Source organism: Rhinolophus sinicus, chromosome 9 (assembly GCF_057876585.1).
Source record: "Rhinolophus sinicus isolate RSI-liver-muscle chromosome 9, RSI-T2T, whole genome shotgun sequence".
NCBI classification, from domain to species: Eukaryota; Metazoa; Chordata; class Mammalia; order Chiroptera; family Rhinolophidae; genus Rhinolophus; species Rhinolophus sinicus.
Genome location: NC_142509.1, coordinates 27,757,182 through 27,887,989, shown reverse-complemented (window position 1 = coordinate 27,887,989; position 130,808 = coordinate 27,757,182). Strand labels below are relative to the sequence as shown.

General features: G+C 43.5%; 8 protein-coding genes, 2 long non-coding RNA genes and 1 pseudogene across 15 annotated transcripts; 6 read left to right on the top strand and 5 right to left on the bottom strand.

Annotated features, from left to right (window-relative positions):
* Positions 1 to 25,051: 25,051 nt before the first annotated feature.
* On the top strand, positions 25,052 to 32,781 carry LOC141569178 (uncharacterized). Its single transcript, XR_012492628.2, has 3 exons — positions 25,052 to 25,196; positions 29,354 to 29,529; positions 32,688 to 32,781. It is a non-coding gene; the product is annotated as an uncharacterized LOC141569178 (long non-coding RNA).
* Positions 32,782 to 34,333: 1,552 nt separating this feature from the next.
* Positions 34,334 to 36,393, top strand: COX6A1 (cytochrome c oxidase subunit 6A1). The gene is made up of 3 exons (XM_019727847.3): positions 34,334 to 34,494; positions 34,641 to 34,783; positions 36,116 to 36,393. The coding sequence occupies exons 1-3, from the start codon at positions 34,392 to 34,394 to the stop codon at positions 36,197 to 36,199; spliced, it is 330 nt and encodes a 109-aa protein (XP_019583406.1). The 5' UTR covers positions 34,334 to 34,391; the 3' UTR covers positions 36,200 to 36,393.
* Positions 36,394 to 36,916: 523 nt separating this feature from the next.
* Positions 36,917 to 39,610, bottom strand: TRIAP1 (TP53 regulated inhibitor of apoptosis 1). Its single transcript, XM_019727852.3, has 2 exons — positions 39,384 to 39,610; positions 36,917 to 38,651 (listed from the first exon to the last, which is right to left on the bottom strand). The coding sequence occupies exons 1-2, from the start codon at positions 39,561 to 39,563 to the stop codon at positions 38,568 to 38,570; spliced, it is 264 nt and encodes an 87-aa protein (XP_019583411.2). The 5' UTR covers positions 39,564 to 39,610; the 3' UTR covers positions 36,917 to 38,567.
* GATC (glutamyl-tRNA amidotransferase subunit C) lies at positions 39,542 to 48,323 on the top strand. Of its 3 annotated transcripts, none has more exons than XM_019727851.3 (4): positions 39,542 to 39,703; positions 39,817 to 39,989; positions 45,433 to 45,536; positions 47,397 to 48,323. In XM_019727851.3, exons 1-4 carry the CDS (start codon positions 39,557 to 39,559, stop codon positions 47,447 to 47,449), a joined length of 477 nt encoding a protein of 158 aa, XP_019583410.3. In that variant the 5' UTR covers positions 39,542 to 39,556; the 3' UTR covers positions 47,450 to 48,323. The 3 variants fall into 3 exon arrangements, with proteins under 3 accessions (XP_019583410.3, XP_074177781.1, XP_088657095.1); XM_074321680.2 differs by lacking the exons at positions 45,433 to 45,536; positions 47,397 to 48,323 and adding exons at positions 40,075 to 40,127; positions 40,357 to 40,573 and having other exon boundaries at positions 39,572 to 39,703; XM_088800969.1 differs by lacking the exon at positions 45,433 to 45,536 and having other exon boundaries at positions 39,572 to 39,703.
* A 560-nt stretch (positions 48,324 to 48,883) lies between these two features.
* SRSF9 (serine and arginine rich splicing factor 9) lies at positions 48,884 to 56,795 on the bottom strand. The gene is made up of 5 exons (XM_019727849.3): positions 56,500 to 56,795; positions 56,005 to 56,306; positions 52,707 to 52,864; positions 51,034 to 51,206; positions 48,884 to 49,381 (listed from the first exon to the last, which is right to left on the bottom strand). The coding sequence occupies exons 2-5, from the start codon at positions 56,190 to 56,192 to the stop codon at positions 49,238 to 49,240; spliced, it is 663 nt and encodes a 220-aa protein (XP_019583408.1). The 5' UTR covers positions 56,193 to 56,306; positions 56,500 to 56,795; the 3' UTR covers positions 48,884 to 49,237.
* A 15,604-nt stretch (positions 56,796 to 72,399) lies between these two features.
* DYNLL1 (dynein light chain LC8-type 1) lies at positions 72,400 to 75,109 on the top strand. Of its 2 annotated transcripts, none has more exons than XM_019727853.2 (3): positions 72,400 to 72,537; positions 72,758 to 72,895; positions 74,690 to 75,109. In XM_019727853.2, the coding sequence occupies exons 2-3, from the start codon at positions 72,764 to 72,766 to the stop codon at positions 74,825 to 74,827; spliced, it is 270 nt and encodes an 89-aa protein (XP_019583412.1). In that variant the 5' UTR covers positions 72,400 to 72,537; positions 72,758 to 72,763; the 3' UTR covers positions 74,828 to 75,109. The 2 variants fall into 2 exon arrangements, with proteins under 2 accessions (XP_019583412.1, XP_019583413.1); XM_019727854.3 differs by having other exon boundaries at positions 72,415 to 72,550.
* Positions 75,110 to 77,337: 2,228 nt separating this feature from the next.
* On the bottom strand, positions 77,338 to 91,683 carry COQ5 (coenzyme Q5, methyltransferase). 2 transcript variants are annotated; one of them, XM_019727855.3, is made up of 7 exons: positions 91,436 to 91,683; positions 88,144 to 88,293; positions 85,754 to 85,975; positions 80,755 to 80,861; positions 79,085 to 79,173; positions 78,160 to 78,271; positions 77,338 to 78,076 (listed from the first exon to the last, which is right to left on the bottom strand). In XM_019727855.3, the coding sequence occupies exons 1-7, from the start codon at positions 91,671 to 91,673 to the stop codon at positions 77,975 to 77,977; spliced, it is 1,020 nt and encodes a 339-aa protein (XP_019583414.2). In that variant the 5' UTR covers positions 91,674 to 91,683; the 3' UTR covers positions 77,338 to 77,974. The 2 variants fall into 2 exon arrangements, with proteins under 2 accessions (XP_019583414.2, XP_019583415.2); XM_019727856.3 differs by having other exon boundaries at positions 78,160 to 78,253.
* A 653-nt stretch (positions 91,684 to 92,336) lies between these two features.
* On the bottom strand, positions 92,337 to 92,980 carry LOC109445481 (GTP-binding nuclear protein Ran-like; annotated as a pseudogene).
* A 3,617-nt stretch (positions 92,981 to 96,597) lies between these two features.
* Positions 96,598 to 124,049, top strand: RNF10 (ring finger protein 10). Of its 2 annotated transcripts, none has more exons than XM_074321390.2 (17): positions 96,598 to 97,211; positions 105,923 to 106,119; positions 110,622 to 110,821; positions 111,751 to 111,841; positions 112,874 to 113,058; positions 113,138 to 113,274; positions 115,399 to 115,559; positions 116,826 to 116,951; positions 117,202 to 117,475; positions 117,690 to 117,823; positions 118,756 to 118,873; positions 119,112 to 119,207; positions 120,223 to 120,378; positions 122,150 to 122,250; positions 122,533 to 122,590; positions 122,685 to 122,843; positions 123,482 to 124,049. In XM_074321390.2, exons 1-17 carry the CDS (start codon positions 97,055 to 97,057, stop codon positions 123,556 to 123,558), a joined length of 2,427 nt encoding a protein of 808 aa, XP_074177491.2. In that variant the 5' UTR covers positions 96,598 to 97,054; the 3' UTR covers positions 123,559 to 124,049. The 2 variants fall into 2 exon arrangements, with proteins under 2 accessions (XP_074177491.2, XP_019583416.3); XM_019727857.3 differs by having other exon boundaries at positions 119,112 to 119,213.
* Positions 99,753 to 104,885, top strand: LOC141569174 (uncharacterized). The gene is made up of 3 exons (XR_012492620.2): positions 99,753 to 100,525; positions 100,953 to 101,053; positions 101,678 to 104,885. It is a non-coding gene; the product is annotated as an uncharacterized LOC141569174 (long non-coding RNA).
* A 676-nt stretch (positions 124,050 to 124,725) lies between the features above and the next one.
* Positions 124,726 to 127,417, bottom strand: POP5 (POP5 ribonuclease P/MRP subunit). The gene is made up of 5 exons (XM_019727858.3): positions 127,290 to 127,417; positions 127,059 to 127,201; positions 126,052 to 126,201; positions 125,791 to 125,874; positions 124,726 to 125,680 (listed from the first exon to the last, which is right to left on the bottom strand). Exons 1-5 carry the CDS (start codon positions 127,307 to 127,309, stop codon positions 125,571 to 125,573), a joined length of 507 nt encoding a protein of 168 aa, XP_019583417.2. The 5' UTR covers positions 127,310 to 127,417; the 3' UTR covers positions 124,726 to 125,570.
* Positions 127,418 to 130,808: the final 3,391 nt, after the last annotated feature.

The window sequence follows — 130,808 nt, the reverse complement described above, 5'->3', positions numbered from 1 at the left end:
CTACTCAAGGTCTGGCTGAGGGTACCGAAAAATAATGCTGAAGAGTCTGGAATGCTCCTCTTACTAGCTGTATGACCTCAGGCAAGTTCCCTAATTCCTCTGAGCCTCAGTTTCCTCAGTTGCACCGAGGATAGTAACAGTCGTACAGGATGATCCGTGTGAAGCACTGAGCACAAGGCCCAGCTCAGAGCCAGCAGATGTCATATGACCTTTCCGGAAGAAAAGGTGGGCCCAGCCCTGAGTCTGTGGCCACCTGCCTTTGGGTAGGGCTCTAATGTGGGGTGCTAAGGCGAGAAGGTGAGACCGAGCTGGGCGGCCCTGGGAACCCGGCAAGGAGGCGAGGCTGGAGTGGAAACGATTAGAATGAGAACAAACTGGCTCCTGAATAGAAGCTTTTATTCCTGCCGGAGAGGGCTTTGTTTCCCAAACACGTGACACACAAAAGCCTCTACTTGAATTCGGGAACCCTAATTGGTTCTCAGGTGGGGGAGGAGAGGGGCGTCGGGATTTAGGGATTCCTTAAAGGGACAATACTATGGAGAGCTGGGCTCAGGGTTCGATCTCATTGTCAGGGGGAGGGGCTTGGGTGGGGTGAAGGGGGAAGAGCTGGACCACTGGGGGTGGGGCAGCTATTCAGAAGAGGAGGGGAGATGGGAGGAGAAGGAGAAACTGGGAGAAACTCACAGGCCCTCAGCCCCTGGCCCAGTGCCTGGAAAATAGTAGACATGGAGGGAAGAAAAAGGAAGGAAGGAAAGGAGGGCGGGAAGGAGGGAGGGAAGGAGGGAAGAGGGGAGGCAGGAAGGAAGGAAGGAACGAAGAGAGGAAGGGACGGAGCAAGGGAGGAAATCCACATTTCTTACCAGGTGCCATAAGCCCTGCCTGACTAGGACCCTTCCTCCCTCTCCAACCTCTTCCCACCCCACTCTCACCCTCTCTCCCAGGTCTCCAGTATCCTGGCTGCCTTTCAGTCCTCAGCTATCCCAAGCTGGAGCCTGCCACAGGATCTTTGCATGTGCTCTTCCCTCTATCTATTATGCTCTCCTGCTCCCCTCCCATCTTCCCAAGGATATCCTGAAGTTCAAGTATCACTTCCGCGAGAGAAGACTTCTTGGACCCCCCCATGACTCTAGTCTATCACCCTGTTTCACTGTCCTCAAGAACAGAATGACAAACTATATCCACCTTGTGTTCAACCTATCCCCAGCACTCAGCATAACCCTTAATACACAGGAGACGATCAAATGGCTTGAGACTGGCTGGCTGGCTGAGTGAGAAAAGGGTAGTGATCCCAGTCACTCCTGTCACTTTCTGGTCCCTGGAATCGTTGTTTTTAGGGTCAGCTGGGCTCGTGCCTCCCTTTGGAACATCCTAGCTGAATGGCTTTAGGCAAGTCACTTTGCCTCTCTGACTTCACTGTCCTCGTCTTCAAAAAGTATAGAACTCACTTCCAGGGGTGTCACGAGGGTTGAAGAGAGAATTTAAACACTGAGCACAGCCTGGCATATAACGGGCACCTGATAAATAGGCACATTGGTAGTAATGCAGTGGATGTTTCTAAAGAAGGTGGAGAGGAGACTCCCATTCTCTGAGCCCCAACCATGTGACAGACACTCCCATATTACATTTTAGAGAATGCTTATAAATACAGTACTGTTTGAAGCAGGTTTTGATTGTCCTCATTTTATAGATGGAAAAACTGAGCATCAGAGAGGTTAAGAAACTTACCCAAGATCACACAGGTGATAAGCAGCAGAGTTAAGATTCGAACCCAACTCTTGCTCTGCTCTGCCCATTCGAACCCATGTGCTCTCTTTGAGTTCTAGCGCTTGGAGGCTGGAGGGGTAAAGTGGGGCTCAGGACCTTAAGGGTGGGAATAAGCAGAAGGAAGACTCTGAGGGACCTGCAAAGATGAGATTGCCTCAGGGACCTCCATTAGCACCCAGCCTGGGGCCTTATTGTATTTATAGATAAGAGTCTTGAGTTCTGGAGTCACAGGCTATGTGCTTCAGTTAGTTATTTGAGCACCTACTCTGTGCCAAGCACTGTGATACAGCTATGAGCAGGACATACCCTACATTTGTGCACGAACGAAGCTGAGGAAGATAGAAACAGGAAGCGTAGTGAAATCCCTGATGAGAATAGTTATTTTCCCTATGGCCTGAGTGGTGGCATTCACACTTTGTCAGAGCTGAAGGTATTGCTGGGGCCCTTTCCTGCTCCTAGCACCAGCCTGGGCCCTGGGTGCAGGGGCCCTTTAAGAAGATTGTGTGTCCCCTCTTCCCCCGGCCGCTCCCCCCTCCCCCCATAATTAGCCTGCTAAAGAAAGAGCTGGCTTGAAATGGGATTGTGCAGACCCAGCTCTGGGCCCCGAGGACGCTGGATCGGGGATTGTTATGCTAATCGCCTGAGATCAGCAGTTCCCGTGCCCTTCAGATGGCAGGTAGCGATGCTGGGCTCTGCCCAGCGGCTGTGGCTGCAGTTCTGCAAGGGGGCCGGGCTTTTCCTCCTGCTTCTAGCTTTCTCTGCCCCCCCCCCCCCCAACCTATCCCGTCAGACTTGCCCTGCCTGTCCTCCCACCTGCCCTGTGGCTGGAAGGTTTAGCCTCTCCTAGAAATGTTCAGCCCAGCTCCTTCCAGTCTCCAAAGAGAAACTGGGTCCTAAGCCAGCTGCTTGTCTTTGGGTTGGGTGCTACTGGGCGACACAGAGGCAGGAAGGAGAAGGTACCCAGCTCTGCCTGCTAACCCACTCTCATTTCCAGGCACTGAGCCTCATCATTCCTGGGTCCCTCCTGCCAACCAGCTCTGGAAACCACACTGGGTGGTGGCTTTGTCGCTTACTAACTATGCCATCATGAGTAAGTGACTTTGCCTCTCAGAGCCTCAGTTTCCTCGTCTATAGAACAGGTCGATAATAACAGGACCTACCTCAAAGGATCGAAATGAGGATGGAATGAGAGCAGGCATCTAATATGCTCAGCTCATGGATTGCTACTGTCAATCCAGGGCTTGACAGTAGCTCTTGTGTGGAGTACTTGCCGGCCAGCCCTGTGCTGAATCCTTTCAGACAGATTATCCCATTTTGCCTTTCAACCATCCTGTGAGGTAATTAGCATTATCACTCCCATTTTACAGATGAAGAAACTGGGGCTCAGAGGGGCTAACTCACTTGCCCAGGATCCCACCCAAGCTGTTTTGTTCTCTTAACATCTATTCTGCATTTTGGCATCGATGGCACAGCAGGTGAGTTTGGTGAGCTTACAAAGAGGCTCCCATAAACATGTAATAGTTCTATATTTAACATGCAGGAGAAACATAATCAAACTAGCATTTCCAGTCTACAAATTCCCAAATAGCATTGCTTAGGTTAAATATATTTGAAGTCCATACAATAACCAGTACAAGTTTGATCATAGCAGCTTTGTTCATAGTAGCCAACAACTGGAAACAGCTGAGACATCCATCAGTGAGAGAATGGATATTAAACCGTGGTACAAGCCATACAACGGAATACTCCTCACCTAGCAGTGAAAAGGAACAAACTACTGACCCAAGCCTCGACGTGGATGAATCTCACAGATTTAACACAGACTGAAAGAAGCTAGACTCAAGAGAGCACATACTACGTATAAGCCATTCTGTTTATGCAAAGTTCAAGAACAACTAAAAGAAATCCATGGTGAGGGAAGTCAGAATACTGGCTGCCAACGGGGCAGGGACCTGACAGGGGAAGCCATCCAAAGGAACCTTCTGGGGTGATGGGACTATATCTTGATCTCGGCACATCAGATGGATGTCACACAGGTAAAACTGCATTCGGAGGTTACATTTAATACTTGTTCAGGTGAATGTAGGTAATGTATGCATCAGTAAATCACTATTAATTTAAGTATAAAAATGGATTCATTTCAAGAAAAATAACATCTAAATAATAGTTCAAGTAGCTTGGCCCTATGCAGATAGGGCCAAAAAGCAAAAGGATAAAAAAAAGAAAGAAAAACTCCAGTCATTGAAGTAGGGAGAAGTTATCAGCATAAGTGCTGGGGAAAGGAATTTTTTTGGCTTCCCCTCTCATAGGGTGCCAGATAAAACAGAGGACGCCTAGTTACATTTGAATTTCAGATAAAACAAAACAAACAGTTTTTTAGTATAAGTATGTCCCAGGCAATATTTGGGACATACTTACACTAAAAATATTTTTTGCTTTTATTCGTGGTTTATCAGAAATTCAAATTTAATTAGGCATCCTGTATTTTTATGTGCTAACTCTGGCAATCCTACCCTCGCGGGACCCCCGACCCGTCTCGCAGCCCTGTGCCCACCGCAGGCGGGAGCGCCCTGCGCGGTGCAGTCACTCCGGGCGCAGCCTGGCAACGCGGCCACAAAGGGAGACCAGGAGGCGGAATCTTTCCACATGCCTGATCAATGGGGGCGCGGAGACGGCGGCGCAAACAGGCCTGAGACAGCCGCACAAAGAGGTGGCCCGTCAGCCGCTCCCGCCTTCCATTGATCCCGGCCCTTTGTGGCTCGGACAACGCGGGGGGGGGCCTCACAGAGACTTGGCCCCATTCTCATTAGGGGGAGAAGGTCCAGGAGGACCCCCTCCTCACCAACCTGCCTCACGGTGCCCTCTTCTGTGAGCCCCAGGTCTCAGGTCTTGGGGTGTACAGATCAGGGGCACAGGGTGGGATCCAGCCGGGCCAGGGTGGGCCCTGCATCCCTAAAAAGGTCTGGAGTCTGCCATTGGGGCCAGCCACACGGATCTTGCCTCCCAAGGACCCCCCAGTCTGCCTGGCAGGCTTTCTCTGTCCCCCTGGTTACAGGCAGGCCTTGCACCGGTCTTTATTTTTTTTATTATTTATTGAGCAAATATTTATTTGGCGTTTGCCCCAAGCTGTTCCCAATCTCTCCTGCCCCCATGGCCACTTAAACTGGCCAACTCCTCCTGCAAGTATCACTTCTCTGGGAAAGGATCCCCAACCCCTCTCCCACCCCCAGGTTGGGTAGGGAGCCCCCTCCGTGTGTCTCTGCCCCCCAGCTCCCTGTTCTTCAATCATGATAGGAACAGCTAACAATTATTGAACACTTACTGTGCATGCTGTGCTAAGCAAGTGACAGTCCCCATCTTCTTTCATTCTCACAACAGCCCTCTTTGAGTGGAGAGTCTATGATCTCCATTTTCCAGAGGTGGGAACTGAAACTTGGTATGTTAAGGTGGTCACCCAAGGGCACACCGTTAGCAAGTGGCAGAGTGGGGCTTTGAACCCAGGCAGTACATTCCAGACCCCGGGAGCCTCACCACCTCAAGTTCCAGGCTCTGTGCAGGACTCATTACTGCGGCCCAGCAGGCACACGCTTGATGTCTCACTTACCCCATCAGAACATGTACTGAACTGTATTATTATGTCTATTTGTCCATTTTCTTCTGTTTTCCCCACTAGACTGATTGCTCTGTGACCTCAGCATCCAGCACAAAGAAGGTGCCCAAGGTCCAAGGTGTATTTGCTGATCTGAACTAGTGGGTTTGAGAACATTTTGCTAGGCCCTGGGTTGGGAAGTCGGGGGAGGACCTAACGATGAATCTGATGCAGTTTCTGCCCACTAATGAGCTTGAAATCAGACAAATAATACAAGAAGGGTTGCAGGACTCTGGAGTCTGGTGTAGTTTTTTCACCCTCTTAAAAAAATCCACTTCACTGAGATATACTTTACATGCAATAAAATGCACTCATTTAAGTGTCCAGTTCAATGAGCAGCAGCAAGTGAATACACCCATGTAACCAGCATCACTGTCACATATAAAACATGTCCATCTCCCCAAAAAGTTCCCCCGTGCCCCTTTGGAGTCAATGCTTGTCCTCCCTCCCGGTCCCCGGTAACCATTGATCTGCTTTCTGTCACTATAGGTTAGTCTGCATTTTTGTAGAATTTCATATAAATGAAATCATACAATGTGTACTCTTTTGTGTCTGACTTTTTCTGCTTAACGTTATTCAAGTCTGGCGGTTCATCCATGCTGTTGACCCATCCCTTCGTTTCAAATTCCTTCTTTGCTCCTGACCTTGAGCTTCCGCCTCTTTGTTTATAAAATGGGGGTGAACGCTATGAGGTTTATTGGAGAGAATGTCTGCAGAGTGCTCAAGACCTGCACACAGTAGGCACACAGTAAATGTTCTAGATTAGTATAGCTTTTCTGGTAGACTGCAAGCTCTAGAAGGCAGTAGGCACAAGATCTGCACACAGTAGGCATTCAATAAGTGCTCTTGATTAACAGAAACTTTCTGCTAGACTGCAAGCTCCACAAGGATAGAGACCTTGTCTTTTTTGTTTACCACGCTCTACTACTGGAAGTGGCTACCATTTATTACAGATGGTGAATCCAGGGGCTCAAAGAGATGCAGCAATTTGCCCAAGATCACACAGCTAGTAAGAGACAGAGTTGGGATTGAACCCAGGCAGCCTAGTCCTATGGTCCTTCTTCTTTTTTTTTTTTTTTTTACTATTGTGGCAAAACATATGAGTCCCTACTTTTAATCACTATACTAAACTGCCTCCCAAGTCACTTTTCTCCTCTTCTACAATCTCCCTGAACCTTCTCTCTTCTTCAGCCTCATCTTTTACCCACCTCTCCATGGAGGCAGCATAATGTAAAAAATAACAACTACACTAATGCTAATATATATTTTTTGAGTTTTGTGCCAGGCAGTATTCTAAGCACTCTATATATATTAACTCATGTAATCCCCCACCATGCTGTAAGGTAGGTTCTGTGTTTCCCCCCATTTCACAGGTGGGGAAATTGTAAGGTAGCTGAGAGGCTATGGTTTGGGAATCAGGACATCCTCCTCTGGGAGCCCGGGTTGGCCACACTCTCCATGGGACTTCAGGAAGTGTGGTCCCTTCCCTGACCTGCCATTTTTCTGGACACTTCTCTAACCCTTCGGCAAAGTTTTCTCTTCCTGTCCATTCTAAGTTTCTTTCCCCAGTCCTTCTCCAGGCCTTGGCAGGCCCAGGCTACAATTCCAAAGGAGTTGAGTTCCTTCTGGAAAGGGGCTGGGACAGAGTCCCTCCCCTCCCGTCTCTTCCCATAAATACCCCCTGTGTGTAGCGCCCAGGGGCCCAGGGAGTCAGGCAGCTGACCTGTAATTAGAAACTTTTCTCCCTTCCCCAGCCAGGAGGAGGGAGCACAGGAGTCTGGGCCAGCCATTTTGTTTGTCATGAATTATTCAGGAGAGGGGAAGTGAAGTTGAGAGGGCCCCTCTGCTGACCAGACATCTCGGGCCCTGCCCAAAGCAGCCTAACCCACCCAGTTCTGTCCCTTTCACTCTTTCAGACCCAGAGAATAAACAACCCATGGGCCAGGCCCGGTTACAGAGGAGGCTTTCATCGAACCTCATGAGGGTGGTGTGTTCGCTAAGGGGGGAAAAGGGGGTGACAGGGACTTACCCAAGGTCATGATACTAGGAAGAGGACAACTGAGCTGGGATTCGAACCCAGGAACAATGCTGGACAGAGGAGGAGGAGGAAGGGAGGAGAGCTCAGCAGGCTGGCCAGGGGAGGCAGAAGGTACTTTTCTTTCTCTCCTTGCTGTGCCTCTTGCTAAATCTCCAGGGTAGGGAGGAGGGGGACAATGTGGAGAGAACCAACTTCTTGGAGCACCAGCTGGGTGACAAGCAGGTATTATTTTGCATGCAATGCAATGCCCACAATCCTTTGAGGTAGGTGTTGTTATGCCCATTTTAAGGATGTGGGAACTGAGGCTCAGATTCACGGAGAGTATTAGAAGACATATATAGTTGGCTAGTTGTAGAACAGAGGCTCAGACCCAGCACATCCCTCCATGGCATACTACCCAACACTCCTGATGTGGAGGCAGGCCAAGGCACCAAGGAATCCAGGCTCTTAAACCCACAATGATCCTTGGATCAGACTATCCTTGAAACCCTCTCAATGTTCATGGCAGTAGGTCCATGGCACTGCCCCAGGAAAGCCCTCTGAGAATCATGAATCCCTCTAAATGAGCATCAGGATGCTATCTGCCATCCCGCACTGGGCAACCTTTGCAAGGCTTTAGAAAGCTCAGGGCTTTCTCATTGGCACAGAGTTGGCGATTCTGAGAGATACACCAGCTCTAAGTATAGTTCCCAGAGACGCCAAGAGCACAGAATTTGAAAAAGACCGCCTGGTTTCACTCCTTACTATCTGTATGAATTTGGGTCAGTTCCTTAAACACTCTTAGGAACAAACATCAGTCTGCCCATTGGTGAAGTTAGATGACAATAAGGAATAAATATGAAGAGTAAATTTGATAATGTATATAAAGCATTCAGTATATAACGCCTGGCACGTAGTGAGTATTCAATAAGAGTTAGCTATTATTATTAATTATTATTATCATTATTCCTGATGCCAGCCTCTCCTTAAGCTTGGTTAACAGAGAGGCAGGAACTACCAGATGGTGAACATGTGTCTTCTTCTGGAAACAGTACCCCAGTTTCCCTGGGGAACTCTCCCTCCACCAATATCAGGCCTCATACCTTGGATGGGGCTTACTCCAACCCTGCGATCCAGCCTGGCCACAGGATTGGTTGAAATATAAGGCATGTGACCCAATGACAGCCAATCAGAGGGAACCCTAAAATTTTAGCTGGAGAGAGGCAATCTCTTTTTCACTCAGAGAAGAAAGCAACATGGAGCTTCTGAGCGTCATCTTGTCACCCTGGCAGGGAGCATGCCTGCCTGAGAACAAAGCCACAGAAGAAGCACAGCCAAGACATGGCAGGACACCAACTGAAATGTTTGAATGTCTAGATCCAGTTGTGAGCCACTAAGTAATAATTACTATTAACTATTAATATTTTGGTTGCAACTTTTTCAGTTGAGTTTTCTGTTGCTTACAACCAAGAGTTCTGACTAAATATGCCAATGATTCTCTCTCTCTCTCTCTCTCTCTCTCTCTCTCTCTCTCTCTCTCTCTCCCTGTCTCTCTCTCTCTCTCTCTCTCTCTCTCTCTCTCTCTCTCTCTATATATATATATATATATATATATATATATATATATATATATATATATATATATATATATATAAATGACAGTGTGCATTGAAGACTCACCTCTAATTATTACTTTTGCTTTACAAACTTAGGTCAAGAGAAAATGTCCAGTAAGACTTTAAGATTCACAGCACCTAGGTACAAATTATGGGCCTTTAACTCACTAAACTTAAACTGTCATGGAGTCACAGACTTAGAGTCATGGCTTGGCTTTAACCATGGTTTTCCTTTCTGCTTCAGGAAAACATTTAATTTCCACCCTGGGCGTAGTCCATCCCAGCTTCCTTGTGGTGCGCTGTTTCTGTCTGCCTTTTGTCTGCATGCTGCTGGTGTCAGAGCCGGTAACTAGCTGTTTACAGTTTCAGACAGAAGCATTAATTGCCTTTTGAACCTCCCATTTTCCTCTAAGAGCTCCCTGCTCCACTGTCTCACTTGTGTTTCTTTCTGCACAAAGAAAGATGTCTTTTTTTTAATTTTATAAAGTCTGACCACCTGTAAATCCCTACATAGTCTCTTGTGAGTAGGCAACATGAGAGAAAAACATGTAGGCAGCAAAATATCTGCGTTGAACAGAGTTTACAGGACAAGTTGTTACAACCCAGAAGTTTCTAGGCTAAAAAGGAGGCAGCTGTGGGATGGTAGGAAGAACACTGGAATTAGGATGAGACCAATATTGGAAATCTGTTTTTGTCACTCACTTGCTGTGTGACCTGGAGCAATTTACTTCATCTTGCTGAGCCTCAGTTTCCTCATCTATAAAATGGGCCTGTTAGTACCTGCTTCACAATGTTGGATGATATAGCTATTTGACAAAAGCACTTTCCTCTGGGAAAGCACTATCTCTGCCCCTTACTTGTCTGGTGTTGATTCAAAATAATAATAAAACTAGCATTTTTGAGGACTTACTATAGGCTCAGCATTATTTCAAGTGGTATTTAGCCTTACAATAAACCCTGTGAAGGAGTTCCTATTATTAGACTCTCGCTTTACAGGGGAGGAAGGCGAGGATCAGACAGGGTAAGTAAGTTGATGAAGTCACAGAGCTAAGAGGCTAAGCTGGGATTTGAACCCAACAGTTTCACTCCACGGGCTTCTCCTATCCCTAACTACATGGACCCTATTGAGGTAATAAATACCAGCCAGCCCCACTGGAGGTCAAGCAGGGCCAAAGGCTGAGGTTGCTGCCTTTGCTACAAACGACATCATTCTCAAACTTCCCTGCCCAATTTGCCAACTCTGTTCTACAGAGAGCTTGATGTTCCCACAATCCAGACCCTACCTACTCTCAGGAGGCATGGTGAGAAGAAGGAAATGGCAGGTCAGCTTTGGAATCCAAGTCCTGCACTCCCCCCCTTCCATGTACACACTCACAACTCCTGTATATAAAGGGAAAGAGGAGAAACCAGGGAGACAGGTCCTGTGGGAACCTGAGCGGGGTATCCATGTGCACGTGCGGCCCCACACGCCTTGCTTGGTCACCCTCACGCCAGCAGAGCACAGACTCACATGGGCATGCACTTGGGCAGTCACACTCACAGTGAACACATGGGTACCTGTGTGCACCTGTGTGGCCCCACATGCATCCTTCCACTCACACACTCACACCTGCACCCACCCACCTCCTGGGTGAATTCCTGGGCTTGCTCTGAACCTCATTAGGCAGGGTAGTGCATGGGCAAGTGCACAGACTCCGCTCCTGACTGCTGGGTTTGAATCCTGGTTCTGCCACATACCAGCTGTGTGACTTTGGGCAAATCTTCTCACCTTGCTGTGCCTCAATTTCCCCATCTGCAAATGGGAGTGATAAATAGCATTTACTCCCCGAGGATGTTGTCAGGAATTTTATATATATAGCACATGGTGAACAGCCTGTAAGAGAGAGTGTATCTTTTATCCAACAGGTCAGATTCTAATATTCAGAATACAAAAGAATGAAATCTTGCCATTGCGACAACATGGATGCACCTAAAGGGTATTATACTAAGTGAACTAAGTCAGACAGAGAAAGACAAATACTATGTGATCTCACTTATACGTGGAATCTAAAACAAACAAACAAAACATACAGAAACAGACTCATAGATACAAAGAACAAACTGATGGTTGCCAGAGGGAAGGTGGGGAGAGGGGATGGGTGAAAAAGGTGAAAGGGAATAAGAGGCACAAGCTTTCAGCTATAAAATAAATAAGTCACGGGATGTAATGTACAGTACAGGGAATAAGTCAATAATATGGTAATAGATGGTTACTAGACTTATCGTGGGGATCACATTGTAAGTTATATAAATGCCAAATCATTATGTTGTACACCTGAAACTAATACAATATTGAATGTCAATTGTAATTTAAAAAACCAAAACTAAAAACAAAACAAAAACAGGTCAGGTTCTCTAGGAAGCAAATGTAGAGATGGAGATTAGCATGCAGACCTTTCTTAGGAGGTGCTTTGGGGGCCAACACCTGTGGCAATGAAGCAGGAATGTGTAAAGGGAAGAGCTGGGCTGTAATGCAGTCTCAGTGGAGGCTTCCGCCAACCACGCCGGGAGCTCTGAAGCTGAGATGGTCCATCAGCATTGTCCTGAGTTGACACAAGAGGCCTGAATATTTATACCTGTGTTGACCAGACCAAGACTATGAGCTGCCCTGAGAAGAGGGCATGACCTTGCTGCCATGACTCCCTTCAACTGTGGGCAAGCCACATAGAGGGACTCAGCTGTGAGCTGTCAGCCACCAACTCCGGCAGCGAGGGAAATGCATGCCTCAGTCCTAAAGGGGGATCAGGACGGTGCACTGTGGCATCTGCTACACTGCTCCCCAGGCCACAGCCAGGGGGTCCGTGCTCCCCTCCTCTCACCTCTGGACTCCAAACAAGGACCCAGAAACAGTGAATCAAGGAACAGGAACTTCAACTTTCCCTGACTTGGGCCCCAGACCAAGCTGTTCACTTTTGCCTCTGTATTCCACAGCACCTTATTCAAACCTCGGGACCCCATTTAGCACATCCTTAAATAATAATAAGTGGTTTTAACGTGAACAAATTTGCTCCATAGATATGAACTAGCTCAAAGCACTTTAAATGGATTAACTCATTGAACACTCACAACAACCCTATGAAGTGGATATGATATTGTTATCTGCACTTTGTCGAGGAGGAAACAAACAGAGAGAGGCTAGGTAACTTGCCTAACGTCACACAGTTTGTATGTGGTGGAGCCAGGATTCTAACTCGAAGAGTCTAATTCCAGAACTCAGTCTTAACCAGCATGCCCCATGATTAGCAGTGTTAACATGGATGATGGATATTTATGGATGGACAGAAGGATGGATAAATGGGTGGGTGGATGGAGAGAAGGACTAGCAAATGAATGGACAAATCAATGGCTATATGGATGGATGGATGGACAGACGGATGGATGGAGGGATGGATGGATACCTAGTATCCTAGCCTTTCTGGAATTTTCCATCCTACTACTTGCTTCCCCACCCTTGGCATCAGAGCATCTGCATCCACATGAGCAGGGAACATGGCCCCCAGCCCTAAACAAGAAAAGCAAATCTAGATTTTCACCTCTTGGGGCTCTGACCTTCAGCCAAGAGATGATGGGACAATGTAACAGAAGGAGACCTCAGAGGCAGTGGCAGAATCCCAGACTTGCCATCTCTGTGGCCTGGGAGAGACTTGTTCTCTCTCTCTGTCTGTGCTTCAGAGGCCTCCCCTATAAAATGCACTGCCTGGACTTTCTAGGCCAGACACGTTACAATTCTTTGAAGTGGAAACTCAGGCTAAGGTATTTAGTCCTCTTTCACCTTCCGGGACCAGCTGATTCCCAGTTCACTTCTTCCAGGCACCATCGCCTTCTGTGCTGCCTGTTTGTGCATCCTTCCTTCAGAACGCTATCCGTCTTTGGGCATTTTCCTTCTCCTCTTATCTCACCGCTTTTCTGTTCATCTTAATGCTTCACACTCCTAACCATGGAATGGCCATGGCTGAACATGCACTGGGGCTGCCCGATTTCCTCCCTGTCTGGGCATGTGGGTGCTTAACGACTATTTCCTTTTTTAAAATTTTTTTTATGATGGACAGGCAGCACCCAGCCCTGGAGGGGAGACGCACAGCTCGGGCTGTAGTTCTGAGAGATTCTGAGTCTTGTTGGAACCCCAAAGCCCCACAGGAAGGTTTTCTAAGGCAAAGAATTTGGAAGCTCCTACAGCCTGACTCTCTGGATTAGTTCCCTGGTACCAGACAGTAAAGCATAGTGGGGAAAACTCCAGCAACCTGGGCTAGGCTCTTTCTCTGACTTTGGGTAACTCACATCCCTTTTCTGCCTCAATTTTCTACCTGTAAAATGAGAGTTTGATTAGTCTATAAATTCATGCAAAGGGAATAAGATTGCCTGGTTCAAATCTCAACGACACCACTGACCAGCTATGTGACTTTGGGAAAGACACTTACCTCTCTAAGCCTCAATTTCCTCATCTGTAAAATGGGGGTTGATAAAACCAGCCAACTCCTAGGGTTCTTTTGAGATGTAAATGATATAATGCCTGTAAAGTGTAAAGCACAAAGTAAACACTCAGTAGTTGATGGTAGTTACTGCGATGTTAGAGAAGAAAAATAAAGGGGAGAGCTGGCCACAGACATGCAGAGAAATACATTCAAATTTCCAGGTGTTCCCACCCAATCGTGCCAAGCTGAAGCTTCTCCTTCCCGTCTTTTCTCCAGAATACCTGTGCCCATCACATATAAGTGACATGGACAGGACATCTCATAGATTGTGGGTGGGGATGTAAAGAAGGGTAACACATGAGAAATGGTTGGACAATGCTTTTTAAGAGCCTGAAAAATAGGCATACCCGTTAGCCCATAATGCCACTGCTGAGACAGGAGGACATTATTTGACATAGAGGAAAAGATGTAAGTATAATGAGTTCATCTGAGTTGTTTGTAATCACAAAAACTCAGAAACAACTTAGTGGTCATTAAGAAGGGAATGTTTGAGTGGAAGACTTTATTTGCATATAATTCATAATAACATGGAAAGGCATATAAAAATAAGCAAATGAATAAATGGAAAACACAAATTTACATCTATAGAAGGAGTGGTGTTAAAGAAAAAAAAAAAAAAAAAAGTAACTCCCCAAAGAAAATGCTGCAGAGAAGCAAAGTTTCTCCACCAAAATGTAAACAGTGGTTATTTCTGAATCAGAGGGTTTGAGTGGTATTTGTTTTTTAACTTTTCTACAAATATATAATTTATGTATATTTTTCGTTAGTATATTTTTTAAGTTAAAAGATATAATTAGAAATAAAACTAGGAGGAAGTAAACCAACATGTTAACAATGGTTGTCTTTGGATGGTATAGGGGATTATATTTTCTTTAATCAACACTGTATTTCTTTAATGAATTTTGTGTTTATTTAGTGACCACTGTATTTTCTCTAATGAACATATATTAGAGTTATACATAGCTAAACTACATTTTTATTAGCTAGTGTTTTTAAATTAAAAATATAACATATGTTGACATTAAAAGAAAAATTCAACCAGTACACAAAGATATAAGGTAACATAAAAGTTCTTGACCTCTCTTTACCCCTCAGTCTCCTTCCCCCAAAGTCATGGTTACTAGTTTCATACATTTTCTTCCAGAAATTTTCTGTGCATATACACTTAGATACAATTATCCATTAAAACAAATATATACATATACATATGGGTGTATACAGAGAATGCCAAAAAAATGTATACACATTTTAAGAAAGAAAAACTGTGTTAAAATTGTAATACTTGATATATACCAATAACAAAAGATGAATACAAGTCATGTTTGACTTCTGCAATGACAAGAGGTGCTCACAGTGGTTCCCATAAGCGTCCAGACACTTCTGATTACAGTGAACTACTGCTTGAGCAATGTTGACCAAAGTGTCCTCTTGTATACATTTTTTTGGCACCCGATTATATATATATGTGTGTGTGTGTGTGTATACACACACACACACACACACAGACAGACAAAGATTAACACAATATAAACGATTCTGGAACTTGCTTTGTTAATCAGTGATTTTTGGTGTCTTTGTAAGTATGGTATTTTCTTATAACGACTATAAAAACATTCCACTGTAATGTTACATGATAATTTATTGAATTAATCCCTTACTGATGACCATCATGGTTGATGATAACATGAAGTTGTTGCTAGATTTGCTTTTATAAACACTGCTGCAGTGAACATATTTGTTTATACTATTTACCTTTTCCCATTCATGTGAGTGTATCTGTTGAATAGAATTTTAGATGTGGAGTTGCGGGGACCCAAGTGTTTGTATATTGTAAATTTTAAGATATTACCATCCAGTCATATAAATATGTATATAACATATATAAAACACATGAAGAGAAAAGACAAGTGAAAGAAAACTTCAATATGTTAAGTTGTGCCAAAAGGGTTTGTGTAGTATAAGTACACACAAAACACACACACACACAAGAAAACCGACAAAAATAAAAGCAGAAAAACTTTGCATAGAAATAAATCATCAAAAGCCATAATACCTAAGTATTAAAAGTGACTTTCTTTGGGTGGGATCATGGTTGTTTTTATACTTTATTTTCTCAGTGTTTTACACTAAATATGAATTTCTTTTCTAGTCAGAAAACAATGCCACAGATATTATGGAAACTATCTTCTTTAATTACAAAAGGCGATATAGTCATTGTAATTCGTAAAAAATAAAGAAATATGTTATACAAATATGTTAATGTCCCTTTCCTCACCCGCAAATCCACCCCTTAGGTCAACAACGTTCAAGGTCTGATAAGAATACTTCCATACTTTTTTCTAGAGCATGTTATGAGCAAAGAAAAGAATAAGTAAAATACCTTTTTTTCAAAGATTTTTGTTTAAATTTAAAGCCTCCCTTGCCCTTTTGAAGGCTACCTCCCACTCTGCCCAGCTGTTTGCCCCCTTTCCACGTCCAAACATCTTGCCCTCAAAGAAACCCACTTGGGGCCCTGTTCCCCGGAGGCACCTGCGCCTGTGCCTTGGCCCAGGTTCAGCAGAAATCAAGGCCAGGCCGAGGAGGCACCCGCCCCAACCCCGGCCGGACCGGGCCCGGGAGAGCCAACGCGGCCCGGCCTGGGGAGCGAGGGGCCCAGGGCCCAGCGAGGCGCAAGGCTCCCAGCGAGGCCTCCCTCCAACGGGGTGGAGTCTGCAGCCGGCCTCCCTCCCGCCCGTCCGCCGGCTTTCTCTAGGAGTAATTAAGAGTGAAATCCTCCTCCTGGTGACCCCGGTGCTCCCGGCCCGGGCTGATTTACACATGAAAGGTCTACGGAGGGCCTGGGCTTTCTCCTTTTCACATTCACAATGAGGCGCGGCCTATAAATAAAACCTCTCTGAGAAACAAGAGGCTTCAAAAATGTCTTTGTGTGTGTGTGTGTGTGTGTGTGTGTGTGTGTGTGTGTGTGTGAGAGAGAGAGAGAGAGAGACAGAGAGAGAGAGAGAGAGAGAGAGAGAGAGAGAGAGAGAGAGAGAGAGAGACCGACCCAGAGGGTGAGGGAAAAGCCAGCAAGAAGGAGAGTGAAAGGGGGACATCCTAATAACAGCTGGTGTTTATTGAGTGCTTATAGTGTGCCAGGCATCAACCTTTGTGAGAGAGACAGGATGGTTCCTGTTTTACACTTGAAGAAACGGAGGGAGAGGAAGATCTGCCCAAAATCCCACGGTGAATTAGGGGCAAAGCTTGGACTCAGGAAATGGGATAAGCATGAGATGCAAATGATGTTCTGTGTCTCTACTATGATAGTGGTTACAGGACTGCATATACTTGTCAAAACGCATAGGACTATAATATAAAAAGGGGAGAATTTTACTCTACGTAAAGCATCCAGTCATAACCTTGACTTTAAAAAGGTAAAATAAAATATTATAAAATACATACCAAAAACCCCTGAGATACTGATGGGCCAATGAGCAGGTGAGATCTCCTGGGTGCTTGGGGCTTCTCTCTATCCTTCCCTCTATCAGGGCTGTCTCCTTAGTCACCTTTGTATCCTTGGGTTCCGGGCTTGATACTGGGGAAATGTAGATACTGCAGGAATGTTTGCTTGATTAAATGAATAAATAGTTGAATAATTCTCTCTGCACCCATTTCGCCATCTATTAAATGAGAAATTTATGAAACAGTAAGATGAACTCCTTCCAATAAGCTCAGAAGTCACATCCTCCATGAAGCCTTCCCAGATCTCCTCCCACTTCCGGACTGGATCAGAAGCCTCCTCTGGGCTCTCACAGTGCCAGGTTGTGTTCCTATCCCTGCAGTGATCATACTGTATAGTATTTGTCTGGTTCTGTGTGTCCTTCACGTGAACATTCAAGTTCTCTGCAGTAGGGCCCGTGTCTGGTTTGCTCCTCTCTCTACTACCAGGGCCCAATGAATTAATGCATTTATTAGGTCTGGTCTGAGATTCAAAACTGAATCATGCTGGTGTTGGCTGGAGATGGGCAAGGGTTTGAAGCAGTAGAAATGGGCCAGGGAACAGAACCAGGAAATCCCTGTGCAGCAGAGATGAGTTGAAAGGCCTGACTTCTAGAGCATGGAGAAAACAATCCTGCTGTGACCTCTGCAGGAAATTCAAGCCTCCTCCTGCACAGGGCAGGGGGGCCAGAAGGAGAACAGCCAGACTCTGGAAGGCAGATGGTTTGGAGGGAGAGGGCAGCACTGGGAGTCGGCAATCTGCCTGCATCTATTTGAGACTAGGGGTGAGGTGGGACACGTGGAGCACATGGAGGTGATCAGGTCCCAGCTCTTCTACTTCTTAGCTGTCATTTAGCCTCAGTCTCCACATCTGTGAAACGGGCAGGGAGTGAGTGTAATTATACCTACTTCATCATGTTTATTAGGAGGGCAAAGGGACATATGAAGTCAAAGTGTGTGTAGCTGCTCAGAAATATTTTAAACCCCTTAACATCTTTTTCCTTTTCTCCCAAATGTTTTTCACCTGAGTCAGAGCTGCCACTGGTGAATTCCTAATAGTATTAACTATTCCTAAAGTTTATTGGGTGCCTGCTATAGCAGGCACTGTCCTATGCATTTTACATGGATTATCGCATTTAATGTTCACAATCACCTTGTAAAATAGGTTCATTATTATTATTACTTTCCAGAGAGGAAACAGGTTCAGAGAGATGCAGTGACTTGTCTGAGATCACACAGCCTCTAAGTGGTAAACCTAGGATGTGAAGCATCTGTTAACTGGAGGGAGCACCATAATCCCCTGGAGAGCTTGTTCCAAGACTGGGCCCCACCCCTGAGTTTCTGATGCTGCAGGTCTGGGGGGAGCCCGAGAATTTGCATTTCTAACAAGTTCCCAGGTAATAGTTGCTGCTGCTGATTCTGGAGCACTTTGAGAACCACAGGCTAATACCAAGATTTCTCCACTGTCATTATCCCAATTATGCGTGTTATGTCACGTCCAGCCTATTACAATAGACTCGATTCAAAGAATTTGAAGTCTAGTATAGTTCATTTCGCACTTGGCATATATACTTTCATCCATTTTAAAGGTGCAAAAAAGAACTAGAAACTATAAATGATCAGAAAGAAGGACGCAATTAGCTCTAGTCTCACCAATTACTCTGAAGGATGGCTTTTTGTTATACCTGGTTGTAGAGTAGAAGCTTTCTGGATGAACTACCTCACTGGATTAAGAAACCACTGGATCTGGCTCACTGGATTAACTAACACTTGCCTTGCCTGCTGCAAAACCCCAGAAAGATGTGATGCCCATGGCAGCTGGTGGACTCATCTTTCATATGATGAACAGCAGCCACTAACTCTGCTTGCGGACTTAACCACGTGACTGTGTGCTTACCAAGAGTCAGCTTGGCAGGTTCTCCAATCAGCTAGTCTTGTTATTAAATCACATAATTATATATGATAAATTGATGACATACGAGATCTGACAATTAAGTTCGCACACTTGTTGCAATGATGTGGCTAATCTTTTTTAATATCAGAGGGATTATTCATGATGAATTTGTACCAACTGGACAAACAGTTCACCAAGTGTACTATTTGGAAGTGCTGGAAAGGCTGCATGAAAACATGAGACGACCTGAACTTTTCGCAAACAATTCATGGCTCTCGCATCACGACAATGCACCAGCTCACACAGCACTGTCTATGAGGGAGTTTTTAGCCAGTAAACAAATAACTGTATTGGAGCATCCTCCCAACTCACCTGATCTGGCCCCCAATGACTTCTTTCTTTACCTGGACATAAAGGAAATATTGAAAGGAAGACATTTCGATGACATTTAGGACATCAAGGGTAATACGACAGCTCTGATGGCCATTCCAGAGAAAGAGTTCCAAAATTGCTTTGAAGGGTGGACTAAGCACTGGCATCGGTGCATAGCTTCCCAAGGGGAGTACTTCGAAAGTGACCATAGTGATATTCAGCAATGAGGTATGTAGCATTTTTCCTAGGATGAGTTCACGAACTTAATCGTCTGACCTCATAGTAGTGGGAAAAGAAAACTACTGTGTTTCCCCGAAAACAAGACCTAGCCGGACAATCAGCTCTAATGTATCTTTTGGAGCAAAAATTAGTATAAGACCTGGTCTTATTTTACTATAATGTAAGACCGAGTCTTATATTAATTTTTGCTCCAAAAGACGCATTAGCGCTGATTGTCCGGCTAGGTCTTATTTTCGGGGAAACACAGTAATGTTTCTATAAGCACAGTCGAATGCTTTGGAAAAATTTTAAAAAGTTAGTTGGTACATATCATTATACATTTGTCCAAACCCAGCAAATGGACAACACCAAGAGTGAACCCTCTTGTAAACTATGGACTTGGGGTGATAATGATGTGTCAGTGTGGGTTCATCCACTGTAACAAATGTTCCACTCTGGTGGGGATGTTGAGAATGGGGGGAGGCTGTGCGTGCGCAGAGGTGGGAGGTATATGAAAAATTCTGTACCCTTGTTAATACTCATATTGCTGTGAATCTAAAGATGCTCTAAATAGAAAGTCAATTGAAAAGAAAAAGAGAGAATAAAAGATAAAGAGAAAAAAGAAAGAAAGAAAGAAAGAAAGAAAGAAAGAAAGAAAGAAAGAAAGAAAGAAAGAAAAAGAGAAAATGGAAGGAAGGAAGAAAGGAAAGAAGGAAGGAAGGAAAAGAAAGATGGATGGAGCAAAGCCCCAGCTTGGCCCATGGTGGCCATAGAATCTGAGCCAAAAACAAACTTTTGTCATAAGCCACTGAGGATGGGCAGAGTTAGTTAAGTTGGGTGTGGCCTGGCCAACTAAGGACTATTGGGTGAGGATGGAGATGGAATTCTAATAATCGGGACAACGACGGCCTTCAGATCCACATCAACTTTTAAGAAGCCCAAACTAGAACTCGGGAGAGTGGCTCATGCAAGAAAGATGTGAGGGAACGCCAACCGGCTGACTCAGATCAGACTCAAAGAAGAGGCTCTGGTCCTACATCAAAAGATTGGTGAACGAATATATAGTGAAAGGTTTTTAAGTTAAAATAGGATATTTAAAGGTTGTAAGTAATTTTTTTTTTTTATCATTTCCTGCTTCAATGGACTTTTTCAATAAAGTTACCAATTACTCATCAGACCAGGTTGGGTAAGAAAGTCCCTACTGCAGATTTTTTTTAAAAATTGGAAACGGAGAGAATGGGGGCAGTTCTTAATTATTTATTGATTTCTATTTCATCTCTCTCCAGCCGATAATATCTAATATCAGCATAGCACAATTTATAAAGCACTTTTAAATCTTTTTCCTTTAATTCTCACAACATCTCTGCGCAGCTGGCATGATTACCCTCTTTCTACAAGTTGGGAAACTGAGGCTCAGAGAAGGGAACTAAAGGCTTCAAAAGTAAAGCTATGGTAAGGCATTCAACTGGGGCAAGTGCCTTGATTGACCTGATGAAGTGCCTGACGGCCCCCAGGACAGTGTGTTAGCACAAGAATCAGAATAAAAACAGAAGCCCTTCCCAGGTGAGGAGGAGATGCCTGGGGGCAAGAGTTAGCAGGTAGGGAATAGAGACTACGAAGTGACTGTGTCTGGTTCATCTCTGGCACACAGGAGGCCCTCAGGAAATATTTGGTGCTTGGTTGATGAAATGAGGAGTGAATGAACAAATAAGTGAATGAAGTGAGAAACTTGAGCAAGGCCCCTTCTCCCTCTGGATTGTTTCCCCATCTTTAAGTAGTTGAAAGTTAAGGCTCTCTCCTCCGTAGGAAAATAGATATACGGGTATATAATTTTATACTCTATTTCCAGATGTTCACGGACCACCCTTTTGAATGCCCACTATAGATTCCTTAGCAGAGGGTAATCTATGGAGCCCTGAGAGGGGAGCCCCTGAATTCAAGGATCTGAGGTGCCTTCCATCTCTGATGTTAGTAGTTGTAATGCTACCAACCACAACAACAATGACAATAATAGGATCCAAAACTTTTTGGATGCTGACTCTGGACCAGGCACTGTGCTGAGAGCTTTACCTCATTTAGTCTTGTCACAGCGTCGTGATGCAGTCATGATTGTCATCTCTATTTTACAGATAAAGAAACTGAGGCTTAGAGTGACTAAGTAACTTGCTCAGGTCACACAGCCAGGAGGTAGGGTCCTTGGCTTCCAACTGAGCCCTGTGAACCCCAGAGCTTTGACACTCTCCCACCTCCATTCCAGGAGAGTATAAACGTGTGACCTCCATGTGGCTCTTTCAAGGCCAAATTCAAGTTGCTGTATTTGGAGAATGTATTACAATGCTGGCAACCACTCATTCCTTCAAGCATTCATTCAACAATCATGTATGAGCACCTCCTATGTGCCAGGCACAGACTGACTAACGGGGACTCACCGTGATCATGGTCCCTGCCTTCAAGCAGCTCCGTTTATGGCATCATTCCTCTGACACCTCCCGTACTAGATTCCTGGTGCAAGCTGTTACAATGTAGATTCTCAGGCTGGACTCCAGACCCCGGAATCAGCCTCTCTGACATTGGAGCCCTGGAATCTACCTCTTACAAGCTCCCCAGGTGACTTATAGACACTGAGGTGTGGGAACCCCTGGATGGAGGGTGAGGCGACCTAGACAAACAAGCAATTATTACACAGAGAACCGTGTTCTATACAAATTATGGGGGTTGCCAGGGAAGGATTCTTGGAGGAGGTGACCTTTAAGGTAAGACCTGATGGGTGAATGGGGTGAACAGGCCAAGAAGGGGAAGAGACACAGCCAGGATGGAGCCAGTCTCTGCCCTTAGGGAGTTCACAGTTAGCAGAATGATGTGCTCAGGCGGCTGTGGGAACGTGGAAGAGGCGCCAGATGCAGCCTGAGGAATCAGGGGCGACTCTTGGGTTTTCTAGGGCTTTCTCAGACGTAAGCTTTTGCTTCATCCCATCTTGGGTGAAGAGAATGGGTGTGGAACGGAATCAGGCCTGCTGGCTGGGAGGTGTGGTCTGTCAGGACGTTAGAAGCCTCTTATCAGCCGACTCATGGTGAGCGGAAGCCAAATCATCCTCTAATCTGGAGGCTGTTTTCACCTCCATTGTCAATGCTAAGCCTTTGTTTGTTTGAACTAAGTCCTTCTATCGGGAGTCCTTAGTGCCAGCAGTAAATGGTGACATTTGAATAAGTGGAGGAGAATTCCTTTGTAATGGGACGCTGAGAACACCTGCTTCTTAGATCCACCCAATCACAGAGGAAGCCCAGGACCTCTTCCCTCTTGGAATAACCCTCACGGCCACCACTGGTGACTCACACTTAGGTAAGAGTAGGACTCTGGCCCTGGCCAGCCTGTGTTCAAATCTTTTTCCAGCCACTTTCTGTCTTTGGGCACATTACTTACCCTTGCAATGTTTCGATTTCCTCCTCTGGCAAAAAAGGCTAATAGTAGTACCTACTATCCCCCAACAAGTTTTTTTTTGAGCATGGAATGAATTTTCCTATGAAAAGCTTAGAAGAGTATCTGGCATACCACAGGACCTCAGAAAATGTTGGGTATTACTCAGGCTCCAGGAAGAGTGCAGTGTTGAACATACAACAACAAAAGACAAGTTAAATGCCCTCATGGAATTTATACTATAATGGGAGAAATGAACAAGAAAGTAAACTATAAAGAAACAACGCAGACTATGATTTGTGCTATTAAAAAGATATGATACTTGCTATAAAGAAAGAGGGTCTCCTTTCGTGAGAGTGACCAGGGAAAACCTCTCCAAGAAGGCTGATATTTAAGGGGAAGCACACCACCTGACAAGCTGGGGGAAGAGGGTTCGTGGTGGAGGGCACAGCAGTTGCAAAGGCCCTGGGGTAGGAACAAGGTGGCTCGCTCAGGGAACTAACAGAAAGCCAATATGGCTAGAGTATGATCCTATCCTTACCATTTGACAGATGAAGAAAGGCGGCCCAGAGAAAGCAAATGACTTGCCCAGGGGCACACAGGAAGCGATGGAGGCAAGATTTGCTTACTTATTTGGGAATATTGGGGAACAGTGTGTTTCTCCAGGGCCCATCAACTCCATGTTACTGTCCTTCAATCTAGTTGTGGAAGGCGCAGTTCAGCTCCAAATCCAGTTGCCATTTTCAACCTTTAGTTGCAGGGCGCGCAGCCCACCATCCCATGTAGGAATTGAACCGGCAACCTTGTTGTTGAGAGCTCGCGCTCTAACCAACTGAGCCATCCGGCCGCCCTGGAGGCAAGATCTAAACCTGGGTTCAGTCTGACCAGGAATTTTATCAAGTGTTTTAATTTCACCATTTCACAGCAGGATTCAAGTTCATTCAATGTTCACAAACTTGAATGGAGACCTACAGTCTGATTTAAGCCTGAGAACAGCCTCTACCATTGGTGAGGTTTTAATAGGCCTCCTCTCCACCAAAGTCGTTTGTGCCACCTTCAACACGGATAATGTATATATAACATCAGAATCAATGCTATGTGCATAACTGAGGAGTAGGGGCTAGAAAGTAAAGGAGAGAAACTGGCCATTCAAGGTCAGGTTCACAGGCTGGCCAGGCTCCGTTTTTTCCCTCCTCTGAAAAGTCTCCAAATGAAAACAAGGTTCCAGGTGCCATTTAAATCAGCAATAGCTCTACAGGGTGGGCCCATGGAGGACTTTGACCTTCTAATTTATTTCTGTCTGAAGTTTTTCCAACAAACGTTTTTTTCTTTTGGCGTCAGAAAAACAGCAAAATAACAATAACAATCTATAATGTAAAAAATTTTTTAGAACAATTAATATCTATTACTGTGCAGCCTGTTATGGGAAAAGTTGTGACTCCACGGCTAGGGTTCAGGATATAACTGTAGAGCACATGAAGTTGTTATTAGGTTGGTGTCAATGTAATTGCAGTTTAAAAGGTTAAAAATAATTGCAAAAACCGACATTACTTTTGCACCAACCTAATAGATAAAGACAGAAGACATGACATTTTATTGCATGGTAGAGTCCAAGAGTTGTGTCAAACTTAAAGAAGCAGAATGACTTCATTTCAAAAGTACTGATTAAGCATCCGGTTTGTGTCAGGCACTGTTTGGCATTGGGATACAGGAGTAAGCAAGACAGACAAGGTCCTTGCTCTCACAAAGCTCCCAGGCTTCTTAGAAGTAGTGAAATGAGGAGTGGGAAGTGTACTCCTGGCAGAGGGAACAGCATGAGCCAAGGCCCTGAGGTCGGAAGGGGCACGGCATATTTCAGAAACAGAAAGAAGGCTAGCTCGAGGGATGAATGAGGCGACCTTAGTAAAAATGGTGGAGATAGGCAGTGATTGTATCCTTGAATGACTTTGGGGTCATTCAAGGAGCATTTGAATCTTGGCTCTGTCGGGCTTGTCTCTAGCTGTGTCAATTTTACTGTGTCACAGTAAAACATTTGGGTTGTATCCTAAGGGAACAGGCCGACACTGAAGGATTGCAAAGAGGAGTGGTGCTGTGGCCAGATTTGCATTTTAGAAGAAGCACCCTGGCCGCTGTGTGGATAATAGATTGGAGAGGGTGAAGCTGTAAGTAGAGAGACCAGCCCGTAGGCTACTGCAATTGTCCAGGAGAGAGAGAATGGTGGCCATGACTTCGCAGAGATGGAGAAAATTGGAGAGACATTTCTAAGGTAAAATCCACTTGGTGGTTGGTTGGATGTGAGAATGAAAGAGGAGGCAAGGAGAAAGACTGACTCTTAGTTTGTTAGCTTGGGGACTGGGTGGATGGTAGCACCATTATATATGGCCACCTAGCCAATGACAACAGACGCCTGAAATGATAATCTAGTAGGACAGCCAGGCATGGAGACAACCATCCATCACATATGGTACAATGAAATGTGTTAAAACAGAGATGCTAGCTGTGCCTCTGGGAGCACAGAGGGAGGGGAGTATATTCTGGCTGGGGAGCCTCAACGGGTAAAGACATCAAAATAGATGGAGCAGTTGGAGAGAAGCTGGAGACAAGGAGGCTGGGAAGATGAAGACATGATACAGAGCTCTGAGAAGACCTACGAGGTCAAACAATTAAGTTTGCAAATGCATCTTAGAAAAAGTGCTACCGAACAAATATATGGTGATGGGAGGAGAACTGACTCTGGGTGGTGAACACACAATGGGATTTATAGATGATGTAATACAGAATTGTACACCTGAAATCTATGTAATTTTATTAACAATTGTCACCCCAATAAACTTAAAAAAAATGGAGGAAAAAAAAGAAAGAAAAAGTGCTACCTACCTCATTGCTGAATATCACTATGGTCACCTTCCAAATACTCCCCTTGGGAAGCTATGCACCAACGCCAGGCCCTAGTCCACCTTTCCAAGCAATCTTGGAACTCTTTTTCTGGAATGGCCATCAGAGCTGTTGTCGTATTACCCTTGATGTCCTGAATGTCATCCTTTCAATATTTCCTTTATCTTCAGGTAAAGGAAAAAGTCATTGGGGGCCAGATCAGGTGAACAGGGAGGGTGTTCCAATACAGTTATTTGTTTACTGGCTAAAAACTCCCTCACAGACAGTGCTGTGTGAGCTGGTGCATTGTTGTGATGCAAGAACCATGAATTGTTGGTGAAAAGTTCAGGTTGTCTAACTTTTTCACGCAGCCTTTCCAGCACTTCCAAATAGTAAACTTGGAGAACTGTTTGCCCAGTTGGTACAAATTCATAATGAGTAATCCTTCTGATATCAAAAAAGGTTAGCAACATCATTGCAACAAGTTCGCGAACTTAATTGTCAGGCCTCGTATGTGGTTGACACATAAAGTAGGTGGAGATGTCCCTGGGAGGCCCTACCTGCCAATCCAAGGAGTTAGTGAAGAGGAATTACCTCAGTTCCAGAAGAAGATAACTTTGTCCTTCCTATATTTTAGAACATCAGTGGTGAGTGTGTGAAAGGCACTAGAATAGGTGTTCGTCTCTGCACCAATTATTTCTAGAAGGATCCTCAGAAAAATCTAGTATGGCAATTTTCTTTGAAGTGAAACTGGGTGGCCAGAGGAGAGGGATGGTGAGGCTTTTCCTTTATCTTTATCTTTTTTTTTTCTTTGTAATTTAAACCATATAGACGTGTTACCCATTCAATACTTCAATACTTGAATAATTACTAAGAAAAAAACATGTACTGTTTGAAAGCAAAGATTTTTGGGTCATTTAAAGGGCATTTGAATCTTGGCTCTGTCAGGCTTGTCTCTCACTGTGTCAGTTTCGCCTCTCTGAGGCTCCGTTTCCTCATCTATAAAATGAGATCACTTTATGGGTTGTTGGAAGGTTTTCATGAGATATGTCAAGTGCCCGCACTGCACTAGGGATAGGCTAAATAGGTGCTATTAGTATTAATAATTAATAATAGTCAGTTGGATGGGCACCCCCTCTCCCCCAAGGAGGTCTCAACTTGACACACAGGGGTGGGTCAAGGGACGGGTGTTGGAATCAGACACAACTGAAGTCTGTCTCTCCAAGCTGGCAGCTACTCTCTAAACCACCATGGCCCTCCTCTGCAAAATGGGTATGCTAACACACCTCCCTCCCAAATTCGAAGACCCACTGGGTGGGGGCAGGTAGGCAACTGCCAAGTGCCTCACCTTGTGAGTTATGTTATGAAGATAAGTATTTTCAGGACAGCCTCTCTCTCTTTCTCAGTCTCCCAGCCCAGGGAGGCTTCCAGTCTCTCCTCTCTTCTCTCCACCGAGGGGTGAGGTGGGGTGGGGAGGGCATTCTCAAGAGTTTCCTCTTGTTCCAAACCGGGGTAGATGCAGGAGAAGTCTCTGAGGCAAGGCTTCAAGAAAGAGTCCCTGAGGTCCGGCTCGGCTCTTTTTATCTCTCACAGTTTCCACCTCCCTCCCTCTTTCAAGGATCCTGAGACCAGACAGCCACGCTGAAGGTCGCAGGCCTGACTCCTGTCTGACCAGACTCGTTGGTGGCGCCCTCACATGCGGAGCCTGCCACCCACAGGGCGAGAGCGGTACTGCAGGCGCGGGTGCCAGAGAAGCCCCCATCCGGTCATTGTTCTGTCAGTGCTTACTCAGCGCCTTTTCTGTGCCAGGCGAAAGGGGTCCCTGCCCTGATGAGGCTTACAGTCTAATGGGAGGAGTATCAGCAACGGAAGTGCTGGTAGCAACTTCATAATCTGCTTTTTGGTGAAAGACTTTGTTCTTTTAACACAAGTAATATATACGAGATATGACAATTAAGTTCATGAACTTGCCACCGTTCACTTACATTGGCAGCACTGTACAAAAGGCTCGGTAAGGTTTCATAACCTTGGTATATCAGTGTCTCAGAGCTGTGTTCCTGTCGACATGTGGCGGTGCCTTGCTGAGTGGGGTTCATTATTGTTGTTGCGTGTTTTTATGTGCCGTGGGGAGTATGTCTGAGCTTGAATTAGAGCAATGAACAAGCATTAAATGTCTTGTTAAACGTGGCAAGAGTGGAAGTGAAATCAGCGACATGTTAGTCCAAGTTTATGGAGATAATGCCATGAAGGAAACAGCACTGTACAAATGGATTAAACATGTTTCTGAGCGGAGAGAATGTGTCACTGATGAAGAGCGGTCAGGGCGGCCAGTAATGAACAGAACTGACAAAAACAGTATAAAAATTCGTCGAATTGTGCGTCAAAATCCTGACTGTGAGAAGCATGGCAGAGCAAATAAACATCGATAGAGAAACAGTTAGGAAAATCTTAACTGAAAATCTTGGCATGAGAAAGGTGTGTGCAGAAATGGTCCCAAAGGAGCAAAAGCAAAGGGAGTTTGTAGCCAGTAAACAAATCACTGTATTGGGGCACCCTCCCTACTCACCTGATCTGGCCCCCAGTGACTTCTTTGTTTACCTAAAGGTAAAGGAAATATTGAAAGGAAGACATTTTGATGACATTTAGGACATCAAGGGTGATACGACAACAGCTCTGATGGCCATTCCAGAAAGAGTTCCAAAATTGCTTGGAAGGGTGTCTGTGCATAGCTTCCCAAGGGGAGTACTTGGAAGGTGGCCGTAGTGATATTCAGCAATGAGGTATGCAGCACTTTTTCTAGGATGAGTTTGCGAACTTAATTGTAGAAATTTAAAAAATTAAAACATAGACATAACTTCTGGTAACATGTGTGTAGAGCTCTTACAGTACTTTTCTATGCATTTTACAAAAATGGAAACATACATTGCCTGCTTTATTGTGTTTAACAGCTTTATTGATACATTTCTCATACTATACACCAGCTTTGTTTTTGACCTAATGTAACCATAGGTGATGGATAATAATAATATGATATGAACTGCTGCTATTTGTTGAGCAAGGTCCTAAGTGTTTTTATACACATCATCACGTTCAGTCCTCCCAACAACCTTATTAGGTAGGTACTACGATTTTCCCCATTGTCTGACGGTGGGGTAAAGGTGTAATGGCCACCGCAATGAAAAGGTATCTTCATACTGAAAAATGATGCAGGCAACTCCATAGAATATAATAGAATTTATTACAGGGTAATTTACTTACATGGATGTAGGGTTGGAGCAGACAGATGACCCAGAAATTCTGCATAAATTATTCTCTGCTACGAGACCCCTGTTACAGTACTTTTAAAAATAGTATAACTCAGGTACTTATGATTGACAAGACAAAGGGACAAAGAATGCAGTATGTGCTAGGGACCATACTCCCTGGTGGGCTTGTGATGAATGATTGTTTATAATCAATACTATCATCAGTTTGATACTTATCTCGGTTGTCATGCCATTCTGATCACCACTAACAAAAATATTTGTGGCTACATTTTATGGAACACAGATAATCATCAACTACAAGGCTTTGATATGCTTGCTAAGGACAATGATGTTGGTCAAAGTTTACAGTATGAAAACTTAAAGCTGGAAGAAATCCAGGAACACAAAGATGGAGTGAGTTTTGTTCACGTCTGCATCTATACACCCATTTTGCAGATGAAGAAACTGAGACACAGAAAGGTAAGTGATGTGTCCAGCAAAAGTAGCAGAGCCAGGATTTTAACCCAGTTTTGTCTGAGAACCTGAGTTATTTTGTGATGCTTGCTGTGTGCCTGGCTGCATAGGAATTCAGAGGAATATGAAAAAAAAAGGGGTGGTGGTGAGGAATCTCTTGGAGCTCAGAGTGGAAATTTAAAAAATTGAATAGTCCTCATACAAGGTACAGTGAGTTTAAATATCACTGGGCGCTCAGAAGCCAGGGGGCACGATGTAACCAGGAAAGGCTGCCTGTAGGAAGTGAGGACTGGTTGGGTGTGTGCAGGCTGAGATGGCAGCAAGGTGGGAAGGGCATTTTCATCCAAGAGAAGCCAGCCTGAGCAAAGTCTTGGATGCAGACAAGTGTATGAGAATAAACAGGGACCAGTAAGGAAAAATAATTGAGCACCATGTTCTATGGGATTAGAAAGATGGACGATGCCTGGGATCTGTCCTCCAAAAACTGACGATCTAGCTAGGTGGAGGGTTGGGGGGAACTACAGAAATAAGTAATAGTGTGTACTTCACTGTGTACCCCCACATGCCAGGTTCTTTACCTACACAATCCCCTTTAAGCTCACAACATCCCTGGAAGATTGGCAGTTATGAATTCCATTTATAAATGAAGAAAGGAAGTTTCAGAGAATGGTTTGGTCTGTCTTCCAGGATAGGGAGGGTTAGAGCTGAGAGACTCAACCCACGAGGCTCAGTGTCTAAATCCAGTGCTCTAACCTGCACAGCTACACTATTCTGCTTCAAATGCCCCTCCCTCCACCTTGCTGGCCCCAAAGAAACAGTCTCTCATACCCAGCTCCCTATGCAAGTCTCCAAGACTTATCAGACCTTGCAGATAAAATTCTAACTCAGCATGGCCCTCAGGGCCCTTTAAGTTCTTGCTCCCCGCCCCTTCCCTCACACTTCCAGCCTTAAGGCACTCTTTGAAATTCTGGATACAGTACCCAGATCTTTTCTCTGTGGTGATGTCTGCCTGGAAAACTCTTATCATCTCCCTCCCAACCCAGACTTGTCCCTGACTCACTCATATTTGTATTGGGGAAGGGGCTATGACTTAGATATTACAGGAAGCCTTCCCTGACTGCCCCTCCAAAGACCAGCTAAATGCCCCTCTGTTCTGCTTCCATAGACCCTGTGCCCTTTCCCATAATCATGGCAATAATACTCATTAACAATTTTTGAGCACTCACTTTGTGCCAGGCACTGTGCTAAGGTCCCTTGAGTTATTGAAGCAGTATTGCACAGGGGTTAAATGTGCAAACTTTGAGGCCAGTCTTCCTGGATTTGAATCCTGGCTCCATCACTTAAAGGGTTGTGAAACAGGCGAATGATATAACCTCTTCTTGTGCCTCGATTTTCTCATCTGTAAAATGGGGAGAGAGAATCGCATCTATCTCATAAGAGTGTTGTAATGACCAAATTAATACATGAGAAAGGCACAGTACATACTAAGTGTTTAATAAATGCTAGCTACCATGTTTCCCCAAAAATAAGACCTAGCCGAACCATCAGCTCTAATGAGTATTTTGGAGCAAAAATTAATATAAGACCCAGTATTATATTATATTATATTATATTATATTATATTATATTATATTATATTATATTATATTATATAAAATGTGGTCTTATAGTAAAATAAGACCGGGTCTTATATTAATTTTTGCTCCAAAAGACACATTAGAGCTTATTTTCGGGGAAACGGTAATATCTGTTAAATCCTTGTAATAACTTCAATTCACAAGTGAGACTCTAAGAGGTGATTCACTCGATTTACCCATGATTACATAGCTAAGTAGCAAATCTGGACTTGAACTTGATGCCAAGGCCCATGCTGTACTGCCTCCCATTGTAGAGCCCATCACTCTGGTTGTAATAGCTGTTTACTCGCCAGTCTCTCCCTCTAGGCTGGGTGTTCCGTGAGGATCACTGTGGTCTTGTCGCCCCAGCCCAATGACACATTTGAGTGAATTAATTATGAATGAATTAATGATGTTGAGCAGCTCACGTAAGTTATTCAGAGAGTTGAGGTGGTGGTCGAAACACCCTGGCTTCCCCTGCAGTCTGCATGGAAAACTGCCTTAGTGCCTTCTCCTAGGATTAGTCTCTTGGCGGACAAATATTTCCTGGTCCAGGAACTGGAGGTGCTCTTAGCTGGGAGAAAGCACAGCAGAAGTAGCGGGCAGGATGCCCCAGATAAGCTTTCCCCTAAGCAAGCCCTGTCCTTGGCTGGGCAGCCTCCCCCAGTTTCGCTCCAATGCCTCCCTCATCAACAGCTGTTCCTAGTATCGAGGTGCCCACCCACGAGCTCCCTATTTCAAGGAAATAGAGCATCAGAGAGAGCTTTAGTGGCTTCAGTACAAACGTAAATATCACCAGCTGCCAGAGAGGATGACGTCAAATCCAGGCTGGCTGGCCATGGCCTTGGGGCAGCTCCCTGCACAGAGAGGCCTGATACACTGGGAGTCACGGTGAGGGAGGGGCACATGCCTGGAATTGTACCCTGAGGACACATTGGATGGTTCTGTGTATTCTCAAGGTACCCCATGACTTGAAATATTTTTCTTTCTAAACCCACTGAAGACAGAAATTAAATAGTTGTTCCTTTTCTTGCTAATCCTGATTCAGAGTGTCCTATCAGTATGAGCTTGACAGGGTGACCTCTTGGAGTTGGTTTCGCTCGACCTAAAGCAAAGTCTGTATGGATTTGAGGTTAAAATAATTTACTTGAGTCCCAGAATGCCTGGGTCCACCACTTGCCTAAAGTTCAGAGTCTCTGAAAAATGGGGGGGAATAGTATCTAGCTCACAAGATCCGGGTTAGGATTAATGTATTTTCAATGAGTGTCTATCATGTGCCAAGTGCTGGGGTCACACCAGTGAACAAAACATCGTCCCTGCCCCGTGGTGTTTGGTGAAGGAAGGCAGACAATAAACCAATAAATATTTAATATGGCAGATGGTGGTAAGTGCTATGAAGACAGAGAAGGCACAGTAATGAGGATAAAGTGTCAGGGTAGGGAAGAGTTATTTCAGTTCAGGGTAGTCTAGGAAAACCTTTCTGATAAGATGACTGCAGAGCAGACCCCTGATTGAAATAAGGAAATAATTCATGGGGCTATCTTCCAGGTGTAAACTCTTCCAGACAGAGAAATGAGCGTGTGCAAATGTCCTGTGGCAGGAGTGTGCCTGGAATGTTCAAGGAAAGGCAAGAAGGCCAAGGTAACTGGAGTGAAGTGGACAAGGGGGCAGGTAGAGGGGGTGATGTCAAAAAGGTGGGGGGGCAGGATGTGTAGAGCCTGACAGCCCACTATAAGGACTTTGGCATTTACTCTGAAGAAGATGGGAGTCATTAGAAAATTTTGAGCAGAGGAGGAAAATGATCTGACAGGTTTTACAGGATCCCATGTAGAGAATAGACTTGTAGGGGGACCAGGTAGAATGAAGAGGAGTTAGGAGGCTCTTGCAATTGTCCAGGTGAGAGGTAACACCTTTCATTAAATTGGTAGTAGTAGGTAGTAAGAAGTGGTCAGATTCTAGATATGTCTGAAGGAAGAGCTGTCAATATTGGTTGATAGATTGGATATAAAATTGTGTGTGTGTGTGTGTGTGTGTGTGAGAGAGAGAGAGAGAGAGAGAGAGAGAGAGAGAGAGAGAGAGAGAGAGAGAGAGAGAGAGAGATTTGATGGGATTTGATGACCCTGATTGCACCATCACATGTTAGAACCCAGGCTACTCAGTGAAAGAGCTAATGCTAGATGAGATTGTGAAGCTCTAGTACTCTAGTAATATGATCCTAAATGTTTGTCTTTATGAAACTGCATGACCATAAAGCATTCGTTTTATCTAATTTGCCCAAGTTCACACAGCTGTAAGGGAAGGAAACAAGATGTGAACCCAGTCTTCCCACACTAGTGTCCCTGCTTGTTCTTCTCTCAGGCATTCTTGACCTGAGGCACAAGGTCTCTTCGGGAGTCTCTAGATGTACTTTCTGGTACCTACTTCCCCCAACATTGTCTGCTAAACTGTGTGTGCTTGGAAGCAGGTGCATTTTTTGGGGGAAAAGGGTTCATAGCTTTTATTATATTCTTAAAGGTACCTATGATCAAAAAGTTTAGTTTTCTTTTATGTATGTAATTTTAAACTTTTATTTTTAAAACAATTTTTAGAAGAGTACTAGGAAGAAAAAAGAAGAAACGAGGGGCGGAGGGGGCGAGAATTGTCGAGCCAAAATACAGCAGATGCCAATGTTTGTTTCCCCGTTGCCATTCATTTATTCATTCACTCATTCATTCATTCAGTAAATTTGCGTTGCGCACCTGCTCTGTGCCAAGCACCATTCCAGAATCTGGGAACGCTGCAGTGGGGCACTCTCGGCATCAGAGTTTATATTCTATCAGGGGAAACAGACAAAATAATAATGATGATGACGATTATTATGTCAGGTGCCCTGAGAAAACAATGCAGGGTCAGAGAATGGGGAGGAGTGGAAATGGCATTTTAGGCAGGGTGGTTTGTGCTGGGAACCTTCCGTTGCTGTCCACGGACTCCAACGAAGGGAGCCATCCTAGATGCCAGGGTCCTCTCCACAAAACTTTCTTTTGCGCTTCGCCTCACCAGGGTGGGGACGGTAGGAAGGAGGGGTGCACACGGGAGGTGCAGAGCGCATGCTCCCTCCAGCTCCGCGGCTCCAACCTTTTTGACAAGGTCAGGGTCGGTCCCGAGGAGAGTGCGCAGGCGCCACCCAATAGGCACTTCCTTTGAGGTTGTGGTCCCGCCTCCGCAGCCTGTCTTTCTGCTTCCCTTCCGGCGCTGCGCTGATCCTCGTAAAAAATGGCGGCGGGAGCTGTGTCCCGGTTTTCTGGGCTGCTAGGTCGGTTCCAGCCACAGCTGGCGCGGCTTATGTCGAGTGGCGCCCACGGCGAGGAGGGCTCAGGTACTGGGGCTGTGGTCGGCGGGGCGGGCCTCAGCGCGACTCCCGAGAGTCGGCGCTGGACTGTGACCTTGGCTGGAGGCTTTGCGGGAGGGGGATGAGACCCGGGCGGGCCCCCGCCAGGCCTGAGCCGTCGTACCCCTCCGCAGCTCGCATGTGGAAGGCCCTCACCTACTTCGTCGCGCTCCCCGGGGTGGCAGTGAGCATGCTGAACGTCTTCCTGAAGTCGCACCAGGGAGAGCACGAGAGACCCGAGTTCGTCGCCTACCCCCATCTCCGCATCAGGTCCAAGGTACGTGCGCTCTTGCAGTCTCTTGAAGTGTCCGTTCTCCTTTTTATTCCAAATGCCCTTGTCCAAATTCTTCATTCTCTAAAAGCGTGATTGCCGGGTGTGTACAATTTCTCAGTATCTTCAGTTTTTATTTTATCCGGTTTTACGGAAGGGAAACGGGGGTGGATGGAATCACGGCTGTTTGTTTTTCAAAGTCATACAGTAAGTGCCCTTCGGTTTTCCTTTTCTCTGATTCATCTCACCTTCGGCCTTCTGAAAAATGTTCTCAAACAGCCGTCGGTTGTAGAAAACTTGGAGGTTTGGGAAATTCTTAGACTGGCAGTTGGAAGGTGGTTCACCTATTAGGACCTGGGCATGGAGGTATCTATCTGACAGGTAGTAGCTGCATATGAAGAGACTGGCAGCTTTTCCTATTCCCCGCCTCTACGTTAGTTATCATAACTGTTTTATCCTTTGGCTGTTGATGTAGATATATTACAATCATGTGTTTTTCATTATAACCATTGTGTAAGTATTCTTAACAAGAGCCTCTTCTGGTTCTTTAATAACTCTTACATCACTTAGCCCAGGTAGCAGTGACTTCATAGAAACTTAATCTAGATTCTTAGATTCAGGAAGAATTTTTGAGTTTTTGAGCCCCATTCACCCTTGTACAGTAGAATTAGAAGTCATACAGCAAGGTTTTTCCATTTTAGTACTATTGATATTTGGGGACGGATAATTCTTTTAGGGATGAGGGCCATCCAGTGAGTTGTAGGATGTTTAGCAGCATCCTTAACCTCTACCCACTAGATGCCAGTAGTACCCCACCCTCCCCCACATGCCTCCAGATACTGCCCAGTGTCCTTGAGGGACAGAATCATCCTGGGCTGGAAACCACTGCCCTAGAGCAATGCTTTTCAAAGGTAGCATGCAAAATAATTGAGGAGGGTCGGTTGCAGTTTCCAGTACAGAAGTTTGTTTCAGGTCTGGAATGGAGCTCAGGCACCTGCATTTAAATTAGTATCTCCCCCACACCCACCTCTGCCATTCTGATACTGGTGATTTGAGGATTATACTTTCATAAACACAGCACCGATAGACTACTTACCAGGGGGAGGTTCATGAGTACCGAACTTGAGCTTGCTTTTCCTAATGTCTACTTAAAGGGCTCTCCTGGAAGTTATGTGCGCCCTTAAATTAGGGGAAGGCTGAAACATGCCAGTAGTTAAAGGACTACCTACCATTAGTTTTTACGTATTAGCTGTCACCCTATCTATTTTAAGCAGTTCGTGGCAGTGGTATTTTTGAACTGTTTTCTGGAATATCCTAATTGGCATCTTCATTCTACAGCCCTTTCCCTGGGGAGATGGTAACCATACTCTATTCCATAACGCTCATTTGAATCCGCTTCCGACCGGCTATGAAGATGAATAAAGAGAACCTGGACCACTACCCACTGGGGACCACAGCACTGGTTTGGACCATTACCCTGAACACGGACCAGAAAAGTGTATGGGACCTTAAGCTGACCTTCTTTCCTGTATAAAATGATGACCAGTGTACTAATCTTCCATCCCTTTGCTTATGGCAGGAGGTGGCTTAAATAAACAACTTTAGATTGGTCATGAGCTGAGAATTGCATTCTTTGGTGTTTTTCCTTCAAAAATTAGCATTCGTGTTATTTCTGCTGTTTTCAGGTCCAATTCAGGCCTCTGAATAACAGTGTTAACAGGCCTGTCCTTGGTTTCTAGTGCCTGGGGGGCATAAAGCAAAAGTAGAGCTAGTTAAGTATCAAGATTGGGTCGGGACAGACTTTGAAGGGCAAAGACATTGAGTGGCCAGCAGAATGGCTCTATTTTACATGAGAAAGAGGTGTGTATCTGTGATTCTCTCCAGTTAGTGCTTCCTGTATCCCAGCTTTCTCACCTCCCATGCTACTGGCATTTGCTATGGTCAGATCATTTTCTCCAAAGGTGTCAAGTTCTCACCTTGGTGTCATCTCTCAGCACCATGAGGGATGGGTCAGAAATCTTCGGAGAAATAAAGGCAGTATCTTTGAAGTTGCCGAAATAGTTGGGGGATGAAGTCAAAACAGCATGAGGAACAATCAGAAAAAATTCTCTCAGTAGCAATTACAATAAAAGAACATGGTGGGCTTGGAGCAGATTTTATTCTCAAGGCTCAACAGACAGTTCTGTGGTAAGAGTCAAGAAGCTACAAAGTTTTGGTGTTAGCACATATAGTAAACTGGTACTGCAAAGGTGAGGCAGATAGAAACACGGTATGAAAACCATTTACAGTAAGGAAAAAAGAATCCCTGCTAGCTTTGCCATTTTGTCATCTAACCACAGCCTGTGCTTCCCTATAGAGCTGTTGTGCTTGTGGCCAGTTTGAGTTCGGGGCAAGATTTAACTTCAGCTGCTGCCTGGTCTCCTTCAGCTGGGTTCCAAATATCTTATAATCCTCGCAGAATGGACCATAAACAGTCAGAATATAAATGCGGAATGTTTTCAAATGACATTAAGGACTGGTCACATTAAATATGAAGTAGTAATAAGTGGAAAGAAGATAGAATTTAGGCGTTCTGTAAATCAAGTTTCATACTACCTTTGGGCACATATAATAAATTGAACCCAATTACTCAAGATACGCCGTTGTGGGGATGAGATGATATTCTCAAGTATGTAAATGCTCACCTGATCCTGACATTTGTGCCATGAGACATTTCAAGATATTGTGTCGCCTACTGTAGAAATACATTTTAGAAGTCAGCGGGATTTCTAATTGCTATACCATACTACCTTGCTTAGAGAAATCTTCACGTTTTCTTCACCTTTAAATTACAAAGCATAGAAAATTCTACCCTGTGTATATGTGGAATATGTGGGGTAACAGGGTAATACTAGTTATATAAAGTACACTGAGTTCCAGCGGCAAATAGTGATAAAAACTAAATGTTAACAATTTATTCCATCTTCATGATTACAGACATTACAGGACAGGTGGTTAAACAAGGCAAATAGCAACTCTTTTTAAATCCCATTTAACCCGATACAGCATTTTGATGATATACAGGTTGATTTAATTCATTGACTTGGGTTGAAAGCTAGCAACAGCAAATCTTTGCAATTTAGGCTCTTCCTCCATAGTATACTCCAAGGATCTTAACTATATACTGATGGTGTTCAGTCTAACATTCTTGAAGTTTTCGCATCTTAATCTGAGATCTGACACCTCTTGTTAAGGCAAGGAACTGTCTGTTAAAAGCTTCCTTTTGGCTTACCGAGATCACCAGCAAGCTTAACCGTTAAGTTACTATATAAAAATAAAACTGCTCCCAAGCGTTGATTAAAACTGTTGCGCTGGGATCCCTTTTCAGAGCATTAGATCCCTGAGAGAAAAAAGAGGTTCTAACCAGTTGCTTTCATCAACAGTGAACCCAGTACAGTGCACCTAATGTTCTTCGCAGCATAACTCGAGGTCAGGAAATCCTGATCATCCTGACATGTTTGTCATTATTTACATAAAAGGTATATTCACAGCTGATCCCAGATGAAATAATCCCAAGAAATTCAGTTTTAGCACATTGAGTTCCTGCACAATGCCAGAGCAAATGAGAAATCATCCCAAAGCAGAGTGATGGTTCATCTTTTACAAGTGAGAGGAAAACATCAAGGAGGAGGAAATAAAAGCACTCCCTCCTAAACTCATTAAATCAAGGGCCATCTTCACAGCCTTCACAAAATCCAGAGTGCTCAATTTCCTTATTTGAGGAGTCCCATTTTCAAGGTGACTGTCAAGGTCAAGAAGAGCTTTCAGGCTTTTCTTTGCCATGGCCCATGAACTCCAGTCCTTCAATAGGAATCTCCTTCTCTTTTATTGCTTTCTGAAGGGAGAAAACACGTTATAAAGGTCAACATGATGCTTACTGGCTATGTTGCTTACTGGCTACGTTACTTTCTGGCTATGTTACTTTGAGCAAGCTTTTCCTGTCTGCAAATGCGATAAGGATAACAGGAATTACCCTGAGGATGGTTTAAATTAACTGGGAGTGCTGTCCTTACATGTCAAAGTAGTTTCAAATCAGTTGGGCTGGAATGAAAATTGCCCTAGCTGGTCGAGAGAGAAAACAGGCCAGCGGAGAGATTATAACAACAAAATGAAACCCTCCATAATGTCTACCTGGCCACAGAAAGGCTAACACCCAGCCTCGCCTCCGAATAACAGTGGAAAAATGCACCACCGCAAAAATCAAGGAAACGATTGTAGTGAACTTGGCTTAATCACTTCCAGTTTCTGGGCGTGAGTGTTCCTTTTGTGTGTGTGTGTGAGTGTGAGTGTTCCATTTTTAAAATACGAAGAGCTACGCCCACTTTGTAAGTTTAAGAGCACCAAATAAACCAAAGCATGTTACTATGCTCCGTAAAAAGTAAAATGCTACAAAAATACTTAACTTTGTCATCTGGAGAGATACCAGGCAGCTTTGGTGGTGGCGGCAGAGCCGCACTGAGGCTCTTCTTCACCCTCCGCATCCCAACCCCCGAAAGAGACGAGGCGTGTGGCCAGGGACACGGCCGAGAGTGCGGGGCCGGGGACAGAGGCGAGGGCCGCAGCTCACCTGAACACACTGCTGGTAGCGCTTGAAGAGGTCGGTGCACGGGTCGCCGGAACTGTCCCCCTTGAGGAACTTCTCGGCAAACCAGCGGTTGAAGCACTGGTCATACTCGCGCTTCATGTCGGTGCATCCCTCCCCGACGCTGTTCATGGCGGCGGCAGTGGCGACGCACTCTGATGTCATCACTCGTAGGCGCGTCGCTTGGCTTTGAGGGCGCACTACGGCGGCCGAGCAGAGAAGACATGTGGGCGCGGGCTGTGTGGCTGGGCCTCCGGGCCCGGGTGGGCGGGCGCCGGGGCTTCACCTCCGAGGCAGATCCTCAGGTAAAGGCCGGGGGATGGAGGGTCCCCAGGCGGGTGGTGAAGCCGGTCGGAAAGCGGACCAGGCCCCATCTGTGACCCACACGCTCCGCCTCATCTGCCCCCGCCCACCCCAGGGAAGTGGCCGCATCACGGCCGAGGTGATCGAGCACCTGGAGCGTCTAGCGCTTGTGGACTTCGGCAGCCAAGAGGCCGTGGCACGGCTGGAGACAGCTATCGCCTTCGCAGACCGGCTCCACGCCGTGGACACGGACGGGGTGGCGCCCATGGAGTCAGTACTGGAGGACAGGTAAACTCTCGGCCGCGGCCCCGAAGCCTTGTCTGTGGCGCCTTTCGCAGCCATTGAAGATGGTGATTAGTGTCTCATTTCCCAGAGGGAGAAAGAGCTTTAGGCGAGATGCAGAAACTTGCCCCTGGTCATCCCGCGGTAAGTGGTTTCCCGCCTTCCCCTCGTTCATTATAGATCCCATCACTCCCGTTTAAAATCCTCCAGGCCTCCCAGTGTCCCTAGGAACAAAATCCAAACTGCTGATCATCACCTTCGAGGGTGTACTTCACAGAACCTCTCTCTGCCTACCACTCAGACATACAACTCTTACCAGTCCAGCCACGTTGGCTTCCTGTTTCTCCAATCTGCCAAATTGTTCTTTCTTCAGGATCTTTGCACTTGCTGTTCCCTTTTTCGTGGACAGTCTGTCTCTTTGGTTCATCTTCTCCGAAGGACCTCTCCTGACCACTCCTAATCCCTTCTCCCCTTCTAGTTACTACGTCCTTATCCTGTTGAGTTTTCTAGAAATCATTTTCTTGATTATTTTTGTTGATTTGTTATATCTCGGTATTAGAATGTGAGATCATGTCTGACTTGCTTACTGTTGGGATTCCTGTCTCAAAAATTTAAATGTACATACTTGCTGACCTAGTGATTCCCTATGGAAATAATCTGTGAAAGTGCATCAAGATGTAAGCACAAGTGTCCAGGGTATGCAAATCTGTTCATAAGACAAAAAGCAACAACAAAACCTCCAGAAACAATCTTAAGTGTCCTTTGTGTCACACAATAGGATACTCATCAGTTGTTAAAAATAATGAAACAAATAACTACATATGCTGGTATGGGAAGGTCTCCAAGATATATTTTTAAAAAAGGCAAAGTTCAGAACATTGTATATGGTATTGACGCTTTATGTGTAATCTGTTTTACATATTCTGGTGTATGCATTAAATTTCATTTTGTCCCCTGAAAAGGCATGCAAGAAACCTTTAGAAAGTCTTTTTTAAAAAGTGGGAATGCAGAGGGAAGTTTTAACTTCATTTTACACCAAGGACCAAAAACACAAATGCCTAAGGGGCCAGAGTAGTAACGGAAGTGCTGACGTAGTGTAGTATAATACAATAGGGAGGGGTGGGTCTTTGACAGACTAGCTTGTGAATACTGAAAGGGTGCAGCACGCCTCTACTAATCTCTACCAATTGTTGCCAAATTGAATACATTTTCAAAGAAAATGCTTTTTTTGGAAAGCAGACTTGTTTGCTGTTTGGGACTGCAGCTTCTTAGGACGGTTATGTAGCTCATAAAGACAAGGAAGGCAATCTACAACTGTGTCCTAGCCTTTTCTGAGGGATTTTTAAAAAATAAACTAGTACAAGTGAGAGCAAGAAAAGATTAGTGCCAATAGGGAGAGCCAGACCTATCTGTAACCATAATCTTTGTGTAAAGTGCTTGCTAGCCTCCTAGTCTCGTTTTTTATTCCTTCAAATCCTTTCTCTATTTTGTAATCTCATGCTCAGGTCAGAAAGGTAAACCACAATTTGCCCAAAGTTTCAGTGTTTCAAAACAGAACTCTGATGTCATTCGCCTACTCAAGCCTTCGGGTGGTTTCCCAGTGAGTGCTCTTCAGGCTCAAGACAAAAGCTTCCCACAGCCTGCTTGGCATCGTGTAACCGAGGCCCTGGCCACCTCTCCAAGACAGTGCTGTAACTTGCAAGCCCTTGAGCTCACCATTCTTTTTTCTTCTTAGGATTCTGAGCCGCTTGCCTTTACCCCCATTTCACCCCAGCCACTCTTTTTTGCCTAACTTCTTTTTCAAATTTGAACTGCCACTTCTGCAAGGTCTTCATTCTTTTATGTTGAATCAGGTTCCCTTTCGGGACCTGTGGCTTTCCTGGTATTTCACCGAGCTGTAATTTTACATGTATGTTATACATCTATTTGAGCGCTATTTGATTCTCTGCCCCTCTCCCACTCATCCACGTTCCAGGAAGCATGTCTGTTATTGCTTATGTTTTCAGTATCTAGCACTGGGCAGTCGATGTTTGACTGTTACCCTCTTTGGGAAAGTAGGGGATAGAAGCACAAAGTGTCGGAATTGCCCAAGTCATCTAGAGGGTAACTAGAGAAATGCAACTATTTAATACTCGGGGAAGAGTTTGTGAAAAAGATGAAGGGGGATGTGGATTTGGTAGTTGCAATAGTGATTTGGTATTCAGTGATCTGCACTCTTGCGGTAAATTTAGAGACCAGTTTGGGTTAATGATTTCAATGTAGGGATTTGACATTTTGTAGGACTTTCACGTTTTGAACATTCTGCCTCAGACACTTGAAATGCAACCCAGTTAAGTGTTAAATGGTTTTCGGTGATAGCCATACACTCGCTATAAAAGCTCTGACTGGCTAATAGAAATCTCTTAGCACATTAATAACCTATCATTTGGTTTGAGCTAAAAAATTTTTTTAAAAGCGTGCTTACGTGCTAGGCACTAATACTTATATGCATTAACTCAGCTATCAGGTAACTCAGCTCTCTCTCCCTGGAAGAGAAATACTAGTATCTCTTTTATAGATGAAACTGAGGCTCAGAAAGGTTATGTAACATGCCCCACCGTTTCACAGGCAGTAAGAGATTTCAGGATTTGGAACTCGAAGCCTCTGCTCTCAAATAGTGCTTTAGATATGCCATCTAAAGTCAAATCCTGGAAACTTTATTCTTTCATCTCAAACCCAGAGGCTGATGACTCAGATCAAGTCCTGGCTGCAGCCAAATAGCTCAATGCTTAGCATCTCCCTCAGAGCCTTATTTGAACCAAAGACTCTTGGCCAAATTGATTAGCTTTCATTCCAGTCTGCATCAAAGTAGAAATAAATTAGGAGGGAGGGCAAAGGCTAGTAGATGATGAAGTAGAGTGGTGTCCAGAGAAACGACTCCTGGCAACCTGATACCAGGGAAGGGGCAGAAACTGCAACAGCAGACCTGTCCCATTGGTCAGTCCAAGGGCCAGCAGAGGCACTTCTTCCTCCATGTTGCTATCTTGCTTTCCACTAAATGCTTTTTATTTTGCATTTCCCACAGTTACTGCCTATGAGCTTCAGAGGGCAGGGATTTCAAGTTCACAGTTGAAGCCTTTCTCAACCAGGGTTTTTCATCTGAACCAGGACACAGAAAGATCCAAGTGACTCTTTTCAATTCTCCCAAGGATAGTTCATAATTAACATTAGCCCAGATACACAGAAGTTGATTTATTATCAAAATGGATGTCCTATGGTATTTGGGCTAAATTCTCGTGTGTAACCCAGACCAAGAAAGATGAGGTGAGGTAGGCATTTAGTTAATCAGTAATTGAAAGGCACCTAAAGAGCTCAGCAGTTCCTGTTCTGTTTTATGTATGATTCTGAGGTCAAGAAAAGTTCAGCCATTTGCCAAGTGATGGGTCTGCTTGACGTGGTACCCTCAGAGACCCTGGGATCAGTAGCCTATAATTACAAAAACATAGGGAGATGGTGGGTTTATTCTAGAAACAACTTCATTATAAACAGTAATTAGGTGGAAATGTGTAATATTTGAAGGGGTGAATTTTGTTTTTCTGGTAATGTTACTTACACAGGAAACCTGATTACCAAATGAGTAAATAAATCAACTGCTACTAGATTAACTTTGGGAAGCAATAACTTGTAAGCACCTGTTGGCAGTAGTAGAGTCTTCGTCAAACCCTCCAGGCCCCCAGGAACTATTAGCAGCCTCCAGTCTGTAGGGAGTTGGCAGGTTAAGTGTGATTACAGCCAGTTAAGTGCACAGTTACACTCAATGAGCGGTGGGGACTGAGATGCACTCACTCTTTCTGAAAGAGCAGATACTGTTGTTTCCCCCAAAATAAGACCTAACCAGAAAATAAGCCCTAGCATGATTTTTCAGGGTGACATCCCCTGGACATAAGCCACAATCTGTCTTTTGCAGCAAAAATTAATATAAGACCTGGTCTTATTTTCGGGGAAACACGGTACTATTCAGCACCCATCTTTTATTGATGAGAATACAGCCCAGCATTATCAGATCTTTTTAGCATCATTTAATCTTCCCAGCAATTCTATGAAGCATTCTACAAACAAGGAAACCGATACATCGAGAATATAAGTAATTTGCCACATGCCACGTGAAGGTAGCTGTGGTGAGAAAAGCACTCATCACTGGGATTTGAATTCAGCTGTGATTCAGGAACCCAGGCTCTTAGCCATTTTGTTGTACTGCCCAAAAGAAATATAAACTCCAGAAAGTCCAAGGGTCACCTTTATGGATGATTTTTATTTTTGTTCTCCAAGTTTTCTTAAACGAACGCATAATCCTTATATGGTTAACAAAAAAACACAACTAGTACAACCTTCACTTTTTTGGCAAGAAATTTAGTCTGGAAAGATCACAGTTGTTCAAGGTCACACAGTTAAGATAGTGCCAGATCCTGAAATGGACTCCAACTCTCTACTCTTTGTACTATGAATAAGTGTTTATTGTGTCTAACCTTAGACTGGGTGCCACAAAGGAAACAGAACTAGTCCTTTCCTCCCAGATATTTGTTGTTTGTTACATCCTTGCCCCTTTGTCCCATGAGGTTTGGCCCTAGGTCTATGTCTGGCTCAAAGCTGATCCCCTAGCAAACTGAGCAGACTGCTTCTTTTTCAGCTGGAAGCAGGCTCAAACCCCGTCATGTACTTTTCAACCTTGAAACAGTAGTAAAGCCTCACAGATATGTTTAGCTCCTGTTTGGTTTCAGTAGTTGCCATCTGGATACTTTAATGAAGCCACTAGGCCCAGAGAACAGTGGGAGATTCCTGAGCTGTTTGTGGTACATCTTACAAGTGGAAGCACTTTTATGTCCACAAAGGTGGCTGCAGTGAAAAAAGCACTTGTCTTAGAGTACCAGAACTGGGCTCAGATCCCAGTCCTGTCACTTAGGAGCTAGGTAGTACCCTTAAGTCACTTATAACCACTCCTGAGCAAGTTACCTGCCAGGAAGTCCATTTCCTATCACCCCAATCTAGTTATTTCCTGCCCATTTTAGCAGTGACATCACCTATTCTGAGTACTTGTTCCTCAACCAGGCTGGGTCTGGTGCCCTTGCCTACTCCCTTGGCAAGCTGTGCGCACCTGTTAGATTTAAAACATTATATTGTTAATTGCTTTTAATTACCTATCTTCACCCAAAGCAATTTACTCATAGTAATCATCCAAAAATATTTATTAAACATATCAATCCTAAGGAATAACGACCACTTACCTCACAGGGTGGTTGGGAGAAATCTATAAACTATATGTAGACTGTCATTTGGTCTCCTCTTGACCATAGCTCCTCCACCATAACTCAAGAATATGCTGCCCCCTTATTCTGTCAATTCTTGACCCTCTCCACCATGCCCTGTCAGCCCTCTTCTCTGAGAGGGTAACCATAAGCCTCTGGTTTTGTAGATGTCTATACTTGAGACCCGACAATGTGGTAGAAGGCAACTGTGTGGAAGAAGTACTACAAAACTCCCATCGAGTTGTGGAGGAGTATTTTGTGGCCCCTCCAGGTATGTGTTGCCCAAAGTGGTTTGACAGATTGTCTCACAGTGAACTAAGAACGTAGTAGAACTGTGATTCCCAAATTTGCCATGTGAAAGCACTTTAAAAAGTATAAAGTGGGAATTAGGTGAAAGTGGTCAAAAGGCACAAACTTCCAGTTATAAGATAAATAAGTTCTGGGGATATAATGTACAACATGATGACTATGTTTAACAATACTGTATTGTATACTTGAAAGTTGCTAAGAGAATAGCTCTTAAAAGTTCTCACTACAAGGAAAAAAGTTGTAACTGTGAGATGATGGATGTTAACTAATCATATTGTGGCAATCATTTTGCAATATATGCATGTATCAATTCATTATGTTGTACACCTTAAACTTAATACAATGTTATATGTTAATTATTATCACTAAATTGGAAATAATGGGGAAAATCCCATTAACAATTTTTAAAAAGTATCAAGTGCATTTAGGTGGTGGCATTATGGTGGCAGTAGGGTCCAGGGGTCATGCTCACCTCTAGAGGTCAGTTACTAACAGGAATGAGCAAAACAGAACTGGGGCAGGGAGCGGTGTGTACAGTAGCAAATCTGGAACTCAAGCTCTCCCTGAAGGGGCAACTGGCATTTGCTGCTTCTCATTCAGTACCGGGCAGGAGGAATGTGAACCCATTTTCCTAGAGAACTTGGAGATCTGGCATTTTGTGTGGTATTTCCCAAATTTTAAGTACTGACGACTAATTAAAATTTTTTTTAAATAAAAGACCATGCAAATAAAACATACCTGCAAGCCAGATGCATCCTGTGAGCCATCAGTTTGCAACCCCTGGTGTGGAGATTTGCATCTTTAAACCTCATTGCAACCATTTTAAATGGAAGCTTTAAAGTAACTCTGGGCCAATAATAAAATCCAGAACCTTGGATGGGCTGAACTGTTTTTATCTCCTCTGCAGATAGGGTCCTCAGAGCTTCTGCACCCCTCTGGTTATTTGGGAATGTGACTAACTAGCCTAAGCACTCAGGTAGACAGCTTTCGAAGTGCCAACTTCAAATTCAGGAGATGTCTTCAGAGGAGAACCATTCTGAACAGCCTCCAGAGACAAACATCAGCCCTCCAGCTCAGGGGTTACCTCTTTGATCAAAACTAACCAGTTAAAAAAAAGCTTCGGTTACGGGATGTAAATAAAGTACAGCATAGGGAATATAGTCAATGGTATTGTAATAGCTATATAAGATGTCAGAGAAGTAGTAGATTGGGGGGGTTATCACTTTGTGATAGACAACAGTAAATGTCTAGTATGTTGCTTTGTACACCTGAAACTAATAAAATAAAAAAAGATTAAGAAGTAGAAAAAAGGCAATTTGGATAATAAAACAAAAACAAACAAAAAAAAGCTCTGGTTGAAGCAAGGATGGAAAGGAAAGCTAAAAAATTTGTGAACTCTCTTAACCATGCCTGATTCACTAAACCACCTCAGTCAACTGTGGAAATAAGCTTTTATAATCCATCTCAGAGCCTGATGGTTGTCACTGCTTCAGGAGACACACCCACTGATCACATGCTATTTTCAAATAGAACCTGTATCAGACTGCTTCTTGGGACAGAGAGTTCACAGTCAGTCTTTCCTTCCATTCCTATATGCATATAAACAAACGGCTAATTAACCTGTCTGCTCCTTATTGAAAAGTGCATTAACTAGACTTCACTTACAACTGTGATTCTTGCAGATACTCAGAAAAACAGGATAGTAGCTACACTTATTTCCATTGCTTATTTTCCATGACAAACCAAGTGATAAGTTAGCTTAGTAGAGCCAGTTGCGAAGGAGGCTCAGCTATAATTCTTTTTTGTTACTGTTTTCAAACAGGTAATATCCCTTTGCCAAAGCTGGATGAACAAGAGCCCTTCTCACATCGCTGAGTAGCTATTCTGGGAAGGGGTACCCTCTGAACACGTGGAAGCACAATAGTACTTTGTTATTATGAACACTAATGTTCCCACTTCCTTCAGTAATCTGAAAAAAATTGATGGTTAAGTTTTGTTTTTTGTTTTTTTAGTAACTAACTCTTCTGAAGACAGAATTGGGAAATACCTAGCTCAAACAAGGCAATGAGTTTCTGATGCTAATGGAAGTAAAAGGCATTGTCAGTTTCCAAGGAAATGGATCACGTATTTACTCACAGGTTGTTCCATTTGTTCAGAAAACATCTCCCTTTATCGCCTCCCAAAGACTGTCTACCAAACTGCACTTATGTGAATTTTTCCTGTGTGACTGTTAGACCATTGCATCTGATCACTGTGTGACAACCTGAGCTGTCCTTTTTAGTTGCTGTTTCTGTCAACCTGAGCAGCCTTTTATCTTTACTGAACACACTTGAATTTGTTCCTGGTTATCCACTTTGTTCTAAACAGAGGGCTTTCTGCTAAGGTCTGAAGAACATTCAAAACAGACTACAGCTTGGGAACCCCTAACCTAGAACCACCCACCATCCCACAAAGTGATTATATAGCCATATCTACAGTTTCTCTTTCTGAAAAGAACTTATAAAAGTAGTCCTGATGTTAGCTAACAATACTTGTTGTATATTAAAAATGTGCTGAGAGAAGATCTTATGTTAAATATTCTTACCACATATATATAATAAAGGAATAGGGAGACAATGGGTATATTTATGGTCTTGGTGGTGGTGATGGGTGTATGCTTAATCCCAAACTCATTGAATTGTATACATTAAATAACTATAGCTTTTTACATGTCAATTATAATTCAATAAAGTGGTTTTGGAAAAAAGAGCACCAGGCCTGGGACAAAGTAGATTCCCCCCCCCCCCAATGATTATTGAATTAATAAGCAGAATCCAAGATGGTGGGGTTTTTTAGTTTTTGGTTTGTTTTGTTTTTTAAAAAAGTTCAGATACCAAGGATAAATGAGACAGAAATTAAAGTGATAGAATCGTAATTTAGATTTTTTTTGCTAACCAAACTGCCAAAGTTGGTTTTGGCTAAGAATCTCCCAGTGATCTTTATGCTGCTGCCCATTTATAAAAGTCTGTTTTTATTCTTCCTATTCCCTTCCCCTATCTACAATGCTCACTTTCCTGTTAAAGTAGCTTAATTTATAAGCGTGGTCTTAAACTATTATAAGAGAACCCTGAACCTGCCCTTGGGATTGAAGTTCTCAAACCACCATCATCAGAGCAACTACTTTTATCCCCAAATAAAGATATCCACTCCTGCTCCTTACCAGTTGGGTACAACTTGCCACTACAATGTAGTGATTTTTTTTTTTTTTTTTAATCAGTGTGCCTGTTTGGTGAAATCTATGAACTTATTAATCAAGGACAACCACACATGTCAATTACTAAACGTTTAAAATATATTTCTAAACAAAATGCGGCAACTCAGTCACAGTAATTGCTGATCTCCATAGCAGAGCAACCCATAAAGACAGAGGACTGATTTTTAACCCCCAGAATCAGGGGTAAAAAATATACAACTTGTTTCTGAACCAAAACCACACTTTCCACAGTTGAAAATGTTTCACTGCTAATATGACCCTGGTAGAAATTATGTAGTTATATTTCCTTAAAAAAAAAAAAAATTAAAAAAATTTACTAAGTCACTAAATCGACAACCTGGAATGTAAATTCTGAGCACAAAGCAGCTCAGTTCACCTAAAAAATAAAGAAAAAATTCCCATCACCTGTTTCAGTAGGGCCTGAAAGGAGAGAAGTAGTGTGGGGAACCCCTGCTTTGGTATGGAGAGTCACGGCCTCTTGACCCAGACCGAGACCGTGAGTAGCCATAGCTGGTGCTTCTCTCTGGATAAACTCGGATGTAGGAAGCTTCACCCTGAAATTCAAACAAAAAAGGGAAAAAAATCAGACCTAGAGGAATAAAGCATACCAACTATGCTTTATTAATGGCTGCCTAACGTTAATAGTTAACTATTGAGCACTATTTGCCTGGCATGGTATCATCTCATCAAGATCTCATAATTAATTCTCAAGTAGGTACTCATATCAGCAGCCCATTTCAAGAATGAAGAAAACTGAATGCTATCATATGCCTAAGGTGACACAAATAATAAATGGCAATGTGATATGTGGTAAATGCTCAAATACTAGTTAACTACTGTTAACATATTTTAATTACTGCCACTGACCCCCAGAATCTAAGAACTGGAAAAGATCTCAGAGCTCATATTTATAGTTCAGTCCCCTCCCACTTTATATATGCATCTTTCGATGGGCACCTATGGAAGGAGTTAACCTATATTCAGCACCTCCCAGGCCCAGATGCTCTAGTCATCTTCATAATTTCATTTCCTGGAAAGTCTTATAAGACAGTGCTATTATTTTGACTATTTTGCTTCTGGAAGAACCAGGGTTGAGAGGAGCCTGGCTAAGCAGCTGAGGAGTCATGTTTAGGCTGGCCTGTCTCCAGATCCTTTGCCCTCAGCTGGCATTCTCATATCTAAAGATGCTAAGATGAAAGAAGCCAGCTGCTTTCCCAAGGTGAAGTCAGTAAGTGCATTTACCCTGAGCTCTGCTGTGCAGTGTAACTGACTAGGTGCTGTTTTATTTCTGTTCGAAATTCAAGTCCTAGGGGTTAGTCTGAGCAAAAAGCATTGTTAAGCCATAAAATTAGGGAATTATATGAATCCTTAGAAAAAGAAATGGGCCTAGAAGTTCATGGGAGCCTAAACCCCACAGCAAATCAGGACAAAATTACCAGAAAACAACTGGTGGTCTAATATCTGGTCTCAATGGTATCAAAGGGACAGTCACCATTTGAATCATTTTGAGATACTATCCAAAGCAGCAGCCACCTTCTTGAAATGAAGGATATCAAGAACTAAGTCCACAGGGTGAGGTGATCTACCACAAAAAATGCCAAAGTGCCTCAGGTTTCAGAAAAGATCCTGTACAACTTGGGGAAAGAAAAGTGTGACAACTCAGTCCCAAAGGCAGTACATAGAAAGGCTGAGATGGTGAGGTTGGCTTGCAGAGTCCAGACTAGACCCAGAGGAAGGACAGCCATAATTAGGTTCACAGAGGGACACTGCAGATTAAGCCAGTTGTGAAAGGGATGTTATCATAGAATAGCTCACCATATCATGACAGACTGCACCAGGATTCTCTCTGGGTTAAAAACACTACTGTGTTTCCCCAAAAATAAGACTGGGTCTTATATTAAGGTTTGCTCCAAAAGATGCATTAGGGCTTATGTTCAGCGGATGTCCTCCTGAAAGGTCATGCTAGGTCTTATTTTCCGGGTAGGGCTTATTTGGGGGGAACACGGTATGAATGCAGACCTCTCTAAGCATCCCTGCTTAGTTAGGCATGCTTAGGCACGAATACCTTGGCTTTCTCCACTTAAGATAAATCTTTAATGGGACTATGAGGGCGTCAAATGGCAAGTGCGTGGTCTGTTGCTACTTCTGCTAGGTCAGCTTCAGGTGAAGTGGTCTGGGACAAGCTCAGCAGAAGGTGGGGACCCACCTCATGAGAGCGGAATTTGGTGTCATCCAGTTTACGCAGGGCGTATTCCATGTCTTCTTTTCTGAGATACTCAACCATCCCCATTCCATCCTTCTGCACATCTGCGTAACAGACGTCCCCGGCTTCTCGCATGTGGTCCTTTAGGTCCTGCCAGCTGCCTGATGGAGGAAGTCCTAGGCATGGCGAACATAAGAGAAGAGGCCACATCCTTCAGCCATGTTAACTACCCTGTTAAGAGCCAGCAATACCTAGGATTCCTTCTCCATCAATCACTACTTTTAAATCCTGAGGGTCCCCCTGTCTTGATAAGGGACATGAAACCAGGGAAAAGCACTGAAGTGTGTGTGTTAAACCACCTTAAGAAGCTGGTCCTATCCTAATCTTCCAGAACAAGCTTTCCAAACAGAGCAGGAAGTCCACCCCATTATAAGTTTAGTATCTCTGAGAATTCATAGCCTCGCTTTCTTTGTCCTGCATAATTAATATCAAATTCCCAAGACTTTGAGTTGTAATTTTTCCTGTTATGACATTTATCAGTACCAATGATTTCTTGCCTGACTGGGTTCCCAGGACACGGGAATTGTGAAACCATCCAATGACCAAAGTGTAGCAGAAGGTAACAACAACACAAACTTAAAGTTGTTTTTTTTGTAGGTGTGAATAACTGATAAACTAGACAAAATACCTCTTAAAAGATCACCTATATTCTTCAATACAGTTGGGGGAAAAAGGTAAGACTCAGACGCTAAAACTGGTCGGGAGTCATACAACCCTACCTGATGTCATGAAAGGGAAATGTGCTCCTGCTCTCAAAGGCTGTGTTTACCGCTCACAGCTCAGGACTGCAGCCATTTCCTAATAGTTTTCTAAGCAGGATTTCAGAGCAGCATGGAGAGAAAAAAAGATATGTATGACATCCTGAAGGAGGGAATAGAGTTCTGGGGTTAAAAAAAAATTATGAGGGGACACAGAATCGGCAGATACTGACAGTATCACTCTTAAGCACCAGTGGAGTCCTCTGTGATTGTGTGACATTCACATCTAAAAAGGTGCCAGGCTCAATACATTTCACTCCACCAGGGCCCTAAAATGTGCAAAAGGCCCCAGGTCTTTACCAGTATTAATATTTCGAAAGATGCATAAACCTCCGAGCTTAGCATTTCATCTCTTGTCAACACTAGACATTTAGTTCTATACTTTGCAATACAATCCCTAAGACTCAACTTGTTTTATTTGTCTATTTATTTACATAAGTCCAAAACCACCACAAAATCTGCCCTTTTTCAGGATCCAAGGCTGGATAAGTTGTTCAAATCTGGCTCCTGGAATGCCTTTCTATCAAGTCCAATACCAGGGTACACGTCAAAAGAAAACATCTTTAGATTCCAGTACAAGGGGTTTTGCCATCATCTTGCCTTTCAACACCAGAAAACTCCGTTATAAGGAGCAAGTTTATGTTCTACCAAGGCTGCACTACCAGTACAATTTCATTTGCAAGATACCTGCCTCACTGGCAAGACAGGGCAGGGCTTCAGACTGTCAGTGTGCATAGGGTATGGAAAATAAAGCCCCACGTATCCCATGCACTGAAAAATAAAGCTAACATTTCTTGGAGGCCAGACTGTGCTAAGTATTTTACATGCATCATTTCATTCAGTTTGAAAGGAACATACCTGAAACAAGAACTCGGAAATCAGATCTTGTAGGAGGCCCATTCCTCCCACCGCGGGGCCACCCACCCCGACCTCCATAAGTCCTGGGGAATTCCACACGAAGGCGACATTGGCCATAATCATAACCATTCCGTCCATAAATTGCATCCTCAGCATCTCTGCAAAGAAAAACTTGGTGTTAGTGCTGCTCAGGAAGCTGACTGACTTCCCAGTGAGGGGCATGGGTAACAAGCATCAAAGGAAAACCTAGAGAGAGAAAAAAAACAAAACGGGACCCTGCTTTGGTTTGAAGACTTTTCATGATATTGGAACTAAAATTTACAGCTGTCACATACAGGGCTTTCTAGGTATGAAATGATAATGGGTAAACAGATTATTTATAAGAGGACTAATTCAAAAACAAGAACAAATTGTTGACAGATGACTGATTTCACCTATAAAACAATGTTTCTCTCACCTTGATGGGAAGTTTCTCAAAATGTACACCACACACTAGTCCTCTAATATTCTCCCACAAAGCCTAGTATCATCAAGTCTATAGAAAGAAAAACCCATTTAAAAAGAAGGCTCAAAAGACAAATGCAATTTAGTTTTGTGTAAGAAATACAGAACTTTCAAGTGCACATTTTCAGCATGGTTTGGACAAATTATCAAGTTCTCATACAGCACAGGGAATATAGTCAATGGTATTGTGATAGCTATGTACGGTGTCAGATGAGTAGTAGACTTAGGATTATCGCTTGGAGAGGGGTGTGAATGTCTAATCATTATGTTGTTTCCTACACTTGAAACTAAACAAAAACAAATCCCCGCCCCCACAATTTCACCAAAAACGGTAAAGTTACTTTTAGTCTTTCCTAGGGCTCTGGGAGAGGTAGGAATGCCAAGTTGGGTCTCCAGTATTGGATGGGAGAAAGAATGGCCTCAGAGCTTGGATGGACAAGCAGAGCTGAAGATACAGTAATGAAGGCATCATTCAGTTGTCACAGGCTCATAATCATTTATCAAGATTCTAGTCACTGGATTAAAAGCAACAAGGACCACATGCAGTGCAACCCTGGCTATATTTATAAAGCAATGGGAGAGAGACAGACTTGCTAGGGTTTAAACCAAACTTCCAATACAAATGGTAATCATTCTTCTACTTACTAGTAGCTGTCTCTGGATAAGTATTTAATCAAGTATTTACATCTCTAAATGTAATATGTCTACCTCACACGGTTATTGTAAGGATTAAATAAGGTACAGTGCTATGCTTGAAACTTGGCATCTAGTGACATTAAATGATAGCTTTTCTCAACAAGACAAGTAATAACAAGTGTTGGAGAGGCTGTGGAGGAAAAGGAAACCTCATGCAGTGTTGGTGGGAATGCAGATTGGTGCAGCCGCTATGGAAGGTAGTGTGGAAGTTCCTCAAAAATTTTAAGAATAGAATTACCATATGACCCAGCAATCCCTCTCGCAGGTATATACCAAAAAAATTTTGAAAACATTTATCCGTAAAGATACACGAGTATGTGCTCTAATGTTCATTGCCGCTTTATTTACGGTGGCCAAGACATGGAAACAACCAAAATGTCCTTCAATAGATGACTGGATAAAGAAGATGTGGTATAGATACACAATGGAATACTACTCTGCCATAAGAAAAGATGAAATAGTGCCATTTGCAACAACATGGATGGATCTTGAAATTATGCTAAGCGAAATAAGTCAGAAAAAGTCCAGAACCATATGACTTCACTGATACCATGTGGGGTATAAACCTGAAGGCAACAAAGGAACAAGACAAACAAAGACACAAAAACTCAGACACAGATAATACCAGGGGGTGAGGGGGTAAGGGTGGTAGAAGAGAGTAAAAGGGGTCAAATATATGGTGATGTTAGACCTGACTCTGCGTGAACACACAATGTGATATACAGATGATGTATTACAGAATTGTACACTTGAAACCCATGTAATTTTATTAACCATTGTCACCCCAATAAATTTTAATTTAAAAATATTTTCAAAAAAAAACAAGATAGCTTTCCTATTATTAAAGGAATGTGGGGAGCGATAACAGTGTAACATATTCTATAGCAAGTCTGTATTCTAAAAGCACAGAACAAGGGGTTCAAATCCTCCCTTGATCCCTTATTAACATTCTTTTATTAACTCTCCAAATCCTGTTTCACCTGTAAAATGTGGTTAGAGGTTGTCAAATACGCCAAATAATACAAAGAATGGTACATGACACATGGCGACTACTCTAAAACCATACGGGAACTGTTACTAATTAATAGAGGTGCAACCTTCTCCAGTTTACGTGTGAAAGTGCCTCTTTCCATTTTTGAGGTAAACAGCAAACCTCGGGGTGCCTCCCCATCCTCGGCTGCTCTCCTTGCCCCACACCACCACCATCAGGTAGACAAGACACCTACAGTCAGTCCTTCTAGTGACGGCCGCAGGGCACAGACTGGGTAAAGCGTTCCCTCAGACAATGCTGGAGAACAGGGCGCGGGCTACTATTTACCCCGAGCGGACTGACCCGTAAAATGCTGTGGCTTCTAAGAACCAGCAACCGCAGTTTCGAAAGTTTCTAGATCTTTTCCGTGCGGAGGGCCGGCAAAGTTTGCAAAATCACAAAGACCCCTTTGAGCTGGTTTAGGAATCAAGAGCTTCTAAACCCTTGGGGCATCTAGCGGTGCCTCCCTCATTAGAGGAGGGCGGTGAAATCAGAGACACCGCCCCCCCCCCCCCCGCCCCGACTGTTTTATGAGTTTTTCCAAATCCCTGATGCTTTTAGAAGGACCAGGCCCTGGCCTTGTGGGACCCGGCGCGCGCGCGGACGGAGGTATGTGCCATCATAGAGATCCCTTTACGACCTCCTGTGCCCCTTAAAGCCGAGTTCGGGCTGGGGGAGGGGTGGGGAGGGAAGGCGACTGGCCACTCCTGCTCCTCACCGAGCTGGTTCAGGGGCCAAGGTTCCCAAGCCCTGGGCCGCTTCGCCCTCGGGGCGCCTCTCCAGCTGCGTGGGAGAGAATGGTCATTTGTACCATCCGTGAGGCCAGTTCGTGCGGGCTTGGGCCCTTCAAAACGCCAGCTTTTGTATTTTTTAAGTAAAGTAAAAAAAGAATAATAGAGGAAGTGACGACGGCGCAAAGGACGGCCCGGAGCTTGCGGTGAGAGGAGGCCTCACCCTCCACCCGGGGGCGCCGTGAGGGGTCTGCGCTGAGGGGGGAGGGGAGGCCCTGGAGGAGGGCAGGGCCCGGGGTCTCGAGCAGGCGAGCGAGTGGATGGCGCAGAGCCTCACCGGGGGTCCTCGAAACGCACGAAGGCGAAGGGCACGAGGCCGTGCCGGTTCTTGAGCTCGATCTCGCGGATGCGGCCGTACTTGTAGAACAGGTCCTCCAAGTCCTTCTCGCGCACGTCGGTCGGAAGGTTCCCCACGTAGATGCGCCCGTCGCCCTCGCCGCCGCGCTCGTCCGCCCAGCCCGACATCCGCACTGCCGGACGCCGCGGGCCCGCCGCAGCCCACGTCGCCGCGCCGCCGCCTCAGCCGGGGTCCCCCTGCAGCGTACCCGCGGGCTCGGAGGCGATCAGCCGCACTGCATTCTGGGAACGCGGAGCGGAAGAGAAGGGGTCGGAGGAGGCGAAAGGAATCCTCTTAAAGGGGACGCGACTGCGAGACTGCGCGTGCGCGCAGGACCCCTTTAACAGCCCCCCCCCCAATAAGTGCCGCTGGCCCTTGGGCGCCGAAAGGGGTGTCCAACCACTTGGGTTCACATTCGAAAGGCAATTCACTCACCAGCTGTGTGGACGTGGGCGAGTAACAGGCTCCCTGTCTCTTTCTGCCTCTGTAGAGCTGCCTACCTCACAGGCGTTTGTGAGCTCTTCACGGAGCTGGTTCAGGGGCCAAGGTTCCCAAGCCCTGGACCGGTTCGCCTTCGGGGTGCCTCTGAGTTGATGCGGGTAGTGCCCAAAGTGGGCCCCGCGGGGCTCCCACTCTGCGTGCGGGGCCTCGGAGGGAGAGTGTCAGGCCCCGGCCGCAGACCGAGCCCGTTGTGCCTGAACGAGTCCGAGACGGCCGAGTCCGGGCTGGGCGGGGCTCTCGCGGCCCTCCGCCTCAGGTCAGTAACCCTCTGGGCCACCCTGACCCCATTTTGCTATTGCTTAGAACTGAGGGTGTAATTCTAAGATGGACTGAGATGAGTGTGAAGGGCCTGAGACGGACTCCATAACTTGGACTTGAAGATGGGGAGGGAGTAAAAGAGTCATAACTATCACAGAGTGTTCCCCGCGATTTCTGCTTTTGATGGGATGGATTCCGATATTATAGTGAGAAAACCGAAGTCTCATAGTGGGTCAGCTTTAGAACCCAAAGTCGTGCTCCCAGTGTTGTGCGCTGAGTCCTTCAGGAGCTCAGGTAGACCCTCACCTTGGCACTTTTTCACATTTACATCCCATAGTGCAGGGCATTGAACCTGGGTACGTTACAAAACTGAAGCCTTGCATCCAAAGAGTCTTGGTTTCAAAAGATTTGTCATATTAAAAATGAAACCTTTAGGGAACATGAGAAAGCAAACACAGCAGAATGTTAACTGTAGAATCCAGATGTTGGGCGTAGTCAGTTGTGTTCACTTTCCCTTCTGTTAACCTTTCTGTATATTTGCAAGTTTTTCATAATAAAATGTTGGAGGAGGGAAGGTAGTTGATTTGTAGTTACACTACCTCTGAGTTTTTAAAAATCAAAGAATTAGACCCCCACACGTAACTACTGACTGGATAACCTTTTTGGAAGGTAAGTTGGTGGTATACATCAGGCCCTGATAACACACATACACCTCTTGATCCAGTAATTCCACTTGAAGGATTTCATAATAAGGGAATAAGAAATCCTCACAATAAATTGTGTATGTTCATTGTGTCAGAGAGGGGGATCATTGCCCCCCTCTACCCTTCTTGAGTTCTTAACACCTAGACCAGTAATAAAATTGACATAAGACCAGACTGATAGGAGAAAAACCAATTTAATATGTGCACACGGGAGATCATACATAATGATGCCCCCGAAATGATGAACCAGCTGGCTTTTTATACTTTTTAGACAACGAAACAATAAATTTGTGAAGAAATGACAGTGCAAAGACTTAAATTTTGGTGTTCATTACTGAGGAATCTAAACAAATTGGGCTCCGGTAGTAAATTAGTAAAGGAGTAACAAGGTTTCTTTTTTCTTTTTTTTTTTAAAAGATTTTATTGGGGAAGGGGAACAGGACTTTATTGGGGAACAGTGTGTACTTCCAGGACTTTTTTCCAAGTCAAGTTGTTGTCCCTTCAGTCTTACTTGTGGAGGGCGCAACCCAGCTCCAGGTCCAGTTGCCGTTGCTAGTTGCAGGGGGCACAGCCCACCATCCCCTTGCGGGAGTCAAACCGGCAACCTTGTGGTTGAGAGGACGCACTCCAACCAACTGACCATCTGGGAGCTCAGCGGCAGCTCAGCTCAAGGTGCCGTGTTCAATTTTAGTTGCAGGGGGCGCTGCCCACCATCCCTTGAGGAATGGACAATTAATTTAATGAAGGAATTGAACTGGCAACCTTGTGGTTGGGAGCCCGCACTCCAACCAACAACTGAGCCATCCGGGAGGCAGCTCAGCCCAAGGTGCCGTGTTCAATCTTAGTTGCAGGGGGCGGAGCCCACCATCCCTTGTGGGACTCGAGGAATTGAACTGGCAACCTTGTGGTTGAGCCCACTGGCCCATGTGGGAATCAAACCAGCAGGGAGTTAGGAGCATGGAGCTCTAACCGCCTGAGCCACCGGGCCGGTCCAACAAGGTTTCTTTATGAAAGCTTTTGGCCCTAGAGTCCTTAAGTCTAGAGTCGGGGTGTTTCTCTTAGGCCTCTGCAGCAAGGAGGGCACCTTTCACAGAGATTTGTTTCCCCGCATTCAAGAAGACAAGGGAGGGTCAATGTGCCCTTTTGCACTGGCTACTTGTCAAATAACTTTAATTCAAAGTAATCAACATTGTGGGATATTTCGGGATGGCCTGCCCTGGGCCCCTACAATTGCATTCTGTGAAATTAAAAACATGAAACTCCTGATAGTAAGGGAGTGGTTCAACACAATGATAATGATTGTTACACAATTATTAAATGATGTTTTGAAAGAGATTAAGGTCATGCTAATTTTGTTATAATTAAAATGAATTAAAAGTGATGTTTAATATATACATACATATATAAGTATATATTCTGAAGGAATCTGTTAAACTGGTTGACACCAGTTGTCTCTAAAGAATGCAGTTGTGGGAACTTTCACTTTAGATGTCATACATTTCTGTCAAGTTGAAGAGTGTTACTGCAACTATGTTTTATTTTTATATTCTGAAAAAAAGGAAATAAAATTGTATGCAATATTATCCAGTTCTATACAAGAGAATATGTACATGTATAATACATAGTCATTGCTTATAACAAAACATAGAAGAAAATAATGTTCCAAATGATGGAAATGATTTCTATGTTTTTATTTTTATTTATGCTTTTCTGCATTTATCAAATTGTCTACAATTAGCATGTACTACTTTTATAATTGGAATAAAATAAATTATTTCTAAAATAAAACAATCAGGACTAGGTTGTATTCTGAGTTGTATAAAGCTAGTTGTTCTTTGCAGGCCTTCAGAAGGCCAGCAGGAAAGAGCCCTGGCCAAATGTGATCTTGAGTCTTAAGTACACAGCCTTATAAGAGCTTACATATCCTAAAGGCGTCCCAAAGTCCAGTTGCCTCCCATAATATCACTGTCTGAGTTCTACCCGTCCTATATGATTGTTGTCTGGAAAGACCCCCCCCCCCCCAAAAAAAAAAAAAATGCTATCGGAGACAATTGAGTAGTCTCCTAGGGAGAGAGAAATGGAATCAGTTAAGGGACCTAATAGGACTCTAGGTGGAGACTGCTTGTGAATAGTAATGATTCAGCATGTATTGTACAAAGTCTTGCCGTGTGCGGTCACCAAAGGGGTTCATACCTAGCATAGAAGATATTGTGTCCAGATGTGGGAATATGGCAAGTACTGCCTTCCTGGATTAGAAGGAACACTGCTAAATTGCTAGGAGGCATTTAGGACCATCCCTGGAAGCCCAAAGGTGGATTTTGTTTGTATAAGCCCAGGTACTAACCTTTGCAGGATAGAGCACAAACGAGGCCAAAATTATTGCTTCATGCTCAAGGGGCCCATGGGCGCCATGCTCTGTCTACTAAGGCCATCGACACTACCCAGGGTGCTCTTTTGAGTTTTCACTCATTATTCAGCATTATCAAGTACATGTTGTAATTTAGGCCCTGTGTGAGGCCCACGGCATGCAGTAATACAACTCTGTCTTAAAGGTGTATATTCAAGTTGCTATTCAGTCTTTTAAAGCGTTGTGATCAGGGTAAGCTGCTGTGAGACCACCTAACGCAGTCTTAGAGATTGTAAGGAAGGCTTCCAGAAGGAGGTGTTTAGGTTGAGTCCTGAAAGACCAGTATAGGAGTTAACTATAGGAAGAAGGGGAGGGCTTTCCAGGCAAAAAGGACAGAACGAGCAATCGTTCAGATAGAAGAGAGCATGGTAGAATAGGGGCAATCCCCACCACCCTATGTAGTATGGCTTGGGCAAGTTCAAGTGGGGAAAAGGAGGGACATGGAACTGGGACTGAGTCTTCAAGGCCTACTAGACCATATGGAATTTGATTCTACTGAGGGCCATGAGTAGCCATTGAAGGGTTTTAAGGAATTATGTTGGGATGAGACCTTAGGAAGTGGCTGCAGAGCAGATTGGAGGAAGGGAGAAGACCCAGAGCTAATTTGACTAGAGGGCAGCTGCAGGATAGCAGGGCAAAGAAGAGAAGTGAGGGGGAAATATGGCAGTAGCTTTCATTATGGGGGAATTTAGGGGAAAAGGAGAGAGAATTAAGGGGTCAGTGTAAAAAGTATTGCTGTTTAATTACTGTGTAAGCCCCCTCCTGTGACTTCATTAGATTCCTTCATTAAAAACTACATTATCCATTAATGATTTTGGAGTTGGATTCTTACCGTTCTCAGAAAATATGACAGCGTGCTCAGATTAGCATAAAGGTGAGTACAGGTGAGAACAGGGATAGCCCCAGATAGCCCATTGACTAGCAGGTTACATGGGGAAGTAACATGGGAGTGGGTGCAGGGAGACACCAGTTAGGACACCACCGCAGTCACCCAAGCAAGAGATGTCAGTGGCCTGATGTAAGGTGATAGAGATGCTAAGGAGATGACATATCCCAAGGAGATGAAGTCGTAGCACTTAGACATAGAGTGGACATGGGGGCTGAGGAAGGAAGAGGAGTCCAGGGTGACCGCCAGGTTCCTGGCTTGGGGACCCGGTTAGGCAGTGGAAGCATTCTGAGATGGGGGGATAAAGCAGAAGGAACTGATGTATGGAGATGGATGATGATGAGGTCAGGTGTGTGCGGAGGACATAAGAAAGAAGGGTTAGAAGTGTGATGGCTGTAGGCTCTGCCCTCTCCACTGAAAACAATTCCAGGTTTGTGACCTACTGGTGGGGGATGGGCGTTGGAGTCAGATAAATGGGATAGGACTGTCCTTCCTACAGGGATAAGCTTTCACTTAAATACATGGGCGCTCAATAAAATTCATCATTCCTAATATAAGAATGGCACCAATGGGCTTGTCTTCAAATTGAAAAGAAGCCTTTGACCTTGGCAGGCTACTAAGAGTTAATGCGTTTCCCACAGCAAGCCATTTACTGCCTACTAGGGAGTTGGGCAGTGCCCAATACAAAAAAATTAAAAAATAAAACAATTAACAGTGGAGATAAAACATTCCACAAACCTGACCATCTGGTTTTCTTCCTTTCCCTGTGACATCACTCCCCTCTGGCATCCCAGCAAAATGATTTCCTCTCTGTCGGGCTCAGTCATGAGCTGCTCCCAGATCCTGGCCCTTGGGAGCAGTGGGCAGAAGAGAAAGTGGTGGGGGAGTGGACCATCAGTGGGAAAATGAGTCATCCCGGAGAAACTGGTCCTGGCTGGCAGGGAGAGCTGTGGGCTGGGTCGCTGTCGAATGCGTTCCTGGGCACAGCACCCTGGAAGCTTTCTCTCTGTCGTTTTTGCCACTATTTTTGTGTGATGGGGTAAAAGAAAATATAAGAACTCGCTGTGCAGGGGAGGAAGGGGAGAAGCAGCAGCAGAAGTAGGAGGTTTGGAGAGAGTCCGGAATGGGGGTGCAGAGAGCTTTAGGGAAGCAAGTGCCACGTGTGGGAGGGAGGATGAGAAGAGAAAGATGGGAATAATTCAAGAGTTGCAGTGTGTTGTGAATATTATTCCCCTTTGGTGTTTTCCTAAGAGACTGCAGAAAATCTTTAACATTGTTTTTCAATTATTTTTGGATAGTGAACTGATGTTTCTTTGAATGTGGCCAGACAGGTACTAAGTAACCCAAGGGCCTGGTTTCATATGAGGTACATTTAAAGCAGTGAGCATAGTGAGCTCGTAGCAGCTCTGTTGCTTCATTTTTGACAACTCGCTCTATTCTGAAATGGAATATAGCTTGTCATATCAGGGCTTCTTTTTCTTGGATTCACGGGTTTCAAGGATCAGTGAACCATTGCCTACCCACCCGCTCCCCACCTTGAGCCTACAAAGTTGTAAAATTGTCAAGATGGATGCAAAATATTGCATGTGAGCAGGAAAGTCATTATTCTGGGAGAATATCCATGCAGGGCTACCAGTAAAGCTTTGTATGATGATGAAAACATTCTATATCTGAATCCTGTCTGGTAGCCTTTAGCTACATGTGGCTATAAAGCACTTGACTACTGCAGCTGGGAAACTGACGTTCTAATTGTATTTAACTGCAGTTAATTAATTTAATTTAAATAGCCCAGTGTGGCTAGTGGCTACCATCTAGGACAGTGCAGTTCACCATTCTCAAAGGTTGTAAAGCACACCCCCACTACCCCCCAAAATGTTAAGAACCACTGGGACCAATCACTTCCCATTACAGCCCTGTTATGTTGGCATATAGTAAGTGCTTATTAAACTCCGATTGATTTGATTAACTAGTACTTAACGAAGAGTTACTCTAGCTCCAGAAAAAGGGAACTGAGGCAGAAAATGACAAATGGGCTCCTCGAGTTCACAAGTTTTATTTTCTAAGCCCCAAATTTGTTACCTTCAACCCAGAACTTTTCCCTAAACATTTTCCACTCTGTCACATACCTTGGAAACTTACTTTATGGCAGAATAAACTAGAAACACAAGCCAAGGGTTGAGGGGTATAAAAAGATTAATGACAGTGCTAATAATGTTTTTTGAAAGAGGAAGCCTTAATTTAATAGAATGCGAACATTTTTGGACTCAAACCAGTTTTGTACTAAGCAGATTTTTAATGAACTGTGTTAATATAATTAACAATGGCACCTCAAAAATAAACACATTCCTTAAAGGTAAAGAACAAATATGGGAAATATCTAGAGGTTTTTAAAAAGGAAATAAAAATAAAAACGAATAGAGAGCCAAGAAGCTTCTAAACCACACATCCCTCTGTGCTAACACATAAACTGACTTCTGTCTGGCTGAGGCTGGCTGCCCCCCCCCCCCCCCCCCCAGCCAGCACATGTGCAGGGCTTCTGTGAATGTCACATTGACAGACATTTCGTGGAGCTAGGCAGATGGGGACCAGTTTCTTTTGTTACTCCATCCTTCTCACGGGCTGCCAGTTTGTCTAGTCATGGCACAGTCCTTGACGCGGGCTGCAGGAGACCAGGTTTTTTCCCCCTCACGGAATGCTTCTACCCCAGCACTAAAAGCCCAGGATTGTGTACCTGGCATCTGGGACTTCGCTGGCTCCCCCTCTCCTTGTCCACTTGACACTTGTTCATTCATTAAACTGATATTTATTGAGCCACACAACTGCCTGGCTCTGTGCTGAGTGCTAGAGATACAACAGTGAACAAGACCCAAACTCTGCCCTCGCACTGTTCACAGACACCTCAAAAGGCAACGAAGTGAGCTGTGTGCTGTGAGACATACAGGGTGCTCCTGCCGCAGCTGTTAACCCAGACGAGCGGGGTGTTCAGGGGAAGACTTTTCGGAGAGAGTGGCTTCCAAGCTGAGATCTGAAAAACCAGCTGGGGTTAGCTAGGTAAAGGAGGAGAAAAGAAAAGCATTCCAGGCAGAAGGGAAAGCGTGTGCAAGGAATGCTGGGAGAACAGAAAACAGCTTGGTGCTTTAGGAAAGCTAAATAGCTCAGCACAGTTAGGACACGGGGTGGGAGTGAGGGCTGTTTTTTCTCACTCTAGAGCCACAAATGCCTTAGGGAGAGATGTCCTCATGTAAATCAGCCTGGCTGGGCTAGATTATACATGTAAGGCCAAAGTATTTCAGCTGCTCAATGTAAATCAGTGTGAATTGCCTTTATCATACAAATGTTTATTGTATATCCTTGAATAGGATGATTGTAAAGGGGATGAGATACTCAGGCTGGGGGAAGGGAAGGGCCTGAGGGGAATACAGCCTCACAGTCTCCTAGGGGAGCTGGGAATAGCAAAGGGGTGCTTGTTTGGAAGCCAGAAGAAAAGCAGAAGAGGACTAAGCAAAAATCCAGTAATCCCTCCCAGTCCTGAGGAAAAAGGGCCACAGGGGGCACTAGCTTCAAAATGCTAAGATGTTCGTTCATAATAACTATGATTTCCCCAAAACTGGAAGAGACCTCAAGGTCTGTCCAGAGGGAACTTGTTACCCGAGAAATGTGCAGTTCTGAATACGATGTAGATGTTAAACAGACCAAGGCCAGATCCACAGGTATGAAAAGATCACCAAGCTATTTCTGGAACATCTGCAGTGTACACTGTGCTAGATGCTAGGGACAGAGGTGGAGGAGACAAAGAGCCCCCTGGAGGGAGCCCTATCTCCTCCCCCTTATCTTGGCCCTTAGCGATTTGCCTCCACCAGCCTCTCCTGATCGGCTGCTACTCCACCAGCTTCTCTAGGATCCGCTGTGTCTGAAGCCTGCACTAGATCTTTGCAGCGGCTACTTTTCTCCTTGGAACATTGATTTCTCCACCTCTGCCTCTCCAGTCGTTCCTAGCCATCCCTTCCCTGATTTAGTGAGTTGGAGCTCAGTGGTGCCAAGACCTGTGTGACCCAAGTCTAGAACTTTCAGTGTGTACCTCTTGTCGTCACTTCTTGCTCCTGGCGTTCCCTCCGTACTCTGGCTGGGTGGTTTGTCTGAGCACATTTTAGAATCTTTTTATCAAGTTTGTATGGCAGCTGATTGGTATTTTAATTGGAATGGTGTTAAATCTATAAATTTACATGAGGAAAATTTTTTTCATTCTTGCTATATTTGGCCTTCGCATCCAGAAGCGTTCCATTTATTCACACCTTTTTTCCTCCTATTTGTGGCTTATAATTTTTATATTTATTGAAGTCTGTGTATCTAGCACTGTGCTAATACCCATTGCCTTCCTGTGGTGTCTATTTTGACATCACCTCGGACATCAAATGTGTTGTTTCTCTACACCGATTTTCTAAAACCAACTCAGTTCTGACACTTACTACCCAGAGTTAGTGCAGGCCCCCATAGGTTAAGGGCTTAGTCCCACAAGTCTTACTGTCATTTCAGACACTAGCCACAAATGGGGTTCCTAGTCTACCCAGACTTCTTACTGGCTGGCTATGAACTTGGAGGTTCCTATAGACTGAATGTTTACGGGTTTTCCAAAATTCATATGTTGTCTCTGCTGCCACACTGGCACCCCTCCCACCTGCCCACTCTCCTTAGTGACCTTTTGATCATGTGGTCCCCCACTTATAGCTTTTCAGGGCTGGTGGTGGCCTCAGGACAGAGTCCCTGTGTCTTAACCAGGCTCACAAGGCCCTGGAGGTTTGGCTGCTGCCCACCGCTCCAGCCTCAACCCTCCCATTCCCCCACATCACTTCTCTGTAGCCAAGTTGGCTTTCCTTCAGCTGTCAACATCCTTCCGGCCTTCAGGCCTTTGAGCATGGTGTTCCTCCCACCTGAGAAGCTCCCGGTACTTCCCCTTAGCCTAGGTTCCAGCTCCTTGAGATGGCTGCTCAAATGTGACTTCCCTGGAAAGACTTCCCTGCCTCCCAGGCAGAGCCCCCATTAACCGCTCTCAGACCAGCCTGCCTTCTCTGTCATTCTACTTGTCATAACTGTAATCACATCATCATGTGCACCTCCTCCACATGCAAAACGTAAACTCCATTAGGGCAGGAGCCATATCTGACTTACCCCCTTTCATGTCCCTGGTGCCTAGATGGGGCCTTGTACCAAGTAGGTACTCAACAAATACATGTTGAAAAAATGAATACGTGAATAAGAGGCAGGGCAGGAACTCTCAATGTTTAGCCTCTAAGTGGCCAAAGCACTTAGGCAGGAAAAATTAAATAAGTAAGGGAGTGTTTCTTGGATAGGTGCTGAGGGATCTACGTCTCTGTACCTAGTACCTAGCTCAGGGCTTGGCCCATGGTAAAAGCTCAGAGAATGTTGCTAGCTGAATAACCATTACTTCTCCCATCTGTAGGTACTCCTCCCTTGTGGTGATCTCACCCAGTCCCATGGCTTTAAATGTCATCTACAAGCTGATGACTCCCTAAATTATAGTTCTAGCCTGGACCTCTTCCCGGAACTCATATGTCCAACTGCATATTTGACATCTGCACTTGGAATGTCTAATAGGCATCTCATACTTAATATGGCCCAAAACAACTTTTTGTTTCTGTTTGGCCAGCCTTCTCCAAACTAATCTATTCTTCTCACTGTTCAGGCCACAAGCCTTGGAGTCATGTTGACTCCTTTCTTTCCCTCACACCTGGTATTAAACTAATCTGTCCACTCCAACTTCAGAATATATCTATAATCCAACCACGTCTCATCCGACCTCTGCCTGGTCCACACCACCATCACCTTTTGCCTAGACTGTTGTAATAGCCTCTCCCGGACCCTCTGCTCCCACTGGCTTCCCCACAGCCAGTCTTCTATCCAGTAGCAAAGTAATCAAGTTTTGGCTCAAACGGCACCTTCTCAGAGAGGCTGCCAAGAAACCTCTACATAAAACAAGACGCCTTGACTTGTCAGTCAGCCTTGGTCTTATTCTACTTTATCTTTCTCCATTGTACTTATCAGGGTCTGACATTTGTGCTTGTCTTTTTTATCTTTATTCTCCTGATAAAATATAAGTTCCATGAAGAAGGGACTTTGCCTGTTTTGTTCTCTTGTGCATCCCCAGTAGGGTTGTGGTCACCAATTGCTATGCATGGGAGAGGCAGGGTTTCCCCTCACACCAACAAGCAATTCTCCAGGCTTTAGCTGGATGTCCTACAATTTTAACTCAATTTTGACACCCAGAGATAGCACCAGATTCCATAGGTATGGTCAGTCATATGTATAGAATTATCTCATCCAGCCCACTTCAGACTCCAGTCACAAGCCCAGGTTGTTACCTGTACTTCTGACCTATTGGTTATAAATCAGAGGTCCCCTCCCTCCTTGGGTTGATTAATTTGCTAGAGCTTCTCAGAGAACTCAGAGAAACATTTTGCTTACTAGATCACTGGTGTGTTATAAAAGGATCTAACTCAGGAACAGCCAGATGGAAGAGATGGTAGGACAAGGTATGAAGAAAAGATGCAGCGCTTCCATGCCCTCTCCAGTTGTGCCACTCTCCCAGCTCCTCCACATGTTCACCAACCTGGAAGCTCCCTGAACCCTCTCCTTCTGGGTTTTTATGGAGGTGTCATTACATAGGCAGGTTGATCAAATCATTGGCAATTGGTGCTTGAACTCAAATCTCCAGCCCCTCTCCTCTTCCCTCAGACAATCAGTCCCCACCATTAGGTGCTTTCCAAAAGTCACCTTATTAACACAAACCCAGCTGTGGTGAAAAGGGGCTTGTTATGAATAGCAAGACACACATTTCACCTTACGGCTTTGCAGGGATTTCGGGAACTGAGGACAAGAGACCAAATATTATGACAAAAGATGCTTCCATTGCTCATATCGCTCAAGAAATTCCAAGGACTTGGGAAGCTGTGAGCCAGGAACTGGGATGAAGACCAAATATGTATTTCTTATTATGAATCACAATATCACAATCCTCAGCACCCAGACCAGTCATGGATACCTGGTTCTCTCTCAAAAATCTCTCATCAATCATGAATGATGCTTTGAATGAAATCTTGAGTTCCAGAGAGTCAGGTTTTCCCTCAGTCAATGGATAAGAGTAGATATGCCAGAAATCAGATATCAACTACCTGTCCCTTTGTCTGGGGCCCTAGAATAATTGAGATTTAACTCTGGGCCACTTTGCATATAATTAAAGAGTGACACAGAGGTCACCTAGTGAGTCAGAGGGGGCTCTTTGGCTCTTAGAGCCGACTTAGGTCCTGCCTCTTGGTCCGCCCTGGAGAGAGCTTGTTCTGTGATTGTTGGACCTCCCATCACTTCCTTTGTAAGTAGGCCTGCCTATCTTGTGGTCTTTACACGGGGCTGTGAGTTTGGGATCTGTGACATTCAGATTTAATCCAGATTGTCTAGGACAGTGGTCCTTAACCGGGGGCAGTGTCCTCATCCAGGGAACATTTGGCACTGTCCGCGAGACATTTTTGGTTGACAACTGAGTGTGAGGTGCCATCTAGGGAGCAGAGGCTACGGATGCTGTTAAACATCCTCCAGTGCACACGATAGGCCCCCACACAACAAAAAACTTTCTGGTTCACAATGTTAATGCCAAGGTTGAAAAATCCTGGCTCAGGGTAACCTTCTAGCATTGCTGATTTTGCCATGTGCCAAGTCCTGCACTACATACTTTACAGGACCATCTCAGTCTCCAAATTGTCCCTGAGAAACAAGGACTACTGCAGTACCCATTGTACACATGAGGAAACTGAGGCTCAGAGAGATGGACTCACTTACCTGAGGTCACACCTTAGTAGGGGTAGAGTCAAGATGCACACCCAGGTCTACCTGGCCTCAAAGTCTGTACTTTTTAGTCTCTGTTCTTGGTTGGTCGGATTCCTAATGGGGAGCTGAAGGGGGCCTACTAGGGCTCTGTGGAGGTGCCTGAATTTACCCACTCCCCCCAAGGACAGGAGGCTGAGCACAGAGCCTTCACAGGTATTTATCCACTCAGGTGAGGCTTGGCTATTGGCCAGGAGGGAGATTTTTCTTCCCTGAGTTTTCCTCCCTCGGTCCCGGCCTGTCTGACCTCACTCTCCCTGCTCCACAGCTCAGTTCTCCTGCCAGCCCCAGGCTAGTGCCAGCCCTTCTCCATGGGGAGGAAGCTTCTAAATTCAGTTCTAGGCATACTCTCCCATGGAGCCCCTCCTTTCTGGGCAGGGGTCTTTGAGTCAACAGTAGGGGCTATAAGGTCATGTCTTCTCACACTTCCTTTCAGGTAAGGGAGGGCCAGAGCTGCTAGATAGGTGACAGAACTTATGGTCCAAAAAAGGGTTTGAGGTCCCAGAAAATCTTGAAAAGTGATTGCTGGACAGGGCTGGGAACAGTGCAATCCTGGGCTCGTGGTGGGGTAGACGAGGAGCAGGCTGTGGTCCTTCCTAGTCTGTTTGCAGGAGGGTAGCGCTCTAAGACCTGCAAGGAATCCCTCAGCCTTCTTATGAACAATTCCCAAGGGCTTTCTGAAGGCCCTGGGAAAGTCTGACGGTTAAAGTACAAAGGTAATTTGTCCAGGGAAGAGCAAGACCACTCAGGGACCAATCTAGGTCAAGTTTGAGAGGAAGCAATGCTGGATTAGTTTGAAGTATCCACCCTTTCTTCCATCTGTCCCGCCAGCCAGCCAGCCAGCCAGCCACCCACCCAGCAATACAGAGGGTGCCAAAAAAACGTATACACATTTTAAGAAAGGAAAACTGTATTAAAATTGTAATACTCAATATATACCAATAACAAAAGATGAATACAAGTCACGTTTGACTTCTGCAATGACAAGAGGTGCTCAAAGTGGTTACCATCAGTGTCTAGACACTTCTGATGACGGCAAATTACTGCTTGAGCAACACTGACCAGTGTCCTCTTGTATACATTGTTTTTGGTACGCCCAGTATTTAGGGTCTTCTGCCAGGGGCCAGGCTACGTCAAAGTCTCCAGGGACACGCATTAGCTCCTTTTGTCTGGGAAAGTAAGGCAGGTCAAAAGTTCCATCCACCATGGGGGATTGTGGAGTCAGACCAGAGTTTAAATTCCAGATCTAACCTTTTCTAGCAGCATCACGTTAGGCTGGTGCTTCACCTCTCTGAACCTCGTTTTCCTCATCTGTGTAATAGATCAGTGGCTCTTGAAGTACACCTCATACCGTTGTGAGAAGTCAATGAAACAGTGTGTCCCAGATGCCTGGCACATACTAATAGTGAGGTCTCAATACATCATAGCAAGAGCTACCATTTTTTTAGACCTTGCCTAGGTCTTCAGATGCATTATTTAATATAATCCTTGCTACCTAGTACCTATGATGAAGGTATTATCCTATGAGCACCACGCTCTAAGCCAACTGAGCTAACCAGCCACCCCCGAGAATTACCATTTTTAAACGTTGCTCACAAATTCATTTTTTAAAGCAAACTACAGTCTAGATATGCTTTATGGGCCTCCAGTTTGCAACGTCTTGTCCAGTTGAATACTCTGTTTTTATAACCAGAAGACAGACTCAGGAAAGGTGTAGTATAATAGAAAAAATATATATATTTGGTCTTCGTCCAGGGTTCCGAGCACAGAACTCTTAAAACTTGGAATTTCTACTGAAGGGTGGTGTTTAGAGAGCAAGGAGAGATGGAGTTCAGGAAAGATGGCATTTGAGCTGAAATCTAAATGAGCAGACAGCTGTGTCAAGAGGGAGCTGGGAGGCAAGGAGTCCCAGGCACAGCTGTGGTGAGGAATCACTGAGTGAATGCAAAGCACTGGTGGTAAGCAGCCACTCAATAAATAGCAGCTATTCTTATTGCCTCATCCACTTGAACTACTTCCAGCAACTTCTGTTGAAACAATGAGAAGCTGGCCAAACTGTAGATCAGAGGGATAAATATACGTGTGCGTGTGAAAGAGATTTATGTTCTCGAGTCATCAGTAGATTCCACAGCTCTAACTCACACACCCAAGTCAGGTAGAAGCACCAACCCTGCCTCACTCTCATTGCCAACCCAACTTCTTCCTCAGGAGTGACACCATATAGAACTCATTTTAACTCTTTAAATCCATAATCCCAGCATTGGAAATCCTCTTAATTTGATTTAACTGATAGGCATACATTGTACCTTAAGTTCTTATCATTCCCACTTCTTTCTCTTTGGAGGTGTGTGCCTCTGGTCAAATTGTAAGGGGCTCTGGGGTAATTAGAGTAGGTGGCTAAGAAGAAAAATGCAGAAATCTAAATAGCTTCTGGTGACATGATTAACTTGATAACTTGTTTATGGAAGTTCAAAAACACATTATAGGCATTTAAGGGTTGTTTCAAAACCTTGCTGTGATTCTTGGGACAGTTGCATAAAGTGATAGTTGATAAGATTCGTTGGGCACTTACTATGTGCCACAGGTTGCGCTGAGAACTTCAGAGGCTCCCAGCATGCCTCTATGAAGTGTTTTCCTTTTATACTTATTCCACTTTACAGATAAGAAAACTGAGGTTCAAACAGCTGGTAAAAAAAACAACAGTGCTGGGGTTTAAATCCAGAACCGACCCTGCTCCCTAACCACCGGCAAGACCTTGCCTTTTTTTTTTTTTTTCCAACCACTTAGTGGTTAGCCTAAGCCAGAGGCAATACGTCTGAGGAATGCCTAATCATTAGGGCACTTCCCTCCGCCCTACAGATAAATCCCAAACCAAGAAATTCCCATACAGGAAAGAATGCCTCATCAGAGCAAGCAGCCCCACCCTTGCCACACACACACACCTGGAATCGGCAACTCCCATATCCACGCAGAGGGCCCCCCACACACTTAAAGGAGGTCAGCATTGCTCGCAGGGAGACCCCTCTCTTGGGGGTAATCCCTTAATTCATAAATAAACCCTCTCCCATTCCTGAGGAACCTCCCCCCAGTATTTCAAAGGAGGACCCGCTACATAATTCGCGGGGGTCAATACAAAATGAATATGTGGGGTACCTTGTTAAAGAAAAAAAAAGTATCACAAATGAGACAGTAGAGCATTAAACCAAGCCGTGGGGTCCCTCTTCTGCGACTGCACTGGTTGTTTGCCCAGGAAGCCTGCCCTGCTTCAGAGATAGATACCCTTTCAGTGAAGGGATTGGTCACCTCAGTCAGAATCAGTAAATCCTTCCCACCTGGGGTGGACCCCAATATCGTTATTCCAGAACAAACCTTAGGACAACCTCCGTACATTTGGAATCACTTCCCTTGGCTGGGGCAGAAGCTCCCCTCGTACCCCTCTAGCCGCTGGCTAGTTCTCGCAACCGCGCCCCAGCTCCACCTTCGGGGTGTGTGGGCCTCACCGCGTGCGGCCCATTGCCGGGGCAACCGACGCCACGAGTGGTGCATTGTGGTCTGCAACAAAATGCAGGGGAAAGATCCTCAAGGAACCATTGAGCCCATGGGCCAATGGGAGAATCCTAGGGGATGGGCCAAGCCAATAGGGATGTCCGGCGGGGGCGGGGCCGGCTGGAGTAGGGCGGAGCCGAGGCACTAGGCGGCGGCGGCTGGTGTGGGGCTCCTTAGATGCGCCACGGCTTCGGTAGCGACGGCTTCTCCCGCCGGGTCTGAGCCTCGCCAGCCCCTCCCCCAGGAGACCGTTGCAGTCGGCCAACCCTTGCTCCACTGTGAGAGACTTGGGTACACTGGGGGCATCACAACCTGGTTTCGTCCCCCGCTGGACTTCTCTCGTGGTTTTATCCGCGCGGCCCGCGCTCCCTGAGAAGTGGGGTGGAGGGCGTCATTCCGGGATGGCGTGGGGCGGGCGGAGGGGCCGGGGGAGCGGGCGCTTCGGAGACGCAGCGCACAACCCAACTCCTCACCCCTTGCCCGGGCCTCGTCCCCCAGGTAACCATGTGCGACAGAAAGGCGGTGATCAAAAATGCCGACATGTCCGAGGAGATGCAACAGGATTCGGTGGAGTGTGCTACTCAGGCGTTGGAGAAATATAACATAGAGAAGGACATTGCGGCCCATATTAAGAAGGTGAGGACGGGGCGCGGGCGGGGGGCTCGGGCCGATTACGCTCAGCTTGGGGGAGTCACGACTTAACGTAAATTCTCCCGGTTCATGCATCCCCAGAGCGCCTGACAGATCCTTGGGGGCACGGTACGCAGGGCAGCTCCGGTATAGAGGTTTCCAGAAAGAATGCAAATGAATTTTACGCTCTTCAGAAGACTAGAATCTCGGTGCCCCAAGTTTTTTTTATTATCCAGATCCGCGGGGGAAAGCGCCACCTAGCAACGGTTTCTAGGATCATGGAGCAGCGGTTCCCCCTTCTTCATGATTCCTGCGCGGAGGATCCATCTGCATGTTCCCGAGCGGGGAGCTGCGTGGGTGTTTCCAGCCGGGCAGGAGGGAGATCTTGCCAGCCTTCCATTGGGGAGTTCAGTCGGCAATTGAGAGAAAGTGGGTGGTAGTGGTGGTTGGGACCTGAGGTGGGGGCTTGGTAAATGGCAGTCTGTAGAAAGCTGGCAGGACTGCCAACTTCTCCAGCTATGTTTTCTGGAAGGAAAGGAAGCTGGCAGCCTAAGCCCTGGTAGAGTTCCAGTCGAGAATGGGAAGATGAAAGACTTAAGATGGAACAGAAATACCTTTTTTGACCAACGCAGCAGTGTGTTCTTCTAGCTTGTAAGAACGTTATTTCCCTTGATAGATCTTAAAGATGTTCACGCAGCCTACAGTATGAGAGTAGCCAAATTTTGTAACTTACCACAGACTTGTAAGAGTTTTATAGAGAAGGATTAGCTTTGGCCCCTGCCTATGGTCACCTAGTGAAGAAATTAACACAGGCATTCTAGATTCTAGTCTCCAGAGCCTTAGGGGGATGGAGAATAGGGGAAAATTGTTCCTGCAATTTGCTCCTTGTGGACCAGGTGGTAGATTATCAACAGGATAGATTGTGGAAAGGAGGGCTGTTGAAATTATAATTAATTAAGGGTAAAATCTGACTAGGTGGCTGTCAGGTTCTGCTTCAGGCATTCTTTTTGTAGGAGCAATGGAGTGCCAAGTATCTTGTCCCCTTAAATTCTGATCCACAGTGGTTTAGATGCTAATTGAGACTTTGTCCTTTTGGAAGTCTTTTGTTATCAGTGATAACTGGAATGCAGTTAAAGAGAGATATAATGGGGTATTTTGGGCCAAATATTTACCATTTTCTTGGATTTTGGGGTGCATGACATACAGTAGAATAGTTTAGTTCTGTTTACACATACCGTGTTTCCCCGGAAATAAGACCTAGCCGGACGATCAGCTCTAATGCATCTTTTGGAGCAAAAATTAATATAAAACCCGGAATTAGATTAGATTAGATTAGACCCGGTCTTATATTACAGTAAAATAAGACCGAGTCTTACATTAATTTTTGCTCCAAAAGACGCATTAGAGCTGATTGTCCAACTAGGTCTTATTTCTGGGGAAACACGGTAACATTATAAACTAGAACTGTTGATGTCACCTGCTATCACTGAATAAGAATATTACAGAAATTATGAAGGTGGAATTACCGTGATAACAAAGCACCCCTGTCTTTGAGGCTGCCCTTTCTGCCTTTTACCTCCCCAGCCTCCCTTCCCAGCTTAGCTCAGACTGCAAGTATGTTTGCATTAATGCAGTATGTAGGCGACTTGGAGCAGGGAAACATTCTTTCATTCTAAGAATTTGCAGATGCTAATATTCCTCCATTCTGCCTCTACAGGCCCTCCTTATCCAGGGGCAAACTCGAACCTCTGGTTTAGCACTAAAATTCTAGTGTTTTCTCTCTCCCCCCCACCCCCCCAGGAGTTTGACAAGAAGTACAACCCCACCTGGCACTGCATCGTGGGGAGGAACTTCGGTAGTTACGTGACACATGAAACCAAACACTTCATCTACTTCTACCTGGGCCAAGTGGCCATTCTTCTGTTCAAATCTGGTTAGAAGCATGGACTGTGCTACACACCCAGTGATCCATCCAAAAACAAGGACTGCAGCCTAAATTCCAAATACCAGAGACTGAAATCTTCAGCTTTGCCTAAAGGAACACCTTGATCTTGAACCTTTGTGTTTTGTACAGGGCTTTCGCTGTACTCATTTGTTGTGGTTATAAAACAATTAGCAAAACAGCTTACATTTGTATTTATTTTCTATTCCATACCTCTCTGCCCCATGTTTTTTCTCAATCCATTCCTTTCCAAAAAAAAAATAAATCTGTTGAAGAAGTGTTAGTTATAATTTGTTCAAATAATCTAGAGTCGAAGATGGTCTATAGCTTCATCTTGTCTAGGTTAATGGGGGTCTTTGAACTAAGTTTCAGTGTTATATAGTACACTAGCCTATTCAGTACTTTTGAGCCTTTAATTCTCACCCATCTGCAACTGTTGTGCGTGGTAGAATAACACTCAGAAGTGCATGTCAGAAACATTTGGATTAAATCTTACTACTAATCTGATAAATACTATCTTTAAGTGCTCATTTTGTTAAAAGTTGTTGCTATGGAACGTTCTAGGCCTTAGGTTGCAGGTGGTGGTGATGAATGTGTAGTAGAACTCCCTTCTATAAGCTTTCTATGGCTGTAAAATGGAAATAAGCTGATAATAAGTTGGGCTAATGAGAAATTTGGGCTCTGGGCTATGCCACCTCTCCTGCGGGGCCTCAAAAGGATACTCTAAAGATGAAAGGTGGTTTTAAAAGGGAAAAAGTTTCTGAGCAGCAGCCCTCTGTGATTCTTCCCAAGTCTGCAAGAATTTAAATATGTAAGCCTGATGTGCTGTGCTTTAACTAGCTTTGGTCAGAAACCCAATTAACAAATGTGAATTGAAGCTTTCATTAAAAGACCCAATTAAAGCTGGATCGGTAACCTTCATTAAAGGTTTCCTGCTATCAATTTTAGGAAGACTTAAGTCTTTTAAGAAAAGCAAATATGGCAGACTTGGCTTTTGTAGGTAGAAAAATAGTCCCGAGTCTGAAACAATCCACACCCATCTTGGGGAGTTGTCCTGACTTTCTAGTTACTCTGCTCATTGTTCACATGAGGTAAGGCTTTTTGTTTTAGATCTTAAATCTGAGATACAATTAGGATTTCTGAAAACCCAGGCTACTGCTACACAGGAGGGGCTGATAGATTCTACTCCATCTTAAGAGCAGAGTTAGGTCTGTAACATTTTTGGAAGATTATTTTTGTTTACCAGAACTTAGGGTTTTAGTGAACTTGAACTGTGTTAAGACTGGGAAAGTTTCAGGGTAGAGGGGCAAAAAATTGTTTTCCTGTTTATTGTGGCAGAATGGGAGAAGAGTTTCTCATACTTTCTGCAGGAAAGCAGGATAAGGAGGTACTGTGGAACAGGAGACTGCAATTGGGGTGATTTAGGTTTGTATTTATATAAACAAGACTGAAAATGTTCCCATGATACATCTTTTTTCTATCTCCCCTCTTTAGTGACCTGGCTATATTTCTATTTGAAGCCCAACAGCAATTTGGCCTTCAAAGCTGTATCCATCTTGTTCAGTTAACCCCACTTCCAAATAGTCTCCAGCAACAGACCCTAGAGCTGACTTAAGTCTCAAGCAGCTGGACATGGGGGGGGGGTCTGGTTTGATTAGGTTCATCTGTATCTACTGCCAGGAAGTGGCAGCTTTTAACTATTTTTTAATTCAGATGTGAGAAAACCACGTTGTTGTGGAAATACTGTTTCCCTGAAAATAAGACCTAGCCAGACCATCAGCTCTAATGCGTCTTTTGGAGCAAAAATTATATAAGACCTGATCTTATATAAGACCTGGTATTATATTAATAAATATTATATAAGACCGGGTCTTACATTAATTTTTGCTCCAAAAGATGACGGTCCGGCTAGGTCTTATTTTTGGGGAAACACGGTAGGACTAGGTTGATGGTTTATGAAGTTCCTTCCAGTACCTGCTCCTTGTTAGTTTTAAAGGCTAATAGGTTGGCTGAATACAAAATGTAAGCTAAAGCTTTTCTAAGGTTTAGCATTTTATAAAATGCTCTTAGTTGCTGTTCATTGAGATAGTTGCATATTAGATAGCTGTATCTGGAAGCTTTTCAGTGACAGCAAGATCCAATGAGTGAAGGTACATAAATGACCCCTACTGTGCTGGGCCGAGAGGCAGCCTATCTGAAGCCTTTTCAAATAGCCCTGAACTAAGTTACCTGTAGTTAACAAACTGCCTGCCAACTCACAGCTTGATTCTGGCGATTTCTTAGCAAGCCTCCACAAAAACCTTAAGCTTTATCCACACTCAAAACATGGCCTCATTTTACATTCAGTTAAAATGTATTAAGGACACAAGAGCTCTGCCCAGCTCTGCCCCTGAGTACTGGAGGGGGTTAGGCTAGATAGTTTTCAAACTTTTTTTTTTTTGCTATAAAACCCTTTCTTCAAATGTATTCTGATGAAGCTCTCTATATAAAGACATGAAAGCAGGAACTTGGTGGTACATTTATTCTTTCAGTGAGGATTTGTTTTCATGACACCGAAGACGTGGTACTAAAGACACAATAGTGGCTTTTGGTAGAAGAGCACTGAATGAATGATGACAAATATATTTCCCTTACCCCTTGAAAAAAAAAATCACAAATACCATACAAATTGTAAACTGATTTAGTGGTTCAGTACATAATTCTAGTTGTGATCGTTAGCCCTCTGATTTGGGCCTTGGCTTTTGGCCCACAACCAGTCGTAAGCTGAAAGGTTGACTCAAGTTAGGAAGTTCTCTGGTTCAAATCATTAGGTTCAAATGACTCATTCCTCTGGAAGGCAGCACCAGCAGGGAAACTACAAACACTTCAACACTGAATTTTAGTGCTGGTTTTATCTTAACCACACACTGCACAGCTGAGAAAAATTAGCAGGAATTGAGCAAAAAATACACAATACCTCGGGGAGAAGGCCTTGAAGCAGCTGCTAGTGAAAGCTGCAATACAGTGAGAACATCAGAACATGAGTCCAAGGCACATGTCCTTAAGAGGAGATGTTCTGTTGCTGGTCTCACTAGCCTGATTATCCTTCAGTTGCAGGCTTTTGACAGGATGTGACTGGTTCACGGTCCAGGATAGTAAAGGAGTTACAGTTTGAAGCCAGAATGAATGGCCACGATGCCCGATGTTAGACTTTCATAAGTCACCTTCTGAAAACCTGCATCTTCTATCATCTCCTTGAACTCCTCCTAAAACACAAAGGAAGATACAGCAAGGATCCGCCTGGATTTCAGCTTTAGGGCCTTTGTTGTAAGCTATAGAAGTTTTGTACCTGAGGTGGGAACTGTCGGATACTCTCTACAAGGTATTGGTAGGACTTCCAGTCTCCTGCGATGACCTCTCCCAGGACAGGAATGACCTGGAAGCTATAGAGATCATAAAGCCTAAGCAAAAAGGCAAAAGATTAAGATCAGAACATGCCAGCTGATAAGAAGCAAGATCTAAGCTTAGGCTCATAAACTCAAATTCCTACATATGGGGGTCAAGCAAGTACCTGAAATAAGTGAGTGGGCCAGCTGCCAGACAAGTAGGGAGCAGTGAGGATGTGGTGACAGGTACAGTTAGGAAGCATCATAAAAGTGGAGAAGGGGCAGTTACTACTCAGCTCTGACTACTGCCATGTGGGAATTGGCTTACCCAGGGTTGCCGTATATCTGATTTCCCAGGTGTATGGAAATCCAGATTTTTTATGTAGACTTACTGATTTTTAAATATGGACATCCAAGTCAATTTTTTTTTTAACTTTTACTTATTTTAAGTGTGTTTTTCCAGGACCCATTAGCTCCAAGTCAAGTAGTTGTTTCAATCTAGTTGTGGAGGGCGCAGCTCACAGTGGCCCATGTGGGGATTGAACCGGCAACCTGTCGTTAAGAGGACTGCACTCTAACCAACTGAGCTAACCAGCTGTCCCCAAGTCAACTTCTTTTCTTTTTCCCAAGTCAACTTCTTAAAATACCAGCAGTCAAACAAAATATCTGTGGACTGACTAGAGCCTCTAGTTGCTGGTTTGAGACTCTTCTGACCTAGGGGTTGTCATTGAGAACTGGCTGACCTCTGAGGTGGCACTGTGCCTCAGGGAGTCTGGGACTCTGAACTATGAAGTTCATGCTCATAGTTTCCTGGCTACTTTCTATCCATTTGGGGATGGGAAATCCTTGGCTAGACAATGAGAATCAAGCCCTGTCAACAATGCCAACCTGGATACGAGGGGATTGTTCACTTGGCTGAACTCCAGACAGAGAAACCGTCCTCCTGGTTTCAGGACCCGATGGGCTTCCTGGAGAGCCTGAGTGAGAAAAGGAATAAGAAAACACACTCTTCAGCAGACCTCACTCAGTTCCCTGAGGCCGAGACAGCTTTAGCTTCTGTGAGCATTGTAAAAGTTATTTCCCACAGATCCCTTGTTCCGTCTTAGTTGGGAAGCTGTAACAGCAGAAATAACCCTACAATATCCTCAATTTTATAGGCCGCCTGCTGCCCATGAAGAGGTTATTTGGAGTAATCTAAACCGACTTAAATTGGTACAACCCCCATGGAGGGCAATTTCTGAATTAACAAAATCACAATGGAAATTCCTTTGATCAAGCAATTTCACTTCAAGGAATCTATCTTACAGAAATGCTTCTGTGGAAGTGACATGTATATGGGTTATTCACTGCAGCACTATTCAAATAGCACAAGATTAGAAGCACTTTAACCATTAATGAGAGACTGGGTAAATTATGGAACATCTATACAAATGGAATCCATGCAGCTATTGATAAAAGGAAGAGCCAGTGTTCTTCACCGACATGGAAAAATCTCCATGATAATACTTTTGAGGGAAAAAAGCAATAGGAAAAATGTTTCATAAATAATATTTGCATAAGGAAAGAAAGAAAAAATAATAAATATATTTAATATGCACAAAACATCTTTGTACAGATACACAAGAAATTGGTGATTGAAGGAAGAGGAAGGAAGCACTGAATGACCGGGATGCAAGGGCAAGAGGAAGATTTTCACTGATATAACTTTTTGAACTTTGAATGTATTCGATTTTTTTTTTTTTATTAAAAGAAATAATAAACAGGCTACAGAAACAGGACAGGTCATAAAAACCAAGCTAAAGAGTATTGTAAAGAATGCCCCACCAAAAGCAGAATTGTCCCACCAAAAGCAGAAGCCTACATTACAGAAACGAAACTGGTGCCGTGCACATTGTCTTCAAATGCTTTGGACAGAATGTTAAAGTAGAAATAAAGAAGAGTCGCATCAGAACAAGAACTGAACATTCCCTTCTCTCTACAGAGGAATCGCAAATCTATTAGCTATCTTCTGCCAAAATAGTGTGTGACTGCCTTTTTCTGTGTCAACCTCAGAAATGCCTCTGCTCTGAAAGGGATCACATATATGGTGATGGAAGAACTGACTGGGTGGGGAACACACAATGTGATATATAGATGCTATATTACAGAATTATACACCTGAAACCTAAGTAACTTTACTGACAATTGTCACCCCAATAAACTTTAATTTAAAAAAAAAAAAAGAAATCCCTGTGATCTTCTGCAAACTCACAAGGTCAGATGGCTCCACAGTGGGAGGAAAGAGCAAAACTGACAATCTCAAAGATGTAAATTAAATATCAACCCAAGCAATAAAAGGCTCCTATGGGGATCTGCTGTATGGTTTTGGTCTTTCTCAATTTTGTGACTAGGAATATTGGCAACTTAAAGGATTAAGGCCCCTGCGCCTCAATCTTTCCACTCAAGAGCCAAGCCCAGAGAAGAATCTCCCTCCTTCATTCACTCCAGCGGTGAATGAGCCACTCCAGGAGAACTCATATCCTGAGATTCACACAAGCTGAGGATGCAGCCATTCGTACCCGGTCAATGTGTGTGACATTCCGGATCCCAAAGGCAATGGTATAAACATCAAACTTGTCTTCATCAAAGGGCAGTTCTTCAGCATCTCCCAACACCCAAGCAAGTCCTGAAAGAGAAAATTGGTTTTCCTCTCAGCCTGGGTGGCTGTCCCTTCTGCACCCAGCAAATTGCCAAATCTGAGGAGCAGGTCATGGGAACCCCTGAATTTGTAGTCAGCCAGGCAGAAGTGGGGAGGGCCTGGACACCCATTTGCAGCTGGCTTGTGAGGTGGGGTCAGTCTTGTGGGGTATTCTAAGTACAGAATTTAGCATTGTTATATTAGTTATTTTTTAAAAAAACTTTTTTGTTATATTAGTTCTATTGGAGTCATAGAGAATCAAAGTGTCTAGACCCCAAGTCTGGTCATGAATTCAGAAAACACCCAAGGGAGTCCCCTATCAGCGTGGTTAGGTCCTCTAGGATCTGGATTCAGCTTTAACATTAATCAATTTGCAGCAAAGTAAGACATATGATATTGAAGGAAGGCTCTATAGAGGAAGACAAATGAAAACCTTTCTGGAAGACAAACGAGCAGTATTTAACAAGAACCTTCAAAATAAGCATACCCTTAGACCCAGCTCTTTTGATTTTTAGGAGGAAATTGATGACATCATCATAGCTACTGCTTACTGAGCCCTTGATGGCAGGGTTTGTGTTATTAATATCACTTTACAGTACTGCCCCCTTATGCGAGGTTTCGCTTTTATCCGAGGTTGACTCCTACCTATGGTCAACTGTGTTCTGCAAACATTAAATGGAAAATTCCAGAAATAAACAATTCACAGGTTTTAAATTTTGCGTGATGAAATCGTACTCTGTCTCGCTCTGTCCCACTGTCCCGCCTCTGACTTGAATCATCCTTTTGTCCAGAATCTCTGTATACACTCTCTGCTTGTTAGTCACTCAGTAGCCATCTGGGGTATCGCAGTGCTTGTGTTCAAGTAATCCTTATTTTACTTAATAATGGCCCCAAAACCCAAGAGTAGTGATACTGGCAATTTGTCTATGCCAAAGAGGCGCCGTAAAGTGCTTCCTTTAAGTGAAAAGGTGAACGTCCTCCCCTTAATAAGGAAAGAAAAAAAAAATCGTGTGCTGACGTTGCTAAGATCTACGGTAAGAACGAATCTTCTATCTATGAAATTGTGAACAAGGAAAAAGAAATTCATGCTAGTTTTGCTATCATACCTCAAACAGCAAAAGTTATAGCCACAGTGCATGAGAAGTGCTTAGCTAAGATGGAAAAGGCATTACAGTTGTGAGTGGAAGACAAGAACAGAAAACATGCTCTGATTGACAGCACCGTGTTGCATCAGTAAGCTTTAAGCCTATAGGGAGACTTCAGGAAGGGACCCCTGAAACGAGTGACCACATTCACAGACTTTTATTACAGTATATTGTTTTAATTGTTCTATTTTATTAGGTATTGTTGTTAATCTCTTACTGTGCCTAATTTATAAATTAAACTTTATTATAGGTATGTATGTATAGGAAAAACATAGTGTGTATAGGGTTCAGTACTATCCACGATTTCAGGTATCCACTGGGGGTCTTGGAACGTATCCCCCATGGATAAAGGGGGACTACTGTACATACATCATCTTATCCTCATACTAACTCCATGAGATAGCGGTCACTATCATCCTCGTGTTTCAGGTGAGCAAAGTTGAGTATCAGAAAGGCTAACTAAGTCCAAGGTCACACAGATGGTTGAGAACTCAGGTAGTGTTATCTCAGAGCCTGTGTTTTTAATAGCTATGGTATAGTACCTCCTATTGTGAGATGGTTATTATTTTATGCATTTCATAGATTGAAATCTAGATAGTTAAAACACTTGTTCAAGGTTATATAGTAAGTAAAAAAAATGACAAATGCATGCAAAAATGTACACATCAGGACACAATGTTGTGCTATATATAAAAACATTAGGAAAAAAACGAAAAATCAGCTGGTTATGTAAATTGGTTATATGAATCATGAAACATCCATATGGGGAAATATAAAAATGATTTTAAGGAATTTTTAATGACATGGAAAAATCTTGTGACACAATGCTGAATTAAGGCAGTATATTAAATTGTATATACAGGATGTTCTTAATTTTATGAAAAGGAAATGATTAGGAGAAAGAAGGAAATCTTTTAATATATTGAAGCATATCTTTGGATGTTGGAATTATGGGTAACATTTACTTTCTTCTCAATATTTTCCCCAAAATTTGAATTTAGAAATCCAAAATTTCTCTCATATCATTTGTAGAACCCATCAAATAATCTTTCTAAAAATAATAATAATAGTCTTTCTAAGGCTGCTGCCCTCAGAACTTCCATTTGGGGAGGAAGTGAGACACATAAACATAAACAACCAGATAACAGTGCTACACATAAAAATGCCTTTACACATTAAACCTATTTTATTTTATTTTATTTTACTTTATTCTATTTTATTTTATTTAAGTGTGTTTTTCCAGGACCCATCAGCTCCAAGTCAAGCTGTTGTTTCACTCTAGTTGTGGAGGGCGCAGCTCACATTGGCCCATGTGGGGATCGAACCGGCAACTCTGGTGTTACGATCATCGTGCTCTAACGAGCTGAGCTAACCGGCCACCCCATTAACTTTTACATTAAGTAATTTCTAGGATCCTCCTACTTAGTTTCAATGATGTTTGCATGGTATTTTTTGCAAAGGCATTATTATTATTTATCAGTGGAGACTGATAAAGCAAGGAGGAAAGATAAAGACAACTGTCCTAGGCGACACTTGATTCCTATGCAGGTGGATTTGTCTTGGCAGGGAGGAGAGCTTGAAGGGCAAGCCATACTACGGAACAGCTGCTTCCAGAACTGGAACGTTACCTATCATTTCTGTCTTTGTTCTCCATTCTTTATGGCTGAGCACCAGAGAGAAGAGAAACGCGTTTTTCAGTAGGAGTAAGGAAACATAGTGCCTTTGTCTAACAACGCTAATGACTGTCTGCCTTCTGCTCAGTGTTGATGGTTAACAAAAGAGCCCTTCATTTTGGGGGCCCAGGGAGCTGTGGTTCATATAGGCAGCTCCTTCTGGGGATGGGAGGAGGAGGAGGAAGAATTGAGCTAAAATCACCCTAGACACTCCTGATGGGGCTGAGGGAGGGGGAGGAGAGAAGTGCTGATGCAGACCTGAGTGAGGGCCTGGGTTTTCTTTGCTGTCCACCACTGCCTCTCACAGTGGCTGCCTGCAGTGCTCGGCCTGCATGGGAGAGGGCAGTGCAGCACTCTGAAAAGCGGGCTCAACGTGGTGCAGCTGCCAAGATCATTACTTCTACTTGAAAACATTGGGAGTGGGGGGAAGCAGTATTTCCAAACGTTAAAAGAAACGGAAAGCCAAATGCAACATGTACATCTTTAAGCTAGGCCACAAATTGTCCGTTTTGAGGTTGCAGTGGGTTCCTGGAGATAGGCAGTCACTCTCCCAGCTGCTGTTGAGAGTGCTGTGGTAGAGAAGGTTTAGGAGAACAGTAAGTCCTCACTTAACATCATCGACAGGTTCTTGGAAACTGCGACTTTAAGCAAAACGGCATATAATGAAACCGATTTTATCGTAGGCTAATTGATATAAACAAGAATTAAGTTCCTACAGCATATTTCTCGTCACAAAAACATCACCAAACTTCTAAATGCAGACCCAAAACACTAATATTAAATATTGAAATAAATGTCAGCTATATGTATATTTAAGACAGATTAATAAAAAAAAGCAAGTCAGATGATGATTTTCCAACCCGATCATTCCAGGTCAGCATTGCAGGTGGCTAGAGCCTCTCCCAGCAGCTCAGGGCGGGGAACCCAACCTGGACAGGACGCCCTTCCAGCACAGAGCACACTCACACACACCCACACTCACGCAGAGTGGGATAATTTATACACACCAATTCACCTCATATGCACAACCTTGGGATGTGGGAGGAAACCAGTCCCTGGAGAAAACCCACTCACACAGACAAAGGGAAGGACGTGCTAACTCCACACAGACAGTGGGTGGAGCCCTGGCCGGGAATCAATTATTTTTTCTCATTAATGTTATAACAAAATGATGTTGAATCAAAAAAATGTTATTTGAGGACCTGCTATACTGGTTACGGGTGTTTCTTCACCTGTATCAGTTGGGCCTTCTGAGAAACTAATGCTGAAATGGAGGTATTAGTGCAAAAGTATTTTTGGGGGAGGGGGCCGACATTTGGGAAAGGTGAAAAGAAGAGGAAGCATGACTGCCTTGGGGAAAGCTGTTAGACCTTGATGCAGATCTGATAAAGCCTCAGCCTCCCGACAGGAAGCTCTGGGGCAAAGACTGTTAAAAGAATCCCACCTCGGAACTGTCCAGGCCCTAGTGGCCCTCTAGTTCTCAGTCATCAGCTGGGTGCTGCCGGGAAAGAGCCTGGCTAGAAAGCTGAGGCAGAGCCTGAAGGTGCTAAGAGCTGGAGGCTGTTGGCTACCTGCAATCCTATGGTTGAAGGGCACGTCCCTTCTTTAAGGGCAGCGCACTGGCTCAGCTTCCACATCAATCAAACCATCCTGGCACTGATAGGAGAATGGAACAGCTCAGGAATAGGACATTGTGGTCATCGGGGAGCTGCTGGAAATTAAAAGCAAAACCTCTGTCTCAGGGTCTAGGAGCTGAGATCTGAACATTCCGCTCCAATGTGGGATCTGCCATTTAAACTATGTTACTTGAATAAGATACTTAACCTCTTTGGGCTTGGGTCATCTCCCCTGTCACACAGGGCTGATAAACTAACTCCCTGGGTCGCTGAGATAATGTACGTAACAGCACAGACTGGATTCACCCACACAAATTATCTTCAACTCCAACCTAGCTATACGTTTTTGAAAACTAGGAAATAAAGCATTTCAACATTTTCCATATTCCATTGTATTTTATAAACCTACACACATTTCCTCCGTGTCTACTTTCTGTAGGACTTACCAGCCTTGTATCCTTGAGCGGAGGCTTTCTGCTTTCCGATCTTTAGCATCTCCTTGTTGATGTCACAGACCATGACGTGGGAACCACCCAAGGAATCCTCTTCATTCTGGTACTTTTGGGCAATTTCTTCCCAGGATAAATTTTGCTGGGCCCTTACCTGCCTCTTCTGCTTTCCCCGATACTGTGCCTGAACATAATTAAGGAACCGGAATGCAATGTCACCTGTGGGAAGCCAACAGGAGGAAAGATGCAAACATAAACAAAAACAAAACCCATCATTTCCTAAACCCAAAAGGGGCAACAAAAGTACAGGAGCTGAAGCGAGTACGAAAATGAAGTTTGTACTCATCTCCACAGTAACTGATTTTTTTTTTTTTAACAGCGATTCTAAGATTCTTTAAAGAACCTTTTTTAAAAATTGCATAAGTAATACATGGACACATTCTTGCTATAAAAGACTCAATACCTCAATATATAGAATAAAACATGAATGTCACATTCCCTGTCCACACCGTCTCCAGACATAAGAAGTGTTAGGAGCTTAGTGTGCAGCCTTCTAATCTTTTCCTAATGATTTTTATGACAGTAACAGAAGGGCATAGTTACAAGGAACAATCTATGCCCCATCACTTCACTCCCAGTTCAGTTCCCTAGAGACCATCTTGCCCTACTCTTTTAGTTGTTTCTTCTGTGGGTTACAGCTATTTCTTTACTTACCAAATTTATAATATATTCTACCCTCCCATCTCTGCACGCCCCTACCATCTCAATATATTCACATCACTTTTCATAGTTCCTCATAGATACCTTTGCAACCTAGAGTAATAAACTAATCAATATTTTATTCTTATTCCCTCAACTACAGATGGTATCTCTTAACTCCCCTTCAACCTTCCATCATGTGTATTTTTACTCTATCAAGATGTAACATTTTATTTGTTCTATAGCTATAATTAAGTCTTCTGTGCTTTACTGATGGTTTGAGTCCAAAAACTGAAAATCAAAAGTGTTTGTATTATTGTGACCAGGTAAATACTGTTTGGGCAAAGCCAGTGCTTTTCAGGATCTCATTTCCTTTCTTATAATGCTGGTTCCTTATCTTTGTTTTCCCCACACTATTTATAAGAAATATATCCTTTTTTCCAGTCTCTCCATCAAATTAGGTATTCTCCAGCCACTTTTCTATATCTATGAAACAACTTAGAAACATAAATGAGGATCATATTATACACATTGTTACACAGCTTGTTTTCTTTTCTTCCCACTTAACGTCTTTGAGACATTTCCATCAGTATTTATAGGTTTTCCTCATTCTTTTAAATAGCTACATAGTATTTCATAGGGTGGATGTATCTTAATTTAAAGTCATTTATTTTGGGATAAATAGGTTATTTCTAATTTTTTACTATTATTAAAAATGATGCACTGAGCATATTTATAGCTATATCTTTTTAAAAATGTCTCTTTAAATATATGGGGTTACTTTTTAATTACATTTTCTAAATGGGCAGTTGACGCTACTGGTTATGGTTCACTGGAGATGTAGGCAGCTGTGACTGAACCCCTTTGGTAGCTGTATCTGCGTGCAAGTTTTTTTTTTTTTTTAGACTCAATCTCTAGAATTAGAATTGTGGGATCCTAGACTCTAAGCATTTTCTATTTTGTTAGAGTCTGCTAAATTGTCCTCCCCTGAGCAAGGTATCTTACTGCCTTCTGAACTTCCACTTGGGGAGAGGAGCACACCAACAAAGCCACATACACATGTTTCAAACATGGAGATTATTCTACTGTAATGTATTATACATTCTTCTGTTAGTATGCTTGATCACATTATTACTTTACACATTGCTCTAATGTAATTTAATATGGACATTAACCATGTAATGGTATCACCAAAATGCACTTTAGAAACCCATGACATTTTCCTCCCCAAATGCCTAGTGTGCACCAAGTAAAAAGGAGCATGCCTAAACAATTGAGCTTTTGATATTTGATGCTACAGTGTATTAAGCAGAAATGGCTGCCTCGAAAGCTTATGTAATAGGATAAAAGGCATCTTCCCCAGAGAAAGCGAGAAAGTGGGTTAAAGTTTAAACAGAAGGTAAAATAGTCTGTTAGATGGTGAAATGTCACTGGAGTAAAAAAGTGGTCTTTTTACTTTGTAACCCTGTACATTTTAGAAAAGTGACAAGCACAAAGCTGATATTCTGTGCTTTTGATTGACATTCAGTTAAAAAGAAAAGAGTAAACCTTTTTTAGAAGTGTATCAATTTTCAACTACCAACTTCAGGCTAATGGATGGTGAGCTAGTTCATTCCAACAAGAGACACTAATTTCTGTAAAAAGATGTTCAATGGTACCTGAGGACACTAACAAAGTCAGGACATTACCTGTGCCACCCGCAACATCAAGCAGCTGGGTCCCAGGAAATGGGCGCATTTTCCAGAGCAGCAAATCCTTCCAAATACGATGGATACCAAGACTCATCATATCATTCATCACATCATACTTCTTGGCCACACTTTCAAACACCTGATAGACTGACGGGGGAGAAACAAAACACAATTAGGTTATTGAGAAGATTAACTTGGGAAAGTCCTAAATTAAAGAATAGGAAGCTTTAACTTCCCTCCTGAAGTTGCCTGTCTGTTGCAAGGTGAACCTAAGCCATGATGTTTGATGCCCAAATCTACATCTTAACATTACCTCTTTTTAGAAAGGCTTGTATTCATGTAAGAAATCAACCTCTTTTCTACTGTCTTAGTTAGCTTAATCTAGGACCACTAACTCGGAATCATGCCATGCACATACTAGGTACTAAATATATTTCTGTTTCTTAGAGGATGGGGGTGTGTGTTGAATTTTGCTAATGGTTATTATAATAAAGACAACAAAAATCCACTAGAAAGACACATGACTAATGGATGGGAAGGCCTCATCTCATCTCTGCCTGCATCACTGAGAAACAGAAGGAATTTACTATCCATGACACTTTAAGGCTGCCATGAAGCTGAATTTGGTAATGAAGGGGAGATGCTTTGAGTTCCTGAGACGAAATGTGCTGCATGCATTAAAAACATTACTCTCCTCTCCTGGATCAGCAGATTCTAGAGCTCCTCTTTTCACTCCCTCTCCAATGCCTATTCTTAACCTTGGGGTCTCCAAGCTTGCTTTTTTTCTTCTGAACATCTTTTGGGGGTATTGAGGGGCATTAAGGCTCAACCCACTGCTGGCTTTGCATGGTTCTGATGTGCATAAATTTCAGTGGTTTAGTTCAATAGAACCAGTCCCCCAGCAAACAGCATTTAGATACAATGGTATATTAACTGCAACTGCACATAAAGTACAAACTTTGCTAGTTCTTCAGTCCACAAATCACTATATAAATAATAGACATGCATCATAATCAATAACCAGTCATGTCACTTCTTTCAGTTTGTAATTGGTTGGTCACTGTACATCAGTAATGTAGTTCACACACACACAGAGCAAAGCATGTAGTTGTGTTACCTCCTTATCTCTCAGCTGTAAACACACAGGGCATTTTACAAAACTAGATAATTGAAAGGGGAAATTGGCCAACAAAAACGAAAGTGCAGCAAAGAGATGAAAAGTAATAATGCTGGAAGTGAAATTTAAATAGATTGTCCATGGAGTTAGAGGAGAAACTGCTGACCGTGGGACTGTTGATACTACACGAGAGATTCTAGATAGGCAGACAGAAGAACTTTGAGAAGATGAACTTAGGGACATAAATAAAGATGTGGTTGTGATGAAAAGTTTGAAGGTGTCCCAGGGGAAATAATACCAGCCAAAAATTTCACAGTAAAGAAATTCTTGGAGGTATTTCATGACATTGAAAGTGAAAGGATAAAATGTGAGAAGTTGATTGAAACTAAGAAAGGAGTATGACAATTTGCCAAGGCATAGAGACAATGCTCACTCCCTGTTGTAAATTATATGACAACAAGGTAGTAAACACTGTTTGAATTACTCTTGGTAAATTTTTACAGAGGAATAAAACAACTTAATTCCCAATATTTCTAATTTTTTATTAGAATTGTAATTTAACAAATTTTCAACTTAAATTAAAAATTCTAATTGACTTAAATGAAATGAAAATTAATTAAAAATTAGTGTGCTAAAGAAATATTAACTTCACTATTTTTTCATGTCTCTATACATTTATAACTGACAGTAAGAATTTTTGATATTCAATAATTTTTAAAGGTCATGGAACAATGATAATTTTCCCCATTGTTTATTAAGATCATTGTGTATAATTTTAGCTTGCATAGTCATTTTTACCATCCTGCATCACTGTGTAAAGGGAAGACTCTGCCTGTACTTTAGTCTTGGGTCCCACATCTGAAAGCCTTATCTAGCTCAATTGATAACTCCTAACATGTTTGTCATTGTGTGAAATGTTGTTTATGTACTGTAAAACACAATACAGAAGTTATACATCACTATTTTGGAAGCAGTCCATCTGGATTCAAATGCCAGCTCTGTGACTTACTAGCAGAATTTCAGCCAAGTGGCTCTGTTTCAATGGTATCTTCATCTATAAAATCAGGCTAATAGTCCTATCTCATTGTATTTACAAGAATTAATGTAAAGTATTTTAAAAGGTTTCAGGCTCTCAATAAATGTTTACTATTGTTTTACTTGGCTCCACTTATTTCACTCGACAAGCAGTTATTAAACTCCTAAAGTTGCATCAGGCATTGAAGATATAGATATGAATGAGCCACTGTTCTAGCTTTCTGGGGATTAACACTGAAATAAGTGTTAATTTAAATTCAATATTCAAGAGTTACACAAGAGCTATGTATTTAATAAAGTTGGGGTGAGAGGTAATATAATGTTCTAGTTTTTAAGACGATGGAAAATTCCATTGCAGCCTCTTTTTCTTATTTCCTGAATGTCCATAGTTTAAGTGAAGGAACCTCTCAAAGCCACACCATAGCCATCTGTAAAATGGGCATAATATCTTCCTCATTATAAACGGTACAGTTGGAGTTTTAAAATAGTTCTTTTCCTTTCCCATGCCTGTGGCACAGTGCTGGACTCAAAGAAACTGCTCTATCTAATATCTAATATTTACTGAACACTTACGAAATGTCGGGCATTGTTCAAAATACTTTAATTTTAATGTATGAAGTGATCTAATCCTCACAAGAACTTTAAGAAAAAAGTTACTATTATTCCTATTTGGCAAATTTGGAAGCTGAGGCGAAGAGAAGGTACTTTCCTTCTTCTTTTTCATAAAAAATGACCAATGTCCTTAGCAAGAGGTTAAGAACATGGGCTCTGTAGACTGACCAAAGTGGATTGGAATACTGACTGGTTCCATCACTCACTAGCTAGGTTAAATTGGGCAAGTTCTTGCTTAACTTTTAAGTCTCAATTTCCTTATGTGTAACATGGGGATAACAATATCCACTATCAAGAATTTTAAATGAGAATTGGAAATGTCTGCACAGTACCAGGTACATTATAAACGCTAAAGTGATGCTAAGCTATGCTGGGTCAGGCAGGGGTGTGGCGGCTCCTTAGATGTCAGGACTGCACAAGCTACAGCATCGAAGCTAACAGAACGTTAAGTCAGCCCTTAGTTGGGCAGAAGAAACTAGATTGCAGACGGTTAGATCCCTCCATCCGCCCTCTCGCCCCTTTCACCTTTGCCCCCCTTCTCCTCCTCCGACACAGTCTCAAACCCGAAGTGCGTTTCCGTTGCCCGCTTCTGTTGGGACAAGAGCCGCGCACCTAGCGGGCACCCAGGCCAGCAGCTACGAAACCCGGGGAGCCGGCAGCCCGGCATCAACCGCGACCACCCACGGTCGCAGTAGCCCCATAGAGCGAAACTCCTGGGGGCCGCCATGTTGACAGGTGACAGCAACCCGACGGTACGTCTCATTGCATCACTAGACGACCGACGGCGGCCGGCCGGAGACATTATTAGCTGAACGCGTCCTGAAACCTGATATTGGGGAGTTACGCATGATCTCTGGGATCCAGAGGCTGCTTAGTCTTCCAGTACCCGAAGTCTCTTTTCTCTCTTCCTATACCGAATATAGAATTCACCAGGAGTGAGCGTCCTTTAGGGAGAGCTGCCAATCACCTCTCAACTCTTGTTTTCTGGTGAAAAAGTGGGGAACTGAGGTACAGTGTGGTAAAAGGCTAAGATTACGGGGTCAATTCTCCCAAACTTTGGTGTGCGTAAGAATCGACTGGTTTGATCTTTAAAATGCAGATTCTTGGGCCCCAAATACTACAGATTTTGAGTCATTAAATCTGGTATGGGTGCTGGGAATCTTTATTTGACCAAACTTTTCTTTGAAACTCAATAAGGAAACAACTACGTTCCCAAACAGCTAAATATGCAGGTCCAAAAATGAAGGTTTTTTGTTTTAACTGCCACACTCGCTGCGAAGCCCATTCATCTCCTTCAGCATCCCAGAGATTATGCACATGTTCTGCTTATCTGTGTTATAAAGTGGCAAAAACGCTGCACCCCTGACATCACAGGACAGTTGCCTATAAAACTAGACTTCGGAGGCTGAGCCCCAGCTTCCCTTTCTTACAGGTCGTCATCCTTGTCCAGGAGAGCCGTTGTCTGAGCACCCTCTAGGTCGTGCTCATATTGTGCTGCCAAAGCCGGATCCATGACAGCCTCTGGTGGGGCAAGAGCAGGCATGGCAACAAACTCCACGTTAGGGTCTCCGATGAGTTTTCTAGCACGCCAGAGGAAGGGCTTTTCAAAGTTGTGGTTACTTTTGGCAGAATTGTCATAGTGCTGAAGATTCTTCTTTCAGTGGGAGACAATTTTGTTTTCACTTTCTTGTCCTTAATACCCACTCTGTTGCCACATAACAGGATGGGGCTGTTTTCACATACTTGTGCCAGATCTCTATGCCAGTTAAGCACATTCTTATAAGCAACTCTTGAAGTTACATAAAATATTATGACATAGTGGACTTGGATGTAATAGCCATCTCTCGGTCTACCAAATTTCTCCTGACAAGCTGTATCCCATACATGGAACTTAATAGGTCCTCTGTTGGTATGGGACACAAGGGGATGGACCTCAACATCCAAGGTAGCTACGTACTTCTTCTAAAAGTCACCAGTCAGATGACGTTTCACAGATGTAGATTTTTCAGTTCCACCGTCACCAACCAATATAAATTTGAACTGAATTTGGGGTTCTCCTTGGGCAGCCATCGTGATGTTACTTCCAGAAGTGTCTCCAGGCCCATCTTTCTGGTGATTCTGATGCAAGGAATTTGCAAACCATTCTTGAGAAACATAGGCTAGATTACTCAGAAAAACAAACATAGGAGACTGTTCTTTGGCCTTTCCATTTTATGAATCTAGGAGTACCTAAATGGGAAAGAAAGCTCTGGTATCTGTTTAGGAAGTCAGAACCAATCACCACTCACCTTCCCTCTCCTGCTGTCACACAGCTGCATTTCTAGCTCCAGTTGGCATAGCATGGGTATTTTACTTCAACCCCAGATTTTCCTCTTTGTTTTTTATGGAAAGGGTAATGTAGAGCATCTTGCACAAAAGAGGATGAAGGTGGTGAGTTTTGCTGGGATTTCTGTATGTTTCTGCTTTGATTCTCTTTAAATGTATGTTTCCTGTAAATATTTTACAAGGAGAAAGTGCTAAAGATGCTAAAAACTATTTTGAAAATGAGATATCTCTTTCTAGTTTAATGTAACCTACCACTTTCTTTTGGGAGAACTACACTGGGATTTCTCTCTTTGCCATTTATTTATTTGTTTTTAATTTTTCAATTACAGTCAACATTCAATATTATTTTATATTAGTTTCAGGTGTACAGCATAGTGGTTAGACATTTATGTAATTGCCTTTTTTATTTTTAAGAGTGAAAGGAAGGATTCATCTGTGTAATCAGAGTTCCCACATCTTTGTTAAAGGAAATAAAAATTCATCAAGGAATCTTAGTATATCTTCCAAATCTAGTCATATATAAAAATGGACCTTAGGATTTGGGGCTGTTCCTTCTAAACATCAAATTAAGTTTCCAGACTAAAATTATGTAGCTCTTCTCTCATTTCAATATGATCTCTTGGGGAAAAGGTAAAGCAAGATAAGGACTGATGAAGGGCATTTTATGGAAATTAAAAAATATGAGATTAATATCTAATTTCCTTTATCCCAGTTAAAACTGTTAATTTCAAGAAATTGATTGGCATATATATTTATTAATGTTTTGTATAACATGTGATAATTAATAGGAACCAATTCATGACTTGGATTTTCTGGAAAGATTTCAGTTGAGGAATGGGAACAAGATTATAACAGCTTTCCAATCACCACCAACTTCAATTTCCTTGGCTGTTATATTCAGCTTCCTCTGCTGGGCCTTGAGGTTCGAGTTTATTTCCAGCTCAAGAGGAGCCTGGGAAATGCCAGACTCCTACTCCTCTGGCTTCTTGCCAGTGGGCTTCATGATCTTTGGGCTGAAACTGAACATGGCTTTCTCCTTGGTGAGCATCAGCCTAGCCACAGTAGTTTCTTATTTGCTTAACTAACTCAGGAAATTATATAATAAAAAGCCTCAATCTTAATGTATTTTGGCATTCCTTGTGCTCAGCACAGTGCCTGGCTTAGGCTTCTAACTAGCTAAGGTTACTCTGAGAAGAATTATTTGTTCATCTCTTTAACAGTGAGTGTATGCAATCCATTGAATTTCAAACTGCTACGGTTGGAGGGCATCATTTATAATTTTCCAAAGTACAGGTGAATGTGATGTGATTCCAAAAATACCTATGTGATTTTCTAAGTTTTAGTATCTACATTTGTAAAATGGAGAGCTAATCTCATAGGTAGTTGAGAACATCACTTATTAGCTATGTGATCATGGATAAATAATCTAAGCTTTTTTTTTTTTAGTTTCAGGTGTACAAAACAATATAATGATTAGACATTTACACCCCTTACAAACTGATAACTCCCCCAAGTCTACTACCCCTCTGACATTGTACATAGCTATTACAATACCATTGACTATATTCCCTATGCTGTACTTTACATCCTGTGACTATATATGTATATATATGTGTATATATATAACGAGGCGTGCCAAAAAATGTGTACAAGTGGACACTTTGGTCAACGTTGCTCAAGCAGTAGTTGTAATCAGAAGTGTCTGGACGCTCATAGTAACCACTTTGAGTACCTCTTGTAATTGCAGAAGTCAACGTGACTTGTATTCATCTTTTGTTATTGATATATATTACAATTTTAATACAGTTTTCCTTTCTTAAAACGCGTATACATATTTTTGGCACCCTCTGTATATAATTATAGCTGACATTCAACATTGTTCTACATAAGCTTTAGGTGTACAGCACAGTGGTTAGGCATCTACACAATCTATGAAGTGATCTTCCCCGATAGGTCCAGTACCCATCTGACACCCTACATAATGTTTACAACATTATTGATTATATTTCTCATACTGTATTTCACATCTCTGTGACTATTCTGTGACTACCAATTTGTGCTTTCTAATCCCTTCACCTTCTCCTCATCCCCCAACCCCCCTCCCATCTAGCAACAATCAGTTTTTTTCTCTGTATCTATTTTTGTTTGCTCGTTTATTCTGTTCTGTAGATTCCACATATAAGTGAGATTATATGGTATTTGTCTTTCTTAGTGTGACTCATTTTACTTAGCATAATATCTTCTAGGTCCATCCATGTTGTTACAAATGGTAAAATTTCATTCTTCTCTATGGCAGAGTAATACTCCATTGTGTAAATGTACCACAATTTCTTTATCCAATTGTCTGCTGATGGGCATTTCAGTTGTTTCCATATCTTGGCTATTGTGAATAGCGCTGCAGTAAACATAGGGGTGCATATATTTTTTTGAATTAGTGTTTTGGATTTCTTTGGGTAAACACCCAGGAGTGGAATTGCTGGGTCATAAGGTAGTTCTCTTTTTAATTTTTTGAGGAAACTCCATACTGTGTTTCATAGTGGCTGCACCAATTTGCAATTCTACCAACAGTGCACAAGTGTTTCCTTTTCTCCACATCCTCACCAACACTTATTCTTTGTTGATTTATTGATGACAGCTATTCTGAAAGGAGTGAGGTGATATCTCATTGTGGTTTTTATTTGCATTTCTTTGATGATTAGTGACACTGAGCATCTTTTCATACGTCTATTGGCCATCTGCATATCCTCTTTGGAGAAATGTCTATTCATGTCCTCTTTCTATTTTTTAATTGGATTGCTTGTTTGATCTAAGCTTTTTAAGCCTATTTCCTTGTCTTTAAATTTGAGTTATTGTGAGGATTGTGATAATCCATATAAACTGCACAGCACAGTGTCTGCTGGTGATAACCACTGAATGATGACTATTATAATTAAATACTAACAATGGCTTATATTAACAAATAACTTAACAATGAAATGAAGTATTGTATGAGGAAGTGCTGTAAAGTGATATTAAATGTAAGGTTTTACCATTATTGTTGCTATTATTATTACAGGAGATAGAATAAGAGCCATAAATAAATTGATATCAATATTAGTATAAGAACTATAAGTTAAACAGTGAGTCAATAAAAAATTTCACAGGTATTCCAATGTTTGGATGTGTTATTAGCAGTGTATATTATTACACAGTACATATTATTAGCGTTCTAAAACCTGACTACAAATCCCATTATCCTGAACAGCCTCTCCAACACTGAGAAAAACAAATCACTGGACCCGGATGAAGGAGAAAACCACATTTCCCAGAGTGCCTCACTTCAGCATCTCCACTATATATAGTCCATCCGGGTTCTTCGAGATGCTGTTTGGCGACTCGTCGCCATTCCCAGAGCAGCTCGGCCTCGGCCCAGAGGCGAGTGTCAGTCGCTGTGTCGGAGACACCGGTCCCCGACACCAAGAGAGCCAGCCCTCTCCCCTGCCCCGCGGCGGGAGAGCGTGTCCGGCCGGCCGGCGGGGCTCGCGCACCCTCCCCTCGCCTCCCCGTCCCCCGCAGCCTCCGCCCCGCCAGGCCCGGCCCGGACCTCCGAGCCCCGGCCTCCTCCTCCTCCTCGGTCACCGCCGCCACTGGGCTCGACAGCCCCGTCTGCCGCTTCTCCTTTCATTTTGAGAAGCCGAGTAAGGAAACAGGGAAAAAATGTCGCCATGAAGGCCGAGAACCGCTGCCGCCGCCGACCCCCGCCGGCCCCGAACGCCATGAGCCTGGGTCCTTGCAGCGCCCGCTCCGCTCCGACCGCCGCCGCCGCCGAGGCCCCCGTTGATGCCGCAGAGCTCCCCCAACGCCGCCGCCACCGCCTCCGACATGGACAAGAACAGCGGCCCCAGCAGCTCCTCCGCCTCTTCGGGCAGCAGCAAAGGGCAACAGCCGCCCCGCTCCGCCTCGGCGGGGCCTGCCGGCGAGTCTAAACCCAAGAGCGGTAAGGGCGGGCTCCTATGGCGGTGGGCGGGGGTTGGGGGGCAACTGCCCCTCAGGCTGGAGCGGATCCTTGCTTTGGTGTCTGCTGGGTCACACCCCGGGACACGCTCCGCTCTCTACCATGGTTCCTACCTTTCTGCCCTTTTCCATGGCTCCCATTACTTACAAGGAACACTTAATGAGCCCTGTACCGTGAGGTTTACGTGTATCCTTGCATTCATACTCGCAACAGCTCGTGAAATAGGTGCTATTCTTATTCCCATTTTGCGGATGAGGAAACAGGTTCCGAGAGGTAAGGTTGTCCCCCCAGTAGGTGCCTCACAGGAGGCTTTAAGACCTGGTTGGCCTGACTCATCAGTCCCGCTCCTAAAACCACTAAGTTGTTCTACCCGTGAATGTTGAATTAGCATTGGATAGTGTTCAAGTTTAAACAGAGGAGGGTGGGGCAAGGACTTTTCAAACTCAAAGCTTGTATTTAATAACCTGGCCCCTGAGCCATCTTCCCTCTGTTGAAGAGGACTTGTCCTTGAATGGCTTTGTTTGGTGTGGAGCAGTTTAAGAGCACAGGCTCTGGATTGAGTCTTTAGGTTTGCCAGACTTTGAGTGAGTGTCTGAATTTCCTTACCTGTAACGGTGGAGGTAACGAGAAGTAAATTAACTTAGAAAACATGAACCTGAGGACTTAGGAGAGTACGTGACACCTATTATGCACCAAATACACATCGTGCCTATTTCCGTGTTAGGCTCCAGTAGTGTCCTTTTACAGGGAAGATTTTGTCATTTTTGTAGTCATGCTTCTCAATATTATGACCATCATGATAATAATAGCTACCGTTTATGGAGGGTTTACCATGTGCCAGGTCCTGGGCTAGACGCTATCCTCTGTTATGGATACTCCAGTTACTAACCTGTCCAGCAAGGTGGAATTGTTTATCTAAAGAAGGAAAAAGTTGAGAGGCCAGGAGTTTAAGAGTTGGCTGAGTCTGGAGTCGCAATCTCTTGTAATCTCTGCTCTTTTGTATTGTGATTATATTAACAGTGGTAGGAAGGTGTTTTCGGTGGGAGTGGGGAAGTGTGTCAGAGAGGGGAACATTTGGAGTCCCCACATGTGGAGGTCCAGTTGTTTAAAAACTCTTTGAGGCTGACTTAGAAACAAAAAGGAAAAACTGTAAGGCTTACTTGAGTTGAGAGTTTATCTGCTGGATATAGCGCACTTGTTTACCTGGTGTGCCAAGTACTTGTCGAGATTGGTTATGAAACTCAGGTGGAGACCAGTTGTCTCGATAATAAATGAATGCTTTCAATGTCCAGGCCGGGATTAGTGTGGACTCTTCAGGCCACGTCAGGCAGTATTATGTAGACTAATTTTGGGGTTTTGCACATGTGTAGCTTTATCACAGATCCCTCTAGAGATAGAGGGTAGCTACTCCTGGCTAGTGTTGGGACTGGTTTAGAGAGGTTAGAATATTTCTCAGTGTAGTTAATAAATTACTTTTGTACACTATTCCCTGATGTACAATTAAGGGTTTTGGTTTTCCAGCTATCCGAATTTTCAACTAATTTTTCTGGGGCTCTTGTTCAAATCACTAACATACTGTTATGAGTCAGCTGCAATAAATGTCTTAAGTTTATTCTTTAGTGAAGCAACAGTTGAAAGTTTTCAACAACCGAAACAAAATAAAACTGAGGTATTTAAGGCATTTTACTCATATTGTCCCTCACTTGGGATGTGTTGATTAGTGGAATTAACTCTGATTCCCAAGCAGGATGATACAGAATTCTGTTGTAGTTTGACCAAAGCAAACATTTGTCAGTGTTAATGTATCAAACAGACTTGTACAGAATAATTATTAATTGTTGGGTTCATTCTGATTAAAGTGATTTCTGTTTGTTTTTTTAAACAGTTAAATACTTATAAAGCACTTTTAAAACACTTGTTCACCTTAATTGAAAGCTTTTGAGGAAGAAAATTTTAAAAGGGAATTTTTGCTAAGTTTTATGAAATACACAAGTGTGCCCTCTGGTGTCATTAGTTATTGTTTAATATATTTGTTAGAAAACGTGACCATGTTTGCCATTGCCAGTGCCTACTTTTCTGACTACTGCTATGTATTTACCCTTAGCAAAAGGGACGGTTTGTAGCTAAGTAAAGAGTCCTTCATCTATAGTCCACTGCTTGCATTAAGGAACAAATTCAAAGGTATAATAGAAACAGATTAAAAATGAAATAGGAAACACTGGATATGGGCTAATTTTTAAGATGAAGTGAAGGGTAGCGTACTCTTATGCTGCCTTCAGAGCATTACAGACCAGTGCTGCCATAAATAACTTACTCAGTACCTCTTATGCAGTGACTTCTAGATGGTTGCTCTAACAAAAGGGTGGACTCAAATTCAACAGAATTCCATAAAAAGGTTTCTGAAATATTTCAAAATTTGACTCAACACTTGATGTATTTGATTCTGCTGGAAGTTGTTGAAAGGACCTCTTGAGTTTCGGAGTACTGAATTGAAGGAAGAATAGGAAGGGTAAGGTGAAAGAAAAGACATAACTTGGCCTTTCTTTCGTCAAAGTAACAAGAACAAGAGTTCTGCAATTTTTAAATATTTAATTTCTTTTCCCATTTCCTTTCCCTACCTCATATGAGGAAAGAACTTCTGTAATTTCTGTTCTCTAAACCATGTGTGTAATACATGGTTATTTGTTTCCTAGCTACGTGATTAATATACTTGAGTCTTTGATCCTGTGGCTGGCTTAAGTTTGCCCTTCATGCACACAAGAAATAGGTAAATTTGGCTTCTGGGGTTTATTTGATTGTTCCAGGCAGAGTGACATACCATGGTTTGTTTGCCTTGGCTGATTGCTTCAAACATTCACATACATTCCTTTTCTTGGACATATTCCGTACAGCTTTGTTTTTGTAGGGTTAAGATGCACTTCTAAGAATATCAGTGAATACAGTGAATATCCCAGGAACATAGCCTGGAGGAGAGAGGTGGGATAGGGTTTGGGAAAGTCTAGAAAGAGTAAAAAGAGGCAAGAGGACGCTAGGCAGTTTATGGGCAAACAATGGACCTTGGCCTGGAACCAGTCTCTTGCCTCATCCCCTAGGGTGGGGAATGGTACTGCCATGGAGGTTAAGAGAAGGTCAGGTATGAAGAAACAGTTATTTTGAGGTTGGTGGTGTGAAGCACCGTCCTGACACTCTTCCTCTTATTCCAGTACCAGAAGCCAGCTTACTAGTGGTAATCTGCCTTGAAGAATGCCTCTGAGCTGTAAATGGACCTGGAGGTTCTAGTGGTTTTGAAAATTGAGGTGACTTGAAGCCTTCCGTAAAAACCGCTTACAGAAGTTAAAAGAATTCCAGGCCTGTTAGCTAGAGTCCTTGGTTTATATGGCTTTGTTGGAAGTTGGTGGCTGCTCTTGACTAGAATGAATTAGATTTATTAATAATAAGCTTTCAAATAATAACAGCAACTATGTGCCAGCCACTGTGGTAAGCATTTTACAGAGGTTTTCTCTTAATCCTCATGATCCTGTGAGGTGGGGGGTAGAGGATTAGTCCTATTTTACAGGCAAGAAAATTGAGGCTTAGGGGGGTTAGAGTGATTTATTCAAGTGAATTCTTAAGAAGTCTTAGGCAATATTTATAAATACATTTTGTATAAATTCATTTATCATGAAGGTAACTTGCTGGCACATCCATCGTTCCTGATACCGCCTCTCTCTTCCTTTCATTCAGAATTACTCATTTCAGCAGGATTCCATTTGTTGTCAGTTGATTCTGTAGTAAGGCCATATAATGCCCCTCCGGAGGTGCTTGTCAACCACTCTGGACGATGGGTAAGCAGCTTGCTTGTGATTACAGCGTGAATCAGCAGCAGAAACTTCCTGGCTGGTCTTCTGACATCTAGGCTGTGCCACCTGTCAGCACTAGAGCTAGACATGTTGAAGATACCAAATGATTTAGCTGAAAAATTTATGGCCTTTAATTTGGTAATGGAGGCAAGAGACTGAGGTATGCTTACTGTTACTTGGTAGAGATCTTTTTACTAGGGGAATGTGAAGTAACTGAGACATTGGGTTAAGTTTTCAAGTCTCTTGTGGATTCTGGGATCCTGCATTCTGGTTTTGAGCCATTTAACTAATGGTCTTGTCCCTTTTGGAATGTGTCTTGATAGTAGTTCTTGGCAGTTAGTTGTCAGCTCTGGCTGTGCATTAGACTCTCCTGAGGACCTTTTTAAAAAATAGGTCGCTAGGGAAGTGTAGGGCCCTTCCCTAGCGATTCTTTCTGATTCTTTAGGTTTGGGTTGGGCCCTTGGGCCCTGACATCCATAGCTTTAAAAGTCTCTGCGAGTGATTCTGTTGTGCAACCAGAATTGAGAACCACCACTTTGAAATGTAAAACTTTCAATATAGAGTATGTTTCTCCCAAAAATTTAACTTGACTTTTTTTGTTTAAAATAGATCATCTCACTGCTATCTCCTATCAAAAAAGGAGGACAAATTCTACCCTTAGGTTATTTACATGTATGTCCTGGTAAGTTGTCTGTAGAACATTTCAAAAACAGTACTGTGAATTTTATCCCTGTGTCCCAGGCCTGACTGTGCCTTCAGTCTTTAGCTGCCTGTTGCCTGGGTCTAGAGATAAGAGCCAGCTCTCACTTTAGATGTCTGACTTCATACTTTTAGGTAAGTGGAAGACAAGATAAGGGAGTTGATTTTAGCAACTGAAATCATAAATCCATATGTGGTCAGTTGTTGTAATCTGTTTTAGAAATAGTTCTCTGTCCACCAGAGAGCATTATGAAACTGTTTCCTTGTCAGTGTGGTAATAAGTGACTACATGAAAAAACCATCCTGCTGTGTGCCAGCTTACTTTCTTTTTGAGCCTTGAAGTGTATAATCTGGCTTTAGTTAAATCACTGCAAATTATTAGGTGTTTGTTTCGAAAGCAGCAGAGTCAAGCAGGACCATCTTAAACAGTCTTAGGTAATGAGGTTTGAGGAGTACATGTTTTTTGTGTATACCTCTATGAGACCTCATTTATTCTCATGGTAAAGTTAGCTGGGGCCTGTATCACTCTGAATTTTCTATTTATTTGAAATCATGTAAATGAATTCCATGGGTTGAGGGCAAAGCAAAATTTGTATGAGATCTAAACTTCACTCTCTAATTGTTACACTGCCATATTTGACAGTAACTTGCTAACTGAAATAGGTAAAAGTATTTCATAAATTCTAACTTCAGATTAAATTCTAGCCACTTTCCCTAACGGGTTTAAAGGTAACTGGTATGGAGTGAGCTTAGCCTGGCAGTGTTTCTGTGACCATCTGTTCTCTGTTTACATCGCTAACATCTCACATGACTATTAGCTTGTTTCCTAGGTCATAGTTTGGTCAGGTTTGGACAGGATGGCATACTTCTCATTTATCCCATGTTGTTGTCAAACTGAGTGCTGTCAAAATTTAGACTCTCGTTTGTCAGCTCACGTTTCCTTTTCTCTGAAGATGTGCTTACACCTTGGATTTATTTAGTCTGCTGTAAAATAAGCTAGTCATCCTACTTGTCTAGAAATAATTTTTTCTAGGTATTGATAGTTTTAAAAATTACTGAAATAATAATATACTGAAATCAGAATCTTGGAAGGTGAGGCCTGAACACAGGAATCCCTTAAAAGCTCATCTGGGTGATTTCTGTGAACTAGTAAAAGTGGATAGTTCCTTTCCCAAAGGTAACTGTCATTAACAGTCTGCTGTGTTGCCTTTCTGGACATCTTTCTTTCTTTCTTTTTTTTAAAAGATTTTATTGGGGAAGGGAAACAGGACTTTATTGGGGAACAGTGTGTACTTCCAGGACTTGGTTTCCAAGTCAATTTGTTGTCCTTTCAATCTTTGTTGTGGAGGGTGCAGCTCAGCTCCAGGTCCAGTTGCCATTGTTAGTTGCAGGGGGCACAGCCCACCATCCCTTATGGGAGTCGCACCGGCAACCTTGTGGTTGAGGGGATGCGCTCCAACCAACTGAGCCATCTGGGAGCTCAGCGGCAGCTCAGCTCAAGGTGCCGTGTTCAATCTTAGTTGCAGGGAGCAGAGAGCCCACCATCTCTTGTGGGAGTCAAGGAGTCAAACTGGCAATCTTGTGGTTGAGAGCCCACTGGCCCATGTGGGAATCGAACCGGCAGCCTTTGGCGTTAGGAGCACAGAGCTCCAACCGCCTGAGCCACTGGGCCAGCCCCTGACATATTTCTATTACATATTTTTAACATAAACAGTATTAAACTATATATTTTGGGGGGAAAACTTCGTAGTTTCTGATGCTCATGCTGAAAACCTCTACTCCCTTAAAGTTTGAGGGTTAGCCTAATGAATTTCTTCGTCAAAAATCCAACTTCCGTTTTCTCTTAAGTTTTTGCTTTTAAAGCCATTAAATTAGTATGCAAGATTTGATTTGGTCAGATTTCCATGTTGAAATAAGACAACATGGAGTGAGCAAAAGGACAAGAATGGTACATTAGTCTTTTTTTGTCTAAAGATCGGGGACTTCTTTTACCTTTATTTAGCTGTGTATGGTTCTCACACAGGTTTTGTTTTGCCTTTTTTTTTTTTTAAAGCTGATAAACCCTGGCGCAGGTTAAGTATGTCTGGTCAGGGCTCTTTGTTCAATTTGGGACAAAATAATCAATGCAGTTCAGTTCCCCAGCAGAAAAAATGGGGCAGAGAACAAGCTGTTTACACAAAATACAAATGGTCAGCAGATTGAAAAAGTGCTTGTTGCCAGTCATCAGAGAAATTCAAATTTAAAACAAATTATTTTGACCCTTCAATTTAATAAAGTTTATTCAACTCAGTATTATTGAGAACGTAGTAAATTAGACATTCTCTCTTATAGTGTTGTTACAATATAATTAAATTAGTATAATGGTTCTAGAAAGTAACTTGAGTAAAAGGCTTTTTTTAAAAAAGATTTTATTGGGGAAGGGGAACAGGACTTTATTGGGGAACAGTGTGTACTTCCAGGCCTTTTTTCCAAGTCAAGTTGTTGTCCTTTCAGTCTTAGTTGTGGAGGGTGCTGTTCAGCTTCAAGTTGTTGTCTTTTCAGTCTTAGTTGTGGAGGGCGCAGCTCAGCTCCAGGTCCAGTTGCCGTTGATAGTTGCAGGGGGCACAGCCCACCATCCCTTGCGGGAATCAAACTGGCAACCTTGTTGAGAGCCCGAGCTCCAACCAACTGAGCCATCCAGGAGCTCAGCTGCAGCTCAGCTCAAGGTGCCGTGTTCAGTCTTAGTTGCAGGGGGCGCTGCCCACCCTCCCTTGTTCAGTCTTAGTTGCAGGGGGCGCTGCCCACCCTCCCTTGCGGGACTCAAGGATTTGAACCTGCAACCTTGTGGTTGACAGCCCACTGGCCCATGTGGGAATCGAACCGGCAGCCTTCGGAGTTAGGAGCATGGAGCTCCAACCACCTGAGCCACCAGGCCGGCCTGTAAAAGACTTTAATGATCATATTTGACCTGCTGATTCCACTTTAAGAAATTCACATAATCATACAGGCCTCTGTATAAAGAGGCTCCCAATACTATTATATAAAACTAGCAAAAAGGTTAGATGCCACCTAAATGTATAGCAATAGGGAATTGCTTATATTATTATGTAAGCATATGGTAGACAATAGTGCAGCCATTAACCATGCTTCTGAGGACTACGGATGCATGGAAGTGCTCCTGGGGTGGTAGGTAGAAGACGGTGTATCTTGTATGCCTGTCATTTTGTGGAAGATGTGGCATGTGGGTAAAATGGAAAGTACAAGGAAATTAAACACTTCATAGGCTGGTATTCCCTGAGTACTGGCAAATATAAATTCTTCTGGGTTTCAAAATTGAACATATATTATAATTGGAAGGATAAAAAGCAAGAAATATTTTTTAAAAGGGTATAACTTATGCTGATCTAATGCTTTATTTTTTTATTTTAAATTTTTATTTATTTATGTGTGTTTTTCCAGGACCCATCAGCTCTGGGTCAAGTAGTTGTTTCAATCTAATAGTTATGAAGGGCGCAGCTCACAGTGGCCCATGTGGGGATCGAACTGGCAACCTTGTTCTTAAGAGCACCGCGCTCTAACCAACTGAGCCAACTGACCACCCCTGATCTAATACGCTTTTAGAGCTCAACTTATGTGGTCAATTTAATAGCTTCTCAGTTTGACCTCTAGAACATATGTAAATATTGTTTTGCTTTTATGCCTTTTCAATATATCTGCTAGGGCCTAGGCCAAGCTGTTGCAGTATAGAATCTAGCTATTTTGTTGTAATTTAAGGAAAAAATGTCTTCTATCCTGCCTCCAGATAAAATACTTTTCCCTTATACATATAGACTGTTTCTATCACTTTGTGTGAATGGATTTTTATAAGAGCAGTGGTTAAGCTCTATAAAACAGAGTCATTGTGAACTGAAAATCTGTGTGGTTTGATCTGTATAGTGTTTGTCCTGAGGGAGAGACCCTTCAGGTTTCATCATTAAAAAACAAAACAAAACAACACCGTACTATGTGATGACTTATGCAAAGCACCAATGCTCTGGCCCAAACCCAGAATTCTTGGAGGTTGTGGAAGGGCCTCATTTACCCTTGTTTAAAGACAGCTTTGTTTTGAGGCAGACAACAATTGGCCAAAGTATTGTATCATTTCTCAACTAGTTCTTTTGTGTTTCTTGCTTTCAGATGGAAAGAACTCAAGTGGATCCAAGCGTTATAATCGCAAACGTGAACCTTCCTACTCCAAAAATGAAAATTTCAGCAACCAATCCCGTCGCTCCAATGCACAGAAAAGCAAAACTTTTAACAAGATGCCTCCTCAAAAGGGCGGCGGCAGCAGCAAACTCTTTAGCTCTTCTTTTAATGGTGGAAGACGAGATGAGGTATGAGATTTTATAAATGTTCTTTCTAGAACATAAGCATGAAGTCTTTTTTCCCCCAGTTTATCGCTGGTTGGGGAGGTGGAAAACAAGAGGTGGAAGAGTAAATAACCAAAGCAGTCTTGAGTAGCTGAGGGTTAACCAGGTTTGGAGCTTTGCCTCCTTTCTCGCTTTGAAGGTTATGAAAATTTCGTTGAAGGACGAAGACATCATAATCATGGATTGTGAAAAATTACAACAAATTTGGAGTACTTTAATTTGTATAGTCCTTTTATTATTGCTGTTAAATTATAGGTACCCTTTGGAATATTTAGGTAATAAAAAGATTAATTAATGACATTTGCCCTATAGTATCTAGCAAAATATAAAATGCTATATCCTTAGTCTCAGGTACTCTGATTTGGGAAGTTTCTTAGATACCCTTCTGTAAGGGCGTAAAGACTTACATAGAAGGGAGTTCACTGTAGCGTTGTTTATATTGCAAAATTTAGGAAACAACCCAAACGCCATCAACAAGGGACTGGTTAAATAAATTACCCTGCTGTTTGAATGTCCCACACTATGTAACCATTTCAGAATAGGACAGGTTTAACGGAAGAATTCATTTATTTACCAGAAATTCGCTCCTTGCCTGCTATGTACCAAATACCATTTAGGAATTTGGAATTTAACATAAAGTGGAACATTGTCTTTCAGGAGCTTACATTCTAGTTTGGGGAGATAACAAATAAATTGTTATGTAATAAATCCAACGGTGAGTGCTTATTAATTTTTTAAAAAGTAGACTAAGAGAGGTAAAGGGATAGAGGTAACAAGCAGTACAGTTTTAGAAGGTGGCTAAGGAAAGCTGCTCTGAGGAGCTGAATTTTGATGAGAATCGTGAGTGAGGCACGGGAGCATACCATACAGTGTTGAGGTCAAGTGTCTTAGCCGGAGGGAATAACAAGTGCAAGGGACCAGAGGTGGTAATGTTTTTGGTGTGTGGGAGGTAAAGCAAGTCGCTACTATGGGTGGAGGCGGAGTGGGCAGTGAAGCCAAAGAAGGGGAAAGGGATCAGATCCTGTGGAGCCTTGAGGGCTTTGGCTTTTGTTCAGAGATGGGAAGCACCTGGGTTTAAGAAGAGATGTAAGGTAATCTGACTCGGAGTTTAAAAAGGGGAGAATGGAATCAGGGAGACTATTCCACTCTCCCCTTTAATAGTTATAAAGATATTCCTGGTGAGAGTGATGGAAGCTTTGAAACAGTGATGGTGGTGAGAGGTGGTCATATTTGGGGGATATTTGACGGTAGAGCCAACAGGATTTTTTAATACATTAGATGCAAGGTCTGAGCAGAGAAATGAATGAGTAAAGTTTTTGGCAGGAGCGCAATTCAGGTACCATTTGCTGAAATGGGGAAGATTTCTGTCTGTATGCAATTGGTGTTTGCTGCTGTGGATCTAAGAAGGTCATTAAAGAAGTGAGTGTTGCAAAAAACAAATGGATTCAAGGACTGAGCCTGTAGTCACCATGATAGGGAAACAGCACAAAGGGAGGAAAACAATTGAAATCCATTTAGAAAAAGTGATCAGTTTTGTCCTGTGCTGTTGATAGGCTGAGATTAGAACTGAACGTTGACCATTAGATTTGAGAATGTGAAGGAAGGTTGTTGGCCTTGATCTGCTTTGGTGGAGTAGTGAGGACAAAATCCTGATTGGCATAGATTTAGGGAGACCGGGAGGAAGGGAAGAAGAAACAGCAAATTTAGACAACACTTTCTCGTGGGGAGCAGAGAGGTGAGGCAGGCAGTACCTTGAGGGGAATGTGAGATTGAGAGAGATTTTGAGGTTAGAGAAATTCCAGCATGTATCTGCTAACGGGATTGTTCTAGTGAGAGGGGAAATGTGATGCAGAGGAAAGGGGGAGAATTGCTGGAACAGTGTCCTTGAGTTCCTGAGGAGTTGGGAGCCCAGTACCCCAGTGGAGGAGTTGGCTTAGCTAGGAGCTTCGCCAGGTCATCCTCAGTAACAGGAAGGCAGAGGAACAGGTAGCAGAACGCAGGAATTCTTTTCTGGAGTTGTTCTTACTGTCTCAGTGAAGTAGATAAGGGAGCTGAGAGAGGAGGTTTGGAAGCCTGAGCAATGGAGTTGTCTGGGTGAATGGGGAGTTAATGGAGTACAGAAGTGCAATAGGAGTGTAGTATGACTGCCACGCAGCATCAGGGTCTACGTTAGTGAGACTGGCAGTGTGGTGTGGCAGTGTTCTTTAGGCCTGTTTAACTGCTCTGGTGTCGGTGCAGAACAGGCGGCGAGTTGGATTAATCAGGGGAAGGGTTTTGCTAGGTGAGTAAAACTGGTGAGATGAGAAGGGGGCAATGGACCACAGTATCTAAGGCAAATAAGGAAAGAAACTTTGGGGGATTGGATCACTAGCTTGAAGATCCCAGTGGGGTGAAGAATTGTTGGAATCGGAACTAGAGGGCACAGGCTGGGAAAGGAGTCAGTTGCTGTTGGATGTATGGTGCTCACAATTAAGATGGTGGAAGAGGTGTTCCCAGCATGGTCTAGACTGTAGAGCAGTACTGTCCAACGGAAGTGCAAGTCACAGGTGTAATTTAAAGTGTTCTAGTTGCCACATTAAAAAAGTAAATTTAATTTTAATATGTTTAACCCAATACAGCCAAAAATGCTCTCTCACAATGTGATACTTGAAGTTCTCAGCAGCCACATCTGGCTAGTGGTGACTGCTGTATTGGACAATATATATGTAGATGGTATGACCGTGGGAATGGGTGTCAGGGTGGGGGGCCAGCTGAGTGGAGGAGAGGAGGTCAAGGAACTGAGAGGTTAGCGTGTTAGAAAGATAATCAGGAATTATGGGCAGTGTCGGAAAAAGTGGCAGTAGGGTGGTAACTGGTTAGCCCAGCTGGTTAGATAGAGCGTGGTGCTAATAACACCAAGGTTGCCAGTTCGATCCCCGCATGGGCCACTGTGAGCTGCGCCCTCCTTAAAAAGAAACAAAAACCATCTAACCATGTTTGAAGACAAAAAAAGTGGCAGTGGGTCAGCTGTGGTAACAGGGTGAAGATAGAGGCTGAGAATATGGGGGGTTTTGCTGAGTGAGCACAAGCTCTTATCTAAGCTTGGGGCATTGGGAGTAGAAAGCTGGTTCGGGGACAGCAGAGCCAGACGGAAATGAAAGTCTAAGGGACGAGAGATACATATGGGATGAGGTGGGATTCTTGGGCTTCCACAATGGGTGGGGTGTTGTCTTCCAAGACCTGTTAATAAGATCAAAGGAAATTGCCTAATTGTATTTAATCATAAACATAGTATGCCACTGTATTTAATGATAAAAGTCCTAATACTATGAAGTGTACTATGATTCTGTATGCATAGAATATGTGCATAGAATGCCTCTGGAATAGGAGGTGTCTTTCATCACATCCCTTTTTGTACTCCTTAGGTTCTTTATCACCTATGTGCAAGCGCTGCTTACTAATCTCTAATTTGACTAAGCAGCAAAAGCCTTACCTTTGCATTTTTTGACCCAATAATTCCTGCTGTACACTCAAGAAATAATTGTAGGTGCCCAAGTATTTGTGCATAAAGATCTATCCAAAAATGTGTTTATCACAGCATTATTTTGTTACATGGTGGAAAGCTACAAATAATCTGCGTCCTACACTAGAGCGTTACAATACACACATACGATGTAATGATAGTGACTGTATCATTTACAGTGATTGTATGCTAGTATTAGTGACATGGTAAATGCTCATGACATTAAATGGGACAGTGGGATTAGAAAATGCATTAGCTGACTTACAGCAGGGATCTGTCCCACTTCAACTTGGGAATATTAAGAGGACCGAAAAAGCCCCAAATGATTTCTTTCATCTTTGTGTGCAGTGATATTTCTCATGTTTCCTGCCACTTTCTAAACTTTCTGAGTCTGCTGATCGGATTTATTTCTGGACAGAGCCACTCTTCCTACTTGTTCTAATTCTGTCAGTTTTAATTAACAATGACTAGCAGTATGTGTCTTAGATAGGAGGTTTCTGGCCGGCTCCTGAAGCTATGGCAGTTAGCAGCTGCCTGCGAGCCGCCTGCAGAGTGTAATTCCACAGATTTGCTTTCGCCAGAAACAAACCAGAGAACAAGTAGCTAACAAGAGAAGCTGTAGGAGTTCTGTGGGACTGTGGAAAGATTAATCCCACAAGGAAATCTTTGTGCTTCAAGGTAGGTAGAGGAGTTCATTTTGTCATTTAATGGTTAATTGCCACTTAGCAGGGCAGAGCGAACAGTTTAATAATTGTATGTTAAAGACTCTTTTTCTCCTCTCCGCTTCCACCTGGATCTTGGGTAGATTTTCGCATTGCTCCCTCCTAGGAAGATTGTGTACTTTAAGCCTGTATTTTATTTAGTTGATATTTTAGGCCATAGAAGGAGGGATTGTGCTGTTTTCTGCTGTAAATCATTGTGTCATCCTAATCAAAATACTCTGATTCATTCTCATTCTCCCTAGGTAGCAGAGGCTCAGCGGGCAGAGTTTAGCCCTGCCCAGTTCTCTGGTCCAAAGAAGATCAACCTGAACCACTTGTTGAATTTCACTTTTGAACCCCGTGGCCAAACAGGTCACTTTGAAGGCAGTGGACATGGCAGCTGGGGAAAAAGGAACAAGTGGGGACATAAGCCTTTTAACAAGGAACTCTTTTTACAGGCCAAGTGAGTATGGCTACTCTTAGGAGGAAAGTGAAATTGCACCTCTGGGTAGTTGTACTCAGAAGAAACTTCTTTAAACTGCTGTGGGAGAGAGACAGAAAAGGTCTGGGTCTTTTTCGTTTTTTTTTTTTTTTCGGTTCTCTCTTTTCTCTTTTGGCAAGTATTGAAAACCCACTTTCCAAGTGAATGTGTTCTTTGTGCTTAAAATAATATAACGCTTAAATAAATAAATAAGTAAATGCTAAAATTAAACAATGCTTTAGTATCATGATGAGGTACTAAAAGTGTTTGCTTTGGAATTAGACCCAGATTTGAATCTTGTTTTGGCCTTTGATCTTGGGTAAGTTAATCACTTTGAGATTCAGCTTCTCCTCTGTAAAGGAGGAGAAATTACTTAAGGGAGAATTGAATGACAAGTTGGAGTGCTTGGCATATATTTGCTCAAATACTGATTCCCTTTTTTCTTTTGTGTGGTGTTATAATGTAAGATTTGACCTTGGATCTAGACTGAAGTAGCCATTTAGTACTTTATTTGAACTGGTACTCAGATGATTGAGTGGGAACAGCCTTTTCTGCTGCCTTGAAGACTAACTCTGTTCCAGGGTTTCTGGGGGTGAGGGAGCAAATCTGGCTTCCTGCTGGTTGTTGAAGCCACAGTCTGGGTTAATTTTAGTTCAGGGGAGGACTGTAGGCCTTTTTGCTGGGCTTGGCAGCAGAAGAAACAGTTCATGGATTAGACTCCTACCCACTGAGTCTTTGGAGTTCTTCCAGAGCCAGGGTTCAGAACTGAGGGTGAAGCCCCAGTTCGTTGCTTCACAAACCATGGCTGCTAATGGCCTGCATTTGATTTAAGTGAAGAGATGCTGAATTTCTGTTGAGGGCTTGTTGGTAGATTCTTAAAGCCTGCCTTTTCCATGTCTTCCTACTTCTAGCTGCCAATTTGTGGTGTCTGAAGACCAAGACTACACAGTTCATTTCGCCGATCCTGATACCTTAGTCAATTGGGACTTTGTGGAACAAGTGGTGAGTAGCTTCCCTAAGCTTCTAAGCTGTTAGTGGGAGAGAGAACTAAAGAAAGGGGCTGCGGTGACACAGCAGTGCTTGGCTGGGTTCACTGCCGATACCCTTTGCCGCATGGCCTTACTGCAGACATTTCTCAGAGATCAGTCCTGGTTTCTCCTGCAATTCACTTTGTGCTCATTGGCACTGACTTGTCGGACTGGGGAGGTGGAGGGCTCTGATCTGAAGGTGTAAAAGCAGTGCTACTACCTTCTCTTTCCTGGGAAAGGTAACCAGGGGAATACATGACAGGCTCTGGTTACCCTTCTGACTCAGGGTGGGCTCATTACGTGGACATTGCTTCATTGGTAGCTGTTCATAGTAATCAGTATCAAATCAGGCCTCAGCCTTGAGGCTGGTGAATGAGCCACACAGCTGTACTTCTGTCCAAGCCACTGCTACATTTGTTTTCTATTGAAGTTAGAGCTCGGAATATCCCTTTGCTGCTCCTAGGTTCTGTGATATAAAGTACCTTTCAAAACGATAGGCCTGAAAGCCTAGACTCCTGTTACTGTGAAATTCATAAACTCATCTGAGAATGACATAGAAGGCCTGTGAAACTTAAGTTTTATATGCATTGGTTTGAAAAAATGGAGATTCATAAAAAGTGAAAGTCTCATTGACTGCTGTGTTGGAAATTACTGGAACATTACTTCTAGACCCTTATTAAAGCTTTTATGTATGTATGTGTACATATAATTTTTTTTTGTAAATAGGATCACATTGATTTCTGTCATTTTTTCCCCTTTGATATAGAACCCCCAAGATGCCTGTTGTGTAGTTTTATTATATTAAACCACTATTAACGGTTTCCTTAATGATGTGCTTAAAGTGCTATCATACGTATACTTGGCATTGTTGAACAATTTTATGAAGATGGTGTTGAGTAGAGATTTGTAGGGATGAGGACGGGGATGGCAGAGGAGAGGCTTTAACTTTGCGAATCCCTGGTCAGTTCTGAAAGCAGTGTAACTTGTGGTGCCATTTTGTTTTCAGCGTATTTGTAGCCATGAAGTGCCATCTTGCCCAATATGCCTGTACCCACCTACTGCAGCCAAGATCACTCGTTGTGGACACATCTTCTGTTGGGCGTGCATCCTGCACTACCTTTCACTGAGTGAGAAGACCTGGAGTAAATGCCCCATCTGTTACAGTTCTGTGCATAAGAAAGATCTCAAGAGGTGAGAGGGAGAGATTTACTAGATGAAACCCCAGTCTGCTAAGTCCTGGCCCTGCTACATCTGCATGTCCATGTTACAGTGTTGTTGCCACAGAGTCGCATCAGTATGTTGTTGGCGACACCATTACGATGCAGCTGATGAAGAGGGAGAAAGGGGTGTTGGTGGCCTTGCCCAAATCCAAATGGATGAATGTAGACCATCCTATTCAACTAGGAGGTGAGTTCGGTTCATTATAGGGGCAAATAATCCTGGGTCCACCCTTTGAGGCTATTGAATATATCTTCCTACTATCAGGAATTGAGCCTTTAGGCATGCACTTCCAAAATTAGTCATAGGGTTCCAGGGGGTTCGGGTGGAGTTCGCAGAGAGTGGCTTAGCTCAATTTTTAAGTTTGGTTCTGGTGTGTGTGTGTGTGTGTGTGTGTGTGTGTTTTCCATTTTACGAGGCTTTGTTGAATAGTATGTGGCACTGTGCCCAGTCTTAGAGAGTTCAGTCAGCCAGTCTTAGCACCTTTTGTAAGGAACTTACTAGTCTAATAGAAGAGACAGACCGGCAGTTAGGGTATAGAGTGTGAATAAGGGCTTATGGTGGGGAAAGTGCAAGGGGTTGTATTCCCTGTAGAAATGAGCATTGGATGAAAGTGGTATTTCAGTTTCTGGGCACAAGCTTTCTCAATAAATGGTATTGAAATAACTGACTGTCCTATGAAAAAATGAAATAAAATTGGATCCCTATCTCATAAAAACAAGTCCGATAAATTGAAGAACTAAATGTAAAAACATCAAAAACTTAAACCTTTAAAAGAAAATATAGGACAGTATCTTTGTAAATCTTCAGGCAGGGATGGATTTTTTGAACCAGGCTAAAACTACAGATGCTGTAAAAGAAAAGATTGAGGGGTCAGGGAAGGGTGAAGTGGGTAAAGGGGGTCAGATATATGGTGACAGAAGGAGACTAGACTTCAGGTAGTGAGCACACAATAGAGCATATAGATGTCGAGTTCTATGATGTACACCTGAAATTTATATAATGTTATTAATCAGTGTTACCCCAATAAAGTTAATAAAAAAGAAAAGATTGATATATTTGAAATCGGACAAGATTCCTCAAAGTCAACAGTTGATAAGCGAGGGGAAAATTTATACATTTAAAACTAAAAATTAACATCCAGAACATACAGGTGTTCTATAAAACAGATTAACCTATGGGCTGAGCATATGACAGGACTTCCCAGAGAAGGATATTGAATAACCTCCAAGTATCTGCAGAGTTCACTTTACTAAAAGTTACGCAAATCAAAATGCCTATTAGATTGATGCAAAAAAAAAAAAAAAAAAAGACATTGGGAACACTGGGTATTGGAAGGGATAGAGAAATGGGTACTCTTATTCTTGGTGGGAATATAAATTGAATAGCCTTTGGAGAGGCAATTTGGTAGTATTTAAAATATGCACAACCTTTGATCTAGTATTTATACTTAAGTATCATAAAGAAATAATTTGTATTGAGTCTATAGGATTGTTTTTATCATGAAGTTGGCAGTAACCTAAATGTTCCAAAAGGACTTACGAGAGTGTATAGAACTGTGGAACACTATACAGAAGGTAAAAATGGGATAGATCTCTGTGTTAATATTTTGAAAGATTTTAAGACACATTGAATGAAAACTAAACTGAACAAAATTTAGTTTATTTTTGGGAAAACCTTTATTTTTTATGAACAAGGGTATATGTATGGAAAAGGTTTGAAGGATACATATTCAAATTTGTATTTGGGGGTGGGAAAACAGGGCATTTCAAGGTTTCTCAAAAGATAACATTGTTTTAAAGTACAGAAAATATGAGGGAGGGAAGTAAAGGAAATAAGTCATCCATGATCCTTTTACCCAGAGATACCCCCAAAAGTTTTACTCTAGTCTGGCATCTATTCTTTTGTTCATGTAATGTGGGTATTTTCTCTGTGTCACTAAATGCCTCCTTCGGAAACCATTTTTAATGTTTGGAAAATTCTCTTTAGTGAATCCCATCATGTCGTTAACCATTTCTTTGTTGTTGATTGGTCGATTGCAGCTTTTTTTATATTAGAGACAATGCTATAACCAGTATCATTGGACTAAATTTTTGACTGCATCTTTGGGTTTCTTAGGATAGATTCCTCATATGAATGATGGGGTCAGTTATAAACCTTATATTAAGGTCATTGTTAAATTATTTTTAGGAAATTATGCTAAATTACTTCATCTTCACCTTAGGAAAAAAGCTTAGGTGAAGGTTGCTGTTTAGCCACACGGTTGCAAGCTTTGAGCGCTGCGCTGTTGTGATCTTGCTGGCCTTCTTGCAGATGAACAGCACAGCCAGTACTCAAAGTTGCTGCTGGCCTCCAAGGAGCAGGTGCTGCGCCGGGTGGTTCAGGAAGAGAAAGTCGCACTTGAGCAGCAGCTGGCAGAGGAGAAGCACAGTCCTGAGTCCTGCTTTATTGAGGCAGCCATCCAGGAGCTCAAGGTGAGGTGACGCGCTAGAACCCAGACGGGATGCGGGCGTGAGTTACTGCGGCCCCGCACTGAATGTAATAATAGCGGGGGATGGCTGAAAGTGATTTGTCCTGGGCTTTGGTGAGGGGAGGGAAGGCTGACCTAGTGGGTTTTCAGCATTCTTTGCAGCTGAAAGGAACACGTCATAATTACTTATAACTCAAAGACACCGGAGTTTCTTAGGTTAGCTGTGTTCTTAGTTAAACAAAGGTGTATTTTTTGTTTTCTAGGAAAACACTTGGATTTATTTTTAGAGATGTGTTATTGAAGGACATTGTGGAGAAAGTATTTATGGCCTTTCCAGCAGGCCTTAGCAATATCTGCTGAGGATTTTGGAGCAGCAAGAATGACCAAAATACAAAATTCCCTGTCTCATATCCTCCACAACAGGGATTCTTTAGCTTTAACAAGCATCAGAATCACTCCATGTTGGGCTCCACCCTGAGAGATTGATTCAGTAGGTCTGGGCTCAGTAGGCTCAATAATTTGCATATAACAAGTTCCAGGGGGATTCTGATGCTGCTCATCCCCAGACCACACCTTGAGACTCACGGATCTGTAATAGAACAGTGAAAGGCCCTATTCATTGAGAGAGTGGCATGTAACAGGCCCTGTGCTAAGGTACTGTACTTCATTTATTTCACTTAAGCTTTGTATCCTGGTGTGATAGCTACAACTGTCCCCTTTCCTAGACGAGGCAGTGGAATCATGGCTTAGGTAATTTGCTTGAGGACACCTAACTAACAAGAGGTGAAGCTGGTATTTGAATTCCAGTCTCTCTGACTCCTAAATCCTCCTTGGGCAGTTCCCGTGTATTTAATTTTATTTTTTCTGTAGTGCAGAGTGTTTGTTCAAATGCATTTCAGGTAGAAGAAAAGCTACATAGAAGTAAAAAGCTGTCCAGGTTGAGGTGAGGGTTGGCCAAACCCCTGCCTCTTGCGCTGGGGCCATCTCAGTTTGTAAACACTGGAAGACTAGTTCTGTGTTCTTGGATTTCTATAGGAAACTTGTGTAGTGTTGTCATCGTCAGAGACTTGAAATAGATCATCCTGTTTGAGTACAGATGGTTTTTGCTTCCTGTTTCCTTTAAAGATTGAGGATTTTAAGTACTTAAACTCTTCCCAATGGGTCTTGTTGCCTTTTAACTTCTGTTGAGAGAGGCCATTATAAGCCCTTGCCTTTCAAACTACGTTTGTTTCTGGAAACTTAGCTTCCTCTGGTCTCTCTGGTGGTCTAGACTCGGGAAGAGGCCCTGTCAGGATTGGCGGAAAGCAGAGGGGAGGTCGCTGGTGTCGTGGCTGCTCTGGAACAGTTGGTGCTGATGGCTCCCTTGGCGAAGGAGTCTGTTTTTCAACCCAAGGAGGTTAGTGTGTCCCTGTTCCAAACTAAATGGCTGCCATTCCTCAAATGCTGCTATTGAGTTGCAAGGCACTGTTGTGAGATCTGAACTTTCTTGGGAGGGGACTTTGAGTATTTCCTCTGTGCTTATTATGATAGTTCTTTCCCCAGGGGATCAGTAAATGTGACAGCTAAGATAAACATCCAGAGAGCTTGGTTCCCGTGCCTCCCTTTGCCACATGTATTTTCTGTTGACCTAGAATTTGTCCTAACAGGGTGTGCTAGAGTATCTGTCCGCTTTTGATGACGAAACCACCGAAGTTTGTGCTCTGGGCCCTTCTCGTCCTCTTGGTCTCCCTCTGGTAGAGGAAGAGGAAGCAGTGTCTGAACCGGAACCTGAGGGGTTGTCAGAGGCCTGTGATGACTCGGAGTTAGCCGGTGACAATCTCAGAGAGGGGACCATTTGTATGGAGTCCAGCCAGCAGGAACCCATCACCACGCCAGGCTTCACACACCTGAGCAGCTCTCCTTGTTACTACTTTTACCAAGGTGAGGGTCTCTGAGGGGAGGGCTGGGTTGCCACAGAGATGTTTCGGAGAGAGGACCTGACTCTCTGAGCAGAAGGAAGTATTGTCACTAGTTCCTGGGCACTTAGGTCTCTTGTGCCTTTCGGCTTGGGGAGGGAGAGGCAGGCCCAGCTGTACAGAGGGCCCTGTCTGGGGGCCTGGCGAGACTGGTGTGTGATAGAGGTGCTTGTCTTCAGCGGAGGACGGGCAGCACATGTTCCTGCACCCTGTGAATGTGCGCTGCCTCGTGCGGGAGTACGGCAGCCTGGAGCAGAGCCCAGAGAAGATCTCGGCAACGGTGGTGGAGATTGCTGGGTACTCCATGTCTGAGGTAAGGCCTTGCCTTGGAGGTGGAGGGTCAGGGAGCAGCATTAACCTCATGTTTTTGAAGTGCGCCTGGCCAACCCAAGCTCACAAATCTTCAGGGCCTTCAGTTTTTGTATCTTAAGGCTCTTTTTGACAGTGGTGGTGCTTGTGAATTTTTAAAAAGTAAATGTTGTTACCTTGCCCTTCCAGGGTTCTGTTCAGTGAGTCACCACTGCTGTCTGCTTCACAGGTTATTTCCTGTGGTTTGGGAATATAGATGTCTGTTACTTTGAGTCAAGATGAGTTTGTTTTTGTTTCTCTTTCTCCTTACTGCTTGGGAGAAATGTCCAAGAAAACAGAAAGTCCTTGGAGGCTCTTAGCTAGTTTATACATGCTTGAAATGCATTTTTGGTTTAGCAGACACCTATGAATTATTGCCTGATAATTTACATGTATGAATTTTTTGTCCTTTGAGAGTTATCCCTGCATCGATCACAAATTTGTTATAAGCCTCAAATTTAAACTTTTTGAGTACTATAAACTTTGCATCAAACATGCAGAAAAAGAAAATTAAACTTAAATTGATGGGTTTCAGTTTTTACTCTTTTTAGGCCAAGCTTCGTTTAATAGGGAGATCTCCTTTATCATTAATGGTATCAGTTATCATTAATTCTGTCAGTGATTCCCAGATTTTTGCCAACAAACAACTCTTCCTTATTCTCTCCGCTCAGTCATGGACCCCAGAAAACGAGAAACACCTGATCAGCTTTAGCTACCTGATTACCAGGCTCTATACGTTTGCAGCACAAACCAAAAAACTTTTGGTCACTTATTCTACCTTGCTGTAGCTTAATTGACACTTTCTGTTCAGCCATTCACAATGGTGATAACTTGAGCACTCCTCATGGAGCCCCTAAGCCTGGTCTTAGGTCAGTGTTGGTCCCTTTTCCATTATAGGATGTTCGACAGCGTCATAGGTATCTCTCTCACTTGCCGCTCACCTGCGAGTTCAGCATCTGTGAGCTGGCTCTGCAGCCTCCTGTGGTCTCGAAGGAAACCCTAGAGATATTCTCAGGTGAGAATTCCCCTACTTTGCTTCTCTAGAATGGAGTTAGGGCTTCTTGTGACTAGAAATCCACTGTGGGAGGAGTTAAGAAGGGGTGGTGTCGTGAGTCTCAGAACCTCCTGATACACTCCATCTGTTCATCCAGTCCATCTGGGCCACTCGTGTGGCCTTAGCTATTAGTCAGCCCGGGGGAGGAAATGGCCAGGTTGTTCCGGCTCTGCCTCCTCATAACCTGACCAACCCACAGATGACATTGAGAAGAGGAAGCGTCAGCGCCAGAAGAAGGCTCGGGAGGAGCGCCGCCGAGAGCGCAGGATTGAGATGGAGGAGAACAAAAAACAGGGCAAGTGTAAGTTCAGGAACTCTCATCTTTGACTAGTACAGCTGTGTATCATTGTACCGAGGCTCAGTGTCCTGGCCCAGAAGCCAAACTGCTTGGGTTCCTATCCCAGCTCTGCCAGTTGTTTTCTTTAACTCTTAAATATGAATCGTGAGAGCATCTCTTTCATAGGGTTATCTGAGAATTAAATGAGTTAATGCGGGTCAAAGTGCATAGCACATAGTAAGGAATAAAGTTAAATTCGTTCTTGGCACAGTGGATGAATAAGCCTGACAGGGGAAGAAGTTAGAGATCTGCTGAGTGCTGGGGATAATTGTCCCATGTGTTCTCTGGATGGATCATTGACCTCACCTTTGACTCTATTCAAAGGGACATCTGTACATAGCAAGTTTGCCAAGAGGGTCTGATGGAGTAGAAAAACCTTGACAAACTAGGAAATATATGCAGGAAGTTACATTTAAGAGTTCTTTCATACCAGTAAGTGCAGAGTCTTTTGTTCTGGTTCTCCAACATAAGCTTCATTGAACCCAGGAGATCAGTGTGACATGAGGGCCCAGTTATCCTCCAGAAAACAAGGAATGAGTCCTTGGTTAGGGAAAGGTCTTAGCTATATTGACTCCATATGGTATGGGAAACATGAATTATACTTCTCCAATGGGGGTAAGTATATAGCTAGTGTTCCAGTACTGTAGCTTTTGGGCACATATTCTAAACATTTGAGAAAACTGATGTTTCAGGAACAAGGGCTTTTTGTTTAACTTTTATTATGGAAATAATAAACACAAGTCCATAGACTAGTGTGATTAAGCCCCATGTTTATCACTGAGCTTCAATTACAAAAATCAGAACAGGCTTTTATATTAAAACAAAGACATAAAGTGGCAGTTATAAATTTGGGTTTTAAAGTTTCTGTCTACATCATACACCCCTGGGGGAGTCATACTGATTATCCTCAACTGTTGAAAAAGTTTTGAGGAAATCTGTAAATGGGCCTAACAGTCTCATCTTTCCTTTGCAGACCCGGAAGTCTACATTCCCCTCGAGAATCTACAGCAGTTTCCTGCCTTCAACTCCTATACCTGCTCCTCTGATTCTGCTTTGGGTCCCACCAGCACAGAAGGCCATGGGGCTCTCTCTGTTTCTCCTCTTAGCAGAAGTCCAAGTTCCCAAGCAGGTAAATAAAGTTGCGATTTAAAGAATGAAATTGGCCACCAGCCACAGACCTTAAATCAAAGCCCTAGTGTCTGAATATACAACACTGAATTTATTCAGTGTGGTGAGGTCTTTAGGTGACCATCCTTTCTTTGGGTAGTCAATATATTCCTGAGGTACGTCAAATTCTTGCCATTTGATTCACCTTTCCCATTGGCTGTACTGACTACTTTATGCCTTAGCTTCTAAAAACCCCAAAGCAGCTCATATGGCAGGACGGTTACACCTAGATTCTTCCCTGCGACCCTGCTGCTTTATTTCTGGTTTCTTTGAGATACTCCCTCTGTATGCTTGAGCACGTTTGTACATGTCTCTTTGTAGCACTGTTTGTAATAGTAGGGAGGAAGAAATAGTCAACAAAGTCTACTGGTAGGAAAATGGCTAAATCATAGCATTTATACTATGAAATACTTTGTACCTATTTGAAGAAGGAAATAGCTCTCTTCGTGCTCTAATGGGTAGACCTTTAAGATAAAAGGAAGTTGTAGAACAAAACATGATCACATTTGTGGGCTTAAAGAAAAGACACACAAAACAAAGCATTTCATTATGGGTTTATGTATCTAAAAGTATAGAAAAGTACTGGGATGTTTATGTTCCAAACTGGTATTGGTGTTCCACTCCAGGGGTGAGATCAGGATGGAGAGGTTGTTAGGCCTTTAGCCTTTTAAAAATACTGTTTTCTCATAGAGAGAGAATCTTTTGATGTGTTATGAAATTAAACACTTAAGAAAGAGTTGCTGTAATTTCAGAGCTATCATTTCTGATCTTCATCCACCTGGCAGATATTTTGGTACTTAAAATTTGTTTCTCTGTCAGGCATTTTAAACAAAATGTGCAAGATCAGAATATTGAAAACTCTTGGTTACCCTTGTGATCCTGTGCCTATCACTGACCAGGAGCCTGAGGCTGAGGCAGGGACTTGCTTAGTGGCAGCGACTGAGACTAGAACCTGGATCTTGACGGCTGTGTGACCACGATGCTCCGCAGTGTAAGGAGAGAGTTGCTACACAAGGAATGTGGCAGAACACTGACTACATGTTAGTGAGATAAAGATTGTGTTTCGTGCACTAGCTATTCTGAAGGTATGGGCTTTAATGTATTTAGGTAAGAGCAGTTGGATGGTTCTAGGAATAAAGGTATTAAACAGCCTTGGCTGACTATGGAAGGGCCCGCTACTGGGAGTGTGAATAGGCCTCTCTCTCCCAGTAGCCATCTGGGCTGATCTATGGAAATGTTTAAGGCCAGGAAGGATGGAGAAGACTATTCCTTAGGGAGTATCAGGAACAAGCTTGCATCTTCATGCTGGATTTTGTTGATGTATGTGTTCTGGATGCTAACTGAATATTCCGAAGTCATCTGCTGGCTGGAACATAAAGGCTGACCGGATAAAATTTTATATCTTTTACTTGGAGATTTTTCATCTATATAAAACCAGTTAATGACAATCCAATACCTAGGCCTTGAGAGCCAGCCAATGTGGACAGGGGTTTTCTTACTGCAAGAATAGATTCTGCCATGCCTTTTAGTGTTACTGTAACCACTGACTTTTCTCTGTATACTGATCAGTGGTGTGAATAATAGGCCATGTTCTTGGCTTTTTAAGAACGTGGTAGAATTGAAGTCGGATCAAGGTTTGCTTTTTGAGGTGAGGTTGGTAATTATCCAGACCTGATTCAGGGTTCATCTCTTTGGAACTTGATTCGTATAATGAATATCTCGTTCCCTTTTAGATTTTCTGCTGACCCCTGTGTCACCCACTGCCAGTCAGGGCAGTCCTTCATTCGGCGTTGGGAGTCTGGAAGAAGACTCTCCCTTCCCTTCCTTTGCCCAGGTAAATCCTTTGCTTGTGAAGTAGCCAAAGGGTATTTAACATAAATTCTACTGCTTGTTCTTTCTGGAAATCCCTCTGTTGAAGGGGAGGCTTCCAGGCTAACGTTGCACTGACTCTAATAATCACGGAAAGCTTTCTTAAGCGGGAACCTCATGGATTTAATCTCAGACATCACCGTAGATGTACCAAGGAAAGAGGCCAAGAGTACTTGAGGGAGAATCAGAGTTTTCATTATTTAACCAATTACTAGATTTCTTTTTTCCCCTTTTTCCACTTTGGCAGATGCTTAGAGTTGGAAAAGCAAAAGCAGATGTGTGGCCCAAAACTACTCCAAAGAAAGGTGAGTATAGCCCTCCTGGTAAAGGGAATTTGGCCCCTTTCAGAAAGTATGTCTCTCGAGTTTTTTCTAGAATTGTAACACTGCTATTTTTTAGATGAAAACAGCTTAGTTCCTCCTGCCCCTGTGGACAGTGATGGGGAGAGTGACAACTCGGACCGTGTTCCTGTGCCCAGTTTCCAAAATTCCTTCAGCCAAGCTATTGAAGCAGCCTTTATGAAACTGGACACACCAGCTACTTCAGATGCCCTGTCTGGTAAAGGCAAAGCACTGAGTGCTCAGCTCAGCACACGGTTGGCCTTCCTCCCTGGATCTCGGGGCAGACGTCACTAATCAGTCTGGCTCCTTCCCCGGAGCCTTTCATTCTAGGTTCACATTCTAGGGTCAGCTGACATTCCATTTGGTAGGTCATGTTGGACCTTTTTGCCACCTCAGATTAATTCTGCAGCCTGCATGTGAAACTCTGAGGAATTCATTTTTCCCTTCTAAGATACAGTAGTGGAGAGTAGATTTTGGAATCCTGAGTTGGTAGAGTGGCTCACAGATGCAGAAATTGGGCTCAGAGCCCAGCCCCACTCTGTGGTATTCATGATTAGACAAAAATAACATTTATGGTGTGCTTCCTATATGTGTCTAGCATTGTGCTAATTTTATTCTTCCATTAACCATATTAAATGGGCATAACTCATGTTACAGAAGAGGAAACAGAGGTCTAGGGAGATAAAGTGCCTTGTTCAAAGACAAACACCTAGAGTATGCAAGGACTGGTATTTGAATCCAGGCAATCTGATTCCAGAGCCTGCACTCTTAGCTGCCACTCTGATTCTCAGTAATGAAAACTGGCCGGGGACAAAGGGATGGCATTCTAAGATCTCTCTTTCTGTTTCCATTTAGAGGAGAAAGGAGGAAAGAAAAGAAAAAAACAGAAACAGAAGCTCCTGTTCAGCACCTCGGTCGTCCACACCAAGTGACACTACTGTCCCAGGCTACCTTCGCCATCTGGTTTTCTTTTTTCCATGCTTTTGTTCTGCTGCTGTAATTTTTAAGTATTTGAGTTTGAACAGATTAGCTTTGGGGGGAGGGGGTTTCCACAACGTGAGAGGGAACCAAGATTTTAAATACAGTGTATTTTCCAGCTTCCATCTTTACACCAAAATAAAGTATTGACACTCACAAGAAATTTCTTCCTGCCAAGGTTTTTAGTTTGTTGCCAGGTTAGTCTTTTTTAACCCCTGTGTAATTAGTTTTTCTCAACCCCAAATAAGTTTTGAGTCCCTTCAGCATCCGTTGGAGCAGCCCAAACCAAAGTATTAAATAGTACTGCTCTTGTTGTGACATCATGTCAGGGCATCATGGTTTCAGCACACCTATCAGTGTGTCTTTTAAAAAAAAGTTGAATCTTTTCTATCTGTTCAGTTCTCTTAAAGAAACAAAGGGATGGAAATAAAATGGATTTAGGATACCCCGCTTGAATTGCAGTTTTTCTTCTGACAGATGGCCAGGCTATGAAGGCAGACCTGGGTTGCACTTGCATGTGTGATGAAGGGTTTTGCCTCTTGCACGTGGCTTCTATTTGGCAAGGAAAGCTGTGACTGTCACTAAGGAAGCCCCAGGGCCTGCCAACTGTAAATGACAGTGGCCTGAATTGTTGTAGAAGCAGGAGTCTAGCACACCTAGAGGCAGAGTAGGAGAGGTTTGAAAGCAGTAGGGTTGCCCGCTGCCTCCATTATTTAATATTCTTTTACCTTGGTTTGAGGTAAATTTGAGTGATGTGAATTCTTTTGCCGCGTAATAAAGTGACCTCTAGGTGTAATAGAATGTGAAGGCAAATAGTTGCAATAAATCACCTGCACAAGCAATGTGAGCTTTCTGTTTTTTTAAAGTTCATTACAGGTCAGCTAGATAAACTTCTTAAATAGGTTAAAGCAATAACTACTATGAGCGTGAGCAATTTTGCTATCGTGGAGTAATGTCTTTCCTAGGGTCATCAGGTCTAAATAAAGGGTTCTTGAGCTGGGTTTAGGTTTAACCTGTCCTTGTTGAAAAGGTTCAGAAATCCTGCGTGACGAACTCTCCTGGGTGGGTGAGTGTGTTCTAGCCCGAGATGAGGGTGCATTGAAGGAAAAATCAGAACTCTGTTAAATGTGTCAGGGACTTTGAGTGACATCCATTTTTATTATCAAGAAAACATCCTAGAAATGTCATTAGTAGGTAGATCAAAACTAACCACAATCTCTTGACCCTCCTAATTCCTGTGAGTGTGGCAGTCTCACCTGTTTGCAGGTGCCAGGCAGGTATAAGGCAATAGGGAAGGGTGTAACTACAGAAACTACCAGAAGTTGGCAGCTACTACTTGGCTTTGTAATAATGGTCTGGTGAAGCCAGGTTTTTTCCCCTCCAGAAAAGTGCTAGAACTGCATTTTTTGTCAAGTTACCTAATGAAGTAGACAAGAACCTATTTTCAAGGTTCTGTGGGTTAGTACTGAGACCAGCTGTAAATCTGTGCCAGTTCAGTTGCTGTGTCTCATTAATGCTTCTACTCCACATGACCTGGACTGCTTAGGGCCCGTCCCAGGGGCTGGGGGTACAAGGCCTCAGTGGGAGACTGCATCTCGTACTACATAGGGAGCCAGTCTTCTCACTGAGGTAGAGGGAAGAGACTTGGCCAAACATGATGAACTTCCTAAGTACATATGCTAAATGCTGTAGGAGCCAAATAAAATTTATTAAACATATCTCAGGCAATTAGAAACAAAGATAGCTGTAACCACAGAGGGTCCACAACCTGCAGAACCACTTGACCGGGCAACGCTAGGTAAAGGTGACATCAGTTTATGTGAATAAGTCCTCCATTTTGAGCTGCTAACCTGGCCTCTGATCAGCAGTCATCCAGTTTGGAGAACTGTAGAAGATGCTGCTGCCTCCCAGAATGTCCTGTTGCAACAAGGCCCTGAGGCTTAGGCACAGTGCCACCTGCAGAGGCTCACTCCATTGCTTCAGCAGCCTCCTCAGCACCATCTGAAAGGTCCTCCTCTCCCGACTCCTCTAGTAAACAGCTTCTTGTGACAGATTTCTGGATAGCTTCCCTCTCTCCTGGAGAAAGGCAGGCAGACAGCATGGATGAAAGATGTCTTTGGGAGAGAGACCTCTTACTCAGCTGGAGGTCACTGCTTACTGGACACTGGGCTAGTAGAATTGCTTACCTTCATCCATGCAGTTCTGCAACAAGATCAACAGCTGTCTCCTGTTGTACTGAATTAGGAACTTCTGACATGTTCTAATTGTACCTGGCACGGGAAAGAGCTTTGTGGTCAACAGCTTGTGAAATGGGTCTGACTCAAAGATTCAGAGCTAGGGGAAGGCATCTTGTTCTTGGCAGAATAGCAGGAGACCCACCCACTAGTTAAGACTCAACTCTGAACCTGTTACCTATTGAAAATCAGCCATTCCACATGCATCCCTACCTCCCACATGTAAGGTGTTGAGAAAACACGGGTAATGGTGTCCTTTGTTCTCCAAGTATGTGATGAAGGGAAGAGCTGACCACACAAGCTGGTAGAATTCCTTTCGGCATCGAAGTAGCACTATTCCAGTATAGGCATTGAGGTATCGCACTACAGCAGGATAAAAAAAACACCTTTTGGGGGAACTTTGGATTCTCAGGAGCAGGTTAAAAACCTTAGCGTAACAGAGAGCCTATTATGTGTCCAAACTGTTCAAGATAGTGGCACTTGGGATGCACCAATGAGTTAAAAACATTCCTAAAGGAAAACAAATTTTAGGGAAATTTCATTTATGGAAGGGGGATAGACAACACCCAGTGCCTTGTACACTGCTCATAACGCTGCTGATTTAGAATTTTAAATGCTCTTAATTCACTAGCTCAAATGGGATGGGATAGGGAGGGCGCGTGGAGAAAACCCTTGGCTGAAAAAAAGGTCCTTGAAGCAGCCAACTGTCTCACCTGATAGAGAAGTGTGCCTACGTGCATTTAATTCTCCAGGATTCCATTTCGAGCATATGGTATAAGGGAACAAATTTAGATAGTGTGGCTGTAGGGAAGGCCCTGTTCTTCCTGATTTACACATACACCATTTGTTCTGTACTTTACTAGCCCTATTAAGGGCTTTTCAGGAGTAATTCTGAATGTTTTCCATTGGTGATGTCAATGTAACCAGTCAAATAACTTGAATTCTAACCATTCTATTGAGTTTAGTCGCACTCCCCAATATACACATGTCAAACAGGTACAGGGAGTTCTCGCCCAAAGTTCCACTGCCTTCGCTTAACTTCGGACTCGTCCAGACTTGGGGCTCGGGGGTCCCAGACTCCTAAACAGGACGATATCGTACAGAGGATGGTGTATTGGGGTTGGCAGGCCCTGGGGTCGCTCGTGCTCCTTCGTCATCCCTCCTCCGGCCCCCGTTCCCTCCAAATGTCGCCGTCTGTCAGTTCCCCAGCACCCTTGTACCTGCGAGGCCGATGGAGGAGGCGGCCGCGCCGAAAGTTCCGTGTACGCGGGCGATCGTGTCCCGTACGAGGCCACCCAGTACTCTGTCATCCAGACTCAGGCGGCAGCGGGGGTCGTCAGACACCACTTCGCAGAGCAGGTACCTGCGGCGGGCGACAGGGAGCTGAGCGCGCGGCCAGAGCCGTGGGCACCGGGCAGGGACCGCATTGAGAGGCCAGACAGGTTGCTTACCTGTGCTTGAACCGCACCATGGCGACTTCCGCGCCCAGCTTCCCGTTGCGCAAACCGGAAGTCTGTGTTCCCGCTGGTGGCCAATGGGAAGTTAGCCTCCGCAGTCTTGCAGCCACTCAGAGAGGGAGGCAGGATAGGGGGAGGAGCTATAATGTTGAGAGGCCAAGTCCAGTGTCAGTCTCCTTTAAGCCCCGCCTCTGCGTTTGCGGAGCGCATGCGTTATGCTGAGATCCACGCTGCTTTGGGTGGAAGTTGGACTCGGTGTTGGAGAGGTTCGTGGCGGTGACAGGTAGTTCTGCTCCACGCCGGAGTTTGCAATACTGTATAAGATGTAGCTGCTGCATTTGGCGTCCTCGGAACGTTTACTTTCTATTATCTTGTAATAAATACAGTTGTGTATGCACTTATATTCTCTCCCCAAGCCGGACTGTGGTACTTTTGAGGACACGACCTTGCATTTGCAGGCCAGAGATTGACACAGGAAATCGGACCCTTATTTTCAGGTTAGGGCTCGGTATGCTTTTGCCGTGTAACGAAATATGTTATTACTGTTTGGGCTTTTCAACAATCTTAGGGAGACGGGTGTATTGTCTCGTTTTTTGTTTACAAAAGCAATCCGTGGTCGTTATATTTTCCGATTTTTAAGATGAAAAGCACAAAGAAACAAATAAAAATAAATTATAATCCCAGCACCGAGAATAATTGATAATGTAGTTTGTTTTCTTCCCATATTTCCCCCTTATGCCTGAGGTTCTCAAAGCGAGATGCAAGGACCCCTGGGTTTTCTGAGACTCCCTCAAGGTCAAAATTACTTTGATAAAAACACTAAAATGTTATCTGCCCTTTTCACTCTCTTAGAGTGGACAGTAAAGTTTTCCAGAGGCTACAAGATGTGTGGACATTATCTAATGGCTAATGGAATTGTGAATTGTGTTTTAAACATTTCTGTTGTAATATTCATGGTAAGTATGGATATACTATTCCACAAAACAGAAGCTCTTATGGATCCTCAATAATTTGAATGTAAAGGAGTCCTGAGAGAGTGAAAAATGTTTGCGCTGAGAACTGTTGCCTATGTTAAATTGTATTTTTTATTTCCTTTTGAAGAATAGGATCATAATATTTAATACTGTTTTTTGCTTGAATATCTTTTTAAAAACCTGTCTCATTGAAGTATAACATATATAGAGTGCATATATATAGACTTGTATAACCACCTCCCAGATTAAGAGAGAGAGCTTTTCCAGCACCGAAGAATGTTCTAGTATCTTCTTCCCAAAAACCTTCCCAGAGTAGCCTCTATTCTGACTTCTATGGTGATAGATTAGCTTTGCCTGTTCTTGAACTTTATATAAATATCCACAACATGGGGTGTATGTGTGTGTGTGTGTGTGTGTGTGTGTGTGTGTCCTTTCACATAACCTAAAGTCTGTAAGATTCAGTCTTCTTGTTTGACTATATTTTCATGTCAACTGTTCTGCCATGTTGATTTTTTCAGCTGCATTTTCAGTATTGCCTTCTTTGGAAGTACTACTATTAAACTGGTCAATATTCCCATGATGGACGTTTAAATTAGTTCCATATTTTACAGTTCAACCCAGCACTTTGATGCACAACCTAGTGACTCGGTCTTTATACCTATCCATGACTATTTGTAGAACTGTCCTGGACTTGGCTGCCTCTGTGAGGTCCATGAAGGGAGGCAGATTTCACAACCGATTATTTGAAAGATCTGGAATGAGTCCTCAATTTTTCCATCTTTCACTCTTCGCCACCTTAAAAGAGGGATACTGAGAAAGGAAAGGGAGGAGGGGAGGCAGGAGAGCAGTGGCCTTGCTGAGAAACCAGAGTCTGCTTTAACTTTCTTCTCACCCAAGAACCGCCTTACTATCCCCCCCTACCCCCGCAAAAGATCTTGCCAGCGTTCACCTTTTGCCAGCAGGGGGCATCAGAGGCCAGTAGTGTGTGGAGAGAGAAAGACACCGCCTCAGAGTACCCCTTCTCCCTCCTGTCCCTAAAATAACGCCCCTAACACTTCCCAGCCTTCAACTCTCTTAATCCCAACATTTTATGGGATGCAGTTGGGGCTCAGACCAGTCACACATCCAATAGGAAGCAGGATCAGAATTCGAACCCAAAGCCAGCCAACTCCAGGGTTCTTGTTCTTGGCTACCCCGCTGATGTCCTGTCCATGTTTCGCTTGTCCACTTGGTGTAAAATGGAGAGACTAGAGACATCGGTTCGAATCCCCTCTCCGTCATTTTCCAGCCACGTGATGTGGGGGAAGTTAATTCACCTGTCTAGATCTTATCTATGCCTATCTATGCCATAGGATAATAATGGTTTCTCCCTCACTGGTGGATGTAAAATTTAAACGAGATAACGTGGTCAAAACTCCTGGCACGGAGTACACAGTAAACACTTTTTTTGAATGCATGATCTACTCCTCCCCCCAGACAGCCCCCAGAGGAAGCACAGTGGGGCAGTCCTGGGCCCCCCCTCCTCCTACCAGGCCCGGCCCCCTGCCGTCCCCTTCCAGATCTGGACACCCACTGTGGCCCCGCGGAGCCGGCGGCCGGGGCGGATGGCATCGGCGGCGCCGCCAGCTCCCCGCGGTAATTAGCCTGTGCCGACTCGGGTTCCGCCAGCCGCTAATTACACGTCTCCTAATGAGGCCGGCGGCTGTTTGCAATTACCCAGGTCCCCGCCGCGCGGCGCGGGAGGCCACGGGGGAATCCGCCCACTGAGGAGTGGCGGGCGGCGGGGGCCGCGAGATCAGCTTGGCGGCGAAGGGTGTGTGCCCGGCCCGGCGCGGGCGGGGCGCTCGCCGTCAGTCACCTCGATTCTCTCCCAGTGGTGCCACAGAACCATTATTATCCCCACTTTACAGGGGAGTAAGGGGACTGAGGCTCAGAGAAACTCCTGCAGACACAAACAAAACTCACGCTAGAATGAGGCTAATCGTGATCTCTGACCGGGAGCCTCTGCTGCTAACCTATGCAGGTACTGTCTGGATCAGTGGGGTGGGTACTCGCTGTTGTTACTTCTGGGACTCTCAGAAGAAGGTCCCAGCTCAAATGAATTGGGGGGTGGGCGAGGGGGCTTGGGAAACTTCCTTTAAGCGCTTCCCCTTCTTCCCATCTGAGGGTTCCCATGCTCAATTTGTCCTTTTGGATCAGACACAAAACTGAATATTAGCTCTGGCAAGTCCTTTAAAACTTGTTTGGAAACATAAATCACACAACCCATTTCACAGACTGGGAAATCTGGAGCATTCCCTAGGTGGTCCTGGCAGCTGCTAAAATGCTCCCTTAAGATGGGGGTGGGAAACTACAATTGTTCACCTTGATCCAGGACCTTCTAGGGAGATCCAGAGTAGCTGCCTTTATTCTTCATATTTATCTTCTGGGGCTACCACTTATTAGCCCTTACTATGTGCCAGGCAATGAACTAGTAAGCACTTTATATATTGGATTTCATTTAGTCTTCACAACAACCCCATGAGGGTATCATTATTCT

Coding starts and splice junctions, on each gene's coding strand:
- RNF10 (XM_019727857.3), top strand. CDS start 97,055: ATGCCGCAGAGCTCCCCCAACGCCGCCGCCACCGCCTCCGACATGGAC. Junction 110,822..111,750: donor GAACTCTTTTTACAGGCCAA/GTGAGTATGGCT, acceptor TCCTACTTCTAG/CTGCCAATTTGTGGTGTCTG. Junction 113,059..113,137: donor CATAAGAAAGATCTCAAGAG/GTGAGAGGGAGA, acceptor TCCATGTTACAG/TGTTGTTGCCACAGAGTCGC.
- TRIAP1 (XM_019727852.3), bottom strand. CDS start 39,563: ATGACATCAGAGTGCGTCGCCACTGCCGCCGCCATGAACAGCGTCGGG. Junction 38,652..39,383: donor GCTACCAGCAGTGTGTTCAG/GTGAGCTGCGGC, acceptor TTCTCCCTTCAG/AAAGCAATAAAAGAGAAGGA.
- DYNLL1 (XM_019727853.2), top strand. CDS start 72,764: ATGTGCGACAGAAAGGCGGTGATCAAAAATGCCGACATGTCCGAGGAG. Junction 72,896..74,689: donor TTGCGGCCCATATTAAGAAG/GTGAGGACGGGG, acceptor CCACCCCCCCAG/GAGTTTGACAAGAAGTACAA.
- POP5 (XM_019727858.3), bottom strand. CDS start 127,309: ATGGTGCGGTTCAAGCACAG. Junction 126,202..127,058: donor CTCCTCCATCGGCCTCGCAG/GTACAAGGGTGC, acceptor ATCCTGCTGTAG/TGCGATACCTCAATGCCTAT. Junction 125,875..126,051: donor CAACACCTTACATGTGGGAG/GTAGGGATGCAT, acceptor TTCCCGTGCCAG/GTACAATTAGAACATGTCAG.
- GATC (XM_019727851.3), top strand. CDS start 39,557: ATGTCATCACTCGTAGGCGCGTCGCTTGGCTTTGAGGGCGCACTACGG. Junction 39,990..45,432: donor GAGTCAGTACTGGAGGACAG/GTAAACTCTCGG, acceptor CTGGTTTTGTAG/ATGTCTATACTTGAGACCCG. Junction 45,537..47,396: donor GTATTTTGTGGCCCCTCCAG/GTATGTGTTGCC, acceptor GTTTTCAAACAG/GTAATATCCCTTTGCCAAAG.
- COX6A1 (XM_019727847.3), top strand. CDS start 34,392: ATGGCGGCGGGAGCTGTGTCCCGGTTTTCTGGGCTGCTAGGTCGGTTC. Junction 34,495..34,640: donor CCACGGCGAGGAGGGCTCAG/GTACTGGGGCTG, acceptor ACCCCTCCGCAG/CTCGCATGTGGAAGGCCCTC. Junction 34,784..36,115: donor ATCTCCGCATCAGGTCCAAG/GTACGTGCGCTC, acceptor TTCATTCTACAG/CCCTTTCCCTGGGGAGATGG.
- COQ5 (XM_019727855.3), bottom strand. CDS start 91,673: ATGAGACGTACCGTCGGGTTGCTGTCACCTGTCAACATGGCGGCCCCC. Junction 88,294..91,435: donor GGAGGAGAAGGGGGGCAAAG/GTGAAAGGGGCG, acceptor CTCCCCCGTCAG/TCTATCAGGTGTTTGAAAGT. Junction 78,077..78,159: donor TCCGACAGTTCCCACCTCAG/GTACAAAACTTC, acceptor TTTGTGTTTTAG/GAGGAGTTCAAGGAGATGAT.
- SRSF9 (XM_019727849.3), bottom strand. CDS start 56,192: ATGTCGGGCTGGGCGGACGAGCGCGGCGGCGAGGGCGACGGGCGCATC. Junction 51,207..52,706: donor TTTCCGAGTTCTTGTTTCAG/GTATGTTCCTTT, acceptor CGCCATGCCTAG/GACTTCCTCCATCAGGCAGC. Junction 49,382..51,033: donor CCAAATTCCGCTCTCATGAG/GTGGGTCCCCAC, acceptor TTTGAATTTCAG/GGTGAAGCTTCCTACATCCG.